Source organism: Mya arenaria, chromosome 11 (genome assembly GCF_026914265.1).
Source record: "Mya arenaria isolate MELC-2E11 chromosome 11, ASM2691426v1".
Classification (NCBI taxonomy): Eukaryota; Metazoa; Mollusca; class Bivalvia; order Myida; family Myidae; genus Mya; species Mya arenaria.
The window spans coordinates 53,932,393-54,076,571 of NC_069132.1; the positions used below are offsets into that span (position 1 = coordinate 53,932,393).

At 36.2% G+C, this 144,179-nt stretch overlaps 7 protein-coding genes across 8 annotated transcripts; 4 read left to right on the top strand and 3 right to left on the bottom strand.

Annotated features, from left to right (window-relative positions):
* Nucleotides 1–4,258: 4,258 nt before the first annotated feature.
* Nucleotides 4,259–41,615, top strand: LOC128208802 (serine/threonine-protein kinase PAK 4-like). The gene is made up of 10 exons (XM_052912408.1): nt 4,259–4,366; nt 16,337–16,552; nt 22,814–23,512; nt 24,539–24,763; nt 27,852–28,037; nt 29,057–29,190; nt 31,430–31,556; nt 32,361–32,486; nt 34,527–34,661; nt 36,313–41,615. Exons 2-10 carry the CDS (start codon nt 16,349–16,351, stop codon nt 36,472–36,474), a joined length of 1,998 nt encoding a protein of 665 aa, XP_052768368.1. The 5' UTR covers nt 4,259–4,366; nt 16,337–16,348; the 3' UTR covers nt 36,475–41,615.
* A 7,438-nt stretch (nt 41,616–49,053) lies between these two features.
* Nucleotides 49,054–58,781, bottom strand: LOC128208620 (uncharacterized). Its single transcript, XM_052912169.1, has 10 exons — nt 58,568–58,781; nt 57,947–58,084; nt 54,955–55,002; nt 54,574–54,773; nt 53,629–53,718; nt 52,894–53,278; nt 52,019–52,183; nt 50,366–50,488; nt 49,449–49,566; nt 49,054–49,333 (listed from the first exon to the last, which is right to left on the bottom strand). The coding sequence occupies exons 1-10, from the start codon at nt 58,779–58,781 to the stop codon at nt 49,054–49,056; spliced, it is 1,761 nt and encodes a 586-aa protein (XP_052768129.1).
* A 582-nt stretch (nt 58,782–59,363) lies between these two features.
* On the top strand, nt 59,364–117,978 carry LOC128207917 (signal-induced proliferation-associated 1-like protein 2). Of its 2 annotated transcripts, XM_052911108.1 has the most exons (21): nt 59,364–59,439; nt 73,785–76,149; nt 79,751–79,896; nt 87,890–88,078; nt 88,911–88,986; nt 91,924–92,022; nt 93,367–93,470; nt 94,785–94,942; nt 96,099–96,205; nt 97,083–97,309; nt 97,994–98,139; nt 98,686–98,800; nt 99,471–99,721; nt 101,870–102,463; nt 104,167–104,459; nt 107,544–107,602; nt 109,748–110,252; nt 111,418–111,562; nt 111,890–112,049; nt 113,384–113,556; nt 114,067–117,978. In XM_052911108.1, exons 2-21 carry the CDS (start codon nt 74,712–74,714, stop codon nt 114,572–114,574), a joined length of 5,493 nt encoding a protein of 1,830 aa, XP_052767068.1. In that variant the 5' UTR covers nt 59,364–59,439; nt 73,785–74,711; the 3' UTR covers nt 114,575–117,978. The 2 variants fall into 2 exon arrangements, with proteins under 2 accessions (XP_052767068.1, XP_052767069.1); XM_052911109.1 differs by lacking the exon at nt 101,870–102,463.
* A 3,023-nt stretch (nt 117,979–121,001) lies between these two features.
* LOC128209397 (uncharacterized) lies at nt 121,002–124,384 on the top strand. Its single transcript, XM_052913418.1, has 2 exons — nt 121,002–121,140; nt 121,357–124,384. Exon 2 carries the CDS (start codon nt 121,363–121,365, stop codon nt 123,493–123,495), a length of 2,133 nt encoding a protein of 710 aa, XP_052769378.1. The 5' UTR covers nt 121,002–121,140; nt 121,357–121,362; the 3' UTR covers nt 123,496–124,384.
* A 171-nt stretch (nt 124,385–124,555) lies between these two features.
* Nucleotides 124,556–131,947, bottom strand: LOC128209398 (nuclear nucleic acid-binding protein C1D-like). Its single transcript, XM_052913419.1, has 5 exons — nt 131,736–131,947; nt 129,932–129,998; nt 129,219–129,274; nt 128,087–128,237; nt 124,556–127,349 (listed from the first exon to the last, which is right to left on the bottom strand). Exons 1-5 carry the CDS (start codon nt 131,871–131,873, stop codon nt 127,189–127,191), a joined length of 573 nt encoding a protein of 190 aa, XP_052769379.1. The 5' UTR covers nt 131,874–131,947; the 3' UTR covers nt 124,556–127,188.
* A 1,613-nt stretch (nt 131,948–133,560) lies between these two features.
* LOC128208621 (palmitoyltransferase ZDHHC21-like) lies at nt 133,561–134,523 on the bottom strand. Its single transcript, XM_052912170.1, has one exon. It carries the CDS (start codon nt 134,521–134,523, stop codon nt 133,561–133,563), a length of 963 nt encoding a protein of 320 aa, XP_052768130.1.
* A 950-nt stretch (nt 134,524–135,473) lies between these two features.
* LOC128208622 (probable cyclin-dependent serine/threonine-protein kinase DDB_G0292550) lies at nt 135,474–138,634 on the top strand. Its single transcript, XM_052912171.1, has 3 exons — nt 135,474–136,018; nt 136,702–137,448; nt 137,479–138,634. The coding sequence occupies exons 1-3, from the start codon at nt 135,474–135,476 to the stop codon at nt 138,632–138,634; spliced, it is 2,448 nt and encodes an 815-aa protein (XP_052768131.1).
* The last annotated feature ends 5,545 nt before the right edge of the window (nt 138,635–144,179 follow it).

The window sequence follows — 144,179 nt, forward strand, 5'->3', positions numbered from 1 at the left end:
ACAGTTCCGTGGTACATTTATACGATGATGCTTTTTTTCGAGACCCCAATGATCGAAGATCTCATAAATATACGAGTTTCAAATCATATAGACACAAGAAGTCTTAGCAATATAAAAGCTTTTATTTAATTGTGTGGGCCATTTTTGACCATTGCTTTCAATTTACTATATGTATATCCACAGATCTACAGTTCCGTGTTATATTTATATGATGATGCTTTTTTTCGAGACCCCAATGATCGAAGATCTCATAAATAATTTTTCTGTAAATATGCATATACTAATACATGAAACAACTTTAGAATTATTTTCCTTTCTGGAATTTTAATATTGTCATAATAAATCATTAATCATTTCCTTACATTGTTATATTTCAAAATGATTTGTAAGCATATCTGAATGTTTAAAGTATATCTAAGTAGTTCTTAGAAGCTCTTCGCGGCTATAAGCAGGACCGATTGTCATGGAATACTTGATTAAACGCTTCAAATTATACCATTGTTTGTACTTCCGATTGGGTAAGTATAGCTAATTTTCTATTAAGCATCTACTGACGAAACAAAGTGACTAAGTTTCTGTGAAATACTTTTACAACAGTATTGATCAAGACCACCTCTGTCGTTCTGTGTGACACGCCGTTTTGTTCGTAAATCTATTGTGCATTTGAAGCGGTTGCAAAAACCTCGCAACTAAAGAAACTTTGCACTGCAGACTGTATATTATCCTACAAAACAGGGAAAATAATAAATTGTGCTTACAGTTTTACTTACAAAATACACAAAACGGTTAAAAATATGTATAAGTGTTTACTACCTAGTTTGACAATTTTTGCACATGAGATCCATCCACTATTAGTTGATTTGTATAAACCATATAGTTTCCTTATTCAATACAGTCACGACACTCGCTTAACGTTTTTAACTGGTTCAGTATACCACCAAGAAAGACACGTCCACCGGTCACCTATTCAAGAACGATCGTTAGCTCGTTAAAATCACCCTCCAAGTATATAGGTCATCAATCAGGGAAATTCGTTAACTTATTCAAAGCATTCCGGATTGTCCGGTACTTTCTTCCGGATTGTCCGGTACTTTCTAGTGAAATAGGCCGACTACCACCTAGTAGTTGTTGATTGTGACACGCTCGCCAAGCTCGTTAATGACTTTAAAGCACTCGCAAAGTTGGCCCAACATCCACACAAAACCCGTTAACCAGAATTGGGCCTTTTACTCAATAGAATGGAGAAGTTGCAGTACCATCTAATATGTATTGTAGTTTGCGCGCCCACCTAACACCCCATTTGTCCCACAGTATGGGAAAACTCATTTACTTATTCAAACTACTTTAAAAGGTGGCCAAAATGGCCACATATCCCGTTTGCCCGCTGCGTCTGGTATAAATTAGCGAAGTAGGCGGAGTACCACCTGCTAGCTGTTTAATTGGACATGCCTAGACCTACCAACCCATATAGGTCCCCACCTTATGAAAACTCGTTCACTCATTCAAACCACTTGCAAACCCAAAATTCGCCAAATATCAATTGTTTTCTATCCGGTCTAGCACTTATTATAGTGAAGTAGGCGGACAACCACCACATATACGTTGAAACGTTCAGGACTACCTACCACCCCATATACATTACCATACTTGGAAAACTCGTTAGTGCGTTGAGAGCACTCGAAAAGTCGACCCCATATCGCCACAAGATCCCTTTTCCGGCATGGTATTTTACGCACAAGAATGAAGTAGGCAAAATACCATCTACTAGATATTTTGGGAGACACGTCCACCTAGCATCTCGTATGGATCATCAATCTGGGGAAACTTGTTATCTCATTAAAACACGGCACATTAGTCAGTCCAATATTGCCACAAACCCCGTTTCCCGGATGGGTCTGGTACTCAGTCGAAGGATATACACAGAGAACTCCTACTATTATAAGTATTATATGGGGACACGGCACCCTACCATCCCGAATAGGTCAGCATCCCTTGGAATACTCGTTTACCCTTTTAAAACACTAACTAAGTCGGCTCAAAATCACCACAGACCCGATTTTCCGTCTGTGTCTGGTACTGACTAGATTGCAGTAACTGGAGTACTACATAATACATGTTGTATGAACACTAATTTCTTCTATACTATATAGGCCAACGCTTTTAGAAAACTTTTAAAGCACTTACAAAGTTGGCCCCAAATCTCCACAAAACCCGTCAATCGGCTGAGTTTTATTTCTCACGTGAGTGGAATTGGCGGAGCACCACCTCCTAGATATTGTAGGGAACACCCACTTCTACCGTCCTATATAGGTCACCACTCTTTAAGTAAATCGTTTACTTGTTCAAAATACTCGTAAAGCCGGCCCCAAATCGCCACCAAATTTATTTTTCAGGTTTAGTCTGGTGCGGACTTGTTGAATCGGACACGACCACCTACAACCCCACCGTCTGGAAAAATATCATAATGGACTCACAAATTAAATTGGTCTATAAAAGCCATAACACCTGTTTTCAGTCTGGGTGTTACTCAATGCATGTGTAGTGGGGGACATGCCCACCTTCCATCCTGTATAGCTCACCCCTCTTGGGAAACACACTACTCGTTCAAAGCACGCACAAAGTTGGCCAAACTCGCCACAATACCAGTATCCGTGTATGGTACGTACTCACTACAATGAGGTAGATGGAGTTCAACCGTAGCTGTTGTTGGGTCCGCTGACCACCAAATATAGGTCACCACTCTTGAAAAACTCGTTAACGCGTTCAAAGCCACAAAACCCGTTTTCTGGCTTAATCTGGCTTTCACTTGGGATACATGTATGTAGGCAGAGTAAACCCTGAACATTTTTTTTCTTAATATGATGTTTGTTAAATGTTTACGTATTCTTAGTTCAGAGAGTAAATAAAACAGTTCGAATGTGTATATTTCTTATTACTTTTTTGGGTAAATATGCTAGAAAATCATCGGATTTCAAGCTATTATGGTCTTAGTATATACATAAATTAACAGGACCAATATTTCAACAGTGACATGTGCATCGAAGTTAGCCTCGTGGCCAAGTAATAGCATATTAGATGGCCAAGATGGCGTTTTTATTTTTAAAACTCACTAGATAGAAGGTTGTTTCCACAAAGTGGTTCTCGCACACATTTTTGGTATATTACTTATTTAAGCCAAATTAAGGTTCGATCTTTCCGATGGCATCAATTCAGCTGTCTCGTCACCTTTTCAATACTTATTTAACCTTTACCAACTGTTTGTTATTAAAAACTTCATCCTCGAAATATCGCTTTTTGAAGATTTTTATTTCCATTTTTAATGAAATCTCTTGCATTCTCATACCGGCTTTAAACCGAGCGAAGCTCGGCAGAGCCCTGTTACGGCTACATGTATGCACATATACACTTAGCACTACTTTCTTTCAAAAGTGCAACCACTATGAGTCTGAAAAAAAACCGTAAAAGTGATGGAACCAGTATTTTTCTGTTCATAAAAAATATAGAGCGCGTTCATGCCGTACACCAAAAATTCATCAGAGCGTGACGACACTGCGTTCGGTAGTTTTCGTCATCGCCAAAACCGGCCGTTTCCATGAGTATGGGTGTTAAATAATAATTTAACGTAGTTTGTCCACTTTATTCCCACTCGATTGTGAACATTATAATATTGAAGCAGAAAGGTGTAAGTGTTTTTGAAGATGCACTCTCATAGATTGAACGATTTGACAACTTTTTACTTCTTTTTCTCAGAATCAGCTAATTTGGGCATCAATGCTTTCATTTCAGTCATATAACACCAAACAGAATAGATCTGAATTGTTTGGGCAGCCTCATAAAAAATGAGATCAACTGAGGAGTTTAATTTATGATTAGAACGCTACAAAGTAAATTTCAAGATCTATGTATAACGTATAAATGCTTTTAAGTCACTATTTTAAGTTCTTAGTAGCTCTAATATTATAGCAGTTCTTATAGTAGCTCTTAGCATCCGTTCAAAAGAGCCACAGACCTATGGTTTAGACATGTAGCTACGTGGCAGGACCCGTTAAAGGCGTTCTGTACAGTATACGTATTGCCAATAAATTGCAGAGTTCGGAGTAATATAATCCAACTTTTATTCATGTAGTAAATATGATTAGAAAATAACGGTCTTGATTTAAAGAAACGGAACAAAAATCTGAGCGACCGATCGAAAAGTTGATCCCGGCGTTTGCGCATAGCGGTTTCGGATTCCGACAGGTATAAATTCGTACCTGGCGCCACCTTGCGGAAGTCGTTGACATAAAGCCCCGGATGTAAGTCACCAATATGGCGTTTAATTGACAGGAAATTGGGTCAAAACTATCTTATTTGGTATTGAAATCAGGTAAATGTTGAGAAAATATATATTGCTAAAATAATTTCAAACATCGTTTCGCCATACAGTGCAAATTGCTCTGTATTTTTTTTCTCTAATTATAAATGCACACCTGTAATAGGTGGGTCATAGGTAAACAACAACAAAAAACTTTTCGGTTACATTCAAAGCATCCTAGACTGCACCTTCAAAGTGACTCATTATTGTATTTTGCGATATTTATCCTTGTCAGTCAGTAAGAGCTTCTATCTAGTTAATTCAAGACTTAAACAATACCTGTTGAATGTTCTTTTAAGTTTAAACATGAATTTTCAGCTGTGTTTCAAAAATTTTGACTGACAACAAATTGTTCTTCAATCATATCTTATTAATGCCATGTCTGTAATGTAACAAAGGCAAGGCACTCAGATCAACTATCCTCACTATAATAAACTCTCAAGAGATATATGTCCAGTGCTCAAATTTGGACTCTCAAAATGCTAATGAAATATTATTATTGCGAGTGACTAAAAAAAGCTCTCAAATGTATGCATGTGGTATTATATATCTTATGCACTTGTCAATTGTAACATGACAGCCCCCCAGGTCCAGGGGGATAGCCGGGGAAGTGGGCCGTGTTTTTACCTTCCAGGTGGCCCCGCAGTGCCGGGTGAATGCGCTGGTGTAATGGTCCACTTTGTCGTTTATTCTATTCATTTGCGATTTTACAACATCCTGAGATGTATATAACCATTCTGTAACATGCTAGACAAACTCATGAGTTTGCAAATAGAAACTGCATGACGGCTACTTTGTCAAGATAAATAAACATAGATTTTGCGAGTGTGTTTTGTCAGTTTTGCAAGCTTAAAGCTTATTTTGCAAGCCAGCACAAACGCCTCTCCCCAAATATGTGACTGTACTATAATACAGTGTTATTCTAATCCTTCATTTAAAAAACAATTGATTGATTGGAAAAGTGTTTTTGGAGGGGACGGACAAGTGGTAAGAGTACTATCAGACTCGATCAGAGGGAATTCATTTTACCAGTGCCATGGCTTGAGCTAATTTTGACCACTGTTATTGTCAATTGGTTCTAAATCACATGAATAAATATATTTTTGTCGTTACAAAAGCTCTTCTCTGATTGACCTGATACCAACATACCCTTAAGAACATTTTACATAATGATTTTTTTCTGGTATACATATTTCTTTTTTGTTTTTATGTCGAGTGAGTAGTTACTGTATACAGGGTTCGAATTTAACTTTTTTTGATACCTGCAAATTTTTGCAAGTGCTAAAATTTTCAACCTCGCAAAACCAGACACTCACTTATATTTTTTTAAGGCAAACCTTTGTGTTTGCAAGGAAAAAGTATATATTGTATGAAAAACAATGGTTTAAGGTATAGTGTAATTGTTTTAATGAATGATCATGTAATTGTACATTGAACGATATCAGCATATACCATCATATGTAACACTGACATTACATACTAAGGAAGTCTTGATTAGACAGTATTGGTATGTGCGAAATATTTTGAAAATGTTCCTTTCGTCATGTTCCTTTCGTCATCTGTGTTGAGGGTCAATATAATGTTCAACTCCCTCTTCCACATCATAACAGTTTTAACGGATGGATTATATAATTTTGCCTTCTTTGTTTGGAACTGGTTTATTATTGCCATCAGCTGTCAGTAATTTTAAAATCAACACGCTTAAAATAACTTACCGGTATTTTTTTGCTTTTTATCATTATACAAACTGTGTCTTGATACGATTATAGCTAAAGACCGCCTCCAAAATGGAAATGAAAAACCAGTCTATAAAAATACATAGTAACGAGTACCTGCCACATAGTAACAGGCACCTGCCAGTGTGCGTAATGTTAATCTACGTCATCAATTTCTGTGTGATTATTGGAAAACGAAAGTAGGCATTTCTAAAATTATTTTTATATCTATTGAGAAGGAATTGATCACGGATTATGTTCATATCTATATTTTTGTATTTCGAGGATTGCATATTTTCTGCAAGTTTTGCGAGTGTCTTTAAATTCAACTCACATTTTTCAATTTTAGCTTGCATTTTGCAACTGAGTGAGTGCTAAATTTGAACCCTTTGTATATGTATCTTAAAATACATTTTCTTGTGTTTCCGACGCTGATCAGAATATTTGACCGAAGTGCACATGCAGTAGATAGTAACAAGGCTTGCCATGTTCTAAGCTTCACAAATTGCCTATGGTTCAAATTTTCTGATCCGCAACAGATGCAAATGATTGATACTTTTTATGACATAATTTTATTCTTAATTTTATAAAAAAATGACCTTTTACATTTGGCCAAAACATGATTTGACGTAATACTTACTGGAAATATATGCTAAGTAGTTTGAAATGGCAGTTGATGATAAATAGTTCTATAATATATTGCATATTTGCCAAGATTTAATAATTTTGTGTTCCTAATTATTTTAAATTTTATTCATCTGTGATGTGGTGATGGAATATAAATTTTTCCAGCATTGTGCACATGATCGGAGTAACTGTTATATCTGGTATTCAATAATTGTCGCTGCTTCGTTGTAACCTATTTTGGCCATGTGCATGTTTAAATAAAATTAACTAGCTTACATGTTAGACAGGATTAGCCACCTATGTACATGCAATTGTTATCATTATGTTGGTATCATAACATCAGAATCACTGCAGACCATCATCAGAGTTTTCTCTGATGTCATCCTACTCCAGCATAGATTGGTTCCCAGCAAATGTGATCTAGCTTTGCCTTATGCGGACAATACCGTTGAGATGGGTCAGCAGTGCTTTCAAATGTCCCACACAAATTTATAGCAGTGGATTGACAGGCTTATGGTCGAAACATTTAGAAAAAAATATCAGTTTACGAACAACCAATAGCTTCTATTGAAATTGGCATTCATGTGTATGTTTTGAATCTAATACAACTTGAGGTGCCGGTATTGCAAAGACATATACATATCGACCAAATTGATTAAGAAAGGAGCCCCATTTTCAATGTAATGAATTTTCTAGCTTTGATGAATATATATGTGAGAAAAAAACAAACAGTTTTCAATGTTCAGCCATATGGCTCAAAAAACATTTGGCAAAGTGTGTCTGTTTTTCTTACAAATAAATAGGCTCATTTTACTTGCCTCTAAGAGGCAATAAAAGTGAAAGGTAAACAGTTGTTTTATGATTATCAAAGCTTATTGGCAGGCAGATGCTTTTTCAAGAGCACCCTCACCTGGCAAAGACTCTGAACTTGGGTATAAAGACATGCTGTCTGGAAGTACCAACTCCAGCTCTGAGAAGCACTTTAATTTTTACTGCACGTTCATGTTTTGGCCAGATTTAATTCCTGTCAAAGAAACCTCATCTTAAAAGATGGCAGATCATTTTCAGGAACAAATAATAAATATAAATTAGCGGGATAAAAAAGAAACTGCTTAAAACATTGTGTTTTTATCGGAGCAATTTGTGGCTGATTTTCGGACCTATTTCTGTAAAAAAAACATATACTTAACACTCTTGTGCACATATGGTGAGAAATAGACTTATGATAAGCACATTATAGAGAGCTGATTTTTCTACAAGAAACACACTTAATCACCTTCTATTGTATTATCTGTCAGTTTTTTGTTCATTTCTAGGCAAAATTGTAAGTCCTTAATTTTGGTCAAAAGACCTCAGTGCCATTGATCATAACATGTTGAACACTTCAATTATTTTTAGTGACACAATCAATACATACACATGTATAAGAAACATAAATTTTGATAAACCTAAAACTTCTTACTAAATAATGTTTTTATGGAAAATAGTTATTACTGATAACAAGATTGTAACCATGTTTTTAATAGCTGAACACACAAAAATATTAAATGATTGGTGAGTGCTAAAAGATTTACTGTAATATACTATCATCTCATAAGGTTAAAATACAGTGTTACTTGCACCTTTGCTTCAAATTAAACTCAGTATCCTCATAAGAACCATTGTTTTCAACATTAATTCATCCTTTTTGGTATATTAAAGGATTTGTATTAATTGTGGTAAATATAAGTTGGAAGTAAGAGTGAATTTTTAACATTATAACCGATGCAACTCTAAGACTGGTTCAAGTTATTCTTTCTTATGATATGTTGTATTTTACAGCAATATATAATCATTTTGAAGTTGCTTTTTAAGGATGTATTTAAAGGCTTTCACCTTTATTTTGCGTCTTAAAAATAAGTCCGCATAAAACAATTTTCCAGAGAGCAGATTTAGGAAAACAGTGAAGATAAATTGTTATTAATGCTGTTTGAGTGGTAAGGAACTATTAAAAATGGAAGTGATTATACTCTTGTCATAAGAGAGGTTTTTTACATCTGTGGCAAAAGAAATGTCTAATCTGATGTCCAGTGTGGGACAATTGTTTCTATCTATATAAACACAGAACTTGCATGTTTGCATACTTTTATGAGTTCATTTTATGAAATGGTATAAAACACACTGTTTAAACATATTGTGTTTGATAAAGTTTAACTTATCAGATGACCATTTTGAAGAAATTAATAAAATTTAATTACTCCTTTCTAAGGCCTATTAGTTTCTTTAATTATAATGACCTCTGAGCTACATAAAAAACGCCACACATTTTAGGAGGTTTAATCTTAAAGGAGTAGTTGTTGGCAGTAAAAGCAAAAAAAATACTATTTAAGAACAAGAAAATTTTAACAGACTGTGAAATAAGTATTTCAAAATTGAATGTGAGCAGGTTGTGATTGCCATTTAATTCCTCCAAAATGTCCCAAATTCACATTTATTTTCTAAATGCTGTCAGAATTGTTTGTAATCATAGCAAGCAGCGGTCTCTAATATGTGCCGCATTGTTTTGGCAGATATTGGCAGTCAAGTTATAAACACATGGATGTTCAGTTCCCTATTCTTCAGTTCATTGCCAGGAAAGTTAAGAAATTATTTCAGTAAAATTCTATAGTTGGTGCACTTTTTGTTTTTGTGGACATTTTGTTTCGATTTTTAGATACATGGAACAATTATCAATTATTATTGGTGTTTCTAAAAAACGCTGGAATTATTTGTGAATTTGCTGTCAGATTTTTTTTCAACCCAGTAACCAGTCTTTGAAGTCTTAACTACATGTAAGTCTGCATAAACTGCAAACCTGAGAACTGATACATCGGAAATTCAGTGTGACACAAATTTAAATGCATTCATTGGGACATATTTTACCATATTATAAAATAAAATCACTTTTACCAGTAAATTGAATGTAAGTATTTATAGTAAAAGTAGTAAAAATGTGGTAAGCATTAAGAAATAGTGAAAGGTTGTTTAAGTTTTAACACAGTCGTGTAACCATGTATTTTTTTAAGAACATACAAACTATCTTTAAATTTGGTAGTGGTCGACATTATCTTGTGTAAACTAACCATTAACTCAGCCAGCCACTGTTGAAATCTACTGATTCACCTGATTTAAATCAATAATGGCTGACTGCTGATTTACTAAAATAAATGTATTTGAAAACTTGAGAAATACTGCCTCCTCATTGGACAAAATGTAATGTTGACCACTCATTTAACTTATTGAAATATCTGCTCATATGAAGATTTGGACATTAAACAGTTTTGCATAAATGGAGTTAATAATTTTACCTGTCATTGTGACATTCAAGAATGAAATTACTTTTGTTTTAATTAATGTAAACCATAAAAATGATAATTTTAATCATATTAAATTTTCGGCGGATAATATGAACTAACTTTTTATAGGATTTTTTTTCTTAATTTTTGTTTTATTTTCTGATAAGTAATTTATAAAAATGTTATTCATTGTGTCTTTTCATACTTTAAGATTAATTATTTGCTTGATTTAAAGTTATTGGATTGTTAATGTTGTAATGAACACAAACAAAGAAAGTCCTCAAATTTTAGAGATTTCATTATAGGATTTTAGTTTGTCATGAAATTAGGATTTCCTTTAATTTGAGCTTTCGTGCATCACTTCAAGTTAACTTGGTAATGTCTTTCTAATATTTTTGTAAGCGTTTTAATGAAATATTTGTAACCATTCATTTATTCATGACATGCAAGTCTTATCTTCTGGATGGGTGTAGAAAATGATTGATATTCAATTATGTTAAGTGAATTAACATCTTAAAATGTTTCTCAAGTTACTCAAGCTTGCTTACTTAACTAGGAGTTCACAACTTCACAAATCTCACTATTTTTGACAGGTGGTATAACCTGGGTAACGAGTAGGTGAGAGTGGTCTAGTTGTTTACCTCTCACCCAAGAGGTTGTGGGTTCGATCCCACTCAAAGTTACCTTCTCATGGGGTTTCAAAACGGACAAAAGTACTGGTTTCTGCCCAGGCTATAGACTGGAGTTAGGTTCTGTAAGTTGTCAGCTTTTGTCACAATCGAGCAAAAAGAAATCGTAAAAAAACTAACAACCTGTCATCGTAGTGAAATCAGGGTATTTTCTGTGACAACTGTGTAATTATAGGATTAAGCAAAATACGTGAATAAAAGAAAATGTTAATTTATAAAAAGGAGTATATAGAATCAGTCATGGAAAATAGAATGAAAACACTCAAATTATTACACAATTGCTTTGGATAAAAACAATTGAACACTCCTACGCACAGGGTACAGAAGGTAGAAAATTTAGCTCTCATCAATTAATGCTCACCATGAGCCAATTTCTGACCACTGTGCGCAAGGGTGTGAACAGCCCTGCTATATAAAATCCTGATTTTGTGCAAGCCAGAAAAGCATTTTACCAGTGTAGGGTTTGCGGGGTTGTGCAATTTGATTGGAATGAACAATCACATAAAAAATACTAATAACTCGATTGAAATGCAATTCCCTATCTACATTGTCCAGTTTGTATTGTAATGCTCAACACATTTATACATGTACATGTGTGTATTTACGCTCAACACACACTCGACACATTTATACATGTACATGTGCGTATTTACACTCAACACATATATACATGTGTGTATTTATGCTCAACACATGTACATGTGCGTATTCACGCTCAACACATATATACATGTACATGTGCATATTTACGCTCAACACACACCTAACATATATATAAATGTTCATGTGCATAGTTATGCTAAACACATACATACATGTACATGTGCGTATATATACTCAACACGTATATACATGTTCATGTGCATATTTATGCTGAACACATATATACATGTACATGTGGGTATTTACGCTCAACACATATAATATATACATTATCATATGCGTATTTATGCTCAACACATATATTCATGTTCATGTGCGTATTTATGCTCAACACATATACATGTACATGTGCGTATTTATGCTAAACACATATTTACATGTACATGTATGTATTAACGCTCATCACATATATACATGGTTATGTGCGTATATTTATGCTAAACACATGTATACATGTATATGTGCGTATTTATGCTCAACTCATATATGCATGTACATGTGCGTAATTAGGCTCAGCACATATATACATGTACATGTGCGTATTCACGCTCAACACATAATATATACATGTGCATAATTACGCTCAACACATATATACATGTATATATATGTGAAATAAGTTTTATATTAAAATATTATCTTAAGTAAGACACATACATTGTAGGGGTCTTTTTATAAAGAAATATTTTTGTTTATAATGTATACAATTTTATAAAGAAACTAAATAATAACCCCAAGGAATAATTAGGACCAAGGGTATTGTGTATGGTTGTATTGTGTCGGGGAGGTATGTGATAAATTCCACATGCTCATTGTCTGCCTAGTATCTGGTCATCCGATGCCCTTTATCACAAAAACTACTCTATTATCTTGTTCAGTGACTCTGGTATTTTTTAGTTGGAACAGAAACTGAAATATTTGTTTATTTGTGTAGGATTTATCTCTGCCGATGGCCTTCTATGCACCAGAGGTGTTTTAAATCAAAGTATCTCCTTTTCTCCTGGGTCATTTTAGTTGGACAAGAAATAAGGCTGATTGGGGAATCAACAACTGAAGTGCAATGGGGCAATATTATAGAGAGGGACATACATTGTAGTAGATCTAGAAATTGAGATGAAACTCGGGACTTTTTCTGTAGTAGCCACGGGTCTGAATACCCATTCCCAAAGCATAATAATTATTTTATAAGATATTTTTCCAAATCTTCAGATTTTTTTTTTATTAATGACTTTTTACCTGTACTGGTTCATTCAACATCATAATCAATTATGTCATGTATATTTTTTTTATTTTTTTTGGGGGGGTGGGGGGTAATTGAATTCAGATATCATTGATTTTCATCACATTCAGAGATCAGTATCATCACATTCAGAGATCAGTATGAAATATTATCAGTCATGATTTATTGAAATTGCTAGTTCAGCTGTTTCAGGTCTTTTGAAAGGAAAAAGAAACTAATATTTAATTATTTCCTCATTCGCAGAAGACTGGAAACCTTGTTCTTTTTACTGTAAAATTTCCAAGTTTCGGCATATTTTGTGATGCAAGTTTTCCAAAAATATCTAGGGTCTTTTTCCAAAAATGGGCAGAAAAGGCCCTTATACAAGGCCCTTATTCCCAGTTTAAATCATATCTGTTTATGAAACACTATTTAAAAGCTGCACTCTCACAGATCTAACCTTTTGATAACTTTTTTATTTTTTGTCTTGGAAGTTGCCATTTTGCACAAACAGTACATTTTGATGTATATGAAAGATGCACTCTAACTCCCAAATAAGATTTACCACAATTAATACAATTGTTTTAATATACCAAAAAAGATGAATAAACGTAGAAAAGAACAGTTTTTATGAAGAATACTGAGTTTATTTTGTAAGAAAGGTGCAGAAAACATGGTATTTCTACCTAATAAAACGATATTATATCACAGTAAATCTTTTAGCACTCGCCAATCATTAAATATTTTTGCGTTTTAAGCTATTAAATACAAGGTTACAATCTTGTCACCAGTAATTCATATTTTCCATAAATGCATTATTTAGTAAGTACATGTAGTTAAGGGTTTATCACTCAAAAGTCATATTTGTTATACATGTGTATGTATTGATTTTGAAAGACAGTGTGACTTTAATTTTAACTGGCTACCTTAATATTTCTTCTTGTTCGAATTTTAGTGTTTATATTGTAGACATTTGTGACTTTATGGTTGTGACTTTATGGTCAATTTACTTCAAATCTACTTTCTATTTCTGAAGGCTATTTGGTATTGAAATTGTGGTGCATAGATTATATCATACTTTGCTTACAACATTATGTACAGTTCACAAGACATATAAACAGTAAATAATTGTCCAATCCAACATTCTTGTGGCGGACATACCTTGCATTTGTTACATTCAATAAATAAGCACTAATTAATGACCATGTGATTTTCTACGTTTTATAATGACTCTCATGGGTCACAGTCCTTTATACAATAAAAGAATGGAACTTGCGGAAATTACACACTATGACTTGTTTTTAAATTATTAATTATCCTAAGCCACCTTGGAATTTTAATGTTGGCAGTAAAATATTTTCTATTTCGTTAATTTTGATACTTCATTCAGCTGTTTATTCTCAAATTTAGTTTTTTGCTATCATTTGATTTTGTTTTAACACTATTTTTGAACTTTACTTTCAGGTAAATAAATAAACCATGGAAATTCTGATGCACATTACCATTTGCTCAAAATAAATATATATGAATATATGTGTTTCCCCTCCCATAACAGACCTGAAAAAAACTGTCCAAACCAAATAATTTTATTATGCCCCCTTTTGAAAAAAGTGGGGTATATTGTTTTGCACATGTCGGTCGGTCGGTCTGTCTGTCGGTCGGTCGGAATACCAAATGGTTTCCGATCAATAACTTGAGAACGCTTTGACCGAGGGACCTCATACTTGGTATGTATATTGGTCATCACCAGCAGATGAACCCTATTGATTTTGAGGTCAGTGGGTCAAAGGTCAAGGTCAGTGTGACCTTTACATGAAAAACGGTTTCCGATCAATAACTTGAGAACGCTTTGACCCAGGAACCTCATACTTGGTAGGTGTATTGGTCATGACCAGCAGATGAACCCTATTGATTTTGAGGTCAGTGGGTCAAAGGTCAAGGTCAGTGTGACCTTAACATGAAAAACGGTTTCCGATCAATAACTTGAGAACGCTTTGACCCAGGGACCTCATACTAGGTAGGCTTATTGGTCATGACCAGCAGATGAACCCTATTGATTTTGAGGTCAGTGGGTCAAAGGTCAAGGTCAGTGTGACTGTAAGCTGAAAAAAAGGTTTTCTGATTGTCCATATTTATGCCCCCTTTTGAAAAAAGTGGGGTATATTGTTTTGCACATGTCGGTCGGTCGGTCGGTCGGTCGGTCGGTCGGTCGGTCTGTCTGTCGGTCGGTCGGAATACCAAATGGTTTCCGATCAATAACTTGAGAACGCTTTGACCGAGGGACCTCATACTTGGTATGTGTATTGGTCATCACCAGCAGATGAACCCTATTGATTTGACCTTAACATGAAAAACGGTTTCCGATCAATAACTTGAGAACGCTTTGACCCAGGGACCTCATACTAGGTAGGCTTATTGGTCATGACCAGCAGATGAACCCTATTGATTTTGAGGTCAGTGGGTCAAAGGTCAAGGTCAGTGTGACTGTAAGCTAAAAAAAAGGTTTTCTGATTGTCCATATTTATGCCCCCTTTTGAAAAAAGTGGGGTATATTGTTTTGCACATGTCGGTCGGTCGGTCGGTCGGTCGGTCTGTCTGTCGGTCGGTCGGAATACCAAATGGTTTCCGATCAATAACTTGAGAACGCTTTGACCGAGGGACCTCATACATGAACATGAGAACATGAAGATTAGGTATGACCAGTAGATGACCTGCCTCATATGCATCCAATGACAAATCAGCTGTCATTTCAGTCCATGCATATTTCATTCAATTGTCCAAATATTTCTGGCAACTTGGCGCTCAGGGGGCATAATGTTTGACAAACATCTCTTGTTTATTTAAGTGTCCAAATCCTACTAACAATTTGGCTCCCAAGGGGGCATAAATGTTTCACTAACATCTCTTGTTGCTTTAAGTTTGCAAACAACTTTCATTTGTACAATTCATTTGGTAGAAATTAATCATTTAATCTGTATTGGGGGGGGGGAGGGGAATGAAGAAACCTTATCAATAGCCGACTGACCCTCACTGAATTGACATTTAACCCTTAGGCTGCTGATAGCGATTTTAAAGGCTTTGCAAACAGCTTGGAACCAGACCAGACCCAGAGTAACTCGGCGCCTGGTCAGGTTCCAAGCTGTTTGCCACTCAGTCAATATATACCCAAAGTTTTAAGTAAATTGAAAGAAATTTAGAATAAACCAGACGACATTTTTGACCAGACGACAATTTACCCAGCATGCAAAGGGTTAACATGCTTAAGGCCTTAGTCTTAACCTCTACAGTTATTTCTGTCGCAACAATTGGTAATAAGCTGAAGTATTAAAATTCAAAGAAAAAATCAGAGAAAATTCAGATCACCATAAACACAAAAAACATTTTTTCGCCCCTTATTTTAGCCTTTTATCAGTTGTGTTCTCAATCAAATCAAACTCCTGAAATTAAACGAAGGCGAGATCTTTAAGCTGCATAGACTGCCCTTTGTTTTCATTTAGAATGGTTAAGAAAATGTTAAGTTGTCTTTGTTTTAAGTCTTTATTCGAAGCAAAATGCTGCCTTTCTGACGTAGCATTTATGACGTAATTAGTTATGTGGTATACACACACTGATAAAGCCCTGATAAAGTGTGCGTTTGAAATTCATTGGCAATGAGCTGTGTCCATTGATATATAAAAAATGGTATCTGGTTAAATCAACTACTTGGGCTTAAAATAGTATTAAATAATTGATAAAGCAATACTTTATTTTTTCAGGAATCACACAAGATGTTCAAGAAGAAGAAGAAGCCTCAGATTTCCGGCCCGTCAAACTTCGAGCATCGCGTACACACGGGTTTCGACCACTCGCAAGGCCAGTATGTGGGTCTGCCATCACAATGGCAGGGCATCGTAAACCCCCAGGAAGCGTCGCGACGGCGTCCAATGGTGGACCCATCCAGTATTACACCAATTGAAATTCAACCTCTTAAGGTTAGTTTACAAGTGATACCAAACTTCGCTGTCGATTATATTGGGTTATTTTTTATTTAACCTATTAGCTTCATGCTATAGTCTATTCTTAGCTGATTTCAGCTTTGTAGGAAACCAAAATACACTGAAAATTATACTTTGTTGTGTACCGTGGGTGATTTGGCTAGGAAAATCTCGTAATCATGAATAATTAATGAGGCAGTTTCATTGGTCCTGCAAGGTAGCAGGTTCTTTCCCATCGAAAAATATTCTTTTCGGTACAATTATAGTAAACAGCAGTTAAGACCACTTGGCCATTGAGACCTCTGACACTACAGGGTTATTGAAGAATAGTTCATGGTAACATGCAAATTCATTGGAAGAAAAGTTGTCTCCCCTGCCTCATTCATATTCATTGAATTGGGATTTTGTCAGTCAATTGTCCCAGCTATAAATGAAGTATAACAGAACTAAGTACAGGGAATGTTGACGATGGATTTCCTTAAAATCTTATCATTCATATATATTTGGAAAACAATTTTTCTAATTCATATTTTTGCCCTGCATGGTTTTTATCCTAGCATTTTATCTATGGCTAAATTGGGTATATAAATAACAAGAAAGTAGAGTAATTTTGGGGTCAGTAGAAATATTAAAAAATATGATTTGTACATATTTTAGCATAGTACGTGTTCTGCGGTATTACGCCTTAAATTTGAACTTTCTCTCTTTTCAAAGAAAAAGTCCATGTATTGTCATAATAGCTATTGTATTATTGATGTGGTCATGGTAATTATGCCCCCCTTCGAAGAAGAGGGGTATATTGCTTTGCACAGGCATGTCGGTATGTCGGTCGGTCGGTCGGTCCGTCGGTAGACCAAAGCTTGTCCGAGTGGTAACTGAACAATTCCTGGACGTATGGTCATCAAACTTCACATGAAGGTTGGCCTGACCAGTAGATGACCCCTATTGTTTTGGGGGGTCATTGGCCAAAGGTCAAGGTCACAGTGACCTTGAATGGTAAAAGGTTGTCCGATTGATAACTCAACAATGCCTGCACTCATGGCCCTCAAACTTGACTTGGAGAATTGACCTGACCAGGAGATGACCCCTATGGTTTTTGGGGGTCATCTGGCCAAAGGTCAAGGTCACAGTGACCTTGAATGATAAAAGGTTGTCCGAGTGATAACTTGACAATGCCTGCACCCATGGCCCTCAAACTTGACTTGGAGGTTGGGCCTGGCCAGAAGATGGTCCCTATTGATTTAAGGGGTCATTGGGCCAAAGGTCAAGGTCACAGTGACCTGGAATGGTAAAAGGTTATCCGAGTGATAACTTGACAATGGCTGCACCCATGGCCCTCAAACTTGATATGGAGGTTGAGTCTGGCCAGGAGATTGTCCCTATTAATTTTAGGGGGCATTGGGCCAAAGGTCAAGGTCACAGTGACCTTGAATGATAAAAGGTTGTCCAAGTGATAACTCAACAATGCCTGCACCCATGGCCCTCAAACTTGACATGGAGGTTGGGCCTGACCAGTAGATGACCCCTATTGATTTTAGAGGTCAAAGGTCAAGGTCACAGTGACCTTGAAAGCAAACTCGACAATTCTTGGACCTATAGTCATCAAACTTGACATGGAGGTTGGGCCTGACCAGTAGATGACCCCTATTGATTTTAGGGGTCAAAGGTCAAGGTCACAGTGACCTTGAAAGCAAACTCGACAATTCTTGGACCTATGGTCATCAATTTTGACATGAAGGTTGGGCCTGCCCAGTAGATGACCCTTATCAACTTTGGGGGTCATCAGGCCAAGGTCAATGTCACAGTAACCTTTAACGCAAAAAAGTTAACAAATCTCCCCCCACTGATATCTCAACAATGCCTGAACCTATGATCATTAAACTTGACATGGATGTTAAGCCTGACCAGTAGATCACTTATTGATTTTAGGATTCATAGAGCCAAAGGTCAAGGTCACAGTAATCTTGAATGGTAAAAGGTTGTCCGAGTGATAACTCAACAATGCCTGCACCCATGGCCCTCAAACTTGACATTTAGGTTTCTGGTGACCAGCTGATGACTCTGGATTTTGAGTTCATAGAGTCAAAGGTCATGATGGTCATAACACACTTTATCCTCACACTTTATTGGTCATAATCTTCATTCAATTGTCCATATAATCCTGACAACATGGCGCTCAGGGGGGGCATAATGTTTGACAAACATCTCTTGTTGTTATTGTGTTGGATTACATGAAACTTGAAACTAAAGTTTTATTTTGGCAATTTGCTAATATGTTTCAAGTACCATAACTCTAGCTAAAATGAGTAATGTGATTATCTTGAGTTATGATTTCCATGACCAGCTGGAAAAAAACAACAACATATAGTGGTATATGCTTACCAAATTGCTATCTTCTTGCCGTATTGGCATGTTCTTGCCATTTTGCATACTCTTGCTGTATTGGCATATTCTTGCCGTAGACTGGTGGCATATTCTTGCCATGATGGCATATTCTTGTCGTATTGGCATACTCTTGCCATAATGACATACTCTTGCCGTAATGACATATTCTTGCCGTATGGGGCCTAAAAAAAAATTGGTGAGGTAAAGGGTTACATCCATTTCCAAAAAAGGTAGGGTAGGTAGGCTTTTTTTGTTTTGTTTTCATTTTTTTTTTTGTAAGGCTTTATTATTATATAAGAATGTTTTTTATCATTTTTTTTTTACAAACTGACTATAAAAACGGTAGGGTCAGCTCCTGATTCATAGGTAGGGTCGGGTAACCAAAACCAAATGTTGTTTTTAGGCCTTGGCATATTCTTGCTGTAATGGCATATTCTTGCCGTAATGGCATATTCTTGCCCTAATGGCGTATTCTTGCCATAATGGCATATTCTTGCTGTAATGGCATCTGCTTGTCAGACTCACAGTAACTTTTAACTTATAGAGAATCTGTTACAGAGGTATTCTTGTTTAATTTAATGACATGAACAAGCAATAATGCAAGAATCACTTCACAATGTTGTCCCAAGACATGCCCGCCTGCAGTAAAATTAATTGGTTTCCAATTTAATAGGATTTCCGGACAATATTAAACCAGATAAATTTTCTGGTAATTGAAAATCAATCGTCCATTGTTTTCTAGAGTCATTATTGTCTCTGATTTTTACAATATATTTCATGCAATTTTGTTACATAAATTAAAGAAATGTGCACTTATAATTATTTGAAAATGATGGAAGAATGTTATTTTGATAATAACTTTGATTGGCTTTGTATAACTTCCAAAATATTGGATTTGTTTACTTAAAATTAAACTGTCTGGTTTTTATGCTGTCTGCAAATTTCTCCTGGAATTAGCAATATTATCTTTTAATGTTGAATGAGATATTAGCTTTTCAAGTTTTTTAGAGAAAAGTTATCAAAGTTTATTTTGAGGACAATAGAAAGAGATCCATCCTTTGCCAGGAATAGAGATTGAACTTCTCAACAAACTATCTATGGAATGTGTCTGTCTACTTGTGTCATTGATTTGTGCACAACAAGAGCTTATTGAAGTCTACTTCTTGACACCATCTTGGCATGGGTACAAAAAAACACAAGTACTTTATTGTCATCAATTCCGGCATTTCATAAAGATTTTCTGAGAATGCTGTTTCTCAGATACACTTTTGTTAATTGCTTCTTTGAACATGGATCAAAAAGGCCCACTTTAAGAAGGCCAACATCTGAAGGGCCCACTTCAAAAATTGCCCACTTCAAAAGGTGCACTTCAAAAAAGGCTCACTTCACAAAAGGCCCACATCAAAAAATGCCCAGGTCAAAAAGGCCCGCTTCAAAAAAAAAAGCCTTCTGAATGGTCCACCGGTCCACAAAGGCCAAGTTAACTGATAAAGTTATACTTATTGTTGAAAATTGTGTTGATCAAAGTTTAACATTTTTTTAGCACCTAAACATGATGAAACTAAGATCATATTTATTCATTGAAAATAGTGATGTTAGTTTTTTCTTGTACCATAAAGTGCAATTAAATGACTTTAGATTTGTTATATTGTGAATGTTTGCACCTCACTTTGAGACTCGGCCATTTTGGGCTTGGCCTTCATGTTACTGGGCCTTTATTGTTCTGGGCATTGTTGGTATAGGGCTATATCTAACTGGACTTTAATTTTGCTTGACTTTAATTTTACTGGGCCATTATGTGACTGAGCCATTATAGTACTGGGCTTTTATGGTGATGGGCCTTTATGGATCCATTATGGCACTTGACCCTTTATTAGGCTGCTATGGTTCTGGATTGTTATGGTACTGGGCCTTTTTGGTACTGGGCCTTTTTGGAACTAAGCCTTTATTTACATAATATTACTGGGCCTTATAGTTCTTGATCATTATGTTACTGGGCTCTTATGGTACTGGGCCTTTTTGGTACTGGGCCTTTTTGTATTTGGGCCTTCATGGTACTAAGCCTTATGTTTCTGGGCCTTTATAGTACTTCATTGGGTCTTTATTGTACTGGGCCTCTTTTTGGCCTTTATTTTACAATGCTTTAATTGTACATAGACCATCTGGTAATAGGCCTCCATGGGTCCTTTATGGATTTGGGCCTAATTGGGGCGTTCATGGTAACATGTCTTTATAGTATTGAGCCTTTGTGTTACTGGTTTATGATACAGGGCCTTTTTGGTACTGGGCCTTTATATTACTGGAACTTTATGATACTGGGCCTTTATGGTATTGGAGTTTATGTTACTGGGCCTTTTTGGTACTGGGCCTTTATGTAACTGGACCTTTATGATACTGGGCCTTTTTGGTACTTGGCCTTTATAGTACTGGGCCTTTTTGTTTCTTGGCTTTTATGGTACTGATCCTTTATAATACTAGGCCTTTATAGTACTGGGCCTTTATTTTACTGGTCTTTTTTCCCAACACTGGTGTATTACTCCTGTGATTATTGTATGCCCCTTTGCTAGGAAACACTTGCACTCAAGTATGTTTCAAGGGTTATTACCTTTACCAATTTAAAAATCTGAAGAACCATTCAAACTGATATTGAGGGCATGAAATTTACTGATAATGCCAAGTAGGATAGCTTTGAGGAGAGTCAAGCACAAGACTTTGGTAGACCTTTAAAACAATCATTTGCAGTTGCTGCATTAGTGCATCACTGTAAGTGTCGACATCTGGATTTCTGCGAATACTTTTTGTTCAAGATTGTATTTTAAAGATGATCTGTTCATGTTCAGGAAAATTAACTTGGCTATTAATTTCATGGCCTTTAAGGTGCACTCTCACAGATATACCGTTTTTACAAATTTTTAAAAAGAAAATTGCCTTGGAAAGAGCAAATATTTACGTAAATATCTGCAAAGCAATGATAAAAGATTGCTGACAATAGATCAGATTGCAGATTTTCATATTTCCGTTCGAAAATATTTTATGGCTTAAACCGTTACTAACGGTTTTGAACTTAAATATAAAAATCTGCGATCTAATTTTTTGTCAGCAGTCTTCAATATAACTGGTTTACATGCATTTCGCAAAAATTGGCTCGTTCCAAGACAAAAAAATAAAAAAAAGTTGTCAAAACGTTTGTTCAATCTGTGAGAGTGAAGCTTTATGGTAGAACACTCATAATGAAAAACTCCACTCGAAGCTCTCGAATTTTAATGCTTTAGCCTGTAGGACTACAAATCTTCTGAGGGTTTAAAGGTAGAGGTTCGAATCTCTCCTAATGCACAAATATTTTTTATTTATTTTTTTCCCTTTTTTGTTTTCATTAGCTCACAATATATTTGGAAATTTATATTGTATTTTAATTTGAAAGTTATAATTGCATTGCTACTCATAAATATTAGCTTTTTGAAGTTCACGTTACTTTCAGTTTAGGCTGAAATAGGTGGTTGGGAATTTCTAACTCAATTTTTTTTAATAAGACGGAAAGATATTCAGATTTTGGCAATTTGTTTTTCAACAGTTAAAAGTTAAATACTTTCTAAGAAAAGGTCATGAATATTTAATATTATATAGAAAATCTGAAATGGGGGGTAGGGTAATTCAAGTTTAGACAAAATTGTTATTTCTTGGTAAAAATCTATTAAATATTGAATCCAAGAAATGATAACACATTTAGAAGTTATCCAGCTAATCATAGTTTGATATGAAATCCATATTGAGGTGATTTTCAGTAGAGGAAATTAAAACTTATCTGCATGTTACATGATGTTGCAAATTTAATGATTATTTTTTTAATATATTCTAAATATTCATCTGTTTCAGACCATAATTCGAGGAAACGCTCAAGGTCAGATGAATGGCTCCAGTGTGGCGATTTCAGTGGCCCGATCAAACTCTCTCCGAAATACCAGCCCACCCTCTCGGCGACGATACCAGCCCGACCAGAACCACCCTCCATTACAAGAGGACGGCCCGATGGGTCATCCTGGTAATAATCACCCGCAGTACCCCGGTCCTCCCCCGTACAATCGGGAAAATCGTGACCCACGGGAAATGCACCCTCAGGATCAATTCAGCAAGCATGATAACAGAGATCCTAGAAACAATAATATGCATCAAGATAGAAATAATCAAATGCGAGATAATCGCTACCCTAATGACAGATATGATCAAAGGGGCGACTACCCTGATAATGGGAGATTGCAGCCCCCGCGTGACGATTATAGAGGTGGGTCACATCCGAACAGTCGGGATCAGAGTTTCGAGGATCGGCGATCGGAGAGTTCCTATAGGCCACACAATGATTCTTATGACAGTAACACATTACGAAGGGATCAGCATGATATGTCACCCCCACGTCACAATCAAATGCCCCCTGGGGGTCGTAGCCCCAACCATCCCCAGATGCCTGGTTACCATGACAACAGGTATCCACAGCAACCGCAGCATCCCAATGGAACATTACCACGACAACAGCAACAGCCACATCAAAACCTGCCAGGATATGATACCACTAGAAGAGTAAGTATTGGATACAGAAAAATATTACATCACCTCAATTAAAGCTGCACTCTCACAGATTGACAGTTTTGACTTTTGTCTTAATTTTTGTCACAGAATCAGCTGATTTTGGCATCAATGCATTCAAGTTAATCATATAAGAACTTACAATAGAACAGATCTCAGTTGAGCGTAAAATTTCAATTTTCATTGAGTGTTAATAATGCTTTTAGCCATAACACATCAAATTTTACCCATAGAGATGAAACACTGCAATCTGAGCATTAGTCAGCCTTCTTATATCACTTCATTCTAGACATTTAGGCAAAAATTGGCTCATTCCAAGACAAAAAAAAAGAAAAAGTTAAAAGCCAAAACAGTCAGTCTGTGAGAGTGCAGGTTTAATAAACACTACCCACATTGTAAGGTGTGGATAGTTTTTTTTGCTTTTCTTTTCGTTTTCTAACCCCTTTATTTGGTATTGGACATAAGTATGACCACCTTTGAGGCTTAAACACTTAGATTGAGTGAAATTTGGTGCTTTGGTCAGAAATGGTAAACAAATTGCCATAAGGTTGTTGGTTTAACAAATTGTATCATTCTCAAATATTGCATGGTTAACATTATCAATATCATTGCCATTTTCCCAACGAAAATCATAATTCATAACAAACATGATGGCTTCTGATAATTGACATATATCCACTGCATCTAATGAATGGTTTTAAGTTTTTTACCCAATTTTTCTCGTATTTTTTGCCTGCATCCTATCTATGCTAGAGTCTTTTATGTAGTATAACAGGGTATTTATGAATTGTGGCTATAATTAGATATATTTTAGAGAAAAAATGGTGGTGTAAAATTGCATGTTCTGGTTGATGTAGAATTTAAAATGTTACAGTTCCATTTCACTTGATTTAGTCACTTTCTGTTCTTAAGGATGAGACGCCCAAATTTTTATACTAACTTTGATCCAAAAATAACCATAAGGAGTGATTAAACAAAAAAGGAAAAAATGAGAGATTATGCATTTTTACCCTTTTACAGAATATGCAGAATACGGGCAACCAGCATGGCTATCCCCCGCAACAGCAGCAGCATAGTCCATCTGACCGACTGGCCGCCCAGCAGGTACCCCCAGGAGGCCAACAGGCCCCAAGCCTGACTCCCCGGGGAATGGGTCCCCAAACCCCGCCCAAGTCCCCCCAGCAAAAACCCACCCCTACCCCTCAAGGTGCCTTCCCCGAACAGCAGCGCTTATCACATGAACAGGTGAGTTTGACACATTAATGCTTTGCTTGATTTTTCCAAAATTAATTGTACCAGATTTTGTGTGCTTGATTGAATTTAAGAATGTTTTACTTAGTTATACTTCTCTTCCGATGAAGCATTTATGACGCAATTTATCACACATGTGGTAAACACACACTGTTCTATGACTCTGTGACAGGTATCGTAAATGTTTTGTATTAATCAAATGGCAACTTTTATTAATAATCTGATTATCATTTGACACATTTGTTTCCCAAATATGAAGAATTTGTTGTTTTTTTAATAAAATGTTTAAACTTAAGTTAGAAGAGAGAAATGACATCAATGGGAAGATATATAATACAATTATTGCAATTCAGTGAGTGAGATCGATATGGTGATTTATCGACCTGAGAAAGGGATAATCGACCGAGGTTGATGTATTCTTTTATCAGGCTGATAAAATCACCATATCGACCAAATCTATAGTCCAACAATCGTTTTATTATCAAATCTATTGTTTAAGATTAATAACATAAACCCAGAGTAAATCTTTAAAAAATTATCATAGATTTTAAATTTTCATTATAAAATCCTCTGCTTTCAAATTGTCAACATTATTAACTGTTCTATGTAAATCTAGATGACGCTGTAATCCATGCTTGTTTGCTATGAGCGTGGAATTTTTGTACGAATCATCATTTACCAATTAAAACAGTGAGTTTATCGAAAGTTTTCACAGATTTTACCCATTTCGTTGCAAAAATGGTAACATAAATGCATACAATTCCGGAAAGAAAATGCAATGACATCATTTGTTTTTTTCTAATGGACGTTAATATTACTTTTGGTGCTTACGCAGTGAAATATCTTGCATTTCTGAAACTGAAACATACAATTAACCTCTACATATTTAATTACATCAAAAAGCAGTCAGAATATGGCCCTTGAAAGTGACACTCTTTTTCAAAATCAATTTTTATACACATGTATAACAAAAATCAATTTTGAGTGATGCATCTTTAATTACTTACTAAATTATACATTTATGGAAAATATTCATTTCTAATAACAAGATTGTAACCGTGTTTTATATAGCTGAAAACACAAAAATATTAAATGATTGGTGAGTGATAAAAGATTTACCATCGTCTCGTATGGTAGAATTACAGTGTTTTCTGCACCTTTCTTTCAAATTAAACTCGGTATACTTTTAGTATACTATATTAAAACAATTGTATTAATTGTGGTAAATCTTAATTGGGAGTAAGAGTGCATCTTCAACTTCTTACTTAATAATAAATTTATGGAAAAATAGAAAAGGTAGAATATTATGTTTTCTGCACCTTTCTTTTAAATTAAACTCGGTATCCTTCATAAAACCCATTGTTTTTTTACATTTATTCATCCTTTTTGGTATATCAAAACAATTGTGTAATTGTGGTAAATCTTTATTATGAGTAAGAGTGCATCTTTAAGTGAACTCTGTTTACATAAAATGAGTAAACCAGAAACCATGATATGTTTAATACATGAAATAAACATTCAGTTGACTTGAGTTGTCAGGTAATTTCTTGCCAATTAGGTAATTACGGCATCTGGTACTTCTAAACTTTATTTGCCCACCAATTACACTGCAAAGTGAGAGCGTGAGCAAGTAATTTATGTTTTGCACCTTGGCAGACGTGCTCTTCAATATGACATGCTGCAAAAAACGATCATTCTGGAATATGCATTTAGTGTAGGATAACATATATGAATTACTCAGAAGAAATAATTGGTTTTACAGTTATCTGTAAATTAGGGATTGCGCAGAATATAATTGCAGTTGATTTCTGACATTCGAAAAATGCAGCGTTAATTCGGAATGCATAATTTAGATAATATTGTTTACAAATTGTAAATTCTAGAACCTGAGGTATTTTTAGACTTACTAAAAGTATTTACAAAGCATTTAGCCGTAGGATGGAGAAATGGGAACACCAGAAGAACTTTTATTTTGTTTTAAATATTTTCAAAATTAGGCAAAAAAAAACCATGGTTTGATAAGGGTTCACGTCCTTTTCAAAAACAGGTAGTGTAGGATGAGGCTTTTTCTATATTATCAGAACGTTATTTTCATCATTGGAGAATGGTGTTAAAGTCATCTTCTGTATAAAGCTTAAAAGGTTTTAAACTACATTTTAAAAAACACACACACACAAAAAAAACTGACTATAAAAACAGTAGGATTGGCACCTATTTCCTAGCTAGAGTCACGTCACCCGAATAAAATATTTTTTTTAGGCCTTATACAGACATTTGATGTTTAAGATTTAATACTACTATTTGCAAACAAACTAAGCAAAACATACTTGTTAATTTATTAAACAAACACTATGCCATTTTGCACATAAGTGACACTCTTTTTGAACAGTTTTTTCAATCAAACATTCAGTTCCGGCACTTCAAAGAGTTTCATTCGTCATTGCGTTGTTCTTGCAAGTGTAAATTTAAGCTACAATTTTTTGGTTGGTTGAAGTGATATTAATGCAAGCTTTAATGTGTTAATGTGTAGATTTTCGCAGTGGGATGAGGGTGCCTCTTCAGGAGTTAGTTCCTCTTGATACATCAAAGATTATGCCAAATTGCTCATGATTAAGTCGGCTTCTTTGATTAAAAAGCTATAGATGATGCCCTTGATTTGAAATTAACTGGTTGTATTAGGACAGACTTAGATCCACGCCCATTCATTGCCTTAAGGACTTGAAATTAACTTGAAAACAGTTGCAAAACATTTTCTCTATATGAGTACCAATGATGGATATCAGTCTATTAAGCCATGATCATTCAATGCTTTAAAGACTTGAAATGCCAAGTTTATTTGATAAATGTATTGAACATTTTTCAAATTTAAAAGTATGTTTGATGTATATCAGTTAATAAAGCAATGGTTGGAAAAAAACCCCAAAAGCTTCCCAAACTTTTCCAAAATAAGGAGAGAAGTAGAGTAACACCTTCTGTTAGTCTACAAAAAGGTCAATATTTTATTTGTCAGGAGCTGTTTAAGACATTTGATCAGCTTTATTATATAAAAAAATACAAAGCAAGTTTTTTTTTATTTTTCCAGTTCCGAGCAGCATTACAGATGGTTGTGAGCCAGGGCGACCCACGGGAACACCTGGACAACTTCATCAAGATTGGGGAGGGCTCGACGGGCATTGTGTGTATCGCCTCACAGAGGAATGGGTCTCAGGTTGCGGTCAAGAAGATGGATCTGAGACGACAGCAGCGAAGGGAACTGCTCTTTAATGAGGTATGAAAAAGATTGAGTTTGATTGTTCACTGCCAATTTCACCGCCAATAACACATTATAAGCAAATCAAACCAAGTGGAACTGCACCCACATTACAGTCATCGAAATTAGACTTTTGGATGAACAAGCCCGAATGCTTATACTAATTCTTGTCATTAAATTTTGTAACAAGCCCTGCTATATAAACATTTGATCGAATATTCAAATATTCGTTTTCATCCCTAGTTTATTTATATATATATTGATCTGCATACTATTTATAGCACAGTTAAGCTCAGCTGACAAGTTACCCTTCCATTATGTCAGTGTATGTATAGACAAAAACACAAAAAACATTCTCAAAGATGGTACAAATGTAGTAAATTTAAAGTGACACTCTTATTCAAAATCAATACATTCACATGTATAACAATCAAAAAACGTCAGCAGGTTGTGATGACCTGCAATTAACCTCCTATGATACTTCCTTGGCAAGTTTTAAAAATGACCGTCTTGCCATTAACCCCACATTCTATCTACTATAATATTGCCTCAGCAGGTTGTGATATTGACCTACCATTAACCTCGCATTCCATCTCCTGTGATATTGCCTCAGCAGGTTGTGATATTGACCTGCCATTAACCCCACATTCTATCCCCTGTGATATTGCCTCAGCAGATGTGATATTGACCTGCCATTAACCCCACATTCTATCCCCTGTGATATTGCCTCAGCAGGTTGTGATATTGACCTACCATTAACCCCACATTCTATCTACTATAATATTGCCCCAGCAGGTTGTGATATTGACCTACCATTTACCTCGCATTCCATCTCCTGTGATATTTCCTCAGCAGGTTGTGATATTGACCTGCCATTAACCCCACATTCTATCTCTGTGATATTTCCTCCACATTTTGTGATAATGACCATCTGTTATTAACCTCACAATCTATCGCCTATGATATTGCCTCAGCGGGTTGTGATAATGAAGTGTCATTAACCCCATATTCTATCTCCAATGATATTTCCCTGACAGGTTGTGATAATGCGTGACTACCACCACCCACACATAGTGGACATGTACGACAGTTTCCTGGTTGGGGACGAGCTCTGGGTCGTCATGGAGTTCCTGGAGGGCGGTGCACTTACAGACATTGTCACACATAACAAGTAAGGGAAAATATTCCACGACTGTCTTATGGTTGAATATTTGCTTCGGATGACCAAGGTGACGAGTTCATTTCCCGGCGACATTTATGGGATATTGAAAATTGATAATAAAACCTTCCCTTGCCTGGCACTTTGCAATTTAATTAGTACTGGAAAATTTGGAGTACTCAGTACTTGTTTATATCCAGAAAAGTTGTATCCCTTGGATCGATGCTTTACACCAAGCACGTTTAAGATCTGAGAGATTTCTTCATTAAGAGTTAGGGTGTCACACCAAGATCTCTTTGTATCTCACTCTGTTTCTTTAGCTCACATGGAAAACACATCACTACAGCCTCATGACATTTAAAGGTACTAGACACCAGATGATATCATTGCAAGAAAAAAAGAAAAGGTTTAAAATTTACACAAAATTGATATTGCTGGGGACAACACATTGAATCTTACTTACTGATGTATCACATCACTTAGAACATATGTATCTTTAGTAGATTTTGCATATTGTCCAATTTGGAAAATGTCTGCATTTGTTTACCATGCAAATCCCAATAAATTTAATAATGACGACAGTATATGTTACTGTACTAATCAGGTGAGTTTCACTAGTTAAATATACAAACTATGCTATTTTTAAACGGGTAAACTTAGCTGGGACAGAGAGAAAAATACTATTTTTAGCTGGATTTTTCATCGAAAAATTACGGGTTATAGAATGGCAAAAACAGGGCGGGCGGGCATAAATAATTCTTTTATCATGTAAAATTATGTATTATCAGCCTCAAACTAACTTGTATAGACAATTCTAGGCTTGTTTTGAGGTAATACTGTATTTTACTGATTTTGGGACCATCTGGTGTCTAGTCCCTTTAAAAACACTTAACATAGAGGTGGTGGTCATTAGCCCATGATGTGAGTAATGCGTCAGGGCTCTCACTAGGCTGAAATTTTTGGGAGAAGTGACTTCTCCCTTCAGTCAATTTAGGGAGAAGTGGGGAGACTTTAGGGAGAAGTGATACTTTTCGTAACACCTGATACAAAAACTATGCCATACCACACACCTAAGTTTACATTCACATTCAAATTAATTGCTATAACAATATAAAATGTTCACAAATAATGTATCATTTTTGGCTCAGCAAAAGTGTATTTGTCAATGTCACATAGTTTATCTCCAAATAACATCTAAAATGAATCAAACACCAAGACAGCTAAGGATTTGAAACAATCAAAATGACCTTATAAATGAACTGTCAATATAGTAGGGGACGAATCTTATTTTGGTACGTTCGGGATGGGTACGAATGTCACATTCAGCTATGCTGTTATATGCTTGTCTCTGGCTAAATAATTTTCAATATGCTGACATTTAAGAACCAAATGACCATTAAATCACTGTTCTTGATGAAATTTTAACCAATACATAATGGGAGGTTGAAAAATATAACTCGGAAAAATGTTCTGAAAAAATGGCGATCTCGCCGATTTTAAAGTCATCAACAGGAGAAAAATACTGTAAGTAAACACTACATAAAGCAAAAAAAAGAAGATATTTTTGTGTTTACAAATCATTGTTTATCATTTCATTTTATCATGAACAGTTCACTTAAACCAATCAAATATTTGTTGATACGTCATGTTATTGATTTTCTTAGCGCCACCTTGCCGATGGCCCGAGATGGTTATGACCGTCTGCTTCAAAAGCAACAATGTTTAAAATGTCTGGCATTGTTTGTTCAATACATATATCAATTACTTTTTAACTTCTTTAATGCTTAACAAGATTTTTCATAATTATGTCGCCTTTTCAATCTGATTAAAACAAACTTATTTCATTTGATCAGGGACTTCTCAATGTACATTCTGATTGGTTGACCATCGATAGCTCCGCCTACTGGCGATGTTTGGGTAATTGGATGACACGGCCCAATTATCGGATTAGGAGATTACCTAATTGCGGTGTTTTGACTAATGTGACAATGGCCAAAGACTGCTGATTGACAGATTTACAATGTGCTATTTTTTTCGGCGAAGTCAATGTCGCTTTGATGATACAAATGGGCGAAGTCTGGGAATTTTAGGCGACCACTTCGCCCAAGTCGCCCCCTCGCGAGAGCCCTGTGCGTAGAAACAGACCCTTTATAAACTGGAACATACAAGCTTTGTTACCATGTCTTTCCTGCTCTGGAACAAGGAAAATAAAGTAGATGCAAAGGATATTCAAATATTTCCTTTATTTCAGGTTGGACGAGACACAGATAGCGACAGTGTGTAAAGCCTGCCTGAAAGCCCTGGCATTCCTTCATTCTAACGGCGTCATCCATCGAGACATCAAGTCAGACTCCATACTCCTACAACACGATGGCAAGGTGAGACGGGAAACTGTTTAAATGATCACAAGGTCTAGTGAATGAAACCCTACGCAGGGAACCTTTTGTTAGGAAAAGGGAAATTTTCGAAATAGATATTAATTCTTATTCGAAAAAATATATGAAGATTGAATGTATAGTTCTTTTAACTTGTGTTATAAGTATGAAGAGAATCATATTAAAGTAATGGAATTCATCATAATGAATACTGGGTGATTTAAAATGCATAAAACTACATGATTATAAAGAAAAAAAAACTATAAGGGAATAGAGCCTGGGGATAGCTCTTGCTACACAGGCCAAACCATTTTTTTTATAGGTTGGAGGTTGTGGTTTATTTGTTAGAAAACCTTATATTCTTTATGTAAGCAGGCTATTACAAAGCAATATTAAGGTTTTAAAATGGGCAAGGTGCTGCAGAAGAGGTACAGGGTGCTAAGAGAGAAAATGGCACGTTGTATCGGCTGTGGAGAACATGAACATTAGGGTTTTGACAAAAAAAAATTAGGTTTTGTAATTGAAGTAATATCAGAATTCAGATGCCAAAAATGTTAAGTTTGTATGTATTTATAATCATGTTATTTGTTTCAATCAAGACAAAAGAAATTGATGACAGTCTTAAGTTTTTATTTTATGATGGCAAAAAGGTGCCCATGCTGGTCTCTATAAGGGCTGAAGGGTGCTTCCAAAATTGGAAAGGGTGCAGCACCCTTCCATAACTCATTAGCAAAAATCTCAAATATAAAGTGAGGAAAACCCAGGTATATGATGATTATTCATTCAAAAACATTTCATATTTTATAGGTGAAGCTATCTGACTTTGGATTCTGTGCACAAGTATCGCAGGACCTGCCGAAACGTAAATCACTAGTTGGTACACCTTACTGGATGGCACCCGAGGTCATATCTAGACTTCCTTATGGTCCAGAGGTAAGAATTTTGAAATACCCATTGGTACTAGCCTTAAAGCAAAAATTAAGTAGATGTTGTCTCGGGTAGTATAAAGTCGCAAATTACAAGCCTGGCGTTCTTGTGAAAATAATTTCTACTTGCCTTAGAAATGTTTTGGATTTTCTGGATTTTATCATAAATTCTTGCAAAATTGTAAAAGCTTGTGAAACACCATTTGGGCTAGTAAAAAATGGTCAGTGACCTACCTGACTTGATTGTATGTTCAGTGTAATTTCTATGACTGAATTATGAAAACAACTCTCTGTTAAAGTCTCAAGTGATGTTTGAAAAGAGCCATTGTAAAAATACCATGTGTAAATGACTGTTTTAAACGCAACAAGTGGTTGGTATATACCGTATTATATCATGCATAGGACGCACTTTTTTACCCCCCAATTCTCGTCTTAAAAATTGCCTGCGTCCTTTCTATGCTATTAGAATTTCATCTGTTTTTTTCCAAGTCCATTTCAGGTCGGAAATATCGGACCGGGGAAGAACGCGGTAATAGTAAGTATCTGTACTGCGTCACCGAAAAGAACAACTGACGTAGGTAAAATCACGCAAGTGAACACACGCAGAAATATATTGAATGTTTACTTTAAAATGATTTATTGAGAAATAAATTGAAAAAAACACGAGTGTTTACTTTTTTATAAAAGGGACGCTACTCACAAAATCTCGATGTGAGTCAGCACTTTAACTGGATTGAGTTATAACGGTAACGGAAATCGGGAAAGGAGGTAAATATCAATTAATCGTTGTTTATGATTTTAATGTTTCGATATTTTACAAAACATTTTGTATGTAACTGTTTTAAAAAATTGATAAAGGAATGTGCATAACGTTAAGTAGCATTATTGTCACTATCAAATCTTTTCAAATGTGCGAAGGTGTGAAAAACACCCGCTGTCTGTCATTAGAAAAACATCAATAGAACAAACTATTGTGATGGTAATACCTTATGGTTGTTTGTTCGCACTTTACCCGATGTGCCTTCCGCTGGCAAGGCTAATTAACGACACTTAATTATGCCGACATGCTTTAATCCGCACAGCGACAAGCCTTATCAAAACAATCATCAGTTTTGTTGCGATTGCAAGGGTTGCAACTGTTGACTGTCATTCAGAAGGCATGTCGAGACTATTGCAACGGTTGCAACGGTTGACTGTCAGTTGGGACTATTACGGCATTTGTATAAGTCTTATAATATGCGTAAATGTTCTCAAAATGTCAAGACATATATCATTGTTGTGTACGCTAAATTACCAAAATACGACGATAATTATCGAAATACACAAGACAGTTATCAAAATATGCCTCATATACAATTTTTTGTTTGATTTTTACTTCAATATATATGTTATAAATACTTGACCAACCTCAATTTTTCGGCTCCGATTTTGACATTTTTCCGCTGCGTCCTATCTTATATATTAAGGGTTTTTACCCGTTTTCTCAACTATTTTTTTGCCTGCGTCCTATCTATGCTAGCGTCCTATACATGATATAATACGGTAGTACATATGACATTCATCTAGCTCTAATTTTCTATATGCCCTGGTATTTGTGTATATATGTGATGCTATATTGTATATTGAAATATCATTGTAATTTACACACATGCTATATTGCAGGGTAATAACTTTGTTTTATGGTAACTGTTCTAATTAGCCTAGATGACCTCCCCTTACCATTTCATAATCTGCTATGCTACTGTTAAAGGCATATAAGATAACTGTTATTTCGTAATTTCAGCCACTGGTTCATACATATATACTTTTCCCCATACGTTATACTTAACTGCTTGTTGCTTGTTGTTTGGGCCATGCCAGACATACAATTGTTGGACTGAGTAAGCCTGGTACCAGTCTAACGTATCAGACATACCCTTGTTGGGCTGAGTAAGCCTGGTACCAGTTTACCATATATCAATATGAGAATTATTGCAAAAAACGTAAACAATGGAAACTCGATATAAAATGGTACAGTCTACAGTAATTCTATGCTTTTTCCTTGCAGGTTGACATATGGTCGCTAGGCATCATGGTTATCGAGATGATCGATGGGGAACCACCGTTTTTCAACGAACCTCCACTACAAGCCATGAGGAGGATACGGGATATGCCACCGCCCAAGATTAAAAATGCTCACAAGGTAATGGTTTGTGCATTAATTATTTTTAGCTCACCTGTCACTTTGTGACATGGTGAGCTTTTGTGATCGCCTTTTGTCCGGCGTCCGGCGTGCGTCGTCCATCAACAATTTACTTAAAAGACATCTCCTTAACCGCTGGGCCAATATTAATAAAACTTCATAGGGATGTTCCTTGGGTGGTCTTCTATCAAAACTTTAAAAATCTTCTTCTCCCAAACCACAAGGCTTAGGCCGTTGATATATGGTAGGTAGGATCACCAAATGGTCCTCTACCAAGGTTGTTCAAATTATGGCCCTGGGGTCAAAATTGGCCCCGCCCCGGGGGGTCATGGGTTTTCTCTATATGTTTATAGTGAAAACTTCAAAAATCTTCTCCTCTGAACTTACTTGGCCTAGAGCTTAGATATTTGGCATGATTCATCGTCTAGTGGACCTCTACAAAGTTTGATCAAATTATGGCCCTGGGGTCAAAATTAGCCCCGCCCCGGGGGGTCATGGGTATTCTCTATATGTTTAGAGTTAAAACTTCAAAAATCTTCTCCTCTGAACTTACTTGGACTAGAGCTTAGATATTTGGCATGATTCATCGTCTAGTGGACCTTTACAAAGATTGTTCAAATTATGGCCTTGGGGTCAAAATTGGCCCCGTCCCGGGGGTGATGGGTTTTCTCTATATGTTTATAGTGAAAACTTCAAAAATCTTCTCCTCTGAACTTACTTGGCCTAGAGCTTAAATATTTGGCATGATTCATCGTCTAGTGGACCTCTACAAAGATTGTTCAAATTATGGCCTTGGGGTCAAAATTGGCCCCGCCCCCTTGGGGGGTCATGGGTTTTCTCTATATGTTTATAGTGAAAACTTCAAAAATCATCTCCTCTGAACTTACGTTGCTTAGAGCTTAGATATTTGGCATGATTCATCGTCTAGTGGACCTCTACAAAGTTTGTTCAAATTATGGCCCTGGGGTCAAAATTGGCCACACCCCGGGGCTGATGGGTTTTCTCTATATGTGTTATAGTGAAAACTTAAAAAATCTTCTCCGAACTCACAAAGACAAGTAACGTCTTAATTTAAAATGGATAACATATTTAGTACACAAAGGCGAAGGCCTTAGATATTTGGTATGAAGCATCGTATATCGGACCACTATTAAGATTGTTCAAACTTTAGCCCTGGGGTAAAAATTGGCCACGCCCCGTGTTCATAGGCTTAGGTTTTAATATTTGTATATAATGGAAGAATGTGCAATATATGACAGGTGAGCGATTCAGGGCCATTTGGCCCTCTTGTTTTTTATTGTTCGGGAAAAAGAGGTGAGGGAGTGTGTATACCACATGATAAATTACATCATAAGTGCTATGTTGGGAGGCCATTTTCTCTTTTCATTTATGTTTTTATGGCAATTGTAAGTGATATCATAAAATATGTAATTTTGCCTTGAATGTTAAACAAATTTAAAGAGTCAGAAGTTTTAGAATTTGGTGTTTCAAAAATATGAATGTGTCATAAAATCCGCAAATTCTCATGTGGGGCATAGTTGCTTGAAATTGACTACACATTTGTAATCACTAATTTGTATATTTATTTATAGCAAGCATTTTTCCCGACACATGGCAAATTTGTATTTAGCGATATTTGGTATATTTGCAGGTATCTGCAAGGCTCCAAGGCTTCCTAGAGAGAATGCTGGTTAGAGATGCCTCACAGCGAGCCACTGCATTTGAACTTTTGCAACACCCCTTTCTGCAAAATGCTGACAAACCAAGCTGCCTTGTGTCTTTAATGAGGAACTTTCGGAACAGCCCTTGCTGAGTGATATAAACTTAACACCAAGGGTTGTTTCAAAATTTATTGTAACAATAAAAAAGGGTTGAAAATCTTGACTATGCTCTGTTGAGGGTAGATGTTTTGAACAGCCCTAGCAGGGAAAATCTATGATTAAGGGTCATTATAAAACTAATAATGACTGAGTATCTGAAATAAAAAAGGAAAAACATTCTCAGCTAACATGGTGCAAGAATAGTGTTGAGAGGGTCTAGGAATTGCTATGGCTTAGGCAAATACAGAGAGCGTTATGAAACGTAAGAAATATTGCAATTTAATGAACAGTGCTTAAAAAATACAAAAAATCGCTATGGACTATTGAGAAAATGTAGTTGACTACCGTATGTTACAAGTAATTGAATTGAATGAAAAGGTGGCCTTTTGAAAGATATCTGCATCAAATGATTGACCTTGATTGATATTTTGAGAGAGAGATGACTGTGGCAACAAGCGGCGAGGGTCGTTTCTTTACAAGTAATCTGATACAGGCATTTGTATATTTTGGCCGGAATAAGAAATATGTAATTCCGCCTCGGGAAATTAGGTTTAGCATATAACCAAGTTTAACAGAAAATGTACACAAATTTAATTTAAAGAAGCTTGTTTAGTAACGGGAAATATATTATGCTAATTTAAAAAGCTTAATCAGTTCAATGCTACCAAGCGATTGCTTAATATATTTATTGGCTGGCTTAAAGCCTTAAAAAGATGTATCTGGAAAAATACTCCTTCTTTACGAAATCAATTACGAAATCAATCAAAACTAATATTTTTATCTCGTCTTCTTTTCTTCAAAAAACTCTAGGTACTGTCATGGTCTCGATGCTGGTTTGGTTGCCAATGGTGTCCCTGTGAAAATACTTTTAATTGTGGCCATAACTAAAAAAATACTGTTACTATGGCCATAACTCAAAAACCATTCTAAATTATGAAGTGAAACTTGGTAAACATGTTACAAGAGACAAAATGCACATATATTGCAAGACCTGTAACTTGTGCTTTGATAATTGTAGAGTTTTGCCCCTTTTTTTGAATGAAATAACTGATGAGCGTTAACGTTTGATTCATTCTACGTATTGGTTGTAAGGAGTAACAATACCTATAATGTGTATTTGAATAACTCTAAAAGCAGCATACTCTATATTGTTATGCAGGTCATTCAAACATTCGACGCATCATGCATTTATACTTGTAAAATTTCCAGTTCATTCATGGACAATTTTGTACAAATTTCATTTGTAAATCATTCTTGAATATATATATTTTGTGTATGTTGCATGCTGTATGTGCTAAATGCCTATACATATCACAAAACCTTAAAATGGTGCACTTTTCATACATTTTCGTGTGTTTTAAACTATGTAAATTTTATATTGAATTCTTGTCGGTTTCATCTGTTAGACATAAAAGACATTAAGTTAGATAGTTTAAACCTTTTCAAACATTGGGCCGATTGTTCAGAACTTCGTTAAAGTTAACAACGGTGTTAATATCATTGTTGTTAACTTAAAAACGTGAATTATTTGATGTGTTCGTATATTTTCATAAAGCAAGTAAAGCTGAAACAGTTGTTTTAAATCTTATAAGAAATACTGCAGATCACAAGTCTATCCATTAAACTTGCAGTTTTAATGGTTTTAAAGTTAACACAGTGATGTTAACTTCGTTGTTAACTTTTACATAACTCTGAACAATTAGCCCATTATAGCCAGGTATAAAACCTTACCAAACATCTTCATTTCTTAATGACTTTAGGTATAGAATTAGTACAATGGTTTTAGAGCTGTGTTTTTGTAAGTTATAATTTTTTAATCATGTGACTGTGTTTTATTTACATTTTTATCTTTCATTCACATCTGTGTATACACCTGGGTTGGTATTTAAAAAAACATCTCAACTTATTTCTAAACTTAAGTCTTTTTCCAAAGTTAAGTATTTCACTTGTCATATAATAACTTAATAATATCTCAAAAACTTTATTCTCATTAATTTTATGTAATATAAAAGCTTCTTTTTTTAAATCGCTTGTACTTCTCTTTAAAGCTGTATTCTCACAAATTTACCATTTTTACAATTTTTTTATTTTTTGTCTTGGAAAGGGCAAATTTTTGTGTAAATATCTGCAAACCAAAGATGGAAGATTGCTGACAAAAGATCAGATCGCTGATTTTCATATTTCCATTCGAAAATTTATGTTTTATGGCTTAAACAGTTACTAACGGTTTAAAAAAAAATGCACAAAACATCAATTTTTTAACTAAAATGTAAAACTCTGTGATCAATTTTTTTTTCAGCTGTCTTATATAACTGGTTTTAAAGCAGTTTCGCAAAAAAATGGCTTGTTCAAAGACAAAAATTAAAAAGTTGTCAAAATGCTCAATCTGTGAGAGTGCAGCTTTAAATTTGACTATAAATAATGTAGAAATTCAACTTAAGATAAGAAATGGCTAAAGTTGTTTTATTGATACTGGCCCAGAACTGTAGATATGTTTTGTATTGTTAAGCAAAAAGTGTATAGATTGTTATTCAGTTTTTCATTGTTAACCCCTTAATCATACTCTAAGGTTGTTTTTTCTTCAGTAAACATTTACTCCGTAACTAGATTTTGTTATCTTTAAACATATCGGAACAAGGTTTGTGTAATATATGTGATATTTTAAAAAAGAAGATTGTTTAACCTTTTTTACTCTTTAATATGAAATATGTTTTATATTTATATTATTTTATAGCATGGTTGTTTCCCTATGACAAGTAGATCTCCAATACTTGTAGTTTTTGTTTTAAATTTAACTTATTCAGAAAGTGTTGACAATTTATCAGTAAACACAAGCCTTTTCTTCATTCAATATTTCATTTACGTTAAACAATAATGGGATCATATATCGTTGTTAAATCATAGCACATGGTAAAATCCAGTAGATTAATTTGACAAACAATCTCGGACAAGGCACAAGGCGGACCTAGACTTCCACAAGTGTCATGTTTATTATAGACAAGCACTTATTTCAACAACATTTTAAGAAGTCTTTTTATGGATACTCTTGGCTAAAACAATACAATTCCATGGACAGTTTGACTTTATGTTAACAAGTTGAATTTGTCTGATGTTATTTAAAGAAACTTATCTCTCTTTTTTTGAATTTATGATGTAAAAATAATAATAGAATAATAGGGACTTAAAAAAGTTTAGCATACAAATGCATAATGGATTCTTTAATTGTTGCTAGTATTGGTTTAGATTTGAAAAAATGCTAGACCAGATTTATTTATATTTGCAAGTATGACAGTGAAAAATTGTGATGTGTACTGTACTCCATACTAAAGTTAAATTTTTAAGCTAAGCTTTCACCAGCCTATTTTGTAAACCTAACATTATTTTTATTTTTTTATATATTTTGCTTGTCCTGTGGTGATGTACTTGTGTTTTTGTGCCAGTATCCATTTGTTCAATGTTTCTGTGTTTTTATAATTCTGAGGTAAATGAAGCAAGCTTTTCATTCAATACCGTAATCTCATGTATATTTGACATCACATGTGTATTTGATGCCATTGTACATAATGTGCTGCTAGAAAATACCCCGGAAAATCTTAGTTGCTGCAGATATTTATTTTGGAATTTTGTTTATGATAAAATAGTTACTTATATAATATTTCTTGTAGGTTTGATAACTTATGTATTTCTTTAGATTCAGTAGAATTTGAAAGCTATGGATGCTGTTGCTATTCTGTTTATTTCATCAGTTTCTTAGTAAGAGCAAGTGAACAAATTCTGCTTTTTTTGTGTCCATATAAAATCATTTTAGATAAAATACAAAGCAAAATTATGACATGGTAACTTTGTCATATTAGCAAAATGTAAAACACTGCAGACATATTTTCATTGACTGAACAACAAATTATTGTTATCTCCTAGAAATGCTAATGGATACTATGCAAGTGACAGTAAGGTAACTTAAGTTTTAGTTAGCGTGGGCACCCTTCTGCCTTTTTAAAATTAAATGCTTGAAAATGTCAAATATTTTTCTTTGTTTCAATTCAAACTTTTAATATGATAATAAATACTTACAAACTTTAAATATTTGGCATCTGAAATTTAATATTAATGCAATTAAACTCAATCCCTAATATTTTATGTCATATTAAAAATGTTCAAGTTATTCAAGGCATTATTCAATGTGAGCTTTTCTCCTACACCCTGTCCCTCTTCTGCAGCACTTTGCCTTATAAAACCTAGCTAAAACCTTCCAATATTTAAAAAAACTAGCATAAACTTTCCATCCAACCTATTTGTTATAAGATGTGTTAAGAACTTGTAAAACTTGATTGAAAAAGTGAGCCTACGCTTGCACATTGATGAGAAACCCAGTGTTAAAGAATTTTGAATAGCAGTCGGTCTATTTCTCACATTGATGAGAAACCCAGTGTTAAAGAATTTTGAGTAGCAGTCGGTCTATTTCTCAGATTTATCTTTTGTATATATATCAGTTTCAATGTAAATATGTACAGCACAAATTATATCTTATTTGAAATACATAGTAGCTCTCTAACAAATGATTATTATTTAAGCATAGCATTAAACTATATTATATTATTGCTTCATAAGTTACTAATGTATTTTATTGTTTTCCATAACTGTGTAGCTGAATAGAACCTTTTAAAAGTCCGATTTTTTTACTGAATGGCGAGATGCTAAATTCCTTCACTAAATAGTTTGGTCGTAAAAGAATAATTTTGGATGAAAAAATGCATTTTTGGACACCATTTACAAACCTTATTTGTTTGATCCCAAAACAGTAGCTTTGTACGTCAAAATTTATATTCTTTTATGTGTTGACCTATTTGTCATTTCTTCAGATATTAACATCATTATTTACAAATTAAAAAAATAGTTGCATGTCATTTGTGTTTCATTTAAAAACCTTTTTGTATGTCTCGTTAAGTTAGTTTTTAGAGCCGTTTTACGCATTCCATTGTTTAAAATACTGTTTTCTACTTCTTTATATTCTGTAAATAACAATGTTTTATGGTCCTGCATTGTATTATGAACATTTTACATTCTGTAAAATATTAACCTTATTTACAATCTATACCAGATGGTTATGGAAAGAAATAAATATTTTATAGCAATACCTTTGTGTTTTACAGTTGTCATGTGCAAACCATTATTCTTTCCGGTGTTTAAATATAAATTTAAGGCAGTAATTGCCCAGAGGTAAACCAAAAAGGATACTGTGCAGCAAATTCCCCGTAGCTGAACGACGGGTTTGTGACTATGTGCCAGTAAACAATATCAAGACAGCCTAAATGGCCTTCACCACAAAGACAACCATGGAATACACATGTAGATAAGATATCATAATTCTTATGCAGACATATCTTATGCTCCCATTTCCATTGGAGATACATGTTGGCAGAATACCCACAGTTGGCAACGTTATTTCATTCACCCATTTCCATTTGAGATACATGTAGGCAGAATGCACCCATTTCCATTGGCGATACATCTAGGTAGGATACCCCCAGTTGGCAACGTTACTTCATGCACTCATTTCCATTGGAGATACATGTATGCAGAATGTTCCCAGTTGGCAACGTTATTTCATGCACTCATTTCCATTGGAGATACGTGTAGGCAGAATGGCCCCAGTTGGCAACGTTATTTCATGCGCCCATTTCCATTCGAGTTACGTGTAGGCACAACGCCCTCAGGTGGCAACGTTATTTCATGCACCTATTTCCATTGGAGATACATGTAGGCAGAATGCTCCAAGTTGGCAACGTTATCTCATGCGCCCATTTCCATTGGAGATACGTGTAGGCAGAATGGCCCCAGTTGGCAACGTTATCTCATGCGCCCATTTCCATTGGAGATACATGTAGGCAGAATGGCCCCAGTTGGCAACGTTATCTCATGCGCCCATTTCCATTGGAGATACATGTAGGCAGAAAGCCCCCAGTTGGCAACGTTATCTCATGCGCCCATTTCCATTGGAGATACATGTAGGCAGAATGGCCCCAGTTGGCAACGTTATCTCATGCGCCCATTTCCATTGGAGATACATGTAGGCAGAAAGCCCCCAGTTGGCAACGTTATCTCATGCGCCCATTTCCATTGGAGATACATGTAGGCAGAATGGCCCCAGTTGGCAACGTTATTTCATGCACCTATTTCCATTCGAGTTACGTGTAGGCACAACGCCCTCAGGTGGCAACGTTATTTCATGCACCTATTTCCATTGGAGATACATGTAGGCAGAATGCTCCAAGTTGGCAACGTTATCTCATGCGCCCATTTCCATTGGAGATACGTGTAGGCAGAATGGCCCCAGTTGGCAACGTTATCTCATGCGCCCATTTCCATTGGAGATACATGTAGGCAGAATGGCCCCAGTTGGCAACGTTATCTCATGCGCCCATTTCCATTGGAGATACATGTAGGCAGAAAGCCCCCAGTTGGCAACGTTATCTCATGCGCCCATTTCCATTGGAGATACATGTAGGCAGAATGGCCCCAGTTGGCAACGTTATCTCATGCGCCCATTTCCATTGGAGATACATGTAGGCAGAAAGCCCCCAGTTGGCAACGTTATCTCATGCGCCCATTTCCATTGGAGATACATGTAGGCAGAATGGCCCCAGTTGGCAACGTTATTTCATGCACCTATTTCCATTGGAGATACATGTAGGCAGAAAGCCCCCAGTTGGCAACGTTATCTCATGCACCCATTTCAATTCAGGGTAGGCAGAATGACACCATTTGGCAGTGTTATATCATGCACCCATTTCCATTGGGGTTAAGCAGAATGACACCATTTGGCAGTGTTATTTCATGCACCCATTTCCAGTGGGGGTAGGCAGAATGACACCATTTGGCTGTGTTATTTCAAGCACTCATTTCGATAAGAGATAGGCAGAATGACACCATTTGGCAGTGTTATTTCAAGCACCCATTTCCATTGGGGGTAGGCAGAATGACACCATTTGGCAGTGTTATTTCAAGCACCCATTTCCATTGGGGGTAGGCAGAATGACACCATTTGGAGTGTTATTTCAAGCACCCATTTCCATTGGGGGTAGGCAGAATGACACCATTTGGCAGTGTTATTTCAAGCACTCATTTTTATTAGAGATAGGCTGAATGCACCATTTTGGCAGTTTTACTACTACTTTTTTATGTTCCCATTTCCATTGATGAACAGATAGCATTTAATTGGTGAAATGATAGTATTCCCCCATTTTGTATTTTATTTCATAACCCATTTCCATTGAAGAATAGACACAGAATCGAGCGTGTTGCGTATAATACAGTTGAAACCCATGTCCATTTAAGAATAGGCCCAATGACACTATTCGACAGATTTATTCCACGCACTCATTTCCATTTAAGAACAGACAGAATGACTACAACTGGCAATGTTATTTCATGCACATATTTCCGTTGGCTAGTAGATAGAATTCCCTCATTTGGTGATATTTTATGAACATATGTCCTTGGAAAACAGAAAGAATGTCTCCTGTTGGTAGTGTTATTTTATGCACCCTTCACTGCAGAACAGATAGATTGCCCTCACTTTGCAGTGTTATGTCGTGCACCCGATTGGCAGTGTTATTGCATGTACCCATGTCCATTTCAGAACAGATAGAATGATCTCGTTTGGCAGTACATTTGCATTATTTCATGCTCACATTTCCATGGAATTACAGATAGAATGCTCCTAGTTAGCAGTGGAGATTCATGCTCTCATTTCCATGGAATTACAGATAGAATGCTCCTAGTTTTACCCCCACAAACGAAGTTTGAGGGGGTATATAGGAGTGAGCTTGTCGGTCGGTCGGTCGGTCGGTCTGTCTGTCGGTCGGTCGGTCGGTCTGTCGGTTTTCATGGTTTCCGGACGATAACTCATGAAAGGCTAGACAGATTTGATTTTTTTTTGGTACACAGGTGTAACATCAGACGATACAGGTCAAGTTCGATATTGGGGCTGGTGGGGCCAAGGTCAAGGTCACTGTAACTAAAAATAGAAAAACGGTTTCCGGACGATAACTCATGAAAGGCTTGACAGATTTGAACAATTTTTGGTACACAGGAGTAACATCAGAAGATACAGGTCAAGTTCGATATTGGGGCTGGTGGGGCCAAGGTCAAGGTCACTGTTACTAAAAAAAGAAAAACGGTTTCCGGACGATAACTCATGAAAGGCTAGACAGATTTGAACAATTTTTGGTACACAGGTGTAACATCCGAAGATACAGATCAAGTTAGTGAGCTTGTCGGTCGGTCGGTCGGTCGGTCGGTTTTCATGGTTTCCGGACGATAACTCATGAAAGGCTTGACAGATTTGAAAAAAATTTGGTACACAGGTGTAAAATCAGAAGATACAGGTCAAGTTCGCTATTGGGGCTGGTGGGGCCAAGGTCAAGGTCACTGTTACTAAAAATAGAAAAACGGTTTCCGGACGATAACTCATGAAAGGCTTGACAGATTTGAAAAAAAATTGGTACACAGGTGTAACATCAGAAGATACAGGTCAAGTTCGATATTGGGGCTGGTGGGGCCAAGGTCAAGGTCACTGTTACTAAAAAAAGAAAAACGGTTCCCGGACGATAACTCATGAAAGGCTAGACGGATTTGAACAATTTTTGGTACACAGGTGTAACATCAGAAGATACAGATCAAGTTCGATATTGGGGGCTGGTGGGGTCAAGGTCACTGTTACTAAAAATAGAAAAATGGTTTCCGGACGATAACTCATGAAAGGCTTGACAGATTTGAAAATTTTTGGTACACAGGTGTAACATCAGAAGATACAGGTCAAGTTCGATAGATCCTTCAAAAACTAAATGAGCAAATATTTACCTTAAAAGTAATTGACACTTGGAAAGATGAACAAACAAAACAAATCCAGCATGCTTCATTTGAACCAGATGCCAGTGGAATACCAGCAGAACTTAAGTGTGGCATATTTGCCACAGTAGTGCTTACTACAAATATTGACGTGTCAGATGGACTTGTTAATTCGGCTATAGGAACAGTCCCGGGATTTATTCCCAGGTGGATAAGGATGCATTCAAGACCAAATATGTACTTGTAAAATTTGATGATGATCGTGTTGGAAGAAAAGCTCGTGAATGCTCTAGATGTCTTATTCCAGAAGAGATCAGCTAGAGCATCAGCTAGTTTTTCTTGTCAGCAGTGTAACTTCTAAATTACTCAACAGATTTAAATAAAACAATACATGCATGATAAAAGAAGATGCAGTGTGCAGTAACCTTGGAGTTATGGCCTCTTTTCAAAGGAATGGTTTGCCATTCCTGTGTCCAGGCGGCATTTGGGGGTATTCGTCACTCCTGTGACAGCTCTAGTTAGCGGTGGAGATTCATGCTCACATTTCCATGGAATTACAGACAGAATGCTCCTAGTTTGCAGTGGAGATTCATGCACTCATTTACATTAACGAACATATAGAATGCCATGACCATGCTATTTTATGCACAAATTAGGCTAACAAGTAAAATGATCTCAGTTGATAGTGATCTTTTAAGAACCTAATATGTCCATAGGAGCACAGCTATAAATCCCTCGTTTGGCAGTTTTATTCCATGCACCTAGTTCTACTGAGAAACAAACAGATTGCCCCAATTAGCAAAGTTTGGCGTACATCCATTTCTAATGTAGAACAGATATAATTCCTTAATTTGGCAGTGTTATTTCGTGCACTTATTTCCATTAAAGAACATACAGAATACCCACACTTGGCAGTGTTATTTCATGCAATCATTTCCATTAAAGAACATACAAAATACCCACACTTGGCAGTGTTATTTCATGCAATCATTTCCATTAAAGAACATATAGAATGTCCTCACTTGGCAGTTTTATTTCATGCACCCATTTCCATTAAAGAACATACAGAATTCCCACACTTGGCATTTTTATTTCATGCACTCATTTCCATTAAAGAACATATAGAATGTCCACACTTGACGGTGTTATTTCATGCACTCATTTCCATTAAAGAACATACAGAATTCCCACACCTGACAGTGTTATTTCATGCACTCATTTCCATTAAAGAACATACAGAATTCCCACACTTGGCAATGCTATTTCATGCACTCATTTCCATTAAAGAACATAAAGAACGCCCACACTTTGCATTGTTATTTTATTCACGCATATTCGTAAGCTAAAAGGTAAAGTGCTCTCATTCGATAGTGATTTTAATGAACCTTTGTCCATTGAAGCACAGCTGCCTCATTTGGCAGTTTTATTCCATGCACCTAGTACTACTGGAGAACAGATAAATTGCCCCAAATTAGCATAGTTATGTCGTGCATCCAATTCTGTTGTAGAACAGATTTAATTAAAAAAATTGGCAGTGTTATTTCATGGACTCATTTGCATTAAAGAACATACGGAATTAGCACACTTGGCAATGTTATTTCATGCACTCATTTTCAATAAGAACATACAGAATTCCCACACTTGGCATTGTTATTTCATGTACTCATTTCCGTTAAAGAACATACAGAATTCCCACACCTGGCAGTGTTATTTCATGTACTCATTTCCATTAAAGAACATACAGAATGTCCACACTTGGCAGTGTTATTTCATGGACTCATTTCCATTTAAGAACATACAGAATTCCCACACTTGGCAATGCTATTTCATGCACTTATTTCCATTAAAGACCATATAGAATGTTCACACTTGGCAGTTTTATTTCATGCAATCATTTCCATTAAAGACCATATAGAATGTCCACTCTTGGCAGTGTTATTTTATGCACTCATTTCCATTAAAGAATAATAGATATGTCTTACGTTGCAAATGTCGGTTAAGGTGTCAGTCTCCAGGCAGTGGTTTTGATGTGTTTCATTTCATTTTTCGCTGGAATGGAGAACTCAACTGACGTTGTTGCAGTTTCTAAGTTGTTAATTTCATTTTATCAAGGTTTGCCTGCGCCCATTGACTGCATTATGGCTTGATCCCGGTATCACGATTTAAATTGTGTTTTAATGCCATAAGTAGTGATGAAACGATTTAATTATTGAGTACAAATCGATAAATCATAGCTGGCAATGCTATATCGGCGACATTCGATAGTGGTTGTTCAAAATCGATGTCGCTAATGTTACTTCCGATAGCTACGTACTTTTTGTTTAGTGGTACAAGTCGAGTAAATGTTTTCTTTGTGGTAGATTTCATTTTAACAAGGGAGGCCACTATCTTACACAAATGTGGTGAATGTGAACCTTTTTGCTTACAAACTCCGCCAAAATTACGAATTGTTTTAATTGTTTATATATTTACAAAACCTTCTTCAATAACCTGTCTCTTTGATGTAGTGGGTCCGGTCTTATTACCTGCAAATACCGGGGATCCCGGCACGATGCATTTTGTTTTTGAAACCATTTTTGGTATCCTTTGTAACTAACTAATTTTACAGTGGAAGTTTTATGAAATTAAGATATTCTCATGAATAGGTTATTGAATTTTAAGCTGGTTCACAAATATTTAATATGCTTTTACATGGATAAAATGTCAAGATAACTTACTTGATGCAGTGTGCATCCATTTTGTAATTGATGTGCAATTATGAAGTATGTGCCGTGTTGTTATGTTTTTTTTCGTTAAGTTATCAATGACCGAAAAGGTTATGGAAATTTACTAACTGTTGCAAACAGCATGACAATAGCATCACACGTACTGACTCCAGGTTTAACCATTTAAATGATCATGATGATATTATGTATAAAGACTGTATTCCTTACCGATATTATGAACTTTCGATTATTGTCCGATAGTAAATCGAAATGCTTGGTCCGATTCGATTCGATTATCGATAGCAAATGGAGTCCGATTTTCAAACACTAGCCATAAGTGACATGAGATAGAAATGACAGCAATTCGCAGTCAAATTCTGACATTAAAATACTTAAAGAAACAGAGTGAGTTTCAAGAGATCCGGATGCGATACTCTAGCTCTTTGCGAAGAGACCTCTTTGTTTTCTAAAGCACCGATACACGGTATACAACTTTCCTGGGTTGAACCAGTACTGAGTACACTTTTTTCCCAGTACCACCCTTTAAATGGCGAGCGCTAGGCTAGGAAGCTACTGGTACCGTAATTTAACGCATGTCGGTGTAACGCGACAGGGATTCAACCTTCTACCTTCCACAACCGAAGCGAACGCTATACGACTGAGGTATCGGGTGGTCGTTGCAGTATCTAGTAAGTTGATATAAGGCTTGACCAAAATTCCTAAGATGGAATTGCAGTCAAATCCTCATTTCCAGCCAGAGAAAGGCACATTGCATCAGCGAAAAATTTCATCATGCTCATATTCATCATGTTTATAAACATTCTTGATGTGCGGTTAGCGCACTCGCTTCTTACCAAGGCATCTCGAGCTTGGTTGGTTGTCATAAAGCCAATCTAGAGGGTTTTCTCAGTACACTCCGGTTTCATTTACAACAGAAGACACCACTCTCGGGCAACATCATGCACACGGCAGCGACATTTGCTTCTATATATTTATTTGTAATCGGCAAACATCAATCTATCCAACAATAATGCCAGTAGATATGTTTTTCTCGTAGTAACAGAAATATATTTTGGAGTAGGTTCCCCCACAGTTATGGCCATCGCAATATGTCATTCCTGGTGTGTCTCCACCGATGCCACTATGTACATTCTGCGTTTGGTCCTCGTCGTCCCATTGTATGTATTCAACCAACGAGTGCATGCCATTCACTTCTTGACATCCATTTCCATTCGGGAACAGATAAAATGGCTTATCAGTCGGCAGGGTGATGGCGTTGTATGACCTGCCGTCAGACCTAGACGAATATTGATATTGATTGAATGATTTTGAAATGCAGTCAACCGTATAACACAAATAAAAGATATGTTCACATTCTTTTACCAGAAAGTATTCTTACACTACAACATTACCGACAACAAAAGTTGAGCCGTGTATCGCTGCCATACGTCCCGTCGGGCATAACTCCGCCGTGAGCATTACCATTGTCTGTGTCATCATCGTCAAATTGAACATAACCTTCTGTGAAATCTGTGGACAGGAGTTATATCATTCACCCCCGTTTGACTCGAAGACGCTCATATTTTGAATCATTTGTTACTGAGTGGAATTCGTAAATCACAAATAGACTACCAGTTTTATATATTTAACTGGTAACACGAATCTAAGTTAACCAGTTACTTATGCTTTTCATGCTGTACACTACAAGGTTATCTAGTTATGGTCAGCGAGTTCTACTAAATAAGTCACAAAATAACTTGTTAACTATTCAAAAAAAAAATCAAAGTCAAAAAAGTAAGTAAAAATATCAAAGGGCAATAACTCTAAAAATACAATATGAAAATAATGCTTCTTATGCACAACAGGTCAACGTGTGTATAAAGTTTAAAATCAAAACCTTAAAAACATATTGAGCTATGGAGAAAAAATTACTTGTTTCAGTAAAAAATAAGCAAACATATAATAAAAGGGCGATAACTCTAAGAATACCAAACCGAAATAATATTTCTTTTGCTCAACACCTCTCCTTAACACAGGCAATATGTGTATAAAGTTTGATGTTCATTCGGAGCGATGTGATGTCAAAACATCAAAATATAAAGAGTTATGGAATAAAGTTATCTTGTTCCGATGTCTTAGACCAGAAGAAAAGAGCGACGGACGGGACAATGGGATTCCTATATAGCCCCCACTACCAAGTGGTTGGGGTATACTTAAGTTTGAGGAAACAATAATGGTGCAAACATAAATTATGTAAGCGATTGCATTCAAAATCACAACCTCAAACATGAGTATTAACTACATGCAAGCTACATAAAGGCAACTTTACCAGTCGGGCAGTTTCCATGTTTTAGCACACAATAGTCTCCTTGTGGCCAAGCAAGTGAAAATTCGTCCGAAGCGTCTGGCTTTACGCAAAAATGGAAGTTGTATTCTGTTTTCGTTAAAGACCCTGGGAAAAATACAAAAACATATATTCATATGTATAGCACATATGAAGTGTTACAATTCAACAATACTTACAGTCCTAAACTGTTGCCATAGATACAATGAAAACATAATTTAGGTTTATATTTATTGTTCCATTACAAGCACATTTAGCCTTAGAAAATTCATATTCAATATTTACGCGTATAAACGCGACAAGGGTTAAAAGTACCAGTCATTGTTTTCTATATCTGAACCGTAAACAATTTTCTTATATTTGGACGGACTTTTGTGCTTTAGAGGGTATGGCATGGCAAACGTTGCAATATTCTATGTCAATATATATTCAATAATAAATATATACAAACGAAAAACAAACTTTTTCTTCAATAATGGCAATATATTTAGTCAATAAAGATATTTATGGACTGAATCCTAAACAATAAAATTGTTCAAAAAAGTATTCATTGGCTCAAAAAAGAAGAACATTAAAATGAATATGATACATGATCAAGTCACTGTGTTTTTGGCGCTGCCATATTGTTTGCTGGAGCCAATCAAAACTGATGTTATACGATGTAGATAATATCCCATGTTGCCGATAACCCAATATACGTATTTTAACCACATACGTAAATATTTTTACATGCAATGTATTTGTTAACTTCATAAAAGAAATATTATTATGAATAAAGATATTTCTTATAGAACAGCAGTTCATAATTATTTTTATAATGAACAAATAGTTTTTAGTCCATAACAATCTATATTGTAATTATTTAAAAAAAAACTTTGTTTTTCGTCGCATATATTTTTTATTGAATTATTATAATTGTCATAATGTCTCGCAACGTTGGACATGTCATAGAAGGGTTATAGAAGGGTCGCTCTTCTAAAATATATTTCAATTTAGCGTATACTCCTACAGAAATGTCCACCTATGCGTTGCACGCAAACCCCGACCGACATTAGCCTTCGTGGACATGTATCGTAACATTTCACGAGGCGTTCTTTTCAATTTTGCTGATAACCACACAACATAAATACATGAACATTTAAAGTGTTTCCTTGACAATACTTTTCATTTTGTAAATGCCACAGCTACAGTAGATGTGGTGCGGCGACACCAGGTTCCTCGGCACAGCTTACAAGCTAAAATAAAGTGTCAAACGTGGCTGAACATTTGCACGGCATTTAGCATTTTGCCATTGTGACATTTGAATTCAATAGCCCTGGGCCAGTATTCAATATTGAACTTATCCTTATCCTTAGACATGCCTCAGTGATTCCATTCAGCCTATTGGTCAGCTAAATATACAGGCCAATCAAAACACTTAGTTTCTAATCTTAAATTTAAGTTCAATCTAAGTTGCTTATTGAATACGGCCCCAGGGCCAGTATTCAATATTGAACTTATCCTTATCCTTAGACATGCCTCAGTGATTCCATTCAGCCTATTGGTCAGCTAAATATACAGGCCAATCAAAACACTTAGTTTCTAATCTTAAATTTAAGTTCAATCTAAGTTGCTTATTGAATACGGCCCCAGACTCACCATCAAGATGCGTTGCGTTCCACTCGTTATTTGGCGACTGTCTTTCTGGAGTCTGCTTAAGCCAACCTTCCAGCCAGCGACTAGCGGAGGTGGGACAACCGGTCCGAGGCTTCATTAAGGCGAACGTTCCTTGAGGCCAGACGACTGGGATTGCGAATTTCTCGTCTGAAAGTTTTGATATTTAATGAGTTGTTGAATCTGTTATTCTCGAGTAAAAACTTATATGAGTAAGACTTAAATATTTTACCATTCCCACAATCGTGGCCAATCCTTTGAGAGAGTGTGGGGCTGCAACAGATTGCTATATATAATTTCGGTGTGAAGATAACGAGTGCTACAAGCATCGCTCGCTTTGTTTCTTGGGTTTTTACTGTATGAACGCAGTAGGGCACAAGAGCAAATTTCATGAAGCGCGCTATCGCTTCTTGGCTGATTGTTTGCTCATGTCGCTTGAACTATTGCGTTCATACTGCATAAATGGAAGAAAAAATCCGATCAATACCTATATTTACATTTAAAATAATTATTCATTACGATTTAAAAACAGCAGGAAGTTCTGTTATTGAGTTTTTGTTCTTATAGAAATGTTAACGATAACATACGTTGGTATAAAGTAAAAGCCGATATTTGTAACGTCGGACATCATTGGTTAAAAGACGGTCTACTTATCTAATCTGGGCGCAATATTAAAAATAAAACACCTTGCGTGTTGTACAATATGAACATCAACTTTACTCTATACAAAGGAATAGGTGATTATTTAAAAAAATATTAATTGTTATTCTAGTCACAAGTAAACAGCTACATGTATGGTTAATGATATATGATAAGTATTTACATGTATATTCTGTAATAAAAATGTTGATTATGAGTACATCCTTGCTGCATACCTACAGGCTGAGATGCATTCTTCATAATTCCGTAATTCGTTAACGCTTGAACTAAATTTTGCCGTCGCTGTTCTAGCATCTGGGAATTTATGCTTTGACAAGCGTCTAAGTAAGAGAGCTCGTTTGCGTCTACACCAAAGTTACTTTGATCCAAAAGCACGTCAATTGACATTAAGCTTAAACCAATCGGCTCAATTGAAGTCGTCGTTGTCCCAACTATGTCGGTGGAAATCCCAGTGTAAAGGGTGGATGTTGGGGACGAGACAAACCCCAGCGGAAATTCTGAACGTAATTTCAATGAGGCGGTGTCCACGACATATGACGTTTGGGACGTATACATCGGCCCTCCAACAGTGACGTCATGCGGAGACTAAAATAAAGTATACAGGGGCGGGTACAGTATGTTTGCGTTAAAGGGGGAATGCTTTAGGGCTGCCCAAATTTAAATGTGCGCCCCTACCTCTGAATTGAATTATTTGTTTGTTTTTAGTGTTGAATTAACTAGTCAATTTGCTTTCTTTTAGTCTGAAATGGTGTTTTTACTAAAGCGCAGTTTAAGGGATACTATATACGAAACATCTCCCTTAACCCGCGAATATAGCCTAGGATTAAATAAGTTGAAACCCTTAACCATAAAACCCAACACCAAACGTTTTGTATCAATGACGTTGTGTACGTAAATCCTTGTTAACGTCATTAAATAAGTTTACAGAAACTAACCGTGGACATGACTTTTTTGACGTAATCCGTTCGAGGTACAATCGTCCGTTCCGTCTTGCGTGTGCCTAACGTCACTCCCGTCACAACGTGCTTGATGAACGAGAGAATAGCGTCGATATATCACAGAGCAATAAAATATCATTCGGAATTCCCCGGCCATTTTTATCAAAACGTTGTGTTCGATAAAAATGGCCGAGGAGTTCCGAATGCATGAAATACATGCAATCGAATGTATTAAGATAGTCGTTTACAAAATATCGGTTAAACGACCTACATGCAGATTGCTTTTAATCAGTGGATTACTTTTAGTATGGCGTACTCTCTTTGGAACAACAATGGCTGTCTGTGTATACCACGTGATAAATTACGTCATAAACGCGTCGTAGGGCAATATTTTGCTTCAAATGTAGACTTTAAACAAAGATAAATTTACTAATTATTCATCATTTGAAATTAAACAGCTCATTCAACGCCGCTAAAATAGCACAACCTAGAGTTTGATCGAGAATTTAGATTATTCGAAGCAAAATGTTGCCCATTCGGAACTCCTCGGCCATTTTTTTTAAAACAACCTCGGATGTATGCCGGTTCGTAATTTTTTGAATTATATCATTAATTAAATGTAGTGTTTAAGCTTGTATTTATTGATCTAAGTTTAAATTGATTGCCAGTGACGTGTTTTATTGGACACATAATTAAGACTCCCGATTATTTTAAGTCATTCAGTTTAACTGCTAACTTAAATTACTACGCGACCTACTTGCAGCGGACTGAAACATAACGATTTCTTAGTATGTAAACCGTCCATATACATCCGAGGTTGTTTTCGATAAAAATGGCCGAGAAGCTCCGAATGAATGTTACCTTCCGAAATAGCATTTAAGACGTAATTTATCACTTGGTATACACACACCGAATTATTATCTTTAAACACTACTTCCTAACCGTTCCCCAAGTGTCGATAAACTGCTCATAGTTGCTGGCGATGTACTTCACCGGAAGACCACAAACGGCGGAAATGAATTCATCGGTGAGGTCGGAGTGTACGAACTGTTGGTAACGCATAGACCCGTGCACGCACGTACTCGTGGAGTCTTGTAACACGTAGTGAATGGCATCCGTTTCACGTGCCACCGCGTCATATGCTGTAATTAGTTTAGAAAAAAATATTTTAAATGTATTACAAACACAACGATCTATTCGAAACACGTTTGTATCTGGCATCAATATGATTTGTAAAAAGAAGCGTATTTAAAACGAAGTATTAAGACAGAGAAAAAAAACAATGTTTAATTTTTAGAATACACATAAAAAATGAATTCATACCTGTACTTTTTGTGAAAGCAAGATCCGATACTCCAGATATTTGTCGTCCTGCAATATAGTAAATAACAGACATTTATAAAGTCGTTCAATACAACGCAATTGCAATATTATTATTATTATGAACTTTGAAAGTTACAAAATTGTCCTCTTTTTCCCGCATACTCAGATTGCCGTGCGCCGTTCCTTTACCAACATAACTTTGTGTGGTGAATCATGTGCACTCTGAAAGCCGTGCGCCGTTCCTTTACCAACATGACTTTGTGTGGTGAATCATGTGCACTCTGAAAGCCGTGCGCCGTTCCTTTACCGACATGACTTTGTGTGGTGAATCATGTGCACTCTGAAAGCCGTGCGCCGTTCCTTTACCGACATGACTTTGTGTGGTGAATCATGTGCACTCTGAAAGCCGTGCGCCGTTCCTTTACCGACATGACTTTGTGTGGTGAATCATGTGCACTCTGAAAGCCGTGCGCCGTTCCTTTACCGACATGACTTTGTGTGGTGAATCATGTGCACTCTGAAAGCCGTGCGCCGTTCCTTTACCGACATGACTTTGTGTGGTGAATCATGTGCACTCTGAAAGCCGTGCGCCGTTCCTTTACCGACATGACTTTGTGTGGTGAATCATGTGCACTCTGAAAGCCGTGCGCCGTTCCTTTACCAACATGACTGTGTGTGGTGAATCATGTGCACTCTGAAAGCCGTGCGCCGTTCCTTTACCAACATGACTTTGTGTGGTGAATCATGTGCACTCTGAAAGCCGTGCGCCGTTCCTTTACCAACATGACTTTGTGTGGTGAATCATGTGCACTCTGAAAGCCGTGCGCCGTTCCTTTACCAACATGACTTTGTGTGGTGAATCATGTGCACTCTGAAAGCCGTGCGCCGTTCCTTTACCAACATGACTGTGTGTGGTGAATCATGTGCACTCTGAAAGCCGTGCGCCGTTCCTTTGCTGTCGACATTTTCATTTATATTGCACAATCTGATTACCGCAAATTGTTACTTTGAGTTATGAATCACAATCTGAAAGATGCGTCTCGTCGATTGTTTGCCATTGGCACTTTAAACTTATGCATCAAACCCTGAAAGAAGCGCGTCGCGTCGATTCTTAGCTATCATCACTTTGATGTATGCATCACTATCTGGAAGAAGCGCGTCGCGTCGATTCTTTGCCATCGGTACTTTGATTTATGCATCACACGCTGAAGTAAACGCGTCTATTTTTGTCGCGTCGTTCCATTGTCATCGGCACTTACATTTAAACATCACACTCTGAAAGAAACGCGTTGCGTCATTCCATTGTCATCGACACTTTGATTTATTCATCACACTCTGAAAGAAACGCGTTGCGTCATTCCATTGTCATCGGCACTTTGGTTTATGCATCGCACGCTGAAAGAAACGCGTTGCGTCATTCCATTGCCATCGGCACTTTTATTCATGCATCAGACTCAGAAGGAAGCGCGTTGCGTCGTTCCATTGTCATTGGCACCTTGATTCATGCATCAGACTCCGAAGAAAGTGCGTCGCGTCGTTCCATTGTCATCGGCACTTTTATCCATGCATCACACGTTGAAAGGAGCGCGTCGCGTCATTTCTTTGCCATCGGCACTTTGGTTCATGCATCAAACGCTGAAAGAAACGCGTTGCGTCATTCCATTGCCATCGGCACTTTGGTTTATGCATCACACGCTGAAAGAAACGCGTCGCGTCATTCCATTGTCATCGGTACTTTGATTCATGCATCAGACTCTGAAGGAAACGCGTTGTGTCGTTCCATTGTCATCGGCACTTTGATTCATGCATCAGACTCCGAAGAAAGTGCGTCGCGTCGATTCCTTGCGATAGGCACTTTGGTTAAAGCATCACACCCTGAAAGAAGCGCATCGCGTCGTTCCTTTGTAATCGGTACTTTGATTTATGCATCACACTCTGAAACGAGCGCGTCGCTTCGTTCCTTTGTCATAGGTACTTTGATTTATGCATCACACTTTGAAACGAGTGCGTCGCTTCGTTCCGTTGCCATATCACACGCTGAAAGAAACGCGTCGCGTCATTCCATTGTCATCGGCACTTTGATTTATGCATCGCACGCTGAAGGAAACGCGGCGCGTCATTTCTTTGCCATCGACACTTTGATTCATGCATCAGACTCTGAAGGAAACGCGTTGCGTAATTCCATTGTCATCGGCACTTTGATTCATGCATCAGACTCTGAAGGAAGTGCGTGGCATCGTTACATTGTCATCGGCACTTACATTTATACATCACACTCTGAAAGAAATGCGTCGCGTCATTTCTTTGTCATCGGTACTTTGATTTATGCATCAGACTCTGAAACGAGCGCGTCGCGTCGTTCCTTTGCGATAGGCACTTTGGTTTGAGCTACACTTTCTGATAAAAGCGCGTCCATTGTTTTGTCATTTGCACCTCCAATGCATGCATTACACTCTGAAAGAAGCGCGTCGTATCCATTCTTTGAGATAGGCACTCTGGTTAAAGCATCACACCCTGAAAGAAGCGCATCGCTTCGTTTCTTTGCCGTCGGTACTTTGATTTATGCATCACACTCTGAAACGAGCGCGTCGCTTCGTTCCTTTGCCATCGGCACTGTGATTTATGCATTACACTCTGAAACGAGCGCGTCGCTTCGTTCTTTTGCCTTCGGCACTTTGATTCATGCATCACACTCTGAAACGACCGCGTCACTTCGTTCCTTTGCCATCGGCACTTTGATTCATGCATCACACTCTGAAACGAGCGCGTCGCTTCGTTTCTTTGCCATCGACACTTTGATTCATGCATCACACTCTGAAACGAGCGCGTCGCGTCGTTCCTTTGCCTTCGACACTTTGAGTCATGCATCACACTCTGAAATAAGCTAGTGAGTAGAACTTATTACGGTTTAGTATATTGGTGAATTTGATTGGCAACACGCACACAGTGCCGTGTAATTTAAGAAAAATATTTTAACTTGCGATAATTATACCATTATATGTTATTCTTGATGCGAGTTTCGTTTGATAGGATTTTGGACTGAATATGATGTCGTCTGCTTTCGTAGTCTGGCAGTTCTCATGGCTCTCGTATATGACATTAACAGGAAGTTTCGCGGAGTCCTCGCAATCTGAAACATGAATAATATCAGGATAAAGATAATATTCAATGAGAAAAGGCTTCCCTACACTGATCAATCTGGAATTCGGACATTAAGTGGATTTTTATTCGAATTAAATTAAGGCAGGACGAACCGTTGATGCCACGAATACCAACTGAATTATAGCGGCTTTGGCGTCAAAGGGGGCTTCTGTGATCGAGGTGGGGTTGGGATGGGACGCAACTTTATCAATGCATTCTTCCTAAAGATTAGGAAACAAAGGAATTAAAAGTAGGTATGGAGGTTGGGGGACTTTCCCATCCACAGCCAGAAGAAAGGGCTGTTTTACTTCGAACTGTAACTTTATCTCACTCATTTTTATTTCTCAGATATTGATTGTCAAGAATAAAATCACTTGGACCATGATCCTTTGTTGTTGTGGGATAGGAGTATGGTTACCCAGCGTGGCGAGCTAATTAAGCGGGGAAATATTACAAGTTTGCAAGCAACTACCAAGACGAAGAATGTGTCTAGTGGCCAGCAGCCCCGGGTCATCACCACCGCTCCGCCAGCCTCCGCCGTCCGTGTTTCCGTACAGCAGGTTGTAGCCAAGGCCAAGGTCCGCCAGCGCCGCGGGAGCTGCCCGTTGACTTACCCCGGAAGTGCCCCGCGAAAACAGGAAAACGATCGCACAGAACACTGAAACGGCTGTGCTTGTAAAGTACATCGTCAGAAAATGGAGGCGAAAATCGACTGGCATGTGTAATGAAAAAAGTGCATGCAAACCTTTTAACATATTTAACAAAGCTTAGTCCATTCTATGAAAGACTCAATTTAAGAAATGATAAGACATTTCATTACATAATATATATGACTGCGATAACGCTCCCAAGTGATGCTATAATGTTTTTAAGATTAAATCTAAATATATATTAAAATGATGTCGTTTCGCGTTTACAGCTACTGATAAAACTCTTTGATGAATGAATGAATGAATGAATGAATGAATGAATGAACGCACGAACGAACGAACGAACGAACGAACGAATGAACACGAACGAATGAATGGAATGAATGAATGAATGGAAGGGCGATAGGGCCCCCGAACGAACAAAGGGGGGGGGGTGCGGACGGATTTTGGGCTACAAATATAATTATGTGGTGGTCTAGTTAGTGTTTAGTGTAAAATTAGTTTAAGGGAAACAACTCAACTATGTTCAGAACAAAATTTTCTATGAAATTGTCTCCCATAAAAATAGTTTCCGAAAGGTGGCAGGGTGAGAAAAATGACGTCATGGTGAGTCACGTGGTTTATACTTCTTCCTGTCTATGAAAACAAACATTGAGCGATAGTTGGAATTTACAAGTGATATTCTTTACTCTGGGTAAATAATTTGATAAGTTACTTCGATGATGCATTGCAAAATATTTCAATTTTTGTAGCGTTTTTTCAAGCTTAGGGTTTGCGAACTTTTGATTGCACACCTTTAAATTTCAGGTGTGCTAAGTTCACGTGTTAAATTGGTGGGTGGGGTAAAGAACTTATTTCAGTAAATAATGTACATGTACGCGGCATGCACAAACGGATTGTGTTGGTGCCCAAATTATTGATGTGTTATCAGCGAGACACCTATTATATAACAGTGCTGTAGTTGTATTTGAATGTCATTGGAAAAAATGAACTTCTACTTTGACTTCAATGTTGTCCTTATTTTAAAGCTTTATAGTGCAAGCTTCATATATTCCACTTCCTAAGTTCTTATAAATATAATGCTTCTTCAGGGAACTTATGACAATTCCATAACCAAACTTGACAACCTCATTTCTGAGATCCGACATGCTTGTCTTTGAAATAAGTATCACTTTATAACCAACCCCTTTATCTACCTTGTGTCTTCTAGGGAAATGTTCAGCCCTTTAGGCTAGTTGATCCCTTTAGATTACTTCTATGCAAATTTCCACTCTGATCTGATTTTTTTATCAATTAAAATATTGAATTCACTCCGGTCTGATTGTTTATGACATCTATTTTGTGTTACTGATAAAACTTACGGACTTATTTACCTTGTTAAAAGTGCACATATAGAGCTATAATGCACCAGTCAATTGTAACCACGGCCCCCAAGGTCCATGGAATAGCGCCCCAGGGACCCTAGATAAAGCCCATTCCCCACTATTTTTTGATGCGGTGAATACAAAACCACCGCATACACCCGGCACTGCAGGGCCACATGGAAGGTTAAAACACGGCCCATTTCCCCAGCTATCCCCGGTATACCCCGGGACCGGGGGGGGGTGTGGGGGTGCATTTGACTTGTGCATAATAGAGTCATGGAAGCCATGACTAACGATTATTATTCCATTATTGTAATTGCCAAATGGTTACAGACTCTTTGTTAGTGTCTAAGAATTGTTATACGTTAGTGTTTTAGCTAGGTTTTAAAAAAGTACAGGTTGCTGCCGAAGAGGGACAGGGTTCCCTGGGAGAAAAGTGCATATTGTATCAGGCTGTTCATTTAAATGCTTTGAATTTGACAGGTTTGTTAGGAAGTGTGTTTAATTTAAGTGGTGCAAGGTTTCAACTGCCAAAATATGTAGAGTTTGTGTGTATTTATAATAATATTTTAGCTAATCAAATTAAATGAAAAATTTGACCGTCATGTAATTCTTTGAAGGCTGAAGAATGTTCTGAGTTGGGTTTTGGATAAAGGCAGCCAATGAATTAAACTTTTTGGAAGAACAAGTCTGAATCCTTTCGCTTGCCCTCAAAAACTTTCAACGAGCTAAAATTTGAGCAAGCCTGGAAGGCATTTTACCAGTCCTTGCAATTTATATTTTGATGACAAACTGTACATTTTTCATTATTACAAGTTTAGGGTTTTAGCTCAAATTATTGAAGGGTGCTGCACCTTGTTTTTTCTTGGTAACACCCTTCTGTCTTTATATAATGAAGTGCTTATTAAGGCTGTCAAATATTTGATAAAAACTGATTCTCTGTAATCTGAAGATTATAAATACATACAAATTTAATGGTTTGGCAGTTGAAACCTAGTATTTCTTCATTTAACACAATTGCTCACATTTTTGTCACAATAAATAATTTGTATTTAATTATATTATATTATTATTCGCAGTCTGATGTGCTTTTTTTTCTCCCTTACCACCCAGTACATCTTCTGCAGCACCATTGTGCTTTATAATATTCGTCTATACCCTTATTTTTATGCCCCCTTTTGAAAAAAGTGGGGTATATTGTTTTGCACATGTCGGTCGGTCGGTCGGTCGGTCGGTCGGTCGGTCGGTCGGTCTGTCTGTCTGTCGGTCGGTCGGAATACCAAATGGTTTCCGATCAATAACTTGAGAACGCTTTGACCGAGGGACCTCATACTTGGTATGTGTATTGGTCATCACCAGCAGATGAACCCTATTGATTTTGAGGTCAGTGGGTCAAAGGTCAAGGTCAGTGTGACCTTTACATGAAAAACGGTTTAACCAAATGGTTTCCGATCAATAACTTGAGAACGCTTTGACCGAGGGACCTCATACTTGGTATGTGTATTGGTCATCACCAGCAGATGAACCCTATTGATTTTGAGGTCAGTGGGTCAAAGGTCAAGGTCAGTGTGACCTTTACATGAAAAACGGTTTCCGATCAATAACTTGAGAACGCTTTGACCCAGGAACCTCATACTTGGTAGGTGTATTGGTCATGACCAGCAGATGAACCCTATTGATTTTGAGGTCAGTGGGTCAAAGGTCAAGGTCAGTGTGACCTTTACATGAAAAACGGTTTCCGATCAATAACTTGAGAACGCTTTGACCCAGGGACCTCATACTAGGTAGGCTTATTGGTCATGACCAGCAGATGAACCCTATTGATTTTGAGGTCAGTGGGTCAAAGGTCAAGGTCAGTGTGACCTTAACATGAAAAACGGTTTCCGATCAATAACTTGAGAACGCTTTGACCCAGGGACCTCATACTAGGTAGGCTTATTGGTCATGACCAGCAGATGAACCCTATTGATTTTGAGGTCAGTGGGTCAAAGGTCAAGGTCAGTGTGACTGTAAGCTGAAAAAAGGTTTTCTGATTGTCCATATTTTTTTTATTTTCATATGCTATGTACAGTACTTTAATGATTTATTTTCCATCATGTTTCTTGCGACCTGTATTTCAAATATTTTCGAATCAAATAATTTCACAGGACGCGGGAGTGTACAAATTTGCTCAATTTATTGGTAGATCAATAAATAAAACATCAACATACTGTGACATTAAATACCTTTGAGTTCAGGCGATCAATGAATGTCATTGTGATCCACAATATTTCTTGTATAAATGTTTGTTGTGTTCCGCTACAATAGAGATTGACTTGAAGTGAAAAATTTTACCTCAGCTTTAACCACTGACCTGGATTTATGAATTCCGATTTATTATTAGTCATACCCACCATTTATTAAACAGATAAAGTACTATTGGTCGAAATTAACACAAGCCCTGCACTGGTAAAATGTCTTCTGGGCTTGCTAAAATTCTGAATTTTATATAGCAGGGCTTGTTAAAAAAGTTGATGCTATTGCTTAAATAGTATAAAAATTTGGGCTTGTTCATTCAAAAGTCTAATTTCAATGACTGAAGTATGGACAGTGTTGTTTCACGTCTGTCATGGTTTGTTACTTAAAAATAACATGACTGCTCTTTGAATTAATAAAGCTAATTGTGTTAAAGTACACCTTACATTTGTATGTAAAATGGGGTAGTAAACTGACATTGAAGTACATTTTATGGTTTTTGTACTTCTCTATGTTGTATGACACATAATAAAACTGTATTTATTTGACAATATGACAAATATTTATCAGTCAATCCTTAAAGGGGTTCGCTCATGTTTTTGTAAAATGCACTTTTTTGTATGCCCAAATAAAGTATGACAAATCATTAGGAGGGCTTTTAAAACTAAGAAACTGACCGCCGGAACTCTTTAACAAATGTTGATAATTTATATGTTTAAATATTGTTTTTGAGGTCTACGATTTTGAATAACATTAAAGGCCCGGTCACACCGCCCGAACTTTGTTGGAGCGTTCCTTGAGAGGGGGCCGAATTTCGACAACGCTCGTCACCGCGCACAAAATGGGAAAAAATAAAAAACACGGGCGTTGCCTTAGTGGTGCACCGCTGAAGCCGGCGTTGCAATAGGGTTGGCTTAACGGTAGCGAGCGTTGGTTTAGCGGTGACGCGAAACGTTGATAGAGCGGCGTTCTGCGCATGCGGGCGTTGGCTCGGCGGGGATTAAAGTTGGTTTAGCGGCATACCGCTTTTGACTACGGAGCTGAACGATCCTTTGATAAAAGTTCTGATAGATTTTTGATAGAAGTCGATAGTTGAAGTTGCAATCTGAGGAGGTTCTGATTCTGCTGCTGGACTAGTGCACCAATCATAGCAAGTCTCTCAGCATCCATGGTAGTACAGTTTTACTGTAACTTTGAGCAAATTTGATGTAAATGAGGTCTGCACTCAACGGCAGCTCGATTCCAAATGGGCTCCTGGTCCATTTCTCCCCGTATTTATAGCCAAATTCTGGTCCCGTAGCAACGCCAAACCAAAGTTCATCACCGCAATGGATCGCTGCTTTAACGCCTGACACCGTTCCAGCAATCCCGTGTCCGCTCGTAAAACGCTTACAACCACTCCACCAAAGTTTGTGCAACGTTTAATTACCGCCCGGGCAAAGCTGGCGGAGCAGCGGTGGTCCAGCGTTCAAGATTTCTGCGTTGGTCTAGCGGACCCAAGCGTCCACGAACTTGCGTCTAGCGGTGCCAAACTTTGACTGGGCGTTTTTGGAGCGGTGGTGAACTTTGCCGGAGCGGAAAATTGCCCGCTCCTCACCGCTCGCAATATTTTGTGCAGCTCAAAACTTTCGGAGCGGTAGGAGGGACCATAAGCGGTGACCGAGCGTATACGGCGTTGCCTTAACGGGGGCCAACTTCCGGTGAACGGTAACGAGCGGTGATGATTTTTTTTTCACCGCTCCAGGAACGCTCCAGCAAAGTTCTTGCGGTGTGACCAGGCCTTTAAACTAGTAATGTGATTCAACAAACTGGTCTCAAAGGTTAAGTTATCCTTATGTTTGGGTATTTTTCCTTGTTGTATGAGATTTTGTAAGCAGTTTTCTAATTTTTCCTTCACTGACATTTTACCTGCTTGGGTTCCCACCCCCATTAAAAGCAGAATATTCTTGTATACTTGAGTGACACTCTTATTAAAAATCAATACATAAACATGTATAATAAACATAACATCTAAGTGATCAGGGCTTCCATTAAGAATTTTAACTGGAAATATGAAGTTTATCGTGATAATGTAACATTTATGCTTGTTCCAATATGCATTTTCTCTCTTTTTTTCTTCTTTTTTTTTGATATAAACATATTCTTTACAAATGCACAATTTGTCATATTGTGTTATCTTTCTGCTTGCAAATGTATATCTGATCATATCATTAGTATATCTTCACATGTACTTATCATGACATCTTTCTTTTCATTTATTTTGTTAACACATGCATTTATATATTTATATGTTAATTAATATATGTATCTTGATCAGAGGAAATAAAGAGCATATATGCCTCTCAAACTCTAAGAATTTTCACTTTAGTCCAACTTTATACTTAAAATATTCAATAATTTGTAAGTTCAACTTGAATATTTCACAAAATTGTACTTGTAAAAGAATATTTTACTTCAAGACTTTTTAAAAATGTGGCCAGCTTTGACACCAGATTTTATTATTCTGAATTTCCAATCCTTCACTTTTGGAAGTTTTCTCCAAAATAGTGGAAGTTTTTGTACTTTCAAGCATACAATTTTGGAAGTTTTGACACACTTTAATGGAGTACCGTAATATACTTCAAAACATCTGTTAACAGAAGCTCAGTGTCATACACCTTCAACTTCTTACTTAATAATTAATGCATTAAATTTTATGGAAAATATTTATTACTGATAACAAGATTGTAACAGTGTTTTTAATATCTTAAAACGCACATATAATAAATGATTGGTGAGTGCTAAAAGATATACTGTGATTTACTTTAGTCTCATGAGATAGAAATACCATGTTTTCTGCACCTTACTTTCAAATTATACTTGGTATCCTTTATAAGTACCATTGTTTCGACAATTATTGAACCTTTTCGGAATATCAAAACAATTGTAATAATTGTGGTTTATCTTATTTGGGAGTAAGAGTGCATTTAAACATATTTTTGCTGCAATTTTGGCATCAAAGAGTATAAAAGTTATATTTTAAGTGTCAGGTTACTATTTACATGTAGATGCATAACCGGGGTTTGGGGGGAATGGTGCGAAAACATGAGTGAGTCCCTTTAAAAACTGTTAAACTACACTATCATGACATTGTGTTCATGCACCTTGATTTTGGCCTGACTTATACATGTAATATGTTGTATAAAAAAACACCTATATTACTTGCACATAAAATATTTCGGATATGAGTTCTGAACTATATAACTTCAGAACATGATGATATCATAATGTTGTGTTTTTACTGAGAGAAGTTAGTTCCTGGTTTATGAATCAACAGGTATCCCTGCTGGAGATATATTATAAACAGGTGATTTATCTCCACCGCATCTTCACAGATAACTGAAGCAATAACATGGCTCATCTGTCCCATGATAGAAGATTTGGGTTCATTTTTATCGATTTTAGCTTCTTCTTTTCTGAAAATGTGTATTATGTTCATGGTGATACAAATTGGTTTACAAACATTTAAGAAGTCCCTAATATCACCCCCCAAAAAACTAATTAAGTCATATCTTATACCATAGTATGTTTTAAAATCATGCTTGTTTTTATACTTTTTGAAAAAAGGAATTTTTTTTTGGCATAGAATGTGTTGATGTGTTGATAAAAAGATTTTGTCAATATTTCAAAGAAAACTTGTTCTAGAACAAAATGAATATTTGAAAATTGTTAAAAAAAATAATGAATTGTACTCATTTTTGGAATTTTGACCAAAGGCATTAATCAACATATTATATGTCAGAATTCCAATAAAAGATGTAAAAACATACAATATCTTATTTTTAATGCTATGGCCAACCAAAAAATATGGTTTGGTTAGGGTTACATCCTTGTCAAAAATAGCTAGGGTAGGTAGGCTTTTTACTTATTTTTTTACTATTAGACTAACTCTTTTGGGGTCAAGCAGTTATAATTGTATGTGAAGTCAGGAAAGAAGATTGCATGGATTTTTCTATGAAGTCATCTTTTTGAGTTAATGGAGATAAAAATTTTTTTATATACATGTACCACAATTCCAAATGCAATAATGATACAGAATCCTAAGCTTTGAGGGCTCTGTCTTTGAACTGACACCATTAACTAATTAACAAATGAGCATGCCTTACAAGGGTTCAGTTTCAAAGTGATTACTGGCTTTCTGGTAAATAGCTTTTGCCTTTAATTATTGTGAGTCATTTGGTTAGGCTGTAGTCATGGACATTGTGGTTGCACAGTGTTTTGGATTACAATGAATAAATTGCAAACATTTTTGCTGTGCGAAACTAACATATAAGGTTTTATTTTTTTTAAATTATCAAGCAGTTAAATCAACTTTAAAGATGTTAACTGTCTTGTATGCAATGTGATTAAAGGGATTTGTTCCCCTATTAAAACATTTCTTGTATTCAGTGTTATGAAAGGAACAAGTGAACGTTTTATATGTGAGGTTTCGATGAATCATTGATTGAAATAAGCACAAGCCCGCGAGCCCTGCACTTGTAAAATGCTTTCCGGGCTTGTTCAAATTATTGATTTTGTATAGTAGGGCTTGTTGGAAGTGATGGATGCCAAACACTAGTGGCAGAATTTGGGCTTATTCATTGTAAAATGTTATTTCGAAGACTGTTGATTTTTTTATGAAATGATATATACAAATGCTTGTTTAAATGATTAAATATGATCAAAAGTTCATTGGAAGTCTGGTGTAAATTTGACAGAAAATGCTCTATTTTGCCAATAAGTGTTGTTAGCGCTATTGAAAATTGAACTTTTTTTTGTTTTGGAATTACGAAGTTCGGCTCAGATGGCTATAATTGCTAGCTGCTGTTAAGTATTTGTTCATAAAAGTAAGTAAAATAACTCGATTTCAATGAAGTTTAAAAAAATAATGTTGGCAATAGAATATATTATATATATACAATTAGTGAGTCACTTTAAAGTACAAGTGTGTTTTAATATGTAGTTATAAACCTTTAACCCTTTATACGAAGGATTACAACACTGGCCAGATTCTCCAATGATGAAAATAATGTTCTTAAATGAAACCTAAAAAAAGCCTACCTACCCTACCAGTTTTTGCAAGAATGTAACCCTTACCAAATTATTTTCTTTTGCCGGTCCAACTTTTTTAAGACATGATAGTTTTTGAAGAATTGCAATTTTATAGCATTACATGCGAAGAGCCAAATGTATTACACCGGCAATTCAACTGTAGGTCACTGTAAACAAGGGCAGGGTGGTGTTTTAAAAACATATCTGACATGTTCAGGAAATGCATGTCACTGCCAGGGGGATGGTTAACATGCAGAAAGGTGTGTTCGCTAATTATGATGTGTTTTTGTCAGTGTGTTGATGGGAGATTCATGTTTGACCAGAGTAAGGTGAGCCTGGCGAGTGTCAGATGGACACTGGTCAATCCATCTACACCTGTCAAATTATGTGGCCCCTAGGGGATTTTGTTAATTATACTTGAAAGTATTACATATATTTCCAATACACATTGCTTCATTATCAATATAAATAGTAATTAAAGGTAAACACAATATTGAATATTTATTAAATTTAGACCTTTGGGCAGCACAACTTAAAGCCATTTTAAATAGTTTCTTTGCTTAGCTTGAAATCTACTTTAAAGAACAAAGACCTATCTATCCTGAACCCCCCCCCCCCCCCAAACAAGCCTTGAAAGAAGAAAGAATAGTAAATGATAGACATCCTATGCAGAATATAGACACCAGAGCCACTTTAATCCATCTATTCTTGACAATTCTCAATATTGTTAGATCTCCCCCCCCCCCCCCCCCCCCCCCTCCCGGTCTGGGGAATAGCGGAGACATCAAATTTTGGTTAAGCCAAGCCCGTGTAAAATCTGCGCCCTGCGGAGATAAACTAGTGGTGGAATCACCACCAAATGCCCCTGCACATAAAGGACCCTAGGTTAGGCCCATTCCCCACTGTATTTGGTGCGAAGACAAAACCACCACATTCACCCGGCATTGCTGGGCCACTGGGAAGGTAAAAACATGGCCCATTTCCCTGGCTATCCCCGTAATACACCCGGACCCGGGGGGGGGGGGGGGCGTGGTTACAATGGACTGGTGCATAACTGGTGTAAAGTGTGTTGATCTTGGGAATCACACATAATGCATCATTTTGTGGGTGGTATCAAATGCCAAGAATACTAGAACAAAGTACAAAGAATGTTGTTTACAAGCGTGTCCTGTAGTCAGAATGATAGTAAAAGAATAATTATAAATATACTGGCAAGATGGTTTGTTATAAAAAAAAATGTTATATGAAAGTAGGACGCCCAAAACCTACATGTATACTTAAAACAAGTTGGCGTGGCATAATGTTTCTTTAGTTAACAGTATCACTCGCTTGGACAAGAAGACACTGACAGTCCATATTTTAAATATTTTTTTGGTTATGTGATTTAAATTAAGAATACATTATTTATTATAAATATAATATTAACAAAAATGGATATTTTTACTGTATTATGAAAGTTAATTTAGAATTTTTTATATATAATTAGGTACATGTATTTAATTTGAAATATAGTCTTTGTGTGAAATGTTAATTGTTTTGAACACATGTCTAATACTTTCAATTAAGTTATGCCAGGTTAAAATGACATATATATATATATGAGTTGACCACTGGTGAAAGCTTCATTATTTAGTGTCCAGTTAATTCTGGCATAGATTATGTTGAGACCTATTATTGACAGCAGATTTTAAATTCCTGCAATACTTGATAAAATACCAGCCATCTCTTTGTTGTCCAGTATAAATATTTCAATTAAATTCCGTAAATTTGACACCCAGTTTTATGTTGAATATATTGTCCTCTAGGATTTAACATTTGAAAGGAATTCTGATAAATATTTGGCTTCATTACCTGAATATGTAAGGTCAGCTTGAAAATTATGGCTATTCATCATTGGCTGTTTAAATATTGATAAATGATAGCTATAGCTGTCAGAATGCTCTCATTCTGTTTGTCACCTTCGCAAATAGCTGGCTTTTCTTACTGTCATGTTTAGATAGGTAAAATATTTTCGTCAGGTTTATTCTTGGCTTTGTTTGTACATGTGCATGTAATTTCATATTGTTAACCCCTTAAGCTGTTTTGGTATATCTCCTACTTCATTCAAAGGTCAACAGATAGCCGTGTTTGTTACATATTTAGTGTCATATATATTTCTTTCTTAATCTTAAGTGGATTGTTTTAGAATGTTGTTGTCAATGGTGGGTGTTTTGTATGAAAATGACTGTTAAACCTTTATCCATTGTTGAAAAAGTACAGAATTGTTGAATATTTGGATTAAGAACAAACTTATTGTGGTATATGTTTTGATTTTTTGAGGTGACTTGGAGTTCTCTGGTATTTTAACTGCTTGTACTCTTTTATATGGTAATTTTATATCATTAGTTTTACTGAGAAAAAAGTCGGGCTTATGTCCTTGTTGTGATGTTACACCAGATAGCACAGTGTTCAAAAACTTACATCTTGGCTTTAACTGAAAAACAGTTCAAGATATTCATCTGAAACTTGGTACATGTGTTGCCAAAGACAATGAACTTATGTTCACATATCTCTGGCTCAGATAAATGTCTATAATTATATGCTTTAAGGCTGCACTCTCACAGATTGACTGATTTGACAACTTTTTTTTATTTTGTCTTGGAATGAGCCAGTTTTTGCAGTATTGTCTAGAAATCAGTGATACAAGACTGCCGATAAAGATCAGATCACACTTTTTCATATTTATGTTAGAAAATTCATGTTTTTACTGTTTAATCTAAACCATGAAGTCAAAGAGGTTCTATTTTCAATTAGAATAACTAGGAAATGATATTTACCTCTACAATAACATTTCAATCATCTGTAACCAATGTAAAATGTGTTTGTCGTTTGTAGCATCTGGACCTCAGGGATAATTTTGGGTCACTTCAAACTGGTGGCCAGATTTGTTTTCCTTCAATATTCTGGACTGTGATTGACATGAGCTTAATAGCTCAAGGGAGATTTACCATACATCATCCCCGAGTTTCTGCTGGTGAAATGGGCTAGAATTATAAACAAGGGCTTTTGCAAAGCTGGCGGCTGCTTTGTGATATGTGGCAGCTAATTTGAAGAAATTAACATTGGATCAAAGCCACTCAGCCGCTGTTTATGCTTCATGGCAATGTGGCTGTTCTTGGAATTCCAGAACCCAACATTGAATAATGCCAGGTCTTCTAAGGGCTATTTATGGTATTCCCAAGTGACCAATTTATGGTTCCCAGGGAATATAAGCTAGACTCAAACTTGATTATTAGCTATAATTACCAATCTTTGAGTACTTCTCTGCAGTTGTAGAACAAATAGAAGTAAAGGCTTGTCAAACCTTGGTATTGTTGTTGTCGTTGGTGGTGTTGTTGTGTATGTAAAAACTTGAATCTGTACAGCAAGGCACATAACTCTGGCTATTAATAACTAATATGAGTTTTCCGCTTTATTTGAATGACAGAACAGCAACAACAACAGTCCGCATTGGCATTCACATGCCCGAAAAGATTTGGGTCAAAAAGTTTTTTTTTAAAGTTTTTTAGTGTGTTTTTATGCCCCCACAAAGTGGCGGCATATAGGGTTGCCCTTGTCCGTACGTACGTCTGTCTGTCTGTCTGTCTGTACGTACGTACGTACGTCCCGAAGATTGTTTCCGATCTAATTCTTGAAAACCGTTTGTCCAATCCTCACCAAACTTTAAACACATGTTTGTGACCATAATATCTTGATCAAGTTCGATAGTCATGGAAATCGCTTTAGTCATTTAGGAGTTACGGCCCTTTTTTGCCAAAAATACTTCAAAAATATATGTTTCCAATCTAATTCTTGAAAAGTATGTGTCCAATCCTCACCAAACTTTACATACATGATTGTGACCATAATATCTTGATCAAGTTCGATAGCCATGGAAATCGCTTTTGTCATTTAGGAGTTACGGCCCTTTATTTGCAAAAAAAGACTTGAAAAATACGTCCCGAAGATTGTTTCCGATCTAATTCTTGAAAACTGTTTGTCCAATCCTCACCAAACTTTTAACACATGTTTGTGACCATAATATCTTGATCAAGTTCGATAGCCATGGAAATCGCTTTAATCATTTATCCTGAATAATCATTATGGCTTATTTTCTGTGACAAAAAATCGAAGTGGGGGCATCCGTGTCCTATGGACACATTTCTAGTTTTTAGTGTATTTTTTTTCTTGTTATTTTTTTTATTTATAAGATATGTTGAATGACTGTCAAAGGGCACTTGTAGTTGCCATATGGAACAAAGAACAATGCTGTTTGGTACTGAAATAAATCTTGTTGTGAAATTAGCAAAGAAGCCATATTTTCAGACCCCACATTTTTTTGAGTCAGTGGCAAAATTAATAGGTAGAGTTGGTCGATAACCAGAAACATATATTTTTTTCAGAATAATCTTTTTGTTATAGTTTATATCCAGACTTTGTGCAAAAAGACACAGCCCTGGCAATTATCTTTATCACTGAATCAGTAGAAGATCTTTTATTGTTTAACAAAACATCTTTATCAAATAGTTGCCATTGTTAACTGATTCTCAAGTTCTCTGTGTAACATGTTGCTTATCTCAGAGAAAAGATAGTACACAACCAGGGGAGGTATGGCAATGGAGGGTTCTGTGAATGTTGAAGATAAGGAAAGGTTTTATGGAAGTCTTTGAGTGTTCAGGTACAGCCAAATGCTTCAGGATGTGCCAGGCATCGGAATTAATAGGTCTAACCAGTGTCTCTGATCTTTGCATTATTGTGAAGCAATTGTTAAGACAATTTACTGGATAGTCATAATATAATAAGTATGTTGGAAAGATTTCTGGTTTCTTTTAATGTTGTATATAAATCCTTGGATTCCCGTCTTATATGAGAAAAGGTGAATTATTTGCTAGAACACTTAAATTTTTCTTAGCAGCCGTTAAAATAGAAGTTATTTTTTTCAACTATAGATCATCACTTCAGTTGAACCAATCAGAACCAGATACATGTATTTTGAGCACTGTATTTTGGTTATTGGCATACATGAATAAATCAGTTCGTTTATCAGGCTTTGATGTCCTCTATAGTTCATGAATTACAATGCAATCAAACTTATTCCAGCGGTCGCTGTTGCTCCCTTCAAATAAATATGTTTTTTATGGTCAGAAGTCTGTGTCCTAAAATGTCCAGAATTAAATAAATATTAGACTATAACCTAATCAGGTTGGACATGAAGTTAATTTAAACCTACACTTCAAAATGTAAAACAGGAATATAATATTTCTGTTCACTCCTGTCACTTATTCTTTCTGATAGATAGATTTAAACTTTTGTGACCCTTTTCAAGGTTAAATGTAGATAGATTTAAACTTTTGTGCCTTTTTGTGACCTTTTTCAAGGTTAAATTGTATTTAAGTGCTACCATTATAGCTTTCAGGGTTCAAAATTATGAACTTTTGAAAGACTTTTTCATGGTAAAGAGTCTGTGTCTTAAAATGTCCAGAATGAAAAAAATGATAAAAATATTTCAAGGTTGCAATATTTTAAGTGCCACCACTATAGCTGTCCTGCAGGGTTTAATATACCTTTTAAAGTTTTTTTTTCATGGTAAAAAGAAGTCTATGTCTTAAAACTTCCAAAAAAAAAAAAAAACACAGAAAAAAATTAATTTGATCTAAGTCTAGATTTTATTTCAGAACTTTATCAGATTGGACATGAATTAATCTTTATTTATAGCTGTATTAGTAGCCTGAAGGAGCTTGTTCTTAGAGATATGTGTCGATAATATCCTGGTAATCATCTGGTATCGATAATCGTTAACATTGGGAGGGTGGTGTTGACCATTAAAGCCAACAAAAAGTTTGACTTTTGTACAATAGAGTGCACATTTTATCTGTAGTCCGCTGGACGCTTCAGGGCAGACACATTCCTTTGTATAGTGTATTAGATATAATTATATACAACATGTAGTATGCTTGAAGTACATACTATGGACTTTAACACTTCAAAGGTAGATGTTTATCAGTAATATGTTTAATAATATACTAGGTGAATTTGAAATTAATACATTTTATTAGTTCTTTATTAACATACTTGTTTATATATCTATAATGTATAAATCACTGTTTTGAAATGCAAGAGTACTTGAAACTTTGACATTATCACATGTTTATATATTTAACATCATAACATTTCGATATGATACATATCATCTTAAACGCTCAAGTTTGTATCCATGAGGTATTCATGAGGTATTTATGAGGTTCTCTTCTTCAATGTTTAAAGATGGAAATAAAAATTGTATAAAGGGCTGATTGTAAAAACTGTGATTAATTTGTTTTCATATTAATTGGAATGCATTTTATGCTTTCAGAAAGCTACAAGAAGTCTTATTCACAGCGGTAACAATGCACGAGTCATGGTAACAATGCACGTGTCGTGGTAGAAGGCAATAACTCAAGCCAATCAAAGAAATACTGGGGCAGCTGCGAAAGAGAAAAAACTACGCAAAACACAAAAGCAGGATATTATGTGGATGATTAAAATTCAGAAGCCGTTTTCTGCACATGGAATAAATCTCTGGTGATAGGGTTTGTGATTTGGAATGGTGCTGGATGTTTCCCACATGTGCTTAAGAATGTCTGCGAAATTTCAATATTTACATACCTGTATTGATAAATAGACAGGTATAATTCATTCATGATGTAGATCGTTTCTGAAATAACAATTCCGGGATTAAAAAAATGAAAAAATTCTTCCGACAAAGTTGGATGTTATGTTAATGTTGGTAAAAGACTGCCTTCCTGTTTTTAATGGTACCCTTTTAATTACTCATAATTTTCGGAGGAGTATTAAAGTTAAGGCGGGTGAAGTTTTAATTCCAACCTCATGGAGATTGGCAGTGTTTTAACTCAGTGATATAAGAACCTGATTTTAGGATTTCAACCTGCCAGGTGCTTATGATGAAGTAGTTATTTGAGAGGAGTGCGGAAATGCAGACATGATGTTTATTTTTTAAGTGTGCTCTGCAATTTTATGATCGTTTGTGTGAGTTTTCTCATGGATATGAAAATCAGATGAAGGATAGTTTTATTATCTTTATTTTGAATGATTTTGAAGATATATGGTATAAGTATTTATCTGCACGTCTTTTAACATTGATGTGGAAATAATTTTAGTTGGGTTCTTAATTTTTCATCTAACAGAAATAGAATGCTTTTTGCCTTTTATGTAAGTTTACGAGAGTGTGAAAAACCATTTTCTTGTTTATGAGTTCAGGGTGGTACTGGATGTTTCGATTATGTCAGAGGAATTAATACCACCATTTACTGGCCCAATGTCAAAAGAGACAGCCCAGTACCGAGCTAAACAGGCTGTGGAGTATTACCAGAGGCAAGTAAAGGTTCAAAATAAGCCTGATATTCCAAAACGGAATAACCGTGATCGTCAGGATGTGCGGGAGAATAACGAACATGTGAACGGATACAGAGGGTCACACTATGAAAACAAAAATGTGAACGTTGATGGCCGACATAGTGCGCAGAGTCAGGGATATTCGTACGACTCAGACAGGTTTGTTCGTGGCGGTCATCGCGCGACTGTGCATGGAACAAATGGAGTACGGCCGAGAGAACAACAGGGCTTTAATAACACAGTTCATAATCATGACGTCCAGATGCAAAACAATAGGACAGTTCACTCGGAACATAGACCCGGGTCCAAGAAAAGATATAGTCGTGGTTTACATAGAAGTAATAGTAATTTAGAAGAAAGTTTGGAATACATGAATTTGGAGAATTTAGACGCTTCTTTAACAACGCGTAAGGGTTATGGTAGTACTTCTTCTTTAGACAATATAATGAATGCAAGTACAAGTAGTGATAGCTTTTTTCAAATGTTGGAAAATTTACGGCCAGAAACAACGGATCAGCGAAGTCCCGCACCTTCAAAATTACACGAAGTATTACGAGGTTCAAAAACAGAGATTAAGAATCAGAACTTTTTACGGAATTTAGAAAAAATAGCAAATGGTGATGTTATAAACAATCGTCCATTGTCAACTGATGAAGTTGACGAAGGTGGTCAAAGCCCAAGGAGTTATAAAAAAGACCGAAAATCACGGTCAAAATCGATAACTCCAGATGTTGTCGGGCCAGGGGTATGGAAACGATTTCGAGGAAAGGGTGATCTGGATATTGGTGCAAAAACTGACTCTGTTCCCGATTTGGAAGTTAAAGGTGACGAACGATGTAGGCGGAAAGCATTTGTGCATTATGATAGTCAGAGTATAGGTTTTGATGTGAATAAAGTGTTGACTAGCAAAAAATCTTTGACTTCCTTTAACAATGTGTCAACAGGTGCTTCGGCAGCATCTGGAACAAGGGAAAGTTTTGCAGCAGATGCGGAGGCACCGGATATTGTTAACGATGATGGCGATGGGCAAAATAATGAACTTGTGCATTCTTGTTCCTTTTTCCGCAATGAAATTGGCGGTGAGGAGGAGCGCATTGTGGGATTGACACAAAATAATGCAAATAAACAAAGCAATATTGACAGAATCCAAAACAAAAGTGCAATAACAATGAATCGTTCCCCAGAATGTTGCGGGGTTACTATCCTGGACTGTTCGCCAACGACAGTTGGGCATATTCTTCCGCCCCATTCAAAACACAAGGACCATGTAATCGAATATTTGGATTCTGGGGCATACTATTACAGACATTTCTTCAATGGCCAAGGTGAGTAATATTGGAAGTAAATGAAATAACGCCGAAAAAAACCCTTTGGTTTGGGTAACCCAACGCTACCTATAAAAAATGCGCTGTTTCCACCGTTTAATAGTCAGTTGGTAAAAATATAAAAAAAAAACATGGAAAAAGTTATATATTTTTAAGTCTGTGTTTTAATAAGTACTTTAAAACCTATTTATAAAGCTTTTTGCAGGAAACTATTTTGATACCATACGTTTATGATTCTCCAATGATGACAATAACGCTCTTACATAAAGCCTTATACAAAAACAAAATACAACAAAAATAAAAAGGCTACCTACCCTACCTCTTTTTGAAAAGAATGTAACCCTAACCAAACCATTTTTTTTTTTTGCCGTAACAAATGTTCAAGTTTACCATTTTTCCAACTATGCCCCTGTCGCGTTAGGTAAACTGTAAATATTTACTTTTTAAGCACAATGCCCTCCTCACCTTATTAACTATAATGATTTACATATATATACATCAGCCAAGCAGAGTAATTTAATCCAGTAAAATGGACTTCCATATTAAACTGACTTCTTTGCTTTAAGTGAATGGCAATGGGAAATAATTACTTATTGTTGTCGTCTCCAAGACTGGCTATTCAAACAATTTTAAGGAGCAATTAGTTTAAAAATATAATAATGTATGAAATTTTAATGCAAATGGAACTAAACGCTGTGGGAAAGATTTGCAGGGCTGGAGACTCATGATAAAAATATCCTTCAATTCGTTTTTAACCAGACTTGGGCTTTCAATTTCATAATAATAAAAAATGCATTGTATTTTTAAGTTTCTATTAATTAATTGTTGAACATATAATTCAGTCATCATAATTTTAATAGACTTTTGGATTAACAACCCCAAATTCTTACACTAGTGTTTTGTATCATCAAGACCTGATATATCAAATTCAGGATTTAACCAAGCCCAGAAAGCATTTAATCGTTGAAGGGCTTAGCCGCTTGTGTTAATTTTGACAATTAGAGTATTCAGTCATTTTTCCTATTAGGCCAAAAAGGGTGGTCAGTTTAGAGTAACACCCTTTTCAAAAACAGGTAGGAACGGCAGTCATCGAAATTAGACTTTTGGATGAACAAGCCTGAATTCTTATACTATTGCATGGAATCATATTTTTGAACAAGCCCTGCTATATAAAATTCAGAATTTGAGCAAGCCCGAAAGTCATTTTATCAGTGCAGGGCTGGTGGGCGTGTGCTAATTTCGACCACTGGGAAGGTAGGTTTTGAAAAAAATTTAGGCTAAAGAGTAGTTCGAACTTTTTTTTCACCCTAGTAAAATGGTGTTAAACTAATTTTCTGTATTTTATAAAGCTAAAAATAAAAGTTTTAAACTACATATTAAAACACACACTTGATTTGTTTTTACCAACTGACTATAAAATGGTAGGGTCGGCGCTTATTTCAGTGGTATTGTTGTGTAACCCTAACGAAATGTACTTTTTGTAGGCAATATGACAGAATTAATGAAATTTAAATGTCTCCTGTGGATGTGAGGTGCACCGGAGTGCAACATGACAGTAGCATACATGTATCAAAGCACAAAATATTTTCACCAGAAATGGTCAGATTTTGTTCATACCAAACATTCTTGCATATTTCATTTCACAGGTGGATATCAAATTTTACACATAGTTTCCCTGTTTGATATAACACCATCACCTTTAATCTTCAATTTAAAAATGACCTTGTCAGGGTTTTGTGCAAATATTTCAATTTAAATGCATGGTCAGGTGTTACAGTCACAGTCAAGTATGCGAACTCAGTGGGGAAAAAATATTCATTCACAAGTGGAAACAGTTACCACTGGGTCTCTAAACATTATCATGATCATAATGTTTAAACAATGAATTTAATGACTTGGAGTGGTATTCCAGTTAATGGCTAAAATGGTGAATTATTTATGGCCGGATAGTTTTACTTTGATGTTTGAACTTGCAAATATTGATAAAGGACTATTATTACCCATAAACCAAGAGATTATCAAAGGAGAGTGATGTTAATGCCAGTTCACAGGAAAACAATTTTAACCACATCTTTGTTATTATACATGCAGATATATTCCATCATTTAACTCAACAATTTTTTGGTTGGGGGGGGGGGGGGGGCATCAGGAAGGACAAGACAGGAATGTGATTTATTTTTTGGCAAAAAGTTAAAGTGACACTCTTATTCAAAATCAATACACATGTATTACAAACATCATTTTTGAGTGCTAAACCTTAGACTAAATACTAAATAATGCATTTATGGAAAATATTATTTACTGATCTGAAAACCAAAAAGAATAAATGATTGGTGAATGCTAAAAGATTTACTCTTATCGTCTATCGTTTTATAAGGTATAAATACCCTTCTTTCTGCACCTTTCTTTCAAATTTAACTCAGTATCCTTTGTTTTTGACATCTATTCATCATTTTTGGATTATTAAAACAATTTTACTAAGTGTGGTAGATGATATTTGAGAGTAAGAGTGCATCTTTGACTAGTTGTAATTGGTTGTTACCTTATTTGTTGCTAGTATTGACACTCCAGTTAACTTCAAATTTGAAGTCAGGAGAGGTCTCAAAGGGGCCTCTAAAAAGTCTGTTTTGCTTCTGTTGCACTGTTCTTCACCCCCATTGACCCCCATGGGGCCCTAAAGCACCCCCAAAATACATAGGCAAAATTTTTACAGCCCTTCAGCTGTCATCATTTACATTCCTGCAATAGTAGCCAAGAAACTCTTTATTTTGGGCTCAAAGACATATAGCGTATGTAGGGACTGAATATTTGCCCCATTCGCATTAAGCAATATGAAGTTTATGTTTTTTTCCAATCAGTTAATCACACACACAAAAACAGACTCTGCGAAATAGGTTGGATCGGAAATTAACTGAAATTCCCAAATTGGCGCGAAATAGCTAATTTTTTCCAATTTTAGTCCAAATGACGCATTTTTTCCGAAATAGAACGGTCCGGGCCCAATTTCCTAAAATGGTGGATAAAAACAACACTGTAATTTTATGAGATCATTCAGGATGTTATGAGTCCTTACGGAAAACAATCGTGCGTTCGGAATGGAAAATTTCAGTTAATTATAAATAGTCTAGAATTATTTTTTTTATGTTTCTTTATTATAGTGGAAACTGAACATAAAAGACAGTTTCATTGTGAATGTAAATGAGAAATTTGTGAGAGAAAATGAGACACAAAGTTTAGCTTAGCTCTAAGCTTATTGCACCAACAACAGGAATATTAGGATCCACCATTTTTTATAAACATGTAAATGAATTAACAAATAACACCAGCCAACTTAGCCTGGAGTTTCTTTGTGGTTGCTGTCATAATAAAAACAAGTGAATTAGTAGGGTGAGAGGGGGTATTATAATGTCCAAGTGATCTTCTTATGGTAGTGGCATACTTACAATGCTTTCAGCCTATTTTGGGGGTTCTGGGGAAGGGACACATGCACTCAAATGTGCGCCACTAAAATGATCGAGCCCCTTATGTGAGTCACTAAACAGTGCACCTGCTCTAAATTCGAATCTTTGAAATGCCCCTGATGTCCTTGATATATTTTCAGAACACCAGAACTACTTTGGTATAGATGACGCGCTAGGTCCGCTTGCCGTGAGTATACGACGGGAGAAGCTGGAAGAAAGGGGAAACAACCTAGGCAAGGGGGAAGCCGGTCTCTACCAGTATCGAGTCATCATTCGAACTAGCGAGGTATAATACAGGAGATATTAATTCTTATGCTCAAATATTAGTAATTCTCTGGTTCTGTTTTTCAGTAAAGCAAATAAATGATATATATATTCTAGTGTTTGGCACCAATGTCTCCTCTCTATGCGATCAATGAATGACTGACCGGAAATTTGATCGTTTTCATCTGAGCTTTCTTATGATTCTTCTTCCAAATGATCTGGCATTATATAGTTTAAGGACTGGAGTTTGTGAAAGGTTAAAAGGTCATCATGACAGTTCAGTTGGTAGCACCACTAGATTATATTCCCCTGTAGCCAGTGGTTCGAGTCCAACATCGGACGCATTTCTTGTACATGTTAAAACCCTTAAGTGGAGTCATGAAAGTCAACACTAAGATAATACTTCTAAATGTTGTTGTATGGTTTATTATATTTTTAACTACTAGAAATAGCTGTGACCCAAGGGAAACATTTTCCTACCGGTTCCATTTCATATCTAGTTAAATAAACCTTGACCAAAGTTTGGTTTGATCATATGGAGTGTAAAATTCCTTTCTGTATTGAACACTTATGATTCATACTACCGTACGTTGAAAACAATAAATTATTGTCCCTATCATGTAAAAACTTAGCTGGCAAACATTTATTTATTAGTGTTGTATCATTTTATAGCTTAGCTTGGAGCAAAGTGAACTGAAAAACATTTGTTTTTCCCCCCACCTTACTCATTTTGGGAATTTTGTAAACAAGGAAATTAGTACATCTTTTTTATAATGGTATGACACATATACGCAGTTTCCTCCCTTAACAAGGAAATCTACATGTTATTAGCTGAGCATTGCTAGAAATTAGCCCAATCATGATAGTTTGTTGTGATGATTAATTTAATTAACAGATGAGTGAATGACAGGAGAGATGGTACATATTGACCAGGGTGATTTGTGAACACCTATTTTCCTTCAGGCATTTAATATGTAATGGAGCATGTATTCTTAATTAGATGAACTTGTCAATTATTGATGTGTATCTCTTAACAGCTGTCGTTGGAAGGCTGCATTGATATTTACGTGGCCGTATTAATTGTGTCTAACTAGCTATTTTTCACTGACTTATGCTGGAATTGGCTATCAGTAATGGCCAATAAATGTTAATATGGAGCTTAATTGGTTTATCAGTTAGGGGTTTATGAGATAAATGCCATATTATTGCTGTGATCATCTTTCATAAGTGGTCAACATTATATTTTGTCCAGTTAGAAGGAATTATTTCTCAAGTTTTCAAACACATTTATTTTAGTTAATCAGCTGTCAGTCATTATTGATTCTTATCAGGTGAAGCTGTTGATAGGAATAGTTGCTGGCCCAGTTAGTGGAAAGTTATAACAATATAATGTAGACCCCTAAAAAACATATAGATTGTTAGTATGTACTTACTCAAATTTGTGGTTATGCAACTCAGTGTGACACAGTCACACCAAACCATTTATTCTTGTAAGTATCTACCAACAATCTTTAAGTTTTGAGTGGTCTATATTATATTGTGTAATTTTTTACCATTTCTTAATTCTTAAGGACACAGTGCAGATGTTTAATCTTAACTTTTTAATAAACTGCCATTTCAAGTGGTCGAAAAAGCCTCAGCCTGGAGCCCTGAACTGGAAAAATACCTTTTGGGCTTGTTCAAATTCTTGATTTTAGAAAAAAGGGCTTGTTGAAAGTTTTAGATACCATTCTGAACAAGCAATTTTGCAACATGTTTGAGACAGATTTTTGAATTGACCGGAAATATCATATTTTTTAAAGTTCTATTTTCATTAGATAAATCCGTATGCATTAATTGACAGATTTTGGTCAAAGGTTTGGGTTTTATGTGAAATGTTCTGTGAAGTTTCATGCATGTGTATATTGCAGATTCAATGTACATGAAAGTCTCAGGCATTAATCTTGGGTATTGCACTGTCCAGATTTTTCTCTATAAATTTCTTAATAAGACCTTGGTCGAGATCTAGACAAATATAATCAAGATGTTTTGTATTAGTTTATTCACTGGTCAGGAAATAGCCATGTGGTTCCTGTATGGTAATGTTATTGTATGGTGGGGGAAAATCCATGTCTCAGGCAGCTGTTTCAATGTGTAACATTCGTTTATTCCGTTCATTCAGGGAAATTAAATAGGGACACAGCACTAAATTGAGAAAAAAATCCCCAAAAAAGGAAATTAGATTTCATGAACTTGCACAGCTGCGCGTTAACTCGTTTGGAAGAAGCTGGTAACTTGATTTACGCATTTGTAAAAGCAGTGACTGATGAAATTAAGCAAAATTACGATGCCTTACAAGCCCACTGGAAAATGAGGGCCTTGTTTCCCTGAATTTATTTGTTGCTATATTGAACCTATTGTGATGTGGGGTGTAGTCATTATGCCAACAAAAAATATTATCCAAAACTACGTAGCCAGTTAAAAAAAGTGCCAAACTATCCCTTATATTTTTTTAATTAAATCATTAGCCTTTTTCATTTTGATTATTTAAGTCAAATGATTTAAACATGATAATTCATTTAAACTTTTGGGATTCACCTATATTGTCCGCCTTTAAAGCTGCACTCTCACAGATATACCATTTTTACAACTTTTTTATTTTTTATCTGGAAAGAGCAAATTTTGGCGTAAATATCTGCAAACCAATGAAATATGATTGCTGACAAAAAATCAGATCGTAGATTTTCATATTTACTGGCTTAAATGCCAAAAAAAAAGAAAAGAAAAATGCATACAAATCAATTTTTTGAACTTATAAATATAAAAATCTGCTATCTAATTTTTTGTCAGCATGCAGTCTTATATAACTGGTTTCCATGATTTTTTGCAAAAATTGGCTCGTTTCAAGATTTTTTTTAAAAAAGTTGTCAAAGTGTTCAATCTGTGAGAGTGCAGCTTTAACATTAAAATTGGTTCATCAGCTGCCATATGTACAATATATTGTATGTGTGGGAGTTGTCTAGTGGTATTGATGTCTGCCTAGATCACCAAAGATGTTATTGGTTCAATTCATCAGGGCTAATCTCTCAAAATCTTTGAAAGGGACAACAGCACTGGTTTCTATGAGAAACAGACTCCTGATGATGTTTTAATATGCTGTCAGCCTCTTTATGCCTGGGCCTTAAAAAAAATTACATTTGGTTCGGGTCACCCGACCCTGTTACCTACGATATGGGCGTCAACCCTACCATTTTTATAACTAGTCAGTTTGCAAAAAAAAAATGAAAAACAAAAAAAATATTTTTTCTTAGTTTGTTTTAACATTAATATGTAGTTTAAAACCTTGAAATCTTTATAAAGAATATTACTTTAATACCATTCTTCAATGATGAAAGTAACATTCTAAAATACAGCCTGATGGAAAAAAGAATAAATAAATAAAAACTCCGGGTTCTCAATAAGTTTTGGTTGAACCATCTCAAATAGTAAAGTAAACGACCAGCTTCTACTTATTCTACTGAAAAATCATTTAGTTTTCCAAATTTGAACCGGCCCAATTGCCATTTGAACCGTCCATTTTGGCCAGCAGCCAGTTCTTATTGACAACACTGAAAACCCTACCTATCCTTCCTATTTTTGAAAAGGATGTAACCCTAACCAAACCATTTTTTAGGCCCTGGTCACTTGTCCAAGGTTGGTTTCTTAGGTGGTCAATTAATAGTCCATTGGATTATAAAACCATGTGCTGTTAAACATAGACAAATGAAATCCCTTTATTGGTGAATAGATGGTTGAATGGCATCCAGCGTGCTTTTGATTGCGACAGATATTTGGTCGCTTGCCTTTTTAGGTTATCTGTGGCAAATGTTTTTTTCTCTTAGCACTTTTCTTTACAAAAAAAATTTGCATGCTAATCCAACTATTTTAAATATATTTGGATTAATTGATTATAGCTGATAAAAGCATTTTTTCTGCCTGATAGCTTCTCTTTTATGTCTAAAAATACACTGTAGTTGTTTGTCAATATTCCATAAAATTATAACCAGCTGGGTTTCCAAAAATTCCAACTTTATTTGACCTTAGAACCAAAGGTCAGAGGAGCCTTTTATTTCTGCCTTGTCTGTCAGTCTTATTGTTATTCATGGATAAAAGTCATTTATGCAGGAAATGTGATTAATTATTGTCCATTCTCACTGCCCCTTGTTGGTCATAAATTGGACCAGTAATGGAGCAAATCCTGGCTTGCCGATTTATGGCCTGCCAGAATGGCTAATTGGCTGTAAAAAATGATAAAAATCGATATAGATGTATACATTGCAGAAATTTAAGGTATTTGTTTTGAACAGTAAAACAATCCATGGTCAGTCATCAAAAAAGAACTTCTGGCTGAACAAGTCCGAACTCTTTAAACATTGCTAAAAGCTGCACTCTCACAGATTGACCGTTTTGACCATTTTTTATTTTATTTTTGTCTTGGAAAGATCCCAATTTTGGGTAAATGTCTGAAAATCAGTGGTATAAGACTGCTGATAAAGGATTGGATTGCAATTTTTAATATTTTATAAGATTGATGTTTTATGGCTAAAAGCATTATGAACACTTTGATAAAAAATGATTTTTTTGCAGTTTTACTAACAATTGCGATCTGTTTTATTGTGAGATGTTTTACATGACTGAATTGAAAACATTGATGCCAAAATCAGCTGATTCTGAGACAAAAATAAATATAAACATTTAGGGCTGTAACGAGTACCCGAGTAATCGCGAGTCAAAGCAAAATATTCAACACAAATACTCGCCAGTGCTGGGATCGCTGGAGTGTGATTCAAGTGCAAAATTTAATAAAAGAATAAAATTGATTTCATTCAATTCCAGCAAATATTGTGGTTGTTTTAAAAATATATAATGCATTGTTTATCCGAAATACGTTAACACTGATGCTACCGGAAGTTAATTCATACAGAGCTAGCATTCAATTTAGTGTGCGGTGTTCGATTGGAGAATGCTTCTTGTCAAGGTTTTTGTGTCGCCTGAAAAGACGACATATAGGGGTTACTTTTGTCGGCGGCGGCGGCGTCCGTGTCCCATTTTCGCTTGTCCGGGGTATATCTCCTAAACTATTAGTGGTATCAACTTGAAACTTCATATGTACATAGATCTAATTGAGGGCAAGTGCAGTGCACAAGAACTGTTACTCTTGCTTCCATATTTTTAGAGTTTTGCTCTTTGTTATTTTTCATGCTTAAAGTTTTGTCCGGGGCATATCTTGTAGAATATAAGAGTTATCAACTTGAAACTTCATATGTAGATAGATCTCATTTATGGCAAGTGCAGTGCACAAGAACAGTAACTCTTGCTTTCATAGTTTTAAAATTATTGCCCTTTGTTAATTTTCATGCTTAAAGTTTTTTCCGGGGCATATCTTGAAGAATATAAGAGGTATCAACTTGAAACTTCATAGCTAGACAGATCTCATTGAGGGCAAGTGCAGTGCACAATAACAGTAACTCTTGCTTTCTTAGTTTTAAAGTTATTGCCCTTTGTTAATTTTCATGCTTAAAGTTTTGTCCGGGGCATATCTTGAAGAATATAAGAGGTATCAACTTGAAACTTCATAGCTAGATATATCTCATTGAGGGCAAGTGCAGTGCACAATAACAGTAACTCTTGCTTTCTTAGTTTTAAAGTTATTGCCCTTTGTTAATTTTCATGCTAAAAGTTTTGTCCGGGGCATATCTTGAAGAATATAAGAGGTATCAACTTGAAACTTCATAGCTAGATAGATCTCATTGAGGGCAAGTGCAGTGCACAAGAACCGTTACTCTTGCTGCCATATTTTTAGAGTTATTGCCCTTTGTTAATTTTCTTGCTTAGGTTTTGTCCGTGGTAAACTATAGGAGGTTTCAACCTGAAACTTATTCCATAGGTATATCTGATTGAGGTTTCAATTGCCACCTACACTTGAAAGTTAAATGGCAACATCATTGTCTATAAATGAATAAAATGCCAATCTAACAGCTATAATGTCGACAGTAAATAATTCGTCAGGCGACACATCCGACTCGCGGAGTTCTAGTTAGGAAATATAATGAAATAATAGAAATAAGAAATAATAAGTCAAAGGGCATTAAAGAAATTATAAAGAAAAGATCTACAATAATAAAATAAAATGCGAAATTTATGTACAGCTATCATTTATTTTCATCTGCAATTCAATGTCAAAATTGCATCCCCGTCAACAAAAACATCAAATCCATAATATAGAAATGACCCAGCATCCTATTCTTCTACAATCTGGAAATATTTCGGTTTGAATTAAAGGATGACAAAAAATGAAAACTAAACAAAAAAGAAGCGTTTGTTATACTTTTATCATTTATTTACTTTCAAAATATGTATTGCTTTATAACCAGGTGAATCGTGAATCGATTCGTTGATCGCATGTCAAAGATCGCGATTCGAATCAGATCGCCTTTTGCTCGGCGATACACAGCCCTACAAACATTGTAAAATCTGGTAATCTTTGAGAGTGCAGCTTTAAATCTTTGAAAAAGTCCTGTATTCTTGGTACATTAAATCTACAATTTGAGCAAGTCTGAAAAGCATTTTACCTGTGCAAGGCTTATGGGCTTGCTCTAATTTTGGTCAGTCATTTGGTATGAAAAACAAAAAATGTGCTGAATAAGCTATATAAATAATATTTCTCACCAGGTTATTAGTAAAAAAAGTGACACCAACTTGACTCAAGTTAGAAAAAAAGGACAAAGATTGAAGCCGAAATATGATGAAAATTTGGACAAAAATCAAGAATGTAAAATGAAACATGATGTCATTTGTTAATTTAAGCCACTTTGAGTGGGTCAGGTTTCAGTAAATGGTGTTTTGTTGTTCTGAGTTTCTCTTTTATGGGTATTCATTCATTCAGCTGCTCGGTCAATGTTTTGAAGTCGAAAAGATGCAAATGTTGATATTAGATTTTCTTTGTTATTGTAATTGGTTGGAGTTAAAAAATGCAGCCTTTCGGAAGTCATTGTTGTCAGAAAATTGATATGAATAGTGAAATTTTATTTATTTGAACAGCTCAGAATCTATTTTAAGGTTCTTATTCATAAATAACTTGGTTAAAAAGATGCATTAATTTATGAGTTAAGTTTTAAGACAGTACTATCTACATACATAAAATGTAAACATGAATTAAGTTTAGATGTTCATAACGTTTAAGTGCTGATCAAATTGTTAAAAATAGAAGTGTTTTACGCATTTTGAGTTTATTTTATTTCTTAAAATTTATGAAACTATTGGTCTATTATTCCTCTTCTGAAAATGTGAATTAGTCTGTATAAACACTGACCTAATTTTGTTTATCATTTTATAATCTTGAAAGGATTGTATAAGAATGTAGCGGAAATATGTAGCTTTACATACTTGGCAAAAAACGTTTCATGGATAAGTTGGGTACTTCAGATGTTATACAACGACTTGAAAGTCATTTTCATCAAAACAATAGCGTTTCCGTACTGATAATTATGTGGGCGTCTTTGATGGGAGATATTTTCTCACAGAACTGCTTAATCAGAATTAAAGCTTATGAATGATAAACAAGGCAGCCACAATTTAAGAATGGGTTTCAGAAACTCCCGGAAAGGTTTCTTTTCTGTCGGTTGTGAAAATTGTCCTTATTTAGTCACAAGCCATTTCTGAACGACCCAAGGGAGATAATTGAGGGCTTGTTAAACTGCAGGTACGATGTTGACCTATTTAAATATGAGATCCTTCAAACATTACCTTCGCATTGAACCAGCCAGGCAAATCTTTTTCAGTAGGTGGCTTACGAGTTTGGGGTAATTTTGACCTCTGAATCATGACTTGTTGCTTGTTATAATTTCGAATACAGGTGCGGGAATTAAGGCTTGTGGTAAATTCAACCACTGTTTTGGGATTTAAGGCTTCTGATAATTTCGACCACTAAAAGAGTAATAGAATTGTCACAAGCATTGATTATCAATTCTCTGAACGTTCTAAATCCTATATTCCAGTTGACAGTATTACGTGGCTCCATCCTAGAGGATGCAATCCCGGCATCAGGACGTCTCAGTAGTTCCCGCGGGATTCCCGTCAAGGATCTGCTGGAGTTTCTCGCCCCTGACGTGCAGGCATCATGTCTACGCCAGGCGACGAGTGGACAGAAAACATTTGACCAGCTGATGAAGCTCGATGAACAGAGGGTAGGGAGTGTAGTAGTTTATTATTAGGCCTTAAATACATCAACATTTGGTTCGGATTTCCTGACCCTACATACAAAGTAGACGCCGACCCTTACATTTTTATAGTCAAATGGTAAAATTGGAAGTGTGTGTTTTAATATGTAGTTTAAAATCTTTAAAGCTTTATACAGAAGATTACTTTAACACCATTCTCCATTGATGACAATAACGTTCTGATATAAGGACTAATAATTACAAAGATACCTATCTACCTATCTACCCTACCTGTTTTTGGAAAGGACGTAACCCTAACCAGACCAATTTTTGTGGCTTTATCTTGCTTTGTTGTACAAAGTTTGGTGTATTTTCTTTGATTAAATTTGCTTGTTGAGACATAAATAATTGTTAGATGTTAAGTAATCTAGACCAGCGCTTAAAATATTGAACTATAAATTTCATAGCTGGTTATGTTTGTGACAGGAAAGATAAAAAGCTTAATTTATTTGTCCAACTTATTTTTTCCACCCCTTCATTAATTAACATTAAAGAGTTTGTCCCTTTGAATTTTATGCGCATTGTTACACTTTTTCTGCTGGAGTCCTAGGACACTTGTGGTTGACAAATTTGGGGTTTTTGGTAAATTATTTGGCTAGATCCAAATATAGTCGATGACAATCAATGAATAAAATTTGGGGTCCCAGGAATGCATAGTTAAGTCAAAATCAGAGTCCCTAGCTTGAAAACTGTGACAGGAACTCAATTGCAGTTTCTGTGTCAGAGAAATCAATCCGAAGCTTAACGCGAGCTTTGATGTTACATTTGTAGTAAATTATTATTTTACCTGTTTTTACAGATATTCAACACGTATAAGATCGGCATCATGTTGTGCAAGGCTGGACAAACCACGGAGGAGGACATGTACAATAATGGTTAGTTACTGTCTTCCAATTTGTTAGTTCCCCTGTTTATTACATGCTTTTCGGGTGGTTTGATGAGATTTATCAATGAAATAAAATTGATATTTTACTGTTAAAACAGTGAGTATATCAGATTGATACTTTTCATTTTTATGAAATTTTAGCTCACTCTCATTTTCAAATCAAACATTAGCATGCACAGGGCTTGGAAACAATTTCAATGAAGTCATTTCTAAAATGACATTATGTGCGCATAAAAATTGGCGTGTTTTTCTAAAGAAGTGCTATTAAATGACTTTCAGTTCAATTTAGGCATATAATAAAAGGAAAAATTGTTTGTGTAAATGTAAGATAGCAAAATATTACACCTTGTGAACACTAAAAGTACACAAGCATGAAATAAATCTTTGGTTTTTTGGTTGCTGACTTGGTAAAATGAATTTCGATCTTTCACTGAAACAAATGATTATCCTCTACATGGCTTTTTCACCTTTGCTAAGGGCCAAAATAAGGCTACTTCACAATTGGGAAAAATGGCATTTTTTCCCAATTTCCAGATATGTTTTTCACAAATCCCAGATATTTTTCCCAAAAAGGAAGATCTTACTTCAAAAATTTATTCTGCTTGAGCAAATTATTCTTTTTATCTTTTAAGTTGACATAAGAAGAAAGCTGTATAATTTAAACGTTATTCGAGGACCAATTACTCCATAGAATTATATTGTTATCAATTCCCCATTTTGAGACGTTAACGCATTTAAATTTCCCAATTTGCAGAATTTCACGCGTGTAAATTTCCCAAAATGAAAAGGTTAGGCCTCTTCACAATTTTTGGTGAAAAAGGTCTGCTCTATGTCTCACAGCCTTGGTGTCGTTGGTGTTGTTGGTGTCTTTGATATGCAAAAACTTCAACCTTGGTCATAATAAAAAAAACAATATTTATATTCAAAAGAAACTTGGTACATATGTTGCTGGAGACAATTCACATATGCATAGCAAGATACATACCTCTAGCATTTTTTTTTCACTAATAAGACAAAAAAAAAAATGTCCGTTTCGGGTAACCCGACCCTACCTATAAAAATGCACCGACCCTAACTATTTTTTTCTGTTTCTGAGCCAAAAAAAAATATTCCTTGGCGAATAGAGAGTTACGAAGGGTGGATTAATGCAGATTTTAATCAGAATTACTGTTTATTTGATATAACAAAGTCAGGCAATGACAGTAATGTAGGAAAGACTGCCATGTGCAAGAAAACACTCTGAACTTAAGACAGATTTTGAAAAAAAAATATCAAAAAATAAAAAAAAATCCCAACCTACCCTACCTAGAAATTTTGGGAAGGTTACCCAAAACAAACATGCAGCCATTATAGGGCGCGGGCAGACCTTTATAAACTCAACAACAACAACTAAACAAACAATTATTTATTTTTTGGCCTAAGGGAATAATTGTGGGGTCCTTTGATAGGGGAATAAAGCGTCATTTTGGCAAAAAGGGTAAAAATACTAACATGATTACTAAAATGTTGAACTTGTTTTGAAACCTTCCATTCAACAATCTATCGACCTATTCATGAATGGCAATATATTGCTACATTTGCTAAATGTAGAGAGGTCAAATTCTCCTTGGTCAGTTTTTTCTTTTTCCAAAAAATTAAAGGGGATTTTTTTTACCTTGGTAGGGAAAAATTATGTACTTTCTCAGGAGGGGAATGTGGTTTAATTTCAACCCCAAATCACGCCCAAAAACAAAACAAAACTCACTTGACGGCACTCTGGTTTTGCTACTTCCTTAAGTTATTTTGGTTCAGATGTAAACTTAAGATACAAGGAAATATTTTTGCAAAACTTTAATAAAAGGAAATCAATTATGCAAATATTTGAATGAGCAATGCTGATAGTTCCATAATCTGATGAAATGTACATTAACTTCCAAAATGATCTAATTTTAGGCTGATTGTTAGGACTTTGTTTAAGTTAACAAAGTTGTTAACATCATCGTTGTTAACTTTCAACTTGTTACTGCTCTGGAAGTTTAATCCACATGCTTGTGACCTGTTGTATTTCTGACAAGAATCTCCACAATTGTTTCTGCTGTATTTTTTATATATAATTATTTAAGTTTGTGACCACATCATCAAATATTTTCAAATTTAACAATGTCATTAATCATGTTGTTAACTTTAACAAATTTCTGAACAATTGGCCTGTAGTCAGCTCTTGTAATGGTTAACGATTTTTAGTCTGTTTTTTTTTTTCAGAGAAATAAAATCAATATCGGCTTAGACTTGGTTTCATTATAGTTGGTCGCATTGTTTTACAAAATCTAGAGCCAAGGTTATAGCTCATAATCCTTTCGGTATATTCCAATAAAACTTGGCACAAATGTTGCCAGAGACAATACTCATATGTTAAGCAAGGCACATAACTCTGGATCCTCAGAACAGAGGAGATGCAATATTTTAAATCTTAAGACATTTCAGCCCTTTTTCCCCAAATTTGGGGAAGTTTGGCGGGGCTTTTGACAGAGGAAATTTAACTTGTATATTGCAAAATTAGGGAATTTACAAAAATCTTGTTACCATCATGCAAGCTAGATTATTGATTGTTTGAAACTTAACATGGTGCCCACCTGATCTTTACCTGTTTTTACAGTTTGACAATGAAAATATGACTTCTACAGATAGCAGTAAATAAAATTTCCACAATGGGGGAATTTTTGACACAACCTGGGGAAAAATATATACTTTACTCCATGGGGAATGGGGCCCAATATCGGCCCCAAATTTGCCATAAAAAATGGGCTGCATTCTGATACAGCTGACATATCCGTCTCAACTATTTTGTCCTAGGTTAAATCTTTTGTATGATCAAAGTGTTTCTTCCCCTTCATCCGTGCATGTTCAGTCCAATCCTTCTTTGTACATAAACATTTGTTTTTTCAAGAGGTGGGATGCCCTGCATTTGATGAATTCCTTAGTTGCATTGGAGAGAAGGTCCGCTTGAAGGGCTTCGAGAAATACAGAGCCCAGCTCGACAACAAAAGTGAGTGCTAATGTTATCTTGGTGTTTTCTCTCATATCAGACACAGTATTCTTTTATTCATGTAAAAAGATGTTTTATAGGCCTCATTCTAGCTGGTATTGACACTTCTAGGCTTGTATTGAGGAAATATGTATTTGTCGATTTGGGGTTCATCTGGTGTCCAGCCCCTTTAAGAGTTAAGAAAGCTTCTCACAAAATCAACCGCCAAGGTTGCATTTAGTCATTTAATGGTCTTATGAGATGGGTTATTCAGTGATTGGTGTATGTGCGCTAGCTCTCAAAAAGACTCTTACCAAAACTCAAAGATAGTTAATAATTATTTGATAAAATTGGCAGCTGGGTACAGCTAATTTTACGATTTTGTACAGCAAAAAAACAAACTATTGCTATTACTTTGGAAATATATGCATGTCATAATGAACAAACTTACAACTGTGAGATTCTGTTGTCAATCATCTTGGGCAAACAAGGTACTTAATTCTGTTATACTTTATAAATACTGTGGGACAACTGACTGACAAAATCTGGTTTAAGTAAATGTGAATGGCCAAGGGGAGGCAACTCTCATGATAGTCTAATTTATACAGGATGTATAATAATTTATTCAGATACTTTCTTACTTGAAATATAACTGTTTCAGCCTACTAATTGTACTTACCCTGTATTAAACGACTTTGAACTAATGTAAAATCCTATTTTTCAGTGGTCAAAATTAGTTGAAAAAAACATTCATTGTTAAGTGCTTCCGGGCTTTCACTAATTCTGGATTTTATATAAAAATGTCGATCCCAAATACTTGTGTGAGAATTTTGGCTTGTTCCTTCAAAAGACTATTTTTTTTTAAGCCTTTAAAAAACCCACCTGAATTTATGACATTCCAACACAAATTGGCCAAAACTCTCCACCAAAGAGGTTTTTCGACCCATGATTAGAAAAAATCAGATTTTACAAATTATACTTGTTGACAATTTGTGTTGATTGTTGTAAAAACAAACATAGTGTTTTGAGTGATAAGCCTGAAATGTCTTGCTTAATAATGCATTTATGGAAATGATTATTTACTGAAAACAAGACTGTAACTGTGTATTTAATAGCTGAAAACGCACAAATATTAAATGACTGGTGGGTTCTAAAAGATTTACAGTGATCAACTATCCTCTCATAAGGTAGAAATACCATGTTTTCTGCACCTTTCTTACAAATTAAACACAGTATCCTTCATAAGAACCATTATTTGTGATATTTATTCATCTTTTCTATAAATTTAAACAAAATGGTTTTAATTGTGTTACATCGTTTTGGGGAGTATGAGTGGATCTTTAACAAACGCTCTTACCGTTTCAGCTGACTCTACGGGAACCCACTCTGTGTACACAACCTTCAACAACTGTGAGATCATGTTCCATGTCTCCACCATGCTCCCCTATACACCGAAAAATACACAACAGGTCAGTCTGGGTCAGGATTACTTGCTTGTTTAATGATGTGATTTGTCTGTGATTGGTGGATTTCCGCAGATCTTACTGGGCAGTTGCCATATTCCGGACTCTTTCTAATGTTTTTTTTAGGATTTCTAAACAAGTTGATATTTACAAGCATGAAACTTTCATAAAATAATTTTGGGTTCTTATTTTATAGCTGCTTAAAGTTAAAACAAATAAAAACGGAGATCGTTTATAACATAGCCACTAAAGTTGCTAAACAAGAGCAGCCAAATTTACGCAGCAAAATGCCTCAATGTTCAGAATTTAATCATTTTTTTTCCTAATAAAATGTACCCAAGACCTGAAAAAATGACATCATTTATTAAAATGAACCAGTAAAACATGGCTCCTGCAAGCATTTTATCACTGCAAGAATTTACATGTGTACAAATTCAAAAATTCGATCCACTCTATACAGGCTTGGTGACTCGGTTTTGTCTGAAAATGTAGCCTAGGCATTTTTCGAAAGTTACTTGAGAAATTCTGTGTTTTTAAAAAAAAATTCATATGAAAATTATTTAGCCAGTTTAAAAAAAAAAAAAAAAAATCAAATTAAATATTGCCTGTGTTTAGTGATAAATCTCTTTCAAATATATGCAATATAATTAGTCAATATAATAGGTTTATTGCCTCCCTTTGCTTTATATGTCTTGAATGTTGCTTTCATTTGAAATATTTCATGAAAACAATAGAGTGAGTATGATTCTTTTGTTTATTTAGAATGTCTATATTGTAAATAATGAACTCCCAGGGACTGGCAAAAATACCTCGAGCCTAAGAAAACTCGAGTCATGTGAGATTATTTACCTTCAGTATAAAGAATTGATCCTTTATATCTAGTTCAAGCCAGCGAGGAATTTGAGCCAAGCGAGTTTGAACCAATGGGGTTCGACTGTAAATAAATACTATAAACATAAATTTAGACAATTTTCAAAAACAAAAGCGCTGTGTCATCAACTTAACTATATTTAATAAAGCTCCATCTTTCGCTTTAAAATTTAAATAAAAATGGAAAAATATATCACCAAAATGGTTTCAGCCCTTCAACTGCCTGGTCAATCACATTCCTGTGTAAAGATTGCTCACAGATTGTAAATAATGGAGCCTAGCATGGTTTCCCATTCAGGGAAAGGACTCGAGCGTGATTCTAAAAGCTGTCTGGTTTCGTTACATTCGAGCTTAAAGAAATAAGTTTAAACTAAATTTCTTTGATCACATTTGTGACATCTTATACTTTCTCTCCTAATTTCATAATTAATCTATCTTTCTCTGTTTCAGTTGTTGCGGAAGCGCCATATCGGTAACGACATCGTGACGATAGTATTCCAGGAGCCTGGAGCTCCACCCTTTACCCCGAAGTGCGTCCGCTCGCAGTTCCAACATGTGTTCATCATTGTTAGGGCCCATAATCCTTGTACCGAAAAAACATCATACAGGTATGTGTTCAGAACAATAGCCAGTGTTCGATTGACAAGATTTTACCCATTTGTATTAAACAGTTGTAAATCACAGTGCTCCAGCCAGGATTTGAAAATGTGCAATGTGCTAGGTCAGAAAGGGCACTTTTGATGCGCATTGAATGAGCCTTAAATGGGGCACATGCAAGGGTCAATGTTCAATTCTTATTGTGTATGTTTTGTAACTAATTTCAATACTTATAGTTTGTTACGAAAACATAGTTTGTTATGAAAACCTAAGATGTTATCTTTACTTAAGTGTCAAAATTATGTTTATTAATTATTATTTTTATACTTATTTCTGAAAATACTTGGATTTGCCAATATGTCTAATAGATATCAAATTTAGTTTATAATCATAAAAGAGGAGGGCTCTATCAAACAAAAGGGCATAGTAAAAGTCAGCAGGGTGCCGGAAAAAGGCAGCAGGGTGCCGGAAAAAGGCAGCAGGGTGCCGGAAAAAGGCAGCAGGGTGCTTGCCTCTGCTATTTAGGCCTAGTTGGAGCCCTGTATCAGATATATTTTACTATGCATTGTAAGGGCCTAAAAACCCTTATATTAAAGCAGTGAAAGGCAAGGTACTCAAGGATCTAGTTACAATCCCTTACAAAAAAGGTTGGAAAGGGGGTATGTTGGCATCACCGTGAGGTTGTTTGGTAGGTCTGTTAGTCGGGCGGTCAATTAGTCGGGCAGTCTATTGGTTGTGCAGTTTGTTGGTCGCGTGGTGTGTTGCAAAATAAATATGGAGTGAACTATTTTTACAGCTTATAACAAACTAATCTAAAACTTGGTACATAGGATCACCATGGATGAAGTGTACAGGTGCATGCATGTTTGATCAAGAGTTATGGCCCTTTGCATAAGATTTTAGAAGAAATGTTTACTCCATTCACTTCTGTTAACCAGGAAGGGGCTATCACAGTTGTTATTATAAAAACTGAGGTAAAAAAGTGTTTTTGATAAAAGGTTATGTAACGTTTTGTTGAAAAGAAAATAAGCGAGATTCTGCTATAAATAATTATTTGCATCAAACTTGCAAATTATACTCAACACTTAAAAGAACAGTTGTACCTGTTGAGATGAGTGTCTAAGTCTTATGACTGGTTTGAAATATTTTTGCAATTATCTTTTACAGCATTGCAGTCAGTCGATCCAGAGATGTTCCCCCCTTTGGTCCGACCATTCCAGAACACGCCAAATTCTACAAATCAAGGGAGTTTGCGGATTTCCTCTTAGCTAAAGGTACTCATAAAACATGATTTAATTTAGACGAGCTTAATGTTGATTTGAATTCAGGGCAACTACGTATGTGGTAAGAGTTGTCTATTAATCAAACTGTCAGCCTTTCACCCAAGGTTGAGAGTTTGATCGCCACCAGGGGTATTTTCTACTGGCCTCTCCGAACAGGCACTAGTACTGGCCCCATTTTCTTGAAACTTCCTAAGCTTAATAGGCTTAAGTACCTATTTCCAATAAGTCAATATACATACTGAAATTGATATGATTATCATAAACATAACTCCTTTCTTGAGTATAAAAACTCTTAAAGAAGTAAATATTATGGAAATCAAAAATAGTGAGCGTAGCTTAATCCTGTTATAAGGGACTTATGAAGTTTCGAGAAATTGAGGCCTGGTCTCTGTCCAGGAGACAAACTTGAAAATGATATTAGCTATCAGCTTTTGTCACAATCAAGATAAAATAAAGATGTATTTATAAAACTTCTGTAATTTTATTTAAGTATGTAAAAAGGAACATTTACTCCTTTACTTGAATAAAGAATCAAATTTAAGACCTGGGTTCTTATTCCATAATAGTTCTCCCACTTTTTGTGCTATTTACTTCTCCAACTATCTTTTAAAAGGCTATTCAATTTATATGTTAAAGCCACCTCAGGAAGGCACTTTGAAATTGGATCCCCCCCCAACACACACAGCACCCTTAGTAAAAACCAAACTGGAAACTCACTTCATAGACTTGCTTTATTTTGCCTTCCTTTGATGTTGTCGATGATTAAATGGAATATCTTTTTCTAAAACAAAGTTTGATTTGAGTATTTGTACAGTTTTACTTTCTGAAATTGGAAATGAAGCTTAAAATCACCTTTCCTTCCCTACAGTAATAAATGCTGAGAATGCAGCCCACCACTCGGAGAAGTTCTCGGCAATGGCTGTCCGCACGCGGCAAGAGTACTTGAAGGACCTGGCCACAAACTATGTGACGAGCAACTCGCTGGAATCGGCATCAAAATTGAGCAAGTTTGTCAGTGGAAAGAAAAAGGAGAAGAACCGCGGGAAACTGATCCCCGACAATTTCGCCCTTGGTGCTTTAGTCTGGCATGTTAAGGTGAGGGGGATTGGTTTATTGATATTAAGGCCTTAAAAAATATAGCGATATTCTGGCACTTTTTTAACTGAGGAGTTTGCTGCCATGTAGCTATTAATGAGAAAAAATAATATATTAAGGTTAATATATTTTATCTGTACCTCAATTATATGCTTGATTTTTTTTTATATCATTTTAATCAATAAAGCATTAAAATTAAAACAAATGTTTTGTATAAACCTAAATTGTGCACCTTGAAAACTGAAGTTTCCTTATCTGCAGAGAATACATTAAGCATAACCCTTTGAACAAGGTGGAATAAAATGTTTAAAGAAAGTGTGGAATGTAAGGAAATGGCACTACAGTTGAATCTCTGCATACCAAAGTCTTAGGGACCACCAAATTATTTTTTTGAGATAATGAACATCCGATATATCTGAAATATAAAACATGTCTAACTTAACCCAACACATTAATAAAATATTCGACATAACCAGAACATTTAGATTACAGAGTTCAAAATAACGAGTTTATATGTAAAGAACTTCGGACACATCTAAAATACAGCCCCATACATTTTTTTCTACCAAGAAACTGACCTAAATTTAATTCCCATAGACAAACAGCTGCATTATGCAACAAATGAGATCTTTCCAATGGTTTTCCAAACCCATGTTTATAGCTGAAATGGCTCACTTGAAACAGGTGGAGGATGTGAGCCAGCCGTCAACTGTTGTGTGCTACCTGGGTATTGCTGCGGAGACCCTGGTGATCGTTGAAGAGTCGACTGGTCATGTGATCTTTACCACGCACTGTGGCTCTGTCATTGGCTGGACTTCACAGGCCATCAGGTAATATAATAGTAGCATGCTAGTATTCATAAGGTTCAATGGCGTATGGGGGATCTGTGGTGTTGTGGTAAGATACTTTCCTGGTAACCAAGGGGTCGCAAATATAAATAAAAGTAACCATATTTCAGGACAGACATTAAAGTGACACTCTTATTCAAAATCAGTTCATACACATGTATAACAAACATCAGTTTTGACTGATACACCTTTAACTACTTACTAAATAATGCGTTTATGGAAAATATTAATTACTGATAGCAATATTGTAACCTTGTATTTTATAGCTGAATACGTAAAAATATTTAATTGGCTGGTGAGTGCTAACAGATTTACTGTGATCTTCTATCGTATCATAGGCTTGTAATACCATGTTTTCTGCACCTTTATTTCAAATTAAACTCTGCATCCTTCATAAGACCCATGTATTCCTCCTTTTTGATATATACTTAAACATTTGCATTAATTGTGGTAAATCTTATTTGGGAGTAAGGGTGAATCTTTAAGTATTTTGAATCTTATTTGAAGTGTCTCTTGTTTTGTTTCCAGCCTGCGCCTGTACTATCGACAGGGGGACTGTTTGGTGTTACAGCCTCTCAGCGGAGATATGGAGGAGTTACAGGAGATTGTGACACGCCTCCGAGCTGTTACCCCTGGATGTGAGGTAAGCCTTCACATTTAGTAGAATAAGAAAATATTATGGAACTATCAAAGATTCCTATGGGACTCAAAGCTGTTACACTGTAGTGTGAGATTGAAGAAGGTTTAGAATGTTGAAACAAGAATATGCCATTGACATTAACTTTTTGATCAAATTGTGATTAAAAAGATCATGGGAGTTTTTGTTAAACCTTTTACCAAACAAATCTTATGAAACCTAAAGCAATAATCTATCATAGCAATACAGTCAAAAGAAGATAACCATCAACCTTTTTTATCACAATTTTATCAAAATAGTTTCAGTCACGTATACTTTAATGGCACCCTGTTTTAGAACATATGAAATGTTCAGGTAAAGATAAGTCAAAGTTATACAGGGATGTGTGTGATTTGTCCATGGGTTTTGCGTATTCTAATGGCTTTTGGTTATTTGTTGTTAGTACATTCCATTTCCCTTCAAATTTGAAGTCAGCAGAGCCCTTAAAAGGGCTTCTTTAAAGTCAATTTTCCTTTCTCGGCAGGGTGCTAAACTCGCACACCACCCCTTTGACTATGGTGTCAAAATGGTTTCAGCCCTTCAGCTGCCAGGTCTATCACATCCCTGTAAAAGTTGAGTATATCTATGTTTTCCTGACCCATTGTACTATCAATGTTCCTTAATTATCTGTTTCCAGACCCAAGAGCTGACCCTGAAACGGAATGGGCTCCGACAACTTGGTTTTCACATACAGGCGGAGGGCATCGTCACGGACGTTGAGCAGAACGGGTTCGCATATGTGGCCGGGCTTAGGAAAGGCAGCCGATTGGTCGAAATCTGTAAGGTCGCTTCAGTGACCCTGATTCATGACCAGATGGTGGATTTGTTACGGACGTCAGCTACTGTGAAAGTCGTGGTGATTCCCCCAATGGAGGACGGTTCACCGAGGTAAGATAGCGTTCCGTTTATGGAACTAATCGCAGAGTGTAATCAAGACTGTTCTTACCAGAAATAACATTCCTTCATATTTATGGGAGGTTGATTGGTTGATATTAGAATGCATTTATGGATAAAAATAACTTAAATGGTATTTTTGCAGTCATAACCGGACACATATAATGAATGGTACAATATTCAACCAGTCAACTTTGCTTCAAATCATTTGTAATTAAATATATCCTATTAGTTTTCACTTGCTAATATAGAAATCATCTCTTTATAATCAAAGCATAGATAATTACACAGTGAGTTATGCTTTATTCATCAGCCAGCGTGGTTCATCATGAATTTGTCAAAATATTTGTTTTGCGTATATCAATATCATTATTATTTGTCAATTGACTTCACTTCATCCAAGTTTTGAAACGTTCTGATAAGCTTTAACATTTAATACAGTTCTTGAATTTCTACTCTGAATGAAATTGCTATTTTTTAATATAGGCATTATAAAGAGATGACCATATTTTACATAAAGAAAAGATTTTTAAAATAAATAATAGCATGTAAAAAAAAATAATTGGTGTATAGGAAAATCAGTAGGATCTAATTTGTTAAAGAAATATATCGATCATTTATTCGCATGATATTGAAATTAATCAGCTGTGGTCGAAATTAGCACAAGCCCCCAAGCCCTCTATTAGTAAAATGCTTTCTTGGGGTTGTTCAAATTCTAAATTTTATATATCGGGGTTTGTTTAACTCGTCTGTCACAAAGCTCATATGTAAGAATGCGGGCTCGTTTATCGTAAAGTCTAATTTCGATGACTGAATAAGTAATATTGTTGTTGCATTTTAATGAAACAGAATCTTTAAGTATAACACTGCCAGTGTACCAAATCGCTTACCAATATCTTGTGTAAATCATTAAGCACTTAACATCTTGCATATATTAGAATCTTTGTCTTCTCTGAAATTTCTCCCAAACTTATGCATAATGATATTGAAAACTGATTAATATATGTTCCTTCTGACACTCCTGTCTGAGTTGCTGTGATTCAAAGTCCCTTCTTTTACAATATGCACACCACATTATTCATTTGGAACACCTCAGCCATTTTCTATCGAAAACAACCCCAGATGTATGCTGGTACATAAGTAGAAGTAGTTGGTAAGATTTTATAGAATTAATAAATTGTAGTGTTTGAACATGTATTTGTATTACTAAGTTTAAATTGATTGCCAATGAAGTGTATTATGTCATAAATGATTAAGACTCCCATGAGTTAAGTCATGGAGTATTACTGCTGGATGGAAATTTAAGTCATGGAGTTTAACTGCTGGATGGAAATAACTACGCAATCTATTTGCAGCATAGTTAAATTTAAAGATTGTCAAACCTTCCATATACAACCGACCTTGTTTTCAATGTCAAACCATCCATATATATCCAAGGTTGTTTTCGATGTCAAACCATCCATATACATCCAAGGTTGTTTTCGATGTCAAACCATCCATATATATCCAAGGTTGTTTTCGATGTCAAACCATCCATATACATCCAAGGTTGTTTTCGATGTCAAACCATCCATATACATCCAAGGTTGTTTTCGATGTCAAACCATCCATATACATCCAAGGTTGTTTTCGGTGGAAAATGGCCGAGGTGTTCCGAATGCTCATTAAAAGCTCTATTGATTTAGCTCTTTTGTCTGCTGTGAAATTTCCTGCCCATCACTTAAATTCTGAAGTTTTTTTTATCACACATTTTTATGATATCCGTTATATGACATATGACAGAAACTTCAGGCAATAATACATAGCCATGTCATTAGCTCAGGGTGACATGTTACTTTGATTTGTAACACTGCAGCATGAAGTTTAGAGTTAAAAACTGTTTTACCATTAAATTAAATTGTTATTGTCTTGTGGTCTTGTCTGTTTCCTCAGTTTGTTTGCTTCGAACCAAAAAAAATCGTATAAATTAAAAAAAAAACATTGTAAGTCTTGAAGGTCTTAGGAATATCATTTCTAGAACGATAGAGAAGTAAAAGGTTTCTAGAATGATACAGCTAAGATTCAGAATTAAGCAGATTGCTTTTCCATTCCTCATTATAAAGACATTCTCCATTAAACCAAGTTGATGTATTGCATTGGCAGGGGTGTGGTTAATCTCCATGCTAACCACCATTATTCCTCCTTCCCCGCCCTGAACGCCGTAATCCAGGCGGAGTTCTCGCACCACCGACGTCAGGCACGCTCCTCCAGCAGTTCTAGCGACGCCATTCTCTCCCCCATGTCGCCCATATCACCCCATGACCCTTCAACCCGGGACCAGCTACCCCAGGGGTCGTCTCCATGGCAACACAAGTCGACAGAGCACCTGCACCACAAATACACCCTCCACACTAGAGAGTTTTCAACAAATAGCTCTTCAAAAGAAGGTTATGAGAGAGCAAAGGATGCTTCTACATTGAGAGAAATTGGTGCAAGGGATAGTGTCTGCTCTTCACAAGAATACTCCTCCACAAGGGAGAGCACTCCCAGAGATTGTGAAGAAAGATGGGAATTAAGGGAGATAATTAGAATGAACAGCAGGGACAGTCGTGATACACTGGACAGTACAGACCAGGAGGACGGGGATTACATCCATGAGCGGGAATCATCAGTCTCCAGTTCACATAGCCAATCTAGTCAGCGGAACTCAAATACTCTTCCTCATCAGAAAAATTCATCAACTTCATCCGATCATAGGTAGATAAAAGTGAATTTCTTTGGTAATATTTTAAGTGTGGTCTCAATTGGTTTCTATTTAATTTTGATTACAATAATTAGTTATGGGGTTTATTCAAACTTTAATTATGTTCTTACTTTTGAATGGTGTTACGCATGGCATGACACTTTGTATGTGTGCATGGATGTTTGAACTAAAACTAAAAAAAACTAATCATTGGTTTGACATTTTCATCTCTTCATTTTCATCCATTCTTGCATGGTAATTTTAATGACGTTTATCTTTTCAGTGAATTTTGATTATTTCATTACTTCTATCATCGTGCTAGTTCTGTAATCTTCACCTTTAAATGGAAATATTTGATGCACAAATAATCACCATGTAGAAGAACTGGAAATACTGAGCAACTTTTATAATTTTTAACTCATATATTTTTAAATTTAAATAAGTTGAACTATTTTGATTGCCTTGGTGTGATCATCTCATCGCCATAACTTAAAAAATCAGTATGGGCCATTAATAGAGGCCATCATAAGGGGCAATAGTAGGGGCCATCACAGTAAGCAAATCAGTATGGGCCATTATCAATAGGGGCAATAAAAATGGGGTCATCAGAGGGTGCCATCACAGTAGGGCAATCAATAGAGGGCCAGCAATAGAGGCAATCAATAAGGGGCCATTTATAGAGGCCATCAGTATGGGCAATACTAGGGGCCATTAAAAGAGGCCATCAATAGAGGCCATTTATAGAGGCTATCAAGATGGGCAATACAAGGGGCCATTAATAGAGGCCATCAATATGGGCAATAATCAGGCCATTAATAGGGGTCATTTATAGAGGCCATCTATATGGGCAATATTAATAGCTGCCATTAATAGGGGCCATAAATAGAGGCTATCAGTAGGGACCATTATTAGGGGCTATCAATATGGGCAATAATATGGGCCATCAATATGGGCAATTTTATGGGCCTTTAATTGAGGCCATCAATTGGGGCCATTTTATCAAGTAGCTTGCTACAAAATATCCTAAGATGAAGAATTTAAGTTAAGATATCGAGTAAATCTCAAAAAGGATTGAAAATTTTGCTTGCAAACTCAAATAATGTTTTTGGCACAACTGCCCCCAAAGGTTTTTTTTTTTCATTAACATATCAACTACTCTGAAATAATGATTTGAAAAGGTGATCTAACACTAGTTGATAAGAGTATTATTGCCTTCATATTTCGTCCCTCTTCTGAAGTGTTTGAATTTTTGAAATATTTATATATTTTTTTACGTTATATATTTATATTTTTTATGTTATAGAATCATCCCATTCCTTTTAACTGCAATACCAAATATATAACTTTGCACTTCCAGTAACTTATAATTATTTCCACCTTTTTTTAATTTTCCTTTTTCCAATTATATTTTACTATTCATAACCAGAAGTCTGCATTCTTATATCCGTTATGTAGCCATTTTAAGTATCAGAATGAATTACCATATAGATTAAATATTTACTCTTACTTAATTAGATATATAGATGAATGAAATAATATTAGCCTGAACTTGTGTAAGTAGAGAAACAGTAATATGAACCTTTGTCCATTATAGTCATTTAATAATAAAGTCTGATTAATTAATTTAAGTTCTTTTTAAAAAAAATCAATTTAGATAAAATAAGTATCGAACATGTTTTCAATGCTAAAGTATAAGTTTTTCTCTCATTTTGTAAAGGGGTGAGATGAAGTCGCCACCCAATCGAACGTTCTACCTTTCCTCTGATTCTGGGCCATGGGCCACCTCTAGTCTCCCAAGGGGCTCGTCAAACATCACACAAATGCCCGCTTTCCATGGTTACCAGGACTCTGTGGTCTCCAGTGGGCGGGGCTCGCTGTTTGACGGGCGGCTGGAGACAGGAGACCAGTACGGGTCCAATTCCCGTGGGTTAGATGACAGTAGTTACGGAACCCTAGAAGAGCGACACAAGAAATCCGGATCGAGGGATAGCCTTGACCAGTATCCACATGGTGAGTGCTAAAGGTGACTGTAAATTTGATTGCTAGATTTTCATCACCGCCAGCCCCGCCTTTGTTCTACTGCCCATTAAATCTAATCGACTTAAATAAAAATGTCAAACTCATTTCTGTATTTGTGTTTCTGTCCCGTATTGTCTGGTAATTGCATCTATTCATTATAGCTGGTGTTGATGAAAATATTTACATGTAAAAAGGGAGAATTGTTAAGATGGTGATAGTGGCTTGTCTAGAAACATATCTATATAGTCCCTTATGCAATAAGGAAGAGCATGAACACATATTCAACGTTGCAGATCGGGCAGTTTGTTCAACATTGTTAAAGCTGCAATCTCACAGATTGAATGTTTTGACAACTTGTTTATTTTTTGTCTTGAAACGAGCCAATTTTTGCAAAAATCCATGGGAACAAGTGAAATAAGACTGCTGACAAAAAAATAGATCGCAGATTGTTATATTGAATTACAAAAAATAATGTATTATGCATTTTTCTTAAACCCTTAGTAAAGGTTTAAGCTATTAAACATTAATTTTCGGACGGAAATTTGCAAATCTGCGATCTGATCTTTTGTCAGCAATCTTAGATCATTTGTTTGCAGATATTTATGCAAAATTTTGCTCATTCCAAGACAAAAAATAAAAAAGTTGTAAAAACGGTAAATCTGTGAGAGTGCAGCTTTAAAGTGGACAACGTGATTAACGAAATTGTTGCTAACTGTTATTAAATATTTGATGATGTGATCATTGAAGTAAAAACAACAATAAGTAAAGCTAATACAGAAATCTCAAGTACCATTTGAAATACTGCAGATAATAAGTGTATAATAAAACTTCCAGAGCAATGAAGATTTGGAAATTAACAATGATAGCAACATGGGTTTTGTTTTCTTGAAATTGGGAAAATGTAAACATATTTGGCATTGGGAAATGGTCAGATATTCTGACCTGTGAGATGGGCAGAAAAAGGCCTGTCAAAACACAGCAGGATTTTATCCAATCTATAATTACACTAAATGTAAGCTGAAAAACAAAACTATCAAAAGACAAAATTGCATCAGGCTTTATTTGTTATGTCTATGACTATTGTTGGTTGCGTGTAACATAACTCGGTGGTATTCTATCTAAATGGTACATTGTAGAAATGTTGAAACTTGGTAAAAAGGATGACATTGAGAAATAATTGATTACCAATTGTTGAAATTGTTGAAACTAATTTGTCAAGCTTTAAAGGCAGCTTTTTCTGCTCTTTCAACCGGGCTTTGTGTAAAATGAGCATTTTCAGTAATTGAACATAATTGATACGTCACTTTCCAATACTAATCCATTATGTTAGGGTTTTTACTTCTGAATTTGGATTAATGTTGGGAAATTTTGGCAGGGAGAACTATTTGTGAATATATTTTAAGGTCAGTAACATTGTTTTGATTTGAAATATTATTTATTTACAGACTTTCACTGCTTCTGAAATAAGTGGATAATGAAGTTTCATAGCATTTTAATAAATACAGAGTTTTGTAATAATAAATACAGAGTTTTGTAATAATAAATACAGAGTTTTGTAAAGTACCTTAAAATAAGTGGATAATGAACAAGAAGAACAAAGACATATGCACGCAAGCGCACACTCGCATGAAAAAGTTACATTGTGCAGAAATTGAGAACATTCAGATGTTGGGGTTAGTGAAATATGATGCAAGAAACACGGTAACATCTTGCAAACAATCGAGTAAAGAATATAATATGATTATTGCTTAAAAAAACACACATATACGCTTACAAAAAAGTACCAAGCACAGATGCCAGAGATAAGTTATAATAAAAATGATTGTGCATTTTTACTGCAGAATTAAATGTGAGAGTAAATGAAACAAAACACAGAAAACACATCTTGTAATCTATCCAGTGGGGCATGTGATATGAATATAGCCTGTAGCTGGATGATTGTCTCAGTAAATGTAAGCAATATCTTACATTTCTTTACATCGGTGGATGTAAAAACCTGTCATATCATAAAGTGTTTTACAAAGCTGTCAGATCATAACGTGTTTTACATCTTTTCACATGATCTCTTCAAAAGACTGTTGGATGAAAAGTGTATTAAAATGGCGTAGGAAGTATTTTGTGGTGTGTTATATTAACGCGAAGGTTTTAATTTATAATATGTGTTGTAGTAAAGTGTTAGTTTATAAGATTTTATCTGCCGATGATGTAATATTTGGAGATTAATTATTTAAAATATATCTTTCTTCCAAGTGTAAGTTTGTCAGATTATTATATATAAACTGATGATGTAATTTTTTGAGGATTAATATTTAATGATTCAAAAAGGTGTATAGTTGATAAATCCTTCTTATGTAATTGAAAAAAAGGTTTTAATTTGAAAGCATGTTATGGGAAAATAATTGAGGTAAGGAATGTCGAGGAGCAACCTATAAATACTGCGAGAAATATGCAATGTTGTGAATGGTAATTAAATCAGTCGTAAGTTTTATTTAGAAATGCTTGAGAACTTTTCATCTCGATGGTCTATAAATGTTTTAATTATACCAAAAAAAAAGATGAATGTATGCTGTCAGGGATATAGGAATTATGAACCAATTGTATAAAACTGGTTAAAATACAACCTACATTTTCAGCCAATGAAATTGCAGATAGGCAATAATTTCATATTAGGCTTAATCATGAAGAATTTCAACTTTTATCAGCCAAAGAGGTTGTATTCTTAGTCAGTTAGATGACCTGAAGTAAAAGCTTAATGATTAAGAAGGGCTCGCTACTTTCATTCGGCCCATTTTTAATCATTAAACATCATGGCGTCTGACTATTACTTATATGTCTTGTTAGTCAATGATAGCCAAAATGTTAATTGATTGGTCAACATTTATCTGATAATTACTATTAACAGTCAATGATAGCCAAAATGTTTATTGATTGGTCAACATTTATCTGATAATTACTTTTAACCAATGAAATCATTTAAGTGTGGGAATTAGCCAAAACATAGCCATGGAAAACTACTGGTAATCCAAATTGAATACATCTTGGTGCAACTGTTGTTTTAAATGTTACATTTTTCAGGAGGCAGCCGTGACTGGCCAGAACCAAACCAACCGCGCCGACCACCGCCGCCTAAAGAGGTAGGAGTTACTTAGTACCCAATATAACGATAGATAATATGAAGTTATTCTCAATGGAATATGATTTTTCAGAATAACTATAGATGCTATTAATTTACTTGGAATTAATTGTTTCAGTTTCATTTTTTTCCTGCGTTGAAATCATGGTATTAAAGTATTCATACACTTCATTTAATGTTTTTTAACCAATGGATACTGATTACAGTAGGGGTCCGCGCCTCTTTCTAAGGTAAGGGTCGGGTTATTTGCACCAAAAGCATTTTTTAGGCCTAATCTATATTTAGGCTAGTGTATTATCTTCAGTAAGATTCGATAATTTTGGCTTTACTCAACTATATAATTGGCCTTAGCAGAGTATAGCCTGTCAGCTGATTTAGTTGTCTAGTGAAGCAAAATAAACAACAGCTGAGTGTTGACACAAATGTCTCTATATTTGCTGGCGCGCAGGTGCGAAACAACGAAAAACCCATTTATTAAAAACAACTATTAATTCATGAAATTCATTGAAAGCTTTCTAAATAAGTCAATTAAAATTAGTCCGGTGATACTATTTGCAGACACTTAATTTTGAGCTTTTCTTCCTTCTGAAATCGGAATTTAGAAACTAAATCTGAAATCTAACTTGTCAAAAACATAAATTGGGCTTATCAGATTAGGATTAAAATATGTGTGGAATTTGAGCAATTACTTAAAAAAAATCAGTACCACATAATCACAGACATCAGATGACTGACACACTTTCAAGAAATGATTACTGTCCAGAAATGGTTGCATTTTATTAACTTTGAGTGAAAAGAAGACTGATTTTGAAGTATCTATTAACGTGAAAACAAAAGAAATGAAAATTGATATGACATGTCATTTGTTATATTGTTGACGTTCACAATTATGTACCATAAAGTATTACTGATTTATGGTTCTGAAAAGAATGTTAAATACTTGAAGACCTTGAAGATTACTTTGCTAAACACGACCCTGAAACATTTGGAAGGGCACCAAATGCACACTGTACAATAAGAATGGATAGATTGATTGTTTTGAGATAACAAAAACGTAATGATAGAATTTCTGATAATAATGTATATCAGTTTCAACATAACTTGAGGATGGTGGTAATGCGTTCTTAATGGGTGTGCTTGTGAAGGAGGAAATGTATTTTTGCTGGAGGATACAGTGAAAACGTAAACATATTGAATATCTGTAAAAACTTATAGGTCAAATTTACTACAGCATAAGAAAGTGGGGCATTGGATTTTGACACTTTACTTTGCTTCTTAAATGTAGAAAATTATTGTGTGTTATACTCTTTGTAATTCTAAAATATTTATTGTTAATTTTTGTTTCACTTGACCAGCTTGGCTGCCCAATTATTTGTTTTGTAAAGCGAAAACAATAGATCATAACTTTCTTAGTGTTTATGCGGATGTCTCTCTTCTATTAATGACTTAGCAGAAATTCGAGGCTTGTTTTTATCAAATTTTGATTGACAATCTGATCAAAATCTGTCAGGCTGGGACATGGGCGTAAACACTTAGTTAAATTTTAGTTTCATTTTGATGATGCAGATAATAAGTTTTTAAATAAACCATTGATGGATTATCTTTATTAAATAGATACTTGTGTTCCTGAGATCTTTGTTTACAATGATGTGTTGTTTAAGCTTTAATAAAAAATTACTTTGTGTAAGCCTTAGGAAATAATTTCAGAAAAAAAATTGTACTTCATTATATCAGGATGCTGTAGAAAATTATATAAATTGATCAGAGATGTATTGATTTAAAAGGGGATAAAAAAAATTTGAAAGGTGTTTTCCTTAAAACATTTGTCATTATATCAGGATGCTGTAGAAAGTTATATAAATTGATCAGAGGTGTATTGATTTAAAAGAGGATAAATCAAATTTGAAAGGTGTTTTCCTTAAAACATAATTGGTAAGTTTTGAAAGCAAAATTTAGTAGTGTTTACCATAAATTTAGGGGAAATACTTGAAAAAGGATGAACAAAATGTCACATGTGTTTTGACTTCTGGTTTAGTCAAAGTATAGCTTTGGAAAAAAATAACTCATTTTTGACTTTTGTCACATTTTGTGATGGCTTCCAATTATACAGCAGTGGTTTTACTGTGGCTTCTTTTGTCATCTGCAGGTTGCAGGTTGGGCAGAGAGTCTCTCAACTTCCCACAAGACCTACCTCACCAGCAGCACTGAGAACATCTATACCAGCACCGCCTCACAGCAACAACAATCATCATTATCACAACACCAGTTTCAACAGTCAGCATTTTCATCTCAACAACACCAACAGTCTGCTGCACCATCCTCATCACAACATCAGCACCAACATTCATCATCGTCATCATCATCGGGGCCTCCACACCCTGCATGCAAACCACTATTGACCTCAACGGGCAGCGATCCCCAGTCCTCCGTCCAGCATGGAAACTATGCGCAGGAACTCCTGAAACAATCACAGAACACCAAATATCTCCTTAGTCAGGGGCATGAATCTAGTCGTAAGGAGGGACTTAACTCTGCAAACTCCAGCTCAGTGAATTTGAGTGATACATCATTTTCTAGCGGTGGATCTGGACAGGCTGGCGCCATGCCCCAACCAGGGCCTCACATGGATGGGAAGATCTATGGCACACGAGGTAGTATGACATATGAAGGATAAGAGTTTATTTCACTGTAAGATCATAATATATATTACTCAGTTAGCACCAAAACCTATATTTCCTCGTTGGTCATGCCCAGGGAGTTTTTTTTCTAAAAAATGGGACGGGCCTTTGAGAGGGGAAAAATTTGCGACGTTTTAGTACACAAAGGGGGAAATGTGCATGTTATTTATTTGTTTTATTTTACTATCATACCTCTTATAATATTTGATTGTTAGATTACAAGTTCATCTCTCTCTTTTTTTCCTGATCTTAAACTCCTCCACTAAATTAGCCTCAGCACTACTTTTAGTGTTTTTATTCGGTGGGGAGATTATATGTACCTCAGGCTCGCTTTCACATCGTGAAAATGCCGAAATTGGGAAATTTTACAGCTAAAAGACTGTCCCGTCTCCTGCGAATTAGGAAATGATTTAATATAAGTTTATTTTCCTTTTAAAAGACACAAAAAATATCAATCCTTTTTGGTGGAAATATCTATTGCAATAATTCATGACAGATAATATTTCATACACTGACTTCTGAATGTGATGAAAATCATTTCTGAGTTCAATTATCAAAGAAACTTTACATCACATAATAAACGGCCCCTGTCATATAAGGTAAAAAAAAACAACCTGCCTGCCACTTGTGAAATATTAATTTTTGGTGTTCATGGGGTGTTCATGTGGCTGTTGCTGTTTCTTAATGCTGATATGAATTCTCTGATTGTGAAGTAGACATATTGAATGAGATATTGTTTTCTAGTTCATAGAAATATCTGGTCTAATAATATATAGATAATATTCAGAGATTTTTTTTTGTTCAAATTTATTGTCTATTAAAAGCTGTTTCTCTTTGTGAAAAAGATGTTAATTTCTCCCCATAATATTTTCCAAATTCGATAAATACTAATTCCATGAGTGAATGAATGAAAAAGCAAAGAAAAACATCTTACTAGTCTATCTCTTACAGCATGATGTTTGCATTAAAAAGTTAAAAACATTATTTGGTAAAATTATATTAGCAGTTTGGCTTGATTTTGTATTCTCACAATTTGGAAGGCAATGGCGGTGAAAATAAGTCCTAAAAATCATTGATTATCAGACATAATGTTTGAGTTGACTGTTGACTACAATTTTCATTTGTTCGCCTCTTTCAGAAGATGCAGTAAGTCGGCGGCGTGCCAATACCACCTCTAGTCAGAGCCAGGGTGGCGGAAAGGCCCATATACCAGGCAGGATTGCTGAGCTGAGCAGTGTGTCCCCCCTCTCAAGTGAACACAGCAGCCCACGATCATCACATAAGTACGCTTCTTTCAATTTTCATGGTTTCTTTTTCTAGATAGTAGTGAACTTCCCATGCCAAAACTATAATAATTGCAGCATTATTATTTTTAAGTGATTGATTTAACCTTTATTTATTTTACAATTGTGAAAAAAGTAACATTAAATTATGCCAAGTATTCTTGATGGCACAAGTTGCATTAGAGTGTAAAACCAGAGGAAACCCACTTGTCCCAAGTGCTAACCTCCAACTCGCATATGCCCAAACTGGAAATCAAACTCCGTACATCTTGGTGAGAGGTGAGTGCGCTAACCACTAAGCTTACTAACTATGTATCTCCAATCCAGGAACTTGTCTGGAATGTCGTCAGAGGAGTCGCTTAGCACGCGCCTGCGTCCAGGAGTGACAACAAAGCTGATAAAGTCACGCGCCACAACGAACCTCCAGGACGACCTCATGAAGCTGATTGACCCCGACATCGCTGAGAGTGACCTCGCAGGCATTATGGTAGGAATTTTTTATACTAGTTTATGCCCCCTTTTGAAAAAAGTGGGGTATATTGTTTTGCACATGTCGGTCGGTCGGTCGGTCGGTCTGTCTGTCTGTCGGTCGGTCGGTCGGAATACCAAATGGTTTCCGATCAATAACTTGAGAACGCTTTGACCGAGGGACCTCATACTTGGTATGTGTATTGGTCATCACCAGCAGATGAACCCTATTGATTTTGAGGTCAGTGGGTCAAAGGTCAAGGTCAGTGTGACCTTTACATGAAAAACGGTTTCCGATCAATAACTTGAGAACGCTTTGACCCAGGAACCTCATACTTGGTAGGTGTATTGGTCATGACCAGCAGATGAACCCTATTGATTTTGAGGTCAGTGGGTCAAAGGTCAAGGTCAGTGTGACCTTAACATGAAAAACGGTTTCCGATCAATAACTTGAGAACGCTTTGACCCAGGGACCTCATACTAGGTAGGCTTATTGGTCATGACCAGCAGATGAACCCTATTGATTTTGAGGTCAGTGGGTCAAAGGTCAAGGTCAGTGTGACCTTTACATGAAAAACGGTTTCCGATCAATAACTTGAGAACGCTTTGACCCAGGAACCTCATACTTGGTAGGTGTATTGGTCATGACCAGCAGATGAACCCTATTGATTTTGAGGTCAAAGGTCAAGGTCAGTGTGACCTTAACATGAAAAACGGTTTCCGATCAATAACTTGAGAACGCTTTGACCCAGGGACCTCATACTAGGTAGGCTTATTGGTCATGACCAGCAGATGAACCCTATTGATTTTGAGGTCAGTGGGTCAAAGGTCAAGGTCAGTGTGACTGTAAGCTGAAAAAAGGTTTTCTGATTGTCCATATTTTATTTTCTTATATAGTAGACAGTAGAAATTTATATGTCACTAAATGCATGAGTTGAAGTATCAGTTTTCAGTGAACATCTAGTTTAATTATGCCCCCCTTCGAAGCAGAGGGGTTATATAATTGCTTTGCACATGTCGGTCGGTCTGTTGGAAGACCAAAGCTTGTCCGAGTGATAACTCAACAATTCCCGGACCTATGGTCATCAAACTTGACATGAAGATTAGGTATGACCAGTAGATGACCTGCCTCATATGCATCCAATGACAAATCAGCTGTCATTTCAGTCCATGCATATTTCATTCAATTGTCCAAATATTTCTGGCAACTTGGCGCTCAGGGGGCATAATGTTTGACAAACATCTCTTGTTTTTAATTAAAGTTAGAATCTATAAGGAATTTGTTGTACTTGGTGTGTACTGTTTTGTATCAGATATAATGTATTAAATACCATTATGTGGACTCCATTTTAGACAAGCCAATCAAAGAATCGTCGTCTGTCAGGTCGGCTGGTCCGAACCATGTCTGATGAGAGTTTACACAGCGGAAAGGGAAGCCTCATGTTGGAGAGGGACATTCGGGACGTGTTGTTCACTGACCGGAAACCAGACTCCCAGACCAGCAGAGAGCACTTTAGACAACATAGGTATGTTTAATGGCAGAGACTTACAAAGATCAGACGCCAGTGTCGCGAGAATTCTCAAGTTATGACTCAGCTGAGTTAATTATTTGAAGTCTATATATAACTGAAATGAAAGGAATTAATGCTTGATTTCTGGTTATTTCATATATTTCCTGTCTAAATATATATTTATCAAAATGTTTGTGTTATATACTTAAAAGGTCTTAGATATGCAAAAAACAACACCATTATAGTGCATCTAAAAAGAAAAAACACACACAATTTCAAACCGTGCTAGCAAGTAAAGAGATAAAGTGATTTGAGTAAGTTATTGAAAAATTATTAAAGTATCTTTGAGAAATTGGGGGCAGATAATGTGACAACTATGTTAATAGCTGCTAACCTTGCACAAAGGCTGAAATCAGCACAAGCCCGCAAGCACTGCTCAGGTATAAAAGCATAAAATTGATATTTATTAAGCGTTATGAATTGAATTAATTTTATCTAATGATAAAATAAAACCTATATTTGCAGACTGTCTCCTAGAGCTCTACCTGACGACACAAGCCGTGTCACCGTCCCGGATTCCACTGCATCCCTGGACTGGAGCAGTCTTGTGGACGTTGCCACCAAGGCCATCGAGGGATCACCAGAAGACTTGAAAGACAGAATATCCTCGCCAGTGAACTCCACAATCTCTTCCGCAAGTTCCAGCTCAAACTTAAATAAGTCCGGTGAAATCAAAGTGCCGTCCTTGTACAGACCAAAACATGACCGTCCCCCTGATCCCCCCACGGCCAGTAACCCCCCGGTGTGGAGGTCGGTGGTGGCAAACCCCCAGCAGAGAATAAATGACCTTGAGATGAAGGTTGCCCAACTGGAGGAAGAACTTGCCCAGGAACGACAGGAAAGTGCCGCCTTGGACGGCGAGGTGCAACGACTTCGTACTGAAAACGCACGACTTCAAGAGGAATCACAAAACGCTGCTGCCCAGCTAAGGCGGTTTACAGAGTGGTTCTTCACTACCATTGATAGGCAATAGAATTGTATGTTAATTGGATTCATTTTGGTTAAAACTTGATTGTCTTATTTTTATTTTTTGATGTAATTAGTCAATGTTATTTAATGAGCCTTAATGGCTCGCATTGATTATAGCGGTAGTAATAAGTTGTTACAATGGAGTTCGTATCAAGGGATTATGCTATATGGCAATTTGGGTGAAATTAATACATTTATTTTCATCACTTCTTCCTAAAACCTAACTGAATGAGTCCATAGGAAATTGATAGAAAGAAATAGATCGGTGCTTTATCGAACCTCTGAAAATGGACACCAGCCTCTAAACCTATCAGCTTTCGGCACAATTGAGCTAAGAGAAACTACATAATTTATTACCGATCTTGTAAGAAGTTTACCATAAGCTTAAAGTGTTTCATTTATTGTTGTTGACACTTGAGTATAAAATACCGACTTGTGTCTCTTAGGTCATATGCATTTAAATTCGAAATAAGGTTGTGAAAAATGATTTTTTGTCAAATGCTGATATGTTATGATAATTTTCATGACTTTGTGTAATATAATAATGGAATTACTTTTGATGGCAGCCTGGTTTAAGTCACTGTTAGTTATGTAAAGTATTTTTTTCATGTAATGTACTTTGACTTAGTTGCAATGTGTTTTAATTTTAAGGCATATGATTCTAAAACAATTATCAAACGCTTTTTGTTCCTTTTTATTTTTTTATTGAAGCATTCGGGTTCATATGTCATAGACTTCCCCTCTTAAGTTTTTAAGTATATATAGTACAAATGTGTTAAAGCAATCTTTTATTATTATTTAACTATATGTACATGTGTATGTGTATACCATTTTACATATAAATAGTATGAATCGTTTAAGTGTTATCAATCACATAGTTAATTGAGCACAATGTTATAGACATGTACAATGCTGTGAAATTTGTTGAATAATTATCAATCATTCTGTTTATCATATATCAAGCGTAATCACTCCTTGTGTTTGTTAAACAATACTAGTCAATTCCATACATTGCTCATTCATATAAGCCAATCCATATAGCCAAGGTTTTGTGCATAGTATTTTTTTCTAAGTCTACATATTTCTGGATAATTTGATGTACGATATTATTCCTAGAATTCTTAGTGAAACAACTCCTAGCTTCATATCTTTAGACTAAAGAAATGATCTTGAACGTTTTAATGAATACAAATATTTTGCATTTTTTTTGCTAATTGCTACAAATTCTACACGTTTCTCGATAATTTGAATCAAGACTTCATTGTTTTGAACTGGGAAATGAACGATGTTTAGATTAATTCAAAACAAATATCTTAGATAACCGACTATAAATATGTATTTGTAACATGTATGACTGCAAATACCAAATGACAAGTGTACTTAAAACTTTGCAAGAAAGGATTTGGAAATATTATTACATTAATTGTCAATGTGATTGGAATAAAACATATTAAATAATATTAAGGCGTCTTAAAGAATATTGAATAAGTGTTGAATATTCATGGAAAAGATTATTTTTTAGATATAGAATTAACAAAGAATAATGCTTAAAATGAGTAAGATGTATACTTTTTTACTTCTTAAAATTCAAATGGAGTAAAAGTATTGTAAAGGAAAAATGTAGATAGATATAATAAAACATGAGGATGTATTAAACACCACAGATTAATGAAATATGCATTTTAGTCTATTATATTGGAAATACTTGCAAGCAGGATTCCTAGCCTTTGTCAATGGTAAAATTAAGTGTGCAGTGAAGAATAAGAACTTGTTCTTACCAGTTACAGTAACCAGGTTTTTTTTCTCAAGTTCAGGATTAAAGGGACTAGACACCAGGCCCCAATTTCTCGAAACTTCTTAAGCTTAACAGGCTTAAGTCGCTTACTTCAATTAGCCAAAATACATACTAAAAATGGATTTTGATAAATGAAAAATGGTTTATTCTAATAATCTTACAGATTATTCCTTCATAATTTCTAAAAATTCTTGAAGAAGTTAATTTAACACATTTTATAGAACAACAAAAATAGTGAGATTAGCTTAATCCTGTTATAAGAGACGTAAGAAGTTTCGAGAAATTGGGGCCAGATGGTCCAAACTTCAGCCTAGAATTGTCCATTTAAGGTAGTAGGTGACCGATAATAAATCATTTTACATGATTAAAAGAATAAACGCAAAAATCCTGTTGCCTGGGTTTCCTGTTTAGAAATAGCGCATAATGGTTTCTCAGTTTAAATCTTACCTGTTTATGTTACCAATAATTATACCGACGCTATATTTAAACTTACTGGGATTAAGGTGGTAGACAACCCCAGTAAATTTCCAATTGAAAACAAAAGGGCATAAATTCACGGTTAAAGAGTCTTGTGTCGTAAGCGATGTGATGCAACATGAAGTAAGATTAAATGCGTTGTACACAACGATGCCAATTTTAGGTAAGCTTTTGATAGTTTTCTGTTGTTGTTTCTTTGCAATTGTATCATCTGGTGTCTAGTCCCTTTAAACCTGATATCAGGGTTAAGAGCCTTTAACTTCGGACTATTGTTTAGTTGTAAAGGTTAGTTTCACTTGGACATTTGCATCAAAAATAGAAATAGTGTTGTTGACTTTTGTAACATTTTCAACACGAGTTCTAACCTCTTTACCCTGCTTTGGGCTTAAACAGACCCCTGGCCATACTTGGGCATAAACCACTTATACATAAACAGACCCCTGGCTCTTTTTATTGTCTGTTAGAATCTATAGTGACTTAAACATAGATGAATTCATTTTAACATAATAAATAACCACTGTGACGTCAAAATGTATGTGTGCCAGCAGCTAATTGTATACAGCTGGTTAAATGTTTAGTCAAAGTTAGCCAAAATATGTTTTGTTTGGTCAATGTTTACCCAAAATATACTTCTGGTATTAAGAAATCAAGTGTCAAGCTAGCCAAATTCTATCAAGTGGACTACTTAATATCACAGTGTTATATAATTGGGTGAAGATGTTTATAACCATCAAATGATCATATTATTTCATGCCATTTTTCACTGTTATTTTACATATAGCCTTATAAATAAAGCATTATTTATTTTCAAGTACTGCTAAACCATCATTAACCATCTTGTTTTAATCACCAACCAACCATTGTAGTATTCTTACATTTTCCAGTATGCAATTTTTGTTATGTAAATATTCAATGGTGAGTTAAATTTTTCAGTTTTGATTTTAATTTACTGTTCTCATTTCTATAATCTGTTTCCATTTTAGCACCATGTAAATAGCCAAGTATTTTTCATTTCATGAAGTTATATCTTTTTACTTGTATGTTGTAGAAATAATACTCTATGTACTGGATTCGTCTTTAAAAGATAAACAAAACTATTCTTATAAATACAAAAATAAAAAAGATATATGGACAAACTGTTGTTTGGTTTCTTTATTTGTTTGAAGGGACTGGTTCATTTTTATATGGTCAGCCTTTGAGAAAAATAATTTCTCGTGAACTGTCAACAAAATACTTGTAACGATGATAAAACTTTCCAATAAGAGCTGTATTGTTAATTATACCTGGGACCAATAACAAAAAAACCCAGATTATGACCATACAAAACAGAGTTCATTTTGACAGAGATCTTGCTCCTTTTCAACTTGAAAGTTGCTCACAAATGTATCCGGACATCAAATCATGAATTGTTTGACAGAATGCACTTGTATTTGGTACACTTGTTTAACTCCATGGAATGCAGATCATGTTTGACTTTGATCACAAACCACCATTTTTTTGTCGGTTTCAACCTAGAATTGGCCAACATATGGTGTCCGGTCCGGACTTGAACTCCTGAAATGGTTCAAGGATTTGAATGTTTTTGGAGACAAGTATGTTTCAAACTATGGTCGTGGTCATGGTCGTCTTTTGTTACAATCCACAAAGAGTTATGGCCCTTTTTCAACTTTGAATTTGATAAAAAAAAATAGTGTTCTGATTCCTGTAAAAGTTGACTGATATAAATAAAGTTCGTACAGTTATACATGTTTAACACCATAAAAGACTGGTAAAATTCGACTTTGGTTACAAACCACTATCATCCACAGAATTATTTCCCCTTTAATGCGGGAAATTTGCCAAGAAAACGGTGTCAATACCATATCTTTTTACGGGTTCGTCATATTTAAATATGTATTGATACACGTGTTCAACACTAAAAAAATCAGGTCATAATCACCATTTTTTTACAAACTAGCAATTTTTGATGGAATTATGGCCCCCTTTGATCTTAGAATTTACCGAAACTCGGTGTCGCAGCAATAATGTATGATATGTAGACAGGATTCAAATAATGTTTGGAAATCGTTGCAGTACATTACTGTTCAGTACAAGACCAAACGTGACACCCTTGACTCAGCAAGTGCATGTAACGTACGTTCCTACCAATGATGAAATTAGGATAAGTGAAATAAAAGTGGATATATAATATACAGTAAAACTGCGATCGCTCGAGGACTTCGGGGACCGAGCAAAACCCCCGAGGGAACCGATGTTTCGAACAACCCGAATTTCAATTTTCCAGTCTGTTATGAAATATCTTTCAGTGTTTTTAAGTTTGAATGCGTCAAACCGACTGTTTAATAAGACACCAATTATGTGTTGCGTTGTGGAAATCGCTCATATGTTCAAAGGCTGTCGTATACTAAATGTATACTAAATATAAAATGTAAAAGAAATACCAATAAATGAATAAATAGAAAGGTTTATTTTTACAAAATTGCCATATTGTGAAGCAAAGTGACAAGAAGGAATTCTTTTCAGAGATTTCGATATTGGATCGATATTGTAGTGTTTATTCATATAATTATTACTCATTTACATTTCTCACAATTAGCTTCTCGTCATTAACTTCTCATAACTATCGTCTCAAATGCCCTTATCAACTAATAGCAGTCATGCGTAAACAGTGATAAACGGTTTTTCACACCATATCAAATTGCCTTTCAACTGTCACTGCAATTTTTTCAACTTGCGAAAATTTAAACACCTAGCAATTATTTGTTTATTTTGGAACACGCGTTCGGGAAAAAGTGTGAAATTATGACCTCGAGGGAGCCATAAAGTTTTGTGCATGATTTGTGTACTTGGGACTGACTATATTGCTCGACTCCTCGACATATTTAGGTTTCGATGCAGCGTAGGTATATTTTATATGAAAATAGAGGTTCGGGACCGAGCTCCTTCCTCGAGGAACCGCCGGTTCTCGAATGACCGCTTGTTCAAACGACCGCAGTTTTTACTTAATATTATTCCTATTCGTGGTAGTGGTTGTTGTAGTGGTAGCAGTAGTAGTAGTAGTAGTAGTAGTAGTAGTAGCAGTAGCAGTAGCAGTAGCAGCAGCAGCAGCAACAGTAGTAGTAGTAGTAGTAGTAGTAGCAGTAGCAGTAGCAGTAGCAGTAGCAGTAGTAGCAGTAGCAGCAGCAGCAGCAGCAGTAGTGGTAGAAGTAGTAGTAGTTTAAGTAGTTGTGGTGGTGGTGGTGTCTTGGTGGTAGTGGTGGTGGTAGTGGTGAGGGTAGTGGTAGTAGCAGTAGTGGTGGTGTGGGTAATGTGGTCCTGGTGGCAGAAGTGGTGATGGTAGTGGTGGAGCTAGTGGTAGTGTAAGTGGTGATGGTAGTGGTGGTGGTAGAGATGATGTTAGTGGTGGTGGTGGTGGTATTGATGTTTGATGTGGTGGTGGTGGTAGTGTTGGCAATAGTAGTGGAAGTGGTAGTGGTGGTAGAGGTAAAAGTAGTAGTGGTAGTAGTAGTAGCGTTGGTGGTAGTGGTAAAGGAGGTAGTGGTTGTGGGAGTTGTTGTGGTAGTTGTAGTGGTGGTAGTAGTGGAAGTAGTTGTGGTGGTAGTTATGGTTGGGGTAGTTGTGGTGGTAGTAGTAGTGGTAATAGCAGTGATTGTGGTAGTAGCAATAGTGGAAGTGGTGGTGGTTATGGTGGTGGTGGTGGTTGAAGTGATATGTGGAAGAAACGGTAGTAGTGGATGTAGTGGTAACAGTTTTAGTGTTCATACTTTTGGTAGTGGTTGTGCTAGTGGTGATTGTGGTGGTCGAAGTAGAAGTAGTTGTAGAAGTATTAGCACTAGCAGCAGCAGCAGCAATAGTAACATCAGCTGCAGCACCATTAGAAGAGCAGCAGCCGCAGTAGAAGTAGAATAAATAGTATATTGTTGTTGTAGTAGTATTAGTAGCAGCAGCAGCAGCAGCAGCAGCAGCAGTAGGAACAGCAGCAGTACCAGCACTTTTAGCAACAGCACCATCATCACCATTAGAAGGAGCAGTAGCAGTAGTACAATATGTAATAGTGGAGTATATCGGAGCAAAGTATAGTTTCGATATAAAGTATTTAAAAATAAAATACTACTATTATCAATTGTACACAAACCAGAAGTACGTACATATGGAACTTCCCTATTAATATGCGTATTGGGTGAAAAAGAAACTGTTGATCTGATTGTCATTTTATGATTTTTGGGGATGGATTTCTTATTTAAATTTCAAGCAGACTAACGGAATTTATACATTGTTACACAAAGCTTTTATAAACAGTATGTTTTTAATTTATATAGATACGGTATGGTTTGATTAAATTAGACAGTTTGAAAGCGAAAGTGGACATGAACGGGAATTTCCCCAAAATGTTGATATTACTTGCAGAAACATAAAGTTGTTCGTCATATCAAACTATATTAAACAATTTTTTCTCTATAAAAGATGGATTATACTTTGTTACATGAACATATATCATAATCATTGTTTCTCAGTGAAAGATGGAGAACCCGCCCGACTTTTACCGGATCATGTCCCTCCGCCTGTCCAGGGCGTTAAGCGACATTGGCGTCAACAGGTGGATGGTGAGGAGAAGAAGGGGAACTTTCCTCATGATAGAGGCGAGCATGACGATCGATGGTAAACTACAAGGACTTGGTGGTACTAGTTTCTGTTTCGGGAGTCAGTCAGAGGGAACAACTACACCGGGACTAAACTCCGATATTGACATATTAGACTGCGCAAACGACATCAACATCATGTCATCCTGGTCTGAATGGGAAGCCGGGAAACTAAACATGCTGATGGTGAAGGAGGAGACGTGCTCTCCACAACATTATCTTCTACAGAGGATTAGACATGACTCACCTGAACCAGTCATACATTCAAGACATGTATTCCATGTAGTTGACATTAAAGGCCGTGTATTACATGCCAACACAAAATTCGGAAATCTCGCCAAAAAACACACAATAGAAAATAACTTGCCTTACTACTCGAGTGGCCCATCTCATAGCAGTTCTAAAATGTATGACTTTGTGTTCGCGTATTGGTGCAGGTCACTTCCGCTAGAATGCCACGGGTGGTTTGAACGGCCTAGGCCCGGACACTGGCCGACACCGGAACTGTTAAGAGATGTAAAGGAGTGTGGGTGTTTTCTGGTTCCAGATGGATACTTTGACAGCCGTGTCAAATATGTTGAATGGAGAATTTCTCCTAGTCTTATTGAGAGAACACTGATGTTCAGCATGAAAACATTACAGCTTAAATGTTATGTGGTTCTGAAGATTCTAAAATCACACGTCATCAACCCCTGTTTACATAATGAAGGAAAACTGACAAGTTTTCACTGCAAAACTGCACTCTTTTTCGCCGTGGAAAGATTGCCCCCCGGAATGTGGAGAGAACATCGCCTGATGGAATGTATTGCTTATTGTTTGAAACTGTTGCTGGGGTGGACGAATACCGGTATGTGCCCTCACTATATTGTAGCAGGTGTGAATCTTTTCCATGGAAAATTTGCCAATCGGCAACTAGAAAAACTTTCTAAGATCCTTTCAAACATCATTGACAGTCACTTAGCAATACTCGGGTGTATACAGGCAGACGATTTGGGCAACCGGATGCTGAGCACAAATATCAGAACTGTTCGCTACAGTGAAGGGTTACACATATCGACAAACAATAGATTATGTAGGTGGCTAAGTGTATTTGCTTTCAACACACATAAGGTTATTTTGCATACTTTGAAAAAGACAACTGATTTGACATCTGAACAACTATGTAGATTCTTTGTCATGTATATTGAAACAATGCGTGAATATGTACAGGAGTTCCCGAGGTATAATAGTAGTTTATTTTTCATCAATATTCAGAAACAAATTCTAAGTATTATGGCATCAACTGCTGCATCATTTTGTATACAAAATGGTTGTGTTGTTCCTAGAAATATACTGTCCCTGTTTGAAAGTTCCCTAGATACGGATGTAGCGTCATCAAGACTGAAGTTGGCTTCTTTTCTCGTCTGTCATAATGAGCTTGAAAGAGCAGCGGACGTGCTGAATGATGTTGAACGTAGATATGACGACAGCGTGCAAGCTGTATGTGCATGTAATAGGATGGAGCCTTTAGATACAGAACATCACAAACCACTGTGCACTACCAGTGTTGTTGATAACGATGATGTTCTCTTAACAAACAAAACCGCATTATGTGTTCGATACTTGAGACAGGAAGCGTTCTGTGCACCACCGATATTGCGTTTCGAGATGGTGAGGGGAATTGGCGAGGATATCAATCATAGAGACATTAATGAATGTATTTGGATGAACTTTGCCGTGGTTGACGCTCTGCCTTACCTCTACTACCTGCAATACCTGACGTTTCGCGGTCTCGGCCAGCAAGGAAGACAACTACAAGTATTCAACAACTTACGGAACTGCTTCCTTGACGACAACCTTCTTTCCCATATCTACCACCCGGAGACGTGTGCCAACCTGTACGGGCACTGCCTGGAGATGGAGGGCGAACCGGACGAGGCTTTACTATTGTACAGGGCATCAGTGGAAGATATGCCTAGGAACAACGCGGCGCACTGGCACATTTACAGACTGATTCATGGCATCGAGATTTAGATAGGACAATTTACAGTGACTATATATATTACATAGATATATAATAACAAATGATATTCACGCATTCTTTCATCCTATAGCGATTGTTAAAACATCAACTGCATATCATATAACATTATTTTTATTTAAACAATGTACTTCTCATTAAGATTATCATCATTATTATTATTAAGTTAAATGTGGTTGATTATGACAAAAAAACAACTGAATATCATTTAACATTATTTAGTGACTATATATATCTGCCAGCAAATTAATATAGATTAAAATAAATCATTTTTTCATTTAATGGTTAGGGTTTTGTATAATAATAATAATAATAATAATAATAATAATAATAATAATAATAATAATAACTATTATTATCATTATTATAATTGTTGTTGTTGCTTAAAATGACGGATCTATTTGAATCAACTCACTAACTTTTACCTTATGTTTTATATGGCAATGAATGTGATAGCATTTAATGACTCATAAACGATATGATACGAGAATAAAATCAGTCTGGCATTGAACTTTCCAATTTTCTTAAAATGTATTAACATAAAATGTTGAACTCTTAAACAGGCGTAATCAAGATGTATTGAACATATGACAAAACATGGACACCAGTAATGGTTTCGGACTCTCTACGAAGGAAACGATCTCGAGAGTAATTCTATAATCTATCAGCTTTCGTCAAAATCGAGCTTAAAGAAATATGTATGATTTAAAGAGTGCCAACTGGGAGTGAACCTTTCGTAGGTAATATGCCGATTCTTGATAAGTCTTTTAAACACCGTTAATGGATATTAAGACCAAGGGGACAAGTTGGAGAATAGTTTGCCATATTCAGGATGTCACGTAATGCTACTGTTCACTTAACTTGTTGGAAGTCTTTAAGCTATTAAACAACAACCGTTCGAATGTTAGTTCTTTATTGTTCCAGTTCTTTCTAAGCATAATAATCAAGTCTAAGTACAGCATGACATTTAAGGTAATCCCGCATCCTAACTGCCGTCCATTAAGGACCCAAGGCCGCTTTCTTGCCTTCTCTAACCCAACTGTTTTTACATACAAAATCATCTCTCTTAAGTACTACTTTTTTGTATAAATATGACAGCTTTACAACCCAAGGAATACACGTTTTTGTAATTAACATGACCATTTTGTACATTTGTACCAGGTCGGCTGTCAACCATTTCCATATTCAAATGACAATCAAATATGCCCTACATTACTAAACATACAGTATGTAGACACATATCCATTTAATTAAATCTTAATTATATCTTAACTATAACGTTTTTTAACGTATTACGTCACAAGGAGTCTTCGATTGACATTGTGATTTTAAATATGTACCAAACTACAAGTGTAACTACAGGAACAAGCCCAGTGACTAAGTCATGGTAAAATTGTTTACCGTCACAAGTTATGGCTTATGCATACAGAACGCTATGCCAAATTAACAACAAATCGGCATTTATGTCACAAGTCCAACCAGTAATTGGCTATAAATAGTTAAATATTTCCTGGTTCTTCAGAATCATTGAATAGGACTTTATGACTCTTGAACATATAACCGCTTATGTCGGTGCTAGGGGCGTTGACATTGTTGCCCATATTCGTGAAAATGCCTTACTGGCTCTTGAACCATCGCTTATATAGTTGCTAGAAGTGAAAAGGTTGCCTATTTGTTAAAATGTGTCCTATTGGCTGTTTGTATGTAGAATACCGCTTAAATCGGTGCTAGGGGGCGTTGAAAGTGTTGTCCATATCATTGAATATGCCTTAATGACCCTTGTCCATACATATAGCATACGTCGATGCGTGGGGTCGTTAACAGTGTTGTCCATATCATTGAATATGCCTTAATGACCCTTGTCCATACATATAGCTTACGTCGATGCGTGGGGTCGTTAACAGTGTTTTCCATATCATTGAATATGGCTTAATGACCCTTGTCCATACATATAGCTTACGTCGATGCGAGGGGTCGTTAACAGTGTTGTCCATATCATTGAATATGCCTTAATGACCCTTGTCCATACATATAGCTTACGTCGATGCGTGGGGTCGTTAACAGTGTTTTCCATATCATTGAATATGCCTTAATGACCCTTGTCCATACATATAGCTTACGTCGATGCGTGGGGTCGTTAACAGTGTTGTCCATATCATTGAATATGCCTTAATGACCCTTGTCCATACATATAGCTTACGTCGATGCGTGGGGTCGTTAACAGTGTTGTCCATATCATTGAATATGCCTTAATGACCCTTGTCCATACATATAGCTTACGTCGATGCGTGGGGTCGTTAACAGTGTTTTCCATATCATTGAATATGCCTTAATGACCCTTGTCCATACATATAGCTTACGTCGATGCGTGGGGTCGTTAACAGTGTTTTCCATATCATTGAATATGGCTTAATGACCCTTGTCCATACATATAGCTTACGTCGATGCGAGGGGTCGTTAACAGTGTTGTCCATATCATTGAATATGCCTTAATAACCCTTGTCCATACATATAGCTTACGTCGATGCGTGGGGTCGTTAACAGTGTTGTCCATATCATTGAATATGCCTTAATGACCCTTGTCCATACATATAGCTTACGTCGATGCGTGGGGTCGTTAACAGTGTTGTCCATATCATTGAATATGCCTTAATGACCCTTGTCCATACATATAGCTTACGTCGATGCGTGGGGTCGTTAACAGTGTTGTCCATATCATTGAATATGCCTTAATGACCCTTGTCCATACATATAGCTTACGTCGATGCGAGGGGTCGTTAACAGTGTTGTCCATATCATTGAATATGGCTTAATGACTCTTGCACATATAATACCTCTTTAGATTTGCTTGGGGTGTTGACGGTGGTACACATTTCATTGAATATGTCTTAATGACTCTTAAACATAGAATACCGCTCAATACCGTGCGAGTGGGCGTTGACAGTGTTTCCCAAAGGATTGAAAATGGCTTAATGACTGTTGGACATAGGATACGGCTTAATATGGTGCTAGCTGTGTTGGACAGTGTTTCCCTATTCACTGCTCTAAATCAAACAGAAACGGTTCATGTTTCATGATAGTTTAATGTTGGTCATACAAACAGAATTTTATGCAAGCAATATTTATGCTTCATGTGTTCCTTGTTGTGCATTGTCATCTATCTATACTTGAAGTTCCATTTCAATCCCTTTAGTATTTCCCAAGCTTTTGCCCGGACAAGAAACACTTATGAAAACTGGTTAAAGGGAGATAACTTTTATGATTACAATAAGAATAACGTTCTTGTGCACTTCACTTCCTCTCATTGTCATCTTTATACCAAGTTTGCTTTCAATGCCATATAAAATGTTGAAGTTATTCACTGGACATGGGTGTGACGGTCAGACAGACGGACAAAGCAGCAACTATTTGCTCGCCCATCGAGGAGCATTAAAACCATGTATATATTTTTCTTTCATGAAACTTTTATACAACAGATATGTTCACTATAACAATATAGCTCAAATGTTACCTAATTCATGATTATTATCTTGTGTTGTGTTCCAGAGACATTAAGATACGATGCATCTTGAAATAAATGTTCAACCCAATAAACTTCTTTGCCAACAATATTAGTCTGTACATTTTTTAATGGTCCAATATGGGTGGTCCAGTATGGATGGTCCAATATAGGTGGTCCAATATGGTCAGCTAGGATTCATGTTCATATATCGCTTTGGTGTGTGCGGCTTTTTCAGGTGTTTATCCATCTTCTTCTTTTTTTCACACGATCCCTCATCACTTCTGGACTTTCTTTTTCCCCTGCTTGGCGAAGGGCTCTCAGCTTCCACGGGAATTGTTGGGCTGCCTGCAAAAACATTTTAACCATTTATGTATGTATTCTTAACTGTATATTTTTCGAAAGATAAAGTTTTTTAAATAAAGCGGACTCGCTAAAAATTGAAGTCATCAACTTATTTGCAACAGCCTTTAATTTCGTAAATCTAATTAAATAATTATGACCATGAATAAACATAATCAAGAATAAAATCACAAATTTAGTTAGGTGTTGTAAGGCTAATAGTAAACAAAAGTGGCTCAGAATCTTAAGCTTGTCTTTTCTTTTTGTTTATTTGTTCAGTAAAACATAGGGAATAGCTAGAGGCAATTTTCAATTGTGGCAATGTGTGAACCAAGCAGTCTGGTTCCCATTTAATTGGTGCAGATGGTCGGATTCCTAAAGAACCAACTGCAGGGGCGGGACTAGGCCTTGAGTTAGAGGAGGCGTAACTTAGGGGCGTAACCTTTTTGACATGTGCCCCTTCCTCAGAAATGTATATGGCATAAACGTTTGTATTTGAATTTCGGTTTCTCCCCTGAGAGAAATTTAAAAAAATCTTAAGTAAAATGTTCATTAGACCGCATTTCTTTAGTTTTATTCTCTGATATTGACATAAAAAGTAAGCTCAAACGCTTTATAGGTGAAGGGGGAAGGGGTGCCTTAATTCGCTAATGAACCGGTATTTTGAGCATATATTTTAATTTTGTTTTCTGATATTGACATTGTTGAGTTTTGAGGATGCACCCCTTAATCCGGTAGTTTACCAGTCTCCTGATCCTGTTCATTGTCCTGTTTCTGTGCAGCCTGCCACAATGCACTCTTGATGAAGCGTTTTGACGCCATAACGTTCAACTTCGGGGCTTTCTCCTTGTCCTGAACTTCCTTTACGCGGTTCATGTAGCCGCGGATACGATCCTGCAGGGTATAAATTACATACATGGTGATATTAGTTCCGCTATAGAAGTTTTAACTGGCTCAACTAGGTATTTGTAAAAGCATCCCCAATTAATATCCAATTTTAGTTCAATTATATTCCTCATTAATCTTTGAAAGGCTCTTGAAAACAAATACAGATTACATGTACATTATTATCCATTTATGGATTTAAATCATTTTATTACTGTTTGTAAGCAGACATTTAATTATATTCGATTATTCACAGTATAAGCTAGTTTATGATTTAATGATGATCTAATTTAAAATCTTCGCAAACAAAAAACCCCCATTTCATTGAAACATTCAAAAGAATGTTAAATCTTATTGTATTTTAAACTTTTATTTAAGTATCATTGAAAACCATATTGCTGGCTGATGAATTTTACGTGAAATAAATGATCGAAAATACTTTACAGATAACGTATACGAGATTGCCGGACACATGCACATACACACACATGCCTACCATAATCTTATGCCTTTGTCTTTTGGCAGGCGATAACAAGAGGCCCATGAGGGCCTATGCTCTACTGACATGGCTCTTGTGGTCATTTTCAATCCAGAGCATGTTTTGTGTTTAGGTTGGCTGCAAACATTGCGTGTCAACATCTGAGGACAGCAAGTGTCGTAAGCAGATTAGTTGCATGAACTACTTTAATATGTGCCAAGTAAAGGTCATCTGAGGAGAAGAAAAATGCTTTCACGGGCCATAATATAGGCATGCATGGGCGGATCTTGCTGATTTTCAAAAGGAACCGAGCTCTGATGGATATCTAAACAGTAAATACTGTACAAGTTTTATCTGAAGACTGCATCGTGTTCACAAGCAATTGTTTACAGATGCACTGAAGCACAGACACATTGATGCACATACAACGTACACATTACCATCGCATAAGCTCTTCTGGCCTTTGGACTATGATCATAATTTAATCTGAATAATAAGGACATACTTCATACCAGTTCTTGTTTGATGCCATGATCCTTTGGGTTGACTCCACAAACATTCAAGTACACTGAAACAAATATTTCAATTTTAAACAAGTTTTTTTTTCTAATCTGATGCATTTCCAAATCTATGATTAAGTACAGAGATGGAATCAAGTATATGATAGCTTATAGGTGCTTGATTGTGATTCAGCTTAAAGCTGCTTGATGTAATTCAGCTAATATTTGCTCAATTGCAATTCAGCTGCTTGCTGCTTGATAGTGATTCAGCTTATAGCTGGTTGATTGTAATTCAGCTTATAGCTGGTTGATTATAATTCTCCTTTTAGTTGCTTGATTGTGATTCAGCTTACAGCTGCTTGATTGTAATTCAGCTCATAGCTGCTTGATTGTGATTCAGCTTATAGCTGCTTGATTGTAATTCAGCTTATAGCTGCTTGATGGCGATTCAGCTAACAGCTGCTGGATTGTAATTCAGCTCATTGCTGCTTGATTGTAATTCAGCTGCAGGCTGCAGGATTGTAATTCAGTATAAAGCCACTTATACAATAATGAGCGGTATAATAGAGCTGTATTGTTAGAAAAACAATATTAACATTTTGATTTGTTTCTTTGATTTTCTTTTACAATAATGTACATGTTTGATTTTGAATAGAAGTGCATACATTTGTAAGCAAGACAGTTAAAATTTTACACAATTACACTATAATAAAATGCATTCTTACTCCAAAATAATGAATTGATTGAATAGGCAGCCACAAGGTCAAGCTTTGCTTTGTCCAAACTACTGAGCTGAAAAAGAGATTACTAAGTTAAAAATACATGTCATACAGGAAGCTAGTCAAAATGTCCCCAAGGCTCATTAGGAACCAACACTATAAATTCATAATGAGTAAGTTTAATGCAATCATCTTGGCTTAATGTTCATATAACTTTTATTTCTTGGTGTGTGTGGGGGTTGAAATGTTTATCAGACTTCTTGACATGACCTCTAATTACTTTTGGTTTTGGTATTGTAGGGATTTGTTGACCACAATTTTTTAGGCCATTTTGACTGGATATGATTGTGAGACATACATCAGACATCGGGGAAACCAACAATCCGACAGTCCTGACCAGTAAATTTTGACAACTTCGGACTAAATTTAAAACATGGTAAATCTGTCTGATCGCCAGTTTTCACGTCAAGATGCAAAAAAATAAAAATTTACCATTTATCTATTATCCAACATCGCTTGAAAGTACACTATTTGAAATTAAGAATAATTCATTTTGTTTCATAGAAAATCGCATTTTATCAGTGATTGCGTCAAAACTATTAGTTTACAAATCAGATGTCTTTTTCAGTCGTGTAGATGTCAGAATGTGTGAGCCATACACCATGCAGCATTCGCCTCCCTTTAAAAATGTATATAACTGTGTATATTCATTGTAGCACAATGTTTTGCAAAGCTAAAACAATATTATTTTTTTCATGAAGAGTATACTTTTTTAAAGGATTGTTCCAAATATTTTAAACAAAAATCTCATCGGAACATGTATCTTAATTCTGAAATCAGTACCGGTATGGTCCGAAAAATACACATTGCCAACAAATTACCAATCAAATATTGATTACAATAATTGCAAGTGTCGTCTAAATCTGATTTAGCAGCAAAACTGGCAGAAATAAATGGTTAACATCTTAATTCCTTGTTAATTAAGCAACAAAGGCTTTGAAAAATAATTACAAGTTTTAAAATGAAAATTGTTGGACTGGCAAATTTTTATTTGGGCCGATAAAATATCGGAGGCTGTCGGTCCAAATGACCGTAATTTTAAATGAATTTTCGTGATATCTGTGAACTGGGGGTGAATATTGATGGAATATTAGCATAACACTGATATATCGAAGTAATTGTCAGTAAACAGGCTTACGTAAGCTTACATTGTACTTGTTATATCAAAGTCTGTACAACTCTTCATTTCAAATTCATGTTGATTAAATTGAATTGTGACATTCAAGACATGAAAAGACAGATGCCAATGATTAGTACAAAAAAATCGGTTAGACGTGTTCTGGAATTGAAATTGATGTGAACATGAAATGACAACAATATGTTGTTTGCCTATTTGGCTTACTCTCAAAAATAAATTTATTTTGAGAAAGAGTTAATTAATCGTAGTCAAGCCAGCAGGAAATCAGAATGCACAACCGCATTGCAGGTCTTCTTTAAAAAGAAACCTTCAAACTTACAAAATAAGAAAGAAAAAAACAACATATGTCTAAAAGAGGTTAATACGAGGCATAGCCGGGTCGTTGTGTGATAATTGGCCCTTGTGCAGTGCTCATTATGTCCTTCGACTACATCTCAGGCCATTATGAGTCACTCAGGCCAATTATCAACTGCTGGCTATGCCATGTATTAGCCACTAATTACTACTAATATCAATACATCGTTACTAAAACAAGACAAAACACAGTTATATTAAAATGATTCAAAATTTAAATATCTTTTAAGTTTAGTTAAATGGTTTTAGTTTCATTACTTCAGTATTTATCTCCACTTTTGACATTTTCAAGAGGGGCTCAAACTTATTCTCGATATCGGATAAAGCTGAATCAAACGCTGAAAGTTTTCCTCTTAACTCCTTCGGTACATCGGAGCCTTTTTCGGCGTCAACCATTGTATATCTTATAAATAATACAGTAATTTCTAAAATTCACATGTCTCTCGCCTTGGTGACTCTGATCATTTACACAAGCGTTTAGAGAACTCTGACTTTTAAACCGAAAGAAAAATTAAGAACATCATAATCTGTACTAAAAAACACAGTGAGCTCCCCTTACAGATTGGCACAAGCGAGAGCATGATAACACTGGCTCCGAATTCATATGTGATATTTGTTAGGTTAATTTACCTGAAAAATATCTCCTCGCTGTATTTAAAATTATGTTCACGGCTTATCAAAGATCTTAGAATGCCTTTCATTCAATTGTTTGATGATGCCAAGTTGCCAGATGGAACATCATTTTGGAAAACTTGGATGACGAAAAGGTATGTTATAAAGACCGCAAAGTAAAACAAATCTTGGACTTACAAACGAGCATGGTCCTACAATCAATCGTGATTCGATAAACGGATATGACTTGTCTATTTATAGACATGTTACCAACAAGAGGGCATGTTTTTTTTGTTTTGTTTTTTCTTAAATGATTCCCACACTACGATGAAGTCATTTCTTTTGTTTATTGCAGCTGCAACGAGTATCATGCGAGTATAATGCATTTAGATATTAATGATAAATCTTTATTGCCTCCATTCTCTGAAGTTATACATAACACGCAAAACGGTAGTATATATACAGCAGTTATATGAATGATAAATACACAATGACAAGGTACAATTCTGAAAAAGGACAAAAGAATCAGTGATAAGTTTTAAAGGGGCACACTGAAAGTTTTTAATTGAAGATTTTTGTTCAAAGATTAATATTTTTCCTTAAATGCTTATCAATAAAATATGGCGTTTTATTTGTGAAAAAAACAACAACAGTGAACTTATCAAAACATATTTATTCTTACTGCAAACAAAGAAATAAAAATATCAACTTTATGAACTACTCTTTAATTCCATTGAAGTTACTTCCCCTTGATCAAAACTAAACTTGTTACGTTAGAATCAGAAGTGTTGCCAAAATGTACATTCGAAATTAACCGTAACAACTCAGTTATCTCCGGCAAGCTTCGGGATAGCTTCGTCAATTCTGTTCGATACTGGCCGAGATGTTCTGAATGTGCATTTAATTTATAAATAATAACCTTTTTTGTATCCACCTAGATTGTGCCCCTTTCACATCGATTGTCAAATAATTGCTTTACAGTCGCTATATATTTTGTTAATTGAACTTGTGCAACAACTAGTTGAAAAAGTCTTAATTTTACAAAGGTTATTTCTTTTATCAAATCATAAATTATGACATTTTCAGTTTCTTTGTTTTATTTTAAGCAGTTACAATGCAAATCAATACATTTTGTGTTTTTAAACATAAAATTGCGACTGGCTTATTTAATTAACATGATTCACAATGAATTTCGAACAAGCACAATGGCTTGATTCTTGGATACTAATGAAATAATTACATATACCATCTACTTCACATAATATATACATAGACTGGTGCCCTCATTCTTTGTTCTCTAAAAAGTTACTTTTAGCAAAAATTAACCCAGGGTACCGGTCTTGTTATAAATGTAAAGTCATCAACAAATTAATGCACAAATACTTTAAAAAAAAAAAAAGCCATCAACTGATTTATTTGTAAAATACTAATAATCATGGCCAATACTTTAATTAATACTCATTTTTTTTATTCAGTCAAATTTGCTACCTATTCTACAATAGTTCGTCTCCGTGGCGAGGTCCCACAACGGAAGTAATAGGGAGACGAGGGAGCGGGTATTAAACACCTGCCGGAAGTTGGCGAAGTAGCTTCCTTTTGAGTAGCGCGTGATTCCAAATTTAGCCTCAAATGTCGTCTGCCCTTTTAATACAATCATCATCTGCCAAGCAAAAAATCCAAAAGCGACCATCATGGCGGCCAGACTGACGTACAGAAGGACGAACAATCCCATAAAACGGTAAGTGGGGAGTTGCCCTCGGAACAGTCCTATTAAAGTGTTGAAAAATAGCACCAAAAAGGTCTGTGGTCCTTGGAATTGTATATGGTACAAGTAATTCAAATATTTCGCCAATAACAATAAACCATAGAATGTTCCAATACCCATGAATAATGTGAAATATATGAAGTAGATGTGGTTTTCCCGGCCAATGCAGACTCCCATAAAGAAACAGTGATGGTCGCGCTTCACGATACACTCTTCGCACAGGTAGCAGTGGTGAGAGCGGACCGGAACCTGCATATCGCACGGGAGGCAGAACCGCTCACGGCCCCGCCTGCTTACCGGAACTGCTGATTCGCGACCGTTCCTGTGAGCTTTCGATGTCTTGCTTTCTTTCACTTCACTGGCAGTTTTCTGTCCTCCATTTTGTAATGACGTAGAATCCGTTATTGTCGGGATCTTTTTAATGCCGGTTTTAGTCGCGATACAGGTGATGTAGTTTCCAATGGCCCCTATAAATATGTACCAGATGGCCAATCGATGCCAAAACACGGCGGTTGTACTGTAGCAGCCCGGCACGATGTGGAAGAAACTCACGTACGTCACTATAAACGTCACCGTCAACATGTACACGGCACAGAAAACGTTCGCAAGCGCCTGAAGACGCATACTGCGTGATACACTTTTCTTGAATATAACATGTAAAACTCCCATATTTGCTTCTATGTCTTCAATGCATGTGTAGTTACTACTGGATTATACGATTTCAGTTAATCGCTTTTAACTAATTATAGCTATACTTGTTTTCGAGTTAATAAGTTCATTAATCCAGTAGAACATTAAACACAGCCTTTGCAAAGTTTAAAGTAAAGCAATTTCATGTTATGATCTGTTTTCCGTTTTATGTATACATGTATTTACTTCTTGGTTTAATGTGCACTGTTTGGCAATCAATCGATATCCATATTGAATTAGGATCAACCGGGTATTAACTTGACGTTTTGAATATAAGCTTAGATCAATAATTCGTAAGGTCATATTCAACTAATATTTGAATTTTGTTTGGTGGCAACGAGTTTAAACCAGATTAGAACAAAGTGAAGCAACACTTTAAGGTTATAGATATAAGGAGGGAAATGTTGTGTGTGTTTTTTTTCTAAATAAAAAGTTATCGCCGGTAAGCGCATTGGTATTGCAAGCATAAATCCATCAATATACGTACAATTACAAAATAATTTCGAACTATGCTGAAAATGCCATGAAATTTAATAGCACCAACAGGCCAACACCATACCACCACCAACAACACCACCAATAACACATACACTAACAACAACAGCACCAAAACCATAAAAATCATTATCACCACCACCTCCACTAACAATAACAAAACCAACACCAACATAAGAACAACTAAGCAAACATTGAGAACATGCTATGAATATGTTTAAGTCATAAACAATTTTAATATATGGGGTCACTGTTCTGGCGGTCAAGCTCGACAACTGGTTCACTTTTTGCTAGCATTACTTTAATTTTGTCATAAGTGAAATTATAGCTCAAACGATCAGAGATCCGAGCCAGTGTAACTGAGGTCGTAGGTTCTAACCCCCAAGAGGGCGCACATATTCCGCCCAGGTCTACTTTTCCTGTCGAACGGCGACATGACGTACAACGACACTTTGAACAACGACCCTTCGAACAACGACATGAGGAACAACGACATGGCGGACAACGACATGTCGAACAACGACATGGCGAACAACGACATGAGGAACAACGACATAATCATCAACGACATGACACACACCGACATGACGAACAACGACACGAGGAACAACGACACGAGGAACAACGAGATGGCGAACAACGACACGAGGAACAACGACATGAGGAACAACGACATGAGGAACGTCGACACGAGGAACAACGACATGACGAACAACGACACGAGGAACAACGACACGAGGAACAACAACATGGCGAACAACGATACGAGGAACAACGACATGGCGAACAACGACACAAGGAACAACGACACGAGAAACACCGACATGGCGAACAACGACACAAGGAACAACGACACGAGAAACAACGACACGAGGAACAACGACACGAGGAACAACGACATGGCGAACAACGACACGAGGAACAACGACACGAGGAGAAATGGTACGAAGAACAACGCATCGAGGAACAACGACACGAGGTGAAATGACTCGAAGAACAAACACAATACCAACAACGACACAAGGATAAACGACACGAGGAGTAGTTACATGAGAAACAACGACATAACCACACAACGACACGAGGAATAACGACACGGGAACAACGGCATGACCATCAACGACTCGAGAAGAATCGCCACAAAGACAACGCGACGAGGAAGAACGAGATGTCAAACAACGACCCGAAATAAGTCGGTCATCAGTCCAGTTCAGTTCAGCGACCGGATTCAGAAAATCTCTTTTTTTTTAATTTTCTATTTAACGACAATATACGGTATTTTAGCGAACAGACATAAACTAATGATATCAATGTGGCGCAATAATTCGGTTGTCGACATTTAATTGTGTTAGCAATATCTAATTCATAACACTGCATCCGAACGCAGTGCAATCTGATTTACTTCACATCCTATATAATATACGCCCTGCTACACCTATATGAAATATCTAGCATATTAGTCTTATTGGACGCAGTGGGAGGGAAATATTTCAAACAAAAGTGTCTCAATCCTTTAAAGGGAATAACTTATTAGCTCTTCTAGGTGGAAATTAGTTATATTATGACTGGAACAATATTTTATGCGTTCGAAATCAGGTGGTCATTGAAAATAATGACGTGCTTTCGAAACGTGTCTTTCTCTTGATTTATATATAAAACGAGGAACGACACGAGGAACAACGACACAAAGGAAAACGACACAAGGAACAACGACACAAGGGAAAACGACACAAGGGACAACGACACAAAGGAAAAAGACACAAGGGACAACGACACAAAGAACAACGACACAAGGAACAACGACACAAGGGACAACGACACAAGGGAAAACGACACAAAGAACAACGACACAAAGAACAACGACACAAGAGACAACGACACAAGGGACAACGACACAAGGAACAACGACACGAGGAACAACGACACGAGGGACAACGACACGAGGGACAACGACACGAGGGACAACGACACAAGGAACAACGACACAAGGAACAACGACACAAGGGACAACGACACAAGGGAAAACGACACAAGGGACAACGACACAAGGGACAACGACACAAGGGACAACGACACAAGGGACAACGACACAAAGGAAAACGACACAAGGGACAACGACACAAGGGAAAACGACACAAGGGACAACGACACAAGGAACAACGACACAAGGGACAACGACACAAGGGACAACGACACAAGGAACAACGACACAAGGGAAAACGACACAAGGGACAACGACACAAGGGAAAACGACACAAGGAACAACGACACGAAGAACAACGACACAAGGGAAAACGACACAAGGGACAACGACACAAGGAACAACGACACAAAGAAGAACGACACAAGGAACAACGACAGGAGGAGCAACGACAGGAGGAGCAACGTCACGAGGAACAACGACACAAAGTAAAACGACACAAGGAACAACGACACAAGGAACAACGACACAAGGAACAACGACAGGAGGAACAACGACAGGAGGGACAACGACAGGAGGAAGAACGACACAAAGAACAACAATACAAAGGAAAACGACACAAGGAACAACGACAGGAGGAACAACGACACAAGGAACAACGATACAAAGGAAAACGACACAAGGAACAACGACACAAGGGACAACGACAGGAGGGACAACGACAGGAGGAACAACGACACAAGGAACAACGACACGAGGGACAACGACACGAGGGACAACGACACGAGGAACAACGACACAAGGAACAACGATACAAGGAACAACGACACGAGGAACAACGACACGAGGAACAACGACACAAGGAACAACGACACAAGGGACAACGACACGAGGGACAACGACACGAGGGACAACGACACGAGGAACAACGACACGAGTAACAACGACACGAGGAACAACGACACGAGGAACAACGCCTCGAGGAACAATGCCACGAGGTCCAATGACACGAGAAACAATAACACGAGGAACAACGACACGAGGAACAACGACACGAGGAACAACGACACGAGGAACAATGACACGAGGAACAACGACACGAGGTCCAATGACACGAGGAACAATGACACGAGGACGTCAACTCGAGAAACAAAGACATGTCAAACCACGAGACGGAACAACCAAACAAGGAACATCGACACGAGAAACAACGACACGAGGAATAAAGACACAAATGATAACGACACGAGAAACAACGACACGAGGAATAAAGACACAACTAATAACGTCACGAGAAACAACGTCACAATGACAACGACCTGCGGAACAAATACGCGGCAAACCACGAGACGGGGAACAACGGAACAAGGAACATTGACACAAGGAACAACGACTCAAGAAACAACGTCACACGGACAACGACACCAGGAAATAATACACGGCAAACCACGAGACGGGGAACATCGGCACGAGGACAAGCAACACGAGGAAAAACGAAGCGACGAGCAACCACATGAGGAAAAAAACGACACAACGAACCACGAAACGAGGAGCAACGACACGAGGAACAGCAACACGTGGTACATTGTCACAAGGAAATACGAAACGAGGAATAACGGCACAAGAAACAACGGCACGAGCAACAGCGACACAAGCAACAGCAACACGAGGTAAATTAACACGGTGAACAACGAACAAGGAACTTCCAAGACACAACGACACGACGAACGACGATTCGATGAACAGCGACGCGACAATCCACGGGACGAGGAACAATTAAAAGGGGGAAACGAGACAACGACACGAGTAACACTGAGACGAGAAACAACGAAGAGAAGAACATAGACAAAACACACAACGAAACAACGAACTATGACATACGTAACAACAAAGTTAGAAACAACGACAAAGCATACAGCCAAACATTGACACGAGGAACAATAACACGAGGGACAATAATACAAGGAACAGCGAAACCAAATACGCCTGACATCAGTTTATCGACCGGATTTTAAAAGACAAATCCGTCAATATTTTAATAATTAAATGAAACACTTAATATAGCGAATAAAGATAAACGCTAAGGAGTAAAAATTATACCAATGGGGCTCATTAATTGGGTGTCGACATTTAATTATTGTCGCAAAAGGTGCGTCATAACTCAGCATCCAACATAACTTACCCGTGAAAATGACATATCCGTCCACTGATAAGTTACAAACATGATGATGGACGCAGTGCAGTCTAATTATAATCATAACCTAATATACGCTTTGACATACTTATGAAAGATCGCTCGCATGAGTTAGATCCCGACTCAAGAAACAACGTCACACGGACAACGACACCAGGAAATAATACGCGGCAAACCACGAGACGGGGAACATCGGCACGAGGACAAGCAACACGAGGAAAAACGAAGCGACGAGCAACCACATGAGGAAAAAACGACACAACGAACCACGAAACGAGGAGCAACGACACGAGGAACAGCAACACGTGGTACATTGTCACAAGGAAATACGAAACGAGGAATAACGGCACAAGAAACAACGGCACGAGCAACAGCGACACAAGCAACAGCAACACGAGGTAAATTAACACGGTGAACAACGAACAAGGAACTTCCAAGACACAACGACACGACGAACGACGATTCGATGAACAGCGACGCGACAATCCACGGGACGAGGAACAATTAAAAGGGTGAAACGAGACAACGACACGAGTGACACTGAGAGGATAAACAACGAAGAGAAGAACATAGACAAAACACACAACGAAACAACGAACTATGACATACGTAACAACAAAGTTAGAAACAACGACAAAGCATACAGCCAAACATTGACACGAGGAACAATAACACGAGGGACAATAATACAAGGAACAGCGAAACCAAATACGCCTGACATCAGTTTATCGACCGGATTTTAAAAGACAAATCCGTCAATATTTTAATAATTAAATGAAACACTTAATATAGCGAATAAAGATAAACGCTAAGGAGTAAAAATTATACCAATGGGGCTCATTAATTGGGTGTCGACATTTAATTATTGTCGCAAAAGGTGCGTCATAACTCAGCATCCAGCATAACTTACCCGTGAAAATGACATATCCGTCCACTGATAAGTTACAAACATGACGATGGACGCAGTGCAGTCTAATTATAATCATAACCTAATATACGCTTTGACATACTTATGAAAGATCGCTCGCATGAGTTAGATCCCAGGCGTCTGAATCATTGTCTGTCACTAAAATGTTGATTAAAACCATTTTGGGTACATAAAATGAGACAAACAACACATTTAAAGACATTTAGTGCATTTGATATACAAAAAAGATGCAAGTATGTGTGTAACTCAAACTTACCAGATTTCACGGTCGAGTCCAGTTTTATTCAAATTTCTCAACTGACATATAAACAATCCATTTTAAAATAAGTGACATGAAAAGGGGAGCCAATTACCTTTAAAATGGTATGCGATATGTTGGTATAACTATATTGTCTTCTGACAAACAAGCATAATTCAATGGCCCATTCTCGTCTTTTTCTTTTGTCGGAAACTGTACAGCAAATTCCAATCTTCAATGTGTTCCCGTGTAAACAGCACTATACACAGAAATATTAAAGTGATTTTATGCTTCTGTACATGTGTATAGATAAACTTAAACCCTTTCCGTAATATCACAAAATTACTAACACCACAATGTTAGACTGTATCAGCCTTCAAATTAAATCCACTTTAAAATTTGGTTTGACTTTGAGGCGGACATTTTCCTGACAAGCGCCCAGACATGTACATATAAACATCTTTGTACCGGCTTGAATGTGAGCCACATCACCGAGGATGGGTCAAGTACTATTCTTTGGAGGTGGATCAGAATCATCTGAGCGCGTATAACCCCCCCCCCCCCCCCCACACACACACACACACCTTTGCATGTTTGACAGTTAATCATTTGTCTCAAATTTTATGTAAACATGTATATACAGTATTGATTATTTTATTGTATGAACATTTATTTATAAAATATCATTAAATTAACTTCAAATTTATAACTACGTTAATCTTGATTATTCAATTCAAAAGCATACAATTATTCTTATGTGTTGTGTTTAAGGGAAATTGGAAGAAAGTTGATTCTTTTTACGCTTAGTCACTCTCGTTTGCTCGATGTTGCGTCGTGTCTTAAATAATTGAAGAAACCGAAGTACCAAGATAACATTGAATGCGGTGGTGACCACCAACAAAACTCACACACATCCATGCTGACGATCTAATCCGGTACGTTTCGGTGAGAAGCTCAACTCTGCGATAGCCAAAACCTGTTACTGAATTTAATATACTCGAATCTATCAAAAAAAATTGTGGAAAAACTGAAATGAGACAAATGTTGTCGATGTCAGACGAATCCTAAGCAAATATCAATAATGTGTTCAGAAGCATTTCTCAATGAACACTTACCAGTCTCCAAGTCATTTGGCCACTATAAATTATAATATTAATAGTACGCTACAAATTACAAAGTGCATAAAGAATAAAGGTTCTCTAATGGAACCAGTACACCAGTATTCCATACACTTGGGCAAACAAGGTTTAATGAATTGTCGTAGAGTATACCATGTTGCCCTTTCAAATGCATTAAACCATTTGCAGGTAGCTCTATGAATGTTAGACCGAGTTAATGCAATTTACCACAGTCCGTTGCTCTGATGGGCTGGAACATTAGTGGAATTAACGTGTTTTGTTGCTGTACTTTTTTCGATCATTGACATTAAGGACTAAGCCTTAATTCATAATACATTAAAGAAAAAATATTGATGTTGTGGACCAGTGAAAGCAACGGACGCGCCCTGATGATGCTGATCACTCTTGTCAAGGATCTTGCCGTGAGACCACATAAAATGATGATTCGTTCATTGGATTATCCACACCTATTTTCTCAAAAGTGCAAAAAAATAAGTTACTGCTTCAACCTTTTACAAAACACTCGTAAACTTATTCCCAAAACACATGCATTCTTATCAACAGGGCTTGACGGGTAGAAAATTTGGACACGGTTACCCGTCCGCACGATATAGTGTTATGCCCTTAAAACTTCAATAACGAGCGAAAGGGTTTCTGTTTCAGCCATTCGCGGTTAAAATCGACGTGTTTAAGTAACTGCACCCACAGTAAGAGTAAGTAAGAGTAATTTAAAGTAAACGCGAGCACTTCATCGCGAGTGTATAATTCAACTACGTAGGAAGTGGATGGTGTTCCATTTTAGTATTATGTTGTCAAGCACAACGTTCTATAACTAGAGTGGCGGTATAAGTGAAGAGCATTGTAATTTATCCGCACGTTAGTTATTGAACGGTTAAACTCCGCCTCTACACGTTAACGTTCCGACAAAGTGGTTAATAGAGAGTCGCAAATCTTAACCTGCACGGGTAAGTGGATGTGTTTACTTCTGTTAGTGCATTGCGTCATCAAGGCATGTGTCCTGGTACACATCAGAAATATAAGTACAATATTGCACAAGGTAAGTGATGTATGCGATAACATCGAAATTGTGCCTAAACGTGTAGCTTCGCAAAAATTTCGCGTTCACGTCGTTTTATAACGGCCGCCGAATACCTTTGAGCCTGTACGTGTAGCTACACGTACAAGTTCGCGTACACGTCGTGTTACGGCCTGCGGATACCTTGGTACCTGTACGTGTAGCTACAAGTATAAGTTCGCGTACACGTCGTGTTACGGCCTGCGGACACCTTGGTGCCTGTACGTGTAGCTACACGTACAAGTTTGCATAACATCGTGTTACGGCCGGCGGATACCTTGGTGCGCGTACGTGTAGCTACTCACACAAGTTCGCGTACACGTCGTGTTACGGCCGGCGGATACCTTGGTGCCTGTACGTGTAGCTACACGTACAAGTTCGCGTACACGTCGTGTTACGGCCTGCGGATACCTTGGTACCTGTACGTGTAGCTACACGTACAAGTTCGCGTACACGTCGTGTTACGGCCTGCGGATACCTTGGTACCTGTACGTGTAGCTACACGTACAAGTTCGCGTACACGTCGTGTTACGGCCTGCGGATACCTTGGTGCCTGTACGTGTAGCTACACGTACAAGTTCGCGTACACGTCGTGTTACGGCCTGCGGATACCTTGGTATCAAACGTCACAATCAAACACAGTACAACAGTTTGTAAACAAAATGGTTTAACACATGGGTTGAATATGACAGTTTCAAATTCTGGCAGTGCATACATAGTAATTGTCCGTGAGGGTATCGATGTTTGTCCTTGTGTTGCCATTCGCAACTATTGTAAACACGAACAGCACGACCCTTTTGTACTGCTGTATAGCTGGTTATCACATTAGAAAGAAAGATCGAGGTTTATATGCTGTATCTAATAATTGTTGAAAAAAAACACGTCTATGTGATAGATCAAATAAGTTACAAATAACCTTTCTGCCAAACTCTGTAAGATGTCTGCCTTAAAGCTGCACTCTCACAGATTGACCATTTTATCAACTTTTTATTTTTTTGTCTTTGAAAGAGCAAATTGTTACATATATATCTGCCAACCAATGATATAAGATTTCTGACAACAAATCAGATCGTAGATTTTCATATTTCCGCTCGAAAATTAATGTTTTATGGCTTAAACCGTACTTACGGTTTAAGAAAAATCCATAAAGCAACATTCTTTAACTTAAAGATAAAAATCTGCGATCTGGGGTGCGTTTCAGAGACGATCGTTAAGGCGATCGTTAGCTGATTTTGGTAGTACGACCAAAATTACCGATCCGCACCGTTTCAGAGACGCAACGTGCACCTGCTTTATCGTTAATATTGCTCGTAAACCTACGACCGGTAAGAGGCACTCGTTAACTTTACGATCAAGATGGCGGACGAAGATTTTCTCCATATCAAAGTATATTTTTACTTTTTATTAACATTTGAGAGTTTAATATTACGTGTAGCATGTTCGTTGTTGTGGAATTTTCAAACTATGTCTAAAAATAGCTGAAAACAGTACGAAAATGTTCTATTTCCGCCGTTCTGTCAAAAACGGATTTTAACTGTAGAAGATGTAAGCTTTTTGTTATATTTTGTTAATGTGCTGATATTGAGTACATCTAAAACATGGAATATGATGTTGAATTTGATTTGGTTCCATTGTTGTTTAATATGTCATGTAAAACATGTTCTTG

Excerpts from the sequence above, each read along its gene's own strand:
- LOC128208802 (XM_052912408.1), top strand. The coding sequence starts at position 16,349 with ATGTTCAAGAAGAAGAAGAAGCCTCAGATTTCCGGCCCGTCAAACTTC. Across the intron at positions 28,038-29,056 it reads GGGAACTGCTCTTTAATGAG|GTTGTGATAATGCGTGACTA; the intron begins GTATGAAAAAGA and ends TTTCCCTGACAG. Across the intron at positions 32,487-34,526 it reads GACTTCCTTATGGTCCAGAG|GTTGACATATGGTCGCTAGG; the intron begins GTAAGAATTTTG and ends TTTTCCTTGCAG.
- LOC128208620 (XM_052912169.1), bottom strand. The coding sequence starts at position 58,781 with ATGTACTTTACAAGCACAGCCGTTTCAGTGTTCTGTGCGATCGTTTTC. Across the intron at positions 54,774-54,954 it reads TGCTTTCACAAAAAGTACAG|CATATGACGCGGTGGCACGT; the intron begins GTATGAATTCAT and ends AACTAATTACAG. Across the intron at positions 49,334-49,448 it reads CGGCTCAACTTTTGTTGTCG|GTCTGACGGCAGGTCATACA; the intron begins GTAATGTTGTAG and ends ATATTCGTCTAG.
- LOC128207917 (XM_052911108.1), top strand. The coding sequence starts at position 74,712 with ATGTCAGAGGAATTAATACCACCATTTACTGGCCCAATGTCAAAAGAG. Across the intron at positions 99,722-101,869 it reads ATGGAGGACGGTTCACCGAG|GGGTGTGGTTAATCTCCATG; the intron begins GTAAGATAGCGT and ends TTGCATTGGCAG. Across the intron at positions 102,464-104,166 it reads TCAACTTCATCCGATCATAG|GGGTGAGATGAAGTCGCCAC; the intron begins GTAGATAAAAGT and ends CATTTTGTAAAG.
- LOC128209397 (XM_052913418.1), top strand. The coding sequence starts at position 121,363 with ATGGAGAACCCGCCCGACTTTTACCGGATCATGTCCCTCCGCCTGTCC.
- LOC128209398 (XM_052913419.1), bottom strand. The coding sequence starts at position 131,873 with ATGGTTGACGCCGAAAAAGGCTCCGATGTACCGAAGGAGTTAAGAGGA. Across the intron at positions 129,275-129,931 it reads AATCAATTCATTATTTTGGA|TGTACTTGAATGTTTGTGGA; the intron begins GTAAGAATGCAT and ends TATTTGTTTCAG. Across the intron at positions 128,238-129,218 it reads ATGGCATCAAACAAGAACTG|GATCGTATCCGCGGCTACAT; the intron begins GTATGAAGTATG and ends TATACCCTGCAG.
- LOC128208621 (XM_052912170.1), bottom strand. The coding sequence starts at position 134,523 with ATGGGAGTTTTACATGTTATATTCAAGAAAAGTGTATCACGCAGTATG.
- LOC128208622 (XM_052912171.1), top strand. The coding sequence starts at position 135,474 with ATGACGTACAACGACACTTTGAACAACGACCCTTCGAACAACGACATG. Across the intron at positions 136,019-136,701 it reads TCGAGGAACAACGACACGAG|GAACGACACGAGGAACAACG; the intron begins GTGAAATGACTC and ends ATATAAAACGAG. Across the intron at positions 137,449-137,478 it reads ACGAGGAACAACGACACAAA|GAACAACGACACAAGGAACA; the intron begins GTAAAACGACAC and ends CAACGACACAAG.